Genomic DNA, 144,179 nt, shown 5'->3' with positions numbered 1-144,179 from the left:
ATAAAGGTACTGACTCAAGAGAAAGGGAAAACACAAGAATGTGTTTGATTTCTACAATTTCTAGAAATTATGCTGTTTTACAAAAACTAGACATCTAAAGCAGCCAACTAAAAGTTTAGGGATATGATTAATTTTTTGATCAGAGCTGAGAAGCTTTAAATAAGAACAGGAGAGATTTGTAGGATTCAAGTCAGAAGAAAGCAGCCCAAGAACAGGATCTGCCATCAGCCGACTAGTGTAATAATTAATTAGAGGATTGAGAAACACCAGTCAGTTCATTACAGAGCTCAAGTGTTTGCCTCCAGGATCTCAATCTAATTAGAGCAGCTTTCCAAAACAGTGTGGAGAATCAGCCTGGCCAAAATAGGTGGTAAGAAGGACTAGCAAAATCTCAACATAATTTTTAGAAATTATTTATTTATAAGGAAGGAAACGAGAGAAGATAAATCCCCATTAACTGGTTCACTCCCCAAAGACCCACAATGGCCATGAGCCAAAGCTGAAATCCAGGACTTCACGCTGAGTCCTGCAGAGGGGGCAACAAGGACCCAACATTTTGAGCTGCCATTGATGCCCCTCAGGGTTCACATTAGCAGGGCACTGAACTGTCTGGAGGCAGAAGTGGAACCAGTGTCGGAGGTGTTATGGGCATAATAATCAGTGACTTAACTGCAAGGGCAAATGCCTGATGCTTACCGTAATCTTTATTCTGACAAAAAAAAAAAATAATGAGGAGCCTGAATGACTAAATCCACATAGACTTGGAAAGGGAGGGAATAAATGGTCCCACACAGCCATGAGATGCACACAAATGTTCTACTTCTTTTTTTAATTGGTGTTTAGAAGGGTTCCATCCTTGCTAGACAGCTTGTCATCAATGAGCCCATTAGGCAATAAAGTCTGGCTCTTTCAGTATGAGTCTAATCAGATTGCCCACCCTTAGAAGGGAGAAGTTGGAGAAGAATTTGGTATATACAACTTTTATGAATATTAATTTGGTTATTTATGATAATCAGTTCATCCAAGTATATGCAAATATCTAAGAATAAAAGAATATCCATGTTTTTAAGACAAGCACATAGAATGGATATCTAAAAGTCATATAAAGGATATGACATATAAAGAAATCTGAAAGATATATAAGGGATAAGACATAAAAGACATAAGGGATGATCTAATCTAACTAACTTGTAGAAAAATTCAAGCATCTTTCTTTGTGCTTAGAAAGATTAAGCCACGAGAGCCTCAAATCAAGTGTAAGCTGTTAATAAAAAAGGAACAATCAGGAAATATTTGAAAGGTGTTCTTAGAAAATGCAATTGGAAAAGCAAGTGCACACACATGCATTCATGTGCACATAGGTCACAGATAAAGGCTGCAGTAATGACAAGCAGCAAAGTCTCTAATGTACAGAAGACTAAGAGATGCTAAATATTAAAGTTAGATCATTTTTAAAATCATACAGGACAGTGACCAAAAAAATCAATAAGTGTCTAAAACAAAAGAAAGAGGAAGGAATACAATAGCTGAAGCGTAGATGCAACTAACAGAAGAAATATTTCCTGTGTTGAAGAAAGATCATTTTTGTTTCGTTTTAAAAGTTATTTTTATTTTTTATTTTAAAATTCAGTTCCATAGGCTCTGGGATTTTCCTTACCCACTCACCAAAGTCCCTATCCCCCACTGATTCCCCAAAATTATTATGGCAGTACGGTCCTTCACAAACAGTTCTTAGTCCAGAAGTCTACTTTTTAAGTGTATCCTGACATTGTAGGCATGGACAATGGCAGAGAGTCCAGCATCCTATTGTCAAGATGTAGTTAACAGTTTCATTGGAAGTCCATCTTGGATTTGGAAGTAAAGATGCAAGCTGCATTGTATCTTCACATCTGGATATGATAGCCCCTATTACATATTTACTATACATCCCTGTAAATGAAAATCCATAAAACAAAACAACAGAGAGAGAAAAATAGGAAAATCACAACATGAAATTAAATAACATGGTACTGAATAACAAATGTGTCATTGGGGCCCGGCGGCATGGCCTAGTGGCTACAGTCCTCACCTTGAATGTGCTGGGATCCCATATGGGTGCTGGTTCTAATCCCAGCAGCTCCACTTCCCATCCAGCTCCCTGCCTTTGGCCTGGGAAAGCAGTAGAGGATGGCCCAAAGCCTTGGGACCCTGCACCCACATGGGAGACCTGGAAGAGGTTCCTGGTTCCTGGCTTCGGGTTGGAACAGCACCGGCCATGGCAGTCACTTGGGGAGTGAATCATCGGATGGAAGATCTTCCTCTCTGTCTCTCCTCTTCTATGTATATCTGACTTTGTAATAAAAAATAAATAAATCTTTAAAAAATGTGTCATTGAAGAAATGAAAATCAAAAACCCTCTTGACAAAAACGATGCTGCTGTGTTGTCTATGAGTAATTGAAGAAATTAATGAAATTTTTTGAAGAAAAAAACCAAATATTTCAAAATCCATGAGATATAGCCAGAACAGTATTGGAAAGACTGTTGATCTTATATTTTGAATAACAGCAGCCTTATATCAGAGAGAACACTGGCTATTTGTCCTTTTGGGTTTGATTTGTTTCACTGAGTATAATGGTCTCTTGTCGGGAACATTTGGTTGCAAATGGTAGAATTTCATTCTTTTTAATGACTAAGTAGTATTCCATGGAGTAGATGTACCACAGTTTTTTTTTTTATCAATTCCTCTTTTGACTGTCATCTGGGTTGTTTCCATGTCTTTGCTATTGTAGATTGTGCTGCTGTAAATATAGGATTATAGATCCCTTTCTAATATGCTGATTTCAATTCATTTGCTTTATTCCCAGAAGTAGGCTAGCTGGGTGTTTTGGCAGATCAATTTTAAGTTCTCTTAGCATTCTTTATGCTGACTTTCATTGGTGGTTGTGCCACCAATAATAAAAGAGAACACTTTTCTTCTCACACCCATCTCAGCAGGCATTGTTAGTAGAGTTCTGAATGAAGGCCAGTCTCACTGGAGTTAGAAGAAATGTCATTGTGGGTTGCATTTGTATTTCCCAGGAACAGTTTGGGAATCTGAGCATTTTTCCATACGTCCATTAGCCTTTTGAATTTGTTGTTCTGAAAAATGTCTGTTGATTTCCTTTGCCCGTTTCTTCATAGGGCTGTTTGTTTTTCAGTTGTTGAATTTCTGAAGTTCTTTGTAAATCCAGGATCTAAGTCCTCTATTGGTTTAATAAGCAGAAATCGATGGCACTAGTAAACATAGATAACTACATGGTTGAGAAATACTTGTAAGTACAGTCACCTTTAAAGTAGTGGAGAAGAATCTTAAATACCTTTAAATTAACATAATCAAAGATGTATAAAATCTCTATGATAAAAATTGCAATTCATTAAAAAAGGATGTAGAAGAAGGCATTAAAAGATGGAGAAACTTATGTTCCTGGATCGACAGATTCAACCTTGTCAAAATGTCCATAATACCAAAAGTAGTATACAGATTCAGTGTAATCCCAATTAAAATCCCAACAACATTCTTCTCATAAATAGAAAAGATGATACAAAAGTGATCTGAAAACATAAAAGACCATGAATAGCCAAATCTATTCTGAAAAATAAAAATCAAGCTGGAGGAATCACAATTCCAGACCTCAAGACACACTATAGGGCAGTGGTCGTCTAAACAGTCTGGTACTCATTCAGAAACAGAACAATCAATGGAACAGAACAGAACAAAACACAGAAGGGAGCCCACACATGCACAACCAACTAATCTTCGACAGGAGAACTGAAAATGATCCAGAGAAAAAGCCTTGATAAAAAAAAAATGCTGTTGGGGTAATTGGATAGCAGCCTGCAGAGAGGTAAGAAGCAAGACCCCTCACCCATCACCTTATATAAAAATCAGCTCTGAATGGATTAAGGACCTAAATCTTCCCCTAGAAGCCATCAAACTGTTAGAGGAAAACATAGGAAGCACTCTCTAAGATAAAGTAACTGGGAAAGACTTAGAAAAGTCACCAAAAGCACAGGCAGTCAAAGCCAAAATAAACAAATGGGATTACATCAAACTAAAGCTTCTGTACAGCAAAGGAAATAATCAACAATGTGAAGAAACAACTGACAGAATGGGAGAAGATCTTTGCATACTACATGATAGAAAGATCTTTTAAAAAGTGGAAACGTATTTGATGTCTTGAATAAGAAAACATCTATATTCACTCAAAAAGGTTTTTTTTTTTCCAAAAAGTATTTTTGAAGATTTATTTCAAAGGCAGAGCAAAAAAGAGAAAAGGGTAGAGACAGAAAGAGAGAGAGAAGATTGTTTTCCATTGGTTCATTTCCCAAATTGTTGTAATAGCCAGATCTGGGTCATGTCAGGATGAAGCCAGGAGGCAGTTATACTCCACCCTTGTCTGCCACAAGGGAGACAATGAGCCAAGCATTTTGGCCATCTTCTGCTAACTTTCCAGGTGCATTAGCTGGAAGATGGATAGGAAAAGGAGCAACTAGAGCTCCAATCAGCACTGTGATATGGCATGCCAGTATTGTGCATGGCAACACATACAGTGTCAAAACATCCTCCTCTCCAGAAATTTCTGAATTATAAGACTGAAGAGCAAATGTCTAACTCTCCACAGTAAAATAAACAAAACAAATGACCAAGGAAAAGTTTGATATGGCACTTGCCAGCCTTCACATTAAATAAGTATCCTTGTAGTTTAGACTCTATACCCAGCCAGTCATTGTATAAATAATGGGGAACATGAAGATTTTGTTAGGTGTGGGGGAAAAAAATCACGGATCATCTATTTACATTTTCAGAAAAAAATAAAAAATGCATTCCATGGATGGACAATTTTGGAGTTGATACAAAAAGGAAACATCATGTCTACTAAAGTTCTTTTTATAAATAATACATTGAGATAATTAATTTTTAAAAAGTAATCTTATGGAGACAGAAGGAGAAAAACAAACATACACACAGGTTTGAAACCAGGAGCCAGGAGCTTTTTCTGGGTCTCCTTCTTGGGTGTAGGGGCCCAAAGACCTGAGCCAACCTCTGCTGCTTTCCCAGGCCACAAGCAGGGAATTTGATTGGAAGTGGAGCCCTGGTACCCATATGGAATGCTGGTACTGCAGACAAAGGATTAGTGGGCTATACCACCATGGCAGCCCCAGTTGAAGATGTTATTAAGCTTAAGAAATTCAGCATCTGGGAAATAAATTTTAGTTTATTACAAAAAAAAAGAATTTCTAGAACACAGAGAAGTACACACAATTAAGTGAAAAAATATAACTGTCAATGATTGATGTGATGCCTGCAAGCTGTGGAGGGTGGTTGGGTTGGTCCACAGGAATCCACTTTTCCATAAACCTGAAAAGACTCTAGTAGTCTGTTACTTTAAAAAAAAAAAGGAAAGGAAAAGATAATACCATCTTATGAGTAAAATTTTTCAATTATTCAAGAAATAGATGATTGCTATGTTAAATTATCCATATCATTGCAAAAGATGTGAATACTCAAATTGTTTGAAAGTACTGGCAAAAGTAAGTAAGGTTGCTATGGAAAATACAGTCAAGGTTAATTTATTAGATTATAAAAACATAATGAAACAAATCAAAAGCAGCATGATTTTAAAGAATAATATGACCTTTCATCTCAGGACCAAGACAGGTATATAAGTAAGTATGCGAAAGAGTGGTTTAGAAGATGCAATCAAAAAGGGATAAAGGTTGGAATAAGATAAAAAGGGGTTGTTTCTGAATGTGGTTGGCCAAGATTTTAAGGCGTGGTCTAATAAGTTAGCTATAAATTTTGTAGAAAAATTCTGGTATAAAATTTGCTGAGTTCATAGGGTGTGAGATGTTGCAGACAGTTCTGCTGCGCTCTTTGCCAGGACCCCAAGTTGAATATGGGCAAAATGGTATTATGTCTAGTGAGTGAGATGTGATCGCTCTTTCCCAATAAAGTTAGCAGTAGCCTTTGGTTCTAGGAGAATACATAATCAGGAAAGTTTAGTTTGTGACTTACTTGGTGTTTAATTATCCTTTCAACTCCTTGATGACATTTTAAGAGAGCAATACTGCACTATATATGATCTAGTTAGTTATTTAGGTAGATAGATAGATAGAAATAGTATAATACACAAGAGTTACATATCTATTTGTATATACACATGGCTGTATGCAGAATAATTGCTATGCTAAATGCTAGTGAAGACCGAGGAAACAAGGCTTCCAATATGTAGAATTTTGTCCTCTAGGACTGTGGTGGTGCCCCAATAGCAACAGGAATTAAGAATGTTGGCCCATTTTAAGGGGATGTTAGTAAGTTGGTTTGAGGCCATCATAGAACTTTCATGAATAACTATATAGCCAGATACATTCATGTGGGGAGCTTAGATTTGCAGGTGGCCTAAGCAGTCTCAGCTAAAGCTACCACAAAGGAGAAATGTACTATAACAGGAAGAGTGGTGGCCTGAAGCAGGAGATGACAATTGAGAGATGAAAAATGAACTTGGAGAAAAGTTAGTAACTTTATAGTGGCTGCAGTAAAGTGCGTAGAGGGAAATAGTGAGATGAAGAAACAATGACAGTAAGGACATATGGAGTAGATCTCTTGAGATTCTGGCCTACAGAAGGTTTCTGTTTCAAAGTCACAGAAATATCAGAAAAATGATGAGGTACTATAATTTATTTTGCAAAAATACATTAAGTGCATCCTATTCGAGAATATAAAAAAGATTAAGTAGTTCTCACCTTTCTGATGTTTTTTAGCTTGACTTACACTCAAGATGGAAGTACCTAAAGATATCTTAGTTATTTGGAAGCACTAAGAGTAAATTCTTCCCCATGATCATCCCCTACATTCCTTTCATTCCTCTCTATATCCTTTTTAGTATAGTTTTGCTTTTTTTGGCTCAAGTTTCAAACTCTTTTGTTCCTGACAAAAAAATTCTTGTATCAGTCTCTGAAAACTTCTGATTGATCTGGCCAGTCAGTAGAGGTTGACATGGACTGTTCTAGATGTCAAGGATGTAACAGTTAATGAATTAAATTCTGTGGACTTCCAAAGGATTTTAAAAAAAGGAAAAATAATAACCCAATAAATTCATATTTGGCCTGGTAAGTAGCATTAAGCACTGTACAGAAGAATACAAAATAGCAAGAATGGAAAGCATACACAGAGATGTGGGGGAAGAATTCCTACTTCACATGCAGTGATCAATGAGGGCCTGACTGATGGCATACTTCTGAAGCAGATACCTTCTCTGAGTTTAAAAAGTGACTAGGATGGCTATTTTGGGAAATAACCTATCTAGAAGGAAAACAGTTGGTGAAAAGGCTCTGAGATGAGAGACTCTTGGAAGAATAGTGTGTCTGGAACAAAACGAATGAATAGCCTCATCACAGGAGCCATAGGTGGAGTGGGTGCCAGTCTAAGACACAGAGCAACAATTGCTTTTGCATTTAATGAAAAGGGAAGTCTCTAAGGTTTCATATAGAAGAATGGCATAGTCTGTATTTTCAAAAGATCACTGACTGTTGAAAGTCACTGGGACCAGTAAAAAAGTTGGTAAGTAACTTTAAACAATTTGTTTATACATCCTAACTAAATTCATGAGTACATTACCACACAATTTTTTGGGAGCTGTTTTGGAGTTGGAGAAATTAGTTGTTTCTCCAAATTTATCTCTCTTTCCTTTGTTTCAATAAGGGCTAGTTTAGGAGGTGGTGCAATGCCTCAGTTGGCTAATCCTCCATTTGCAGGGGCTAGGATTCCATGCAGGCACTGGTTCATGTCCTGGCTGCTCTACTCCTCATCCCTCTCCCTGTTTATGGCCTGGAAAAGCAGCAGACTTGTGGCCCAAAGCCTTACAACCCTGAACTCACATGGGAGACCTGGAAGAAGGTCCTGGTTTTGGATCAGCTTTGGCCATTGCAGTCACTGGGGGAGTGAACGAACAGATGGAAGATCTTTCTCCTCTTCTCTCTGTAAATCAATTACTTTCCAAAACAAGTATATAACTCTTAGAAAAAAGGGGTAGGTTTGAACTGAGGTTACTTTTCATAAAACCACAGAAAACGGTCTTCTCACAGTTCTGGAAGTGAGAAATTGAAAAGAAGGTTTTGGCAAGGTATGATGCCTGACCTCTTTCTTCCTCACTGGTTTATAGATGGCTATTTCCTCTTAGGTCTTCACCTGTGTGTTCCTCTGTGTATGTATGTATACTGACTTCTGTTTCTTATTTGGACATTATACTGTATTTGAGTCCATTCTAAGATATCACTTCATTACTTTTATAAAAATTCCATTTCAATATATAATCATATTTCTATATACTAGGCAGAGAGTGGGTCTTAAATATATAAATTTGGAAAGTATAGAAGTTAATTCAAAAATACTTATTACTAAGAGTTGTGGTTAGGATGTGTTGTCCAGCCATGGACTGCATTTCCTAGTCTTTCTTGGGCTGTGCCTGTGACTGTGACCTCAAGAATGGGGTGTGTCATTTCCACACTCCAAGCAATCTCATATGTGATGCCAAGTAGTCTCCTCTAAGCCCGTTTCCTGTTCTACTGCCTAAAAGGTCAGTGAAGAAGGCAACCAGGGAAGCTTAAGGGTTAAAGACGGCAGACATTATGTCAGCCTAGATTTATTTTTGGCAGTAGGGCGTGAGTTAGAGCACCAATGCTGCTTTATGACATGAGAGAGAAATGAGCTTCTATCATCATTAGACCATTAAATTATTGTGGGTCTGTTGTTACTGCAGCTCATCATACCCTAACCAAAATGCAGATTATCAGGTACCTTCCTACTCAGCATTAACTGGAGAAAAATTTAATAGCTACTTTTAGTTTTAACAGAATTGCTAATGCTGGAGCCTAAAGAAATCAAGAATATGTAATCTAAATTAGAGACAAATTGTGAATTTTGTAAGGATTATAGGGTTATTGTTAATGCGACAAAGTTAAAGTCAATTCAGTTGAGCATTCATGGATCATAGGCCTCATCCTGACCATAAATGAACAGGTGTTATTACCAAGGAACAGATTTAGCCCTGACTCTGGCCATACATATTGACTGAAAAAGCAAACCCTGTGAATACCATGCTGTCTTCATTCTCAAGGAATTTAATGTTGGGGTGGGGTTGGGGGGTGGGAGGTGGGGAAACTATTGATTTAAAATAAATTCTACCATGTCTCATTGGGGAAGACAAGAATTATACCCTTGCGGGAGATCATAGAAAGAAACTGCAGTAGATTATTACATATGAATTCAAATGATAAAATATTAATATATGCAGGTTTTGAAAGATCTAACTACATGAGCAAAACCTGGACAGGATTGAATGGTCTTCATTTGTTTTGAGGCAAGAACTTAGAGTAAGTTGTGCCTTGTGGCTGTAATTACTTTTATCTACCTATCTACCTGTCTACCTACCCACCTACCTACCTACCCTGTCTAAAGAAGATAGAGGGCAAATGCCTCTGAACTCTACAAGTAGGTATTGCAGTAGGACACTTCATTTGGAATATATATTTCACTCACCATGAAGATACCTACTTTTGCATTTTACAGGAGAGGAATTAGATCCCCAGAAGTTTAATGGTCAAGGTCATGTTACTAGAAAATAGGAGTGAATTAAGTTTTTCGGACTGTAATACTCTCATGCCTCCATTAAGTCTCCTGATCCCTTACCTGCCTCAGCTTAGCTTATGAAACAACATCACAGTGGGTGAGCATCCCTGCTGTGGGCCCCACCTGCATGGGTTTGAATCTAAATTTCTTCTGCATGTAAATTGTATTAATATAGCAAATTAATATAAACGTTTTCTCTTCCTCTCTCTCACTTGTTTATTTATTTATTTGGTAAATTGCCAAATATGATAGCACTTAGTGCACAAGTTCATGTAAAAATACAGAACAACCCTAACACATATTAGTTACACAAGTGTTAGTATGTTACCTACTAGTGGCTGTTAACATAATTTTGCTTTCTTTCATTAGTTCAAGGCTTTAAAGATAAATATTTAATTTTTCAAGTCACCTCTCAGTATGCAGTATTAATCTGCATAGTAATAAAAGAAGAGCTGGAACCTATTATGTGAGAAGCTTTAAGAATTTTAAAAGATCTGTGTGTTCATTGGCCCCAAGTAAAATATTATGAAACTGTAGAACACAGATGTATAGGCTAAAGTGTTGAGCATTCATGTATTTGTCTTTTTATTAACTATTTGAGTCCGACTGGTTACTTTTTATTCTGAAAATTTTACTGGATCATAGGATTAAACTTTGATAGGAAAATATTCTCTAAATCAGTTTTCCCATGTTTACTGACTCATGGAAAGCCAAACTGCCAAATGAGCCAAATTCTCGCACCCTTTGACCTCCAGGTACCCATGCCCTATGACTGTCCAATCCCATCATCTTGTTTGGGCACCGTTTCGTTGTTTGGCCCTTGCTTGCAGCTGTAACTCTCAGTGATAGAAGGTCTGTGTGCTCGCTTTTTAGCATTTTAGCAGTAAGTTTTAATACCCAAGTGTTTCTGCTTTTAGGTGACCTTGCAGCATAATGCTTGTCATTATCCCAGGACCATGGATGGAACTAGGGGTTTGGGTCTTTTTCTTTTACCCCCAAATCTTCCAACCATTAGTAAAGAGTTGATATCCCAGATTAAGAAGTGTGATCTATAATTCTGACTTGTACCTTCCTTTTGGCTATTTAATGTTTTTCAGCTTTCAACCATATTATCTCAAAGTGAAGTTCACAATCAAATAGAGGCACAGAACTGTAATATTCAACTAGTCAGTACATTTTAAAATTTGTTTTGAAGGGTAGAAGAATGTTTACTCATGGTAATTTTGTTTTATAATTTAATGATATTTATAAAGTAGCAGTTCAGTCCTTTGTGTGTGTATAAATCTGAAATGTGTACATATGTTCATACTCATGAGCAAGAATATTCATAACAGAATGAGATTTCTGTTTTATTTTCTCAAGTTTGTTGAAATGCTGAGTGACAGAGGAGAAAGTCAGAGAAGGTAGTGGGGAGAATTCTTGGATCACTGTTTCATTTCCCAAGTGTGTAAAAACTGCGATCAGGCCAAAAATGAGTCTCCCATTAGGATCTCCTACGTGGCTGGCAGGAACCCAGTTTATTTAAGTCATCATCTGTTGCCTCATAGACACATTATCAGGACTCTGGATTGGAATCCAAGGTGGTACGTGATCCCAGGCACTCGGATATAGCATGGAGGCATCTTAAGTAGCAACCCAACCCACTGGAACACATGCCTACTGTGGGCAAAAAAAAAAAATATTTTGCCCAGACATATTTCTTGTTTGCAGCATTACTAAAAGCATGGGTTCCGCAATCACAGACATTTTGATAAGTTCTGTTTCTTGAAATTTTTATGGCACTCATCTTTATTTTATGTTCCAATATGAAATGTATCTCCAACAGCAGGAAATTTCAATTTTATTGAGGAATGTTTCTCAGTTAATGGTTTTCATTAACTTCTCACACACAATTAGTTGGCCTGTGCTTTGTTGAAGCAGCAAGTTAGATAAGGTTGCCACAATACTGTCTAAATGCCCTAAAATTTCCAGCACCACATTCATCCAAACAGCACTGGCCATGCTGGAAACTGATTTTTACCATTCTCATCTACCTCATGATGCTTCACGCAACCTAGCTTAACTTCTTCGTTGCATGCTCACTTTTCTCAAGAGTGGTGGGAGTCCTCTCCCTTTTCTTAGCACCACTATGAAGTCTCAACACATGATCAAGAGAGAAGTTCTTTGTAACGCTGTAGTCAGATAAAGCTGATCTACTTTCCAGGAGCTTGCTAGCAAAGATGGGTCATAGCTGACCAGTGGGCCTTCCTTATTCTGGATCTTTGTCCTTATGGTTTCTGTTATATCAAAAGGTTCAGCCTCCAGAGTGTTGGCCCTAGGTTTTGGACAAAAATCTTCATCTCGGTGGCAACCTCAATGCATACAGGGTATTGACCTACAATTCACAACCAGCAAAGTTTAAGAAGCAAATACTCCGTTTAGACTTTTACATATCAGGATTCCTGAGTTACTTCCTCATGAACAGCCTGCTAAGGCAACTAGACAGGAAGAAGTGCAAGTGAGGAACTTTGCCTGGCAAGATTTCAGAACAGCATGTCACTTAGAAAGAAAGAAAATTTCTGTTCCTGATCCATGAATGTCAAGCAGCTAACACCATTTTCGGTGTCTTCATGTGTGGCTGCTGGGCTTGGCCCCAGCAGAATTTCACAAGGATTTGTTGCTGGTTTTTGCAAAGATGTCAATGGCAACATGCATCAGACTGCTATGGACAATCCATATTTTTTCTATCAGTAACATTTTTAGTATTCGAAGACATGGCATGAAATGGCATGCTCACTCTATTCCTAGGAGTTGGCTATGTCCTCAGAAACCACTTTACTTGGCATATCTCTGGAAGCTTCAGGAGGAGTTGGCCCTATGCATCAGTAACATCTAAATTCAACGTGGTTTTTTTGTTGTTTGCTTGTTTTGTTTGAATGGCAAAAAAGAGAGATTTCCCCCATCCACTGGTTCACCGCTCGACTACCTGCTGCCTGCCGGGGTCTGAAGTCTCAGGAAGCTAGGATAAACTCACACCGAGGCACTCCGATATGGGATGTGAGGATTCAAGTCATATCTTAACCTGCTGGGCCAAGTGCCCAGCCCTGAACCCTACGTTATTGATCAAAAAATGCTAAACTTATTATAAGGTGAGAGTCCATAATTTTAGATCAAAATTCAAGAAAATCCCTCAAGGAAGAACCTTTTGTTGGACATGAATGTATTTCCATCCAGACAATACAAATATCATTCTGTGATACAGTTAGTATCATATATTGATTGAAAATAAAGCTGGAATTGTCACATAACAACAGCAGCAACAACAAACCCTATCTGTCTCTGCTAATGCTTGGCCTAGTTAAGCCACCATTTAGGGTACCTGTACCCCACATTGGGCAGCCTGAGCCTGACAGCCTGGCTGGGGCTCCTAGTTCAGTTTTCCCTTCATGCAGCCTGTGGGAGGCAGAAGGTGATGGTTCAAGGAACCTTGCTATCCATATAGGAGATTGAATTGGATTTCTGGCTCTTGTCTCCAGCCTTGTCCAGCTTTGGATATTGTACAGATTTAAAGAGTAAGCCAGGAGATGAAATACCTTTTTCTTAAATAAGTTTTTTTAAAATATATATGTTTCTAACAACCAGAGTTACCCAAAGACTGTACTATCTTTTCCAAACCTGATGCTTGGGAACATATTAATAATGGAATCATCTTCATGCTGGGGCTCTTAATGAGTGTATACAGTTGGCTATGAGTATCCCTTAATTTCCTGTAGAAAAATTGCACATGTAGATGGAAATGGTCAATATATCCCACTAAGCCCAAACTAAATGCATCTGCAACTCAGTTTCCCTGTGGTTGGATCTTAAAATATCCCTACTTTTTCTAACACCTTCATACAAGAAGTGTGAGGGAGGTTAAGGTGGGAGTGGGAAGGGACTTTAGCCTCAAGCAGTACTGTTAAAATTCTACACTTTTCAAAATGTTACAGAAACAAATGATGGTGTGAACCCATGTCAGCTCCCCTGCTGCCACTCAGACAACAGCACAAGCTTGATTTGCTACTCTGTAAATCCTCTGTATTCTCTTTTGCCTCACAGGTTGCATTTGGATGCTCCTGGGGGTGAGCGCTTGTCTCTAATTACTGTCAAAAGACTGCACACACCTATGGTCGGCTCCTTTGTCAGATGGGATTGGCCGCCCTCATTCAACAATAATCTGTGTGGCACTATTGAGGTTCTCCTCCAGTGACTTTTTATAGAATTCATCTGCCTGCCTCATGCACGGGCCATTTTCCCTTAGCAAACAGCAGCTGGTAAGCTATCTGGGCTTTGTTACCAGCCATTGTTAGGCGATGACCAACTGAGCGCAGTTGGGAGGCAGCCTTTAAGCCTGGATGCAGCAGAACTGACTACTTCAAGGCCTCAGTGATCTTCCCTTGCCATAGGATGACTTGATGCCAGTGACTAGAGGTGCAGCCGCTCTGGATACATTTACAATGATAGTGTTTTCAGTCTTTGCTCTGACTGCACAGTTTTGTTTATTGCTTGTCCAGACAGAAACTGCTTTTATATATAAAGTATATGTGCAATACATTGATTTCTTATCATAGTTCCTATCTAGAAAAAGTATTAGCTTTATTGTCTTTTCACCCCTTATGTAGATTTACTCAATATTATGATAGACATTTGTGCTTAAAATAGATTTGCAAGTGCTTACATCAGAGGAATAGATGCTGAGGAAATGTTCATCTAATGAATTGATGGTAATTATCTGATATTCTGTACTGCCTGCTTGTTTTACTAGCATCAAGAAGTAATTCACTTTTATAAATTAGTATGCAGTTTCTTATGCAGTAAATCCATTCATGAAATGACACAAACAATTCTGAAAGAATCTTTAGGTTACGCAACAGCATGATAATAAACCATTAAAAGAAGTTATTTATTTGTTATTTAAGTGAGAGGCAGAGACAGAAAGAGAAACACAAAGAGCCCAAAACTCCCCATTTACTATTTTATTCCCAAATGCCTGACCAACATTGGCTAGGTCAAGCCACTCCAGGAACTTATTTTAGAACTCAGTCCAGGTCTCCCAGGTGGATGGCGGGAACTCAACCACTTGCGCTAACAGCATTGTCTCCCAGGGTGTTCATGCACAGGAGGCTGCAATTAGCAGCCAGAATAGGGGGGCAAACCAGGCATTCGGATGTGGCATGCAGTCATCTTAACTGCTCAACAAAACGACTACCCTTGAAACAAACTTTTTAATGTTTAATTGTTCGTCCTTGTTTTACCACACTCACCGACTATTTGGACTAAATGTTGCTCAGGAATGATTTCCTTGAATCATCATAACTGAGCAGTGAGGGGTGTAATCTTATCCCTCTTGAGGAAGCGGGGCCTCTGACAAAGGGTAAATTTACCAAAGTTCACACAAAAAAATAACTGAAAATCTCTGAGTCCCAGGAACTGCTAAAGCAAGAGGAAGTTCTTTCTTCCTTTTTGAGTTGGTAGCTTGCTTGATATGAAACAGTGTTCATTTTTTTGTAGTGCTCTAAAATCTAGAATAAATCTAATTTCTCTGATTTTCTTTAAAAACATGAAACATGGCTTGAGTGACTATTTGACGTGGCACCCATTTTGTCTAGTTCTCACCAAGATTTTAACTTTAAATGAATTATTTGATTGTGATTCTGAGCAGCACTAGAGTTTGTCCCTAGAAGAGTTCCCCATGCCTTCACTTGCATAGATAATCCTGGGTCATTATTTATAAATTCCTGAAGATGTTGGCTGATTATCTGAGGAAATTGTCTCTGCTAGTCATTAGCCCTTCTCACACATGTTGGTTCTTCTCCATCACAGCATGTGGTGACATTTCCCTGTCCCCATAAAGTTGGCTGTGGTCATGTGACTATCACTGGTCATTGGAAACAAGTAGAAATCATATGTGATCCCTTTCACACTCCAGAAGCCATCTGCATTCCAGATGGTAGGGGCTTTGTTAGCCCCGTTCCTGAATAAATATGAGAAGCAGCAGAGCCCCCAGTTGACCCACAATGGAGTGGATCTCACAATATTTAGTCTGTGCTTTCTTTAAAGTTAATACTGATCTTCAGTTAGTCCCTTTACTTCTCAGCTAAGAGATGAAAATCCCTAATGTCCTTTGAAGCTAGCTGTCATTATGGTAAGTTTTTGCCAGGAGATAGAGGTGAGAATTTCATTTCCTTACTACCAAGCATCTTTAAAAGGTAAGGGTACTCTTACCACCATTTTTTTTTTTTTCTTTCCTCAGGCTTCTTGGAAGCAAATGTAGTAGTTGGAATTTCAAGCAATTCTCAGGATAAACATGAAACAGAGTTTAAGACAAAAACTACCAAAAAAGGGCCTGGTGCAATAGCGTGATGGCTGAAATCCTAGCCGGGGGTCCGTGGCCTAGTCGCTAAAGTCCTCACCTTGAACATGCCAGGATCCCATATGGGCGCCAGTCCTAATCCCGGCAGCACCACTTCCCATTCAGCTCCCTGCTTGTGGCCTGGGAAAGCAATTGAGGACGGCCCAAAGCTTTGCGACCCTGTACCTGCCGTGGGAGACCCGGAAGAGGCTCCTGGCTTCTGACTGGCTTTTGATTGGCTCAGCTCCAGCTGCTTAGAGAGTGAATCATTGGACGGAAAATCTTCCTGTCTCTTCTCCTCTCTGTGTATCTGCCTTAAAAAACAAACAAACAAACAAACAAACAAACAAACAAAACTACTCAAAAAAAGGAGGGGGGATAGATATGTTTCCTAATTGAAATGCCCTTGTCCTACATTAGAATGCTTGAGTTCAATATTGGGCCTTGGTTTCGGCTCCTGGCTCCCTGCTTACATGTTACTAGAAGTCATGTCCTAAGCAATTGTGTCCTTGTCACCCCTATGGGGGACCCAGATCGAGCCCCTGGATGATGGTTTCTGGCCACCCTGAAGGTGTTTGGGGAGTGGACCAGCAGCTGTATCACTGTCTTTCAACTGAAACAAAGAAGGGAAGAATAAAGATTCATCAGAACATAAACAAAGATGGAAGGAGCCTGGCTCCCTAACAACGGGACATTTTTATACTTCCCTACACTCCCTAACCCTGGACTTATTTTGGAGAATAAAAAACAAACCTGTAAATCTTTAGTTTTCAGCCCTTTATTTCTAATATATATATTAGAAATATGTATGCATATATATAAGTATGTGCGTATGTATCTATATACATGCATATCTATGCATACACACATACACTGTATCTTCCTGTAGTAATTTGCAAGCCAGGATTCTTTCACTAACTGAATCAATGGAAGGAGGAGGTAGGGCAATAAACCACTACATGGGGGCATTTTCTGTCACTTACACATAAAGGGGTGATGAAATGTCCTCCGAGACAATGAGTAAGGATGACAAAAGAACCACAAGCAACACAAACAAGGAAACCAGTGTTTCCCTCCAAAAGAAGCGAAGTAGGTGAGAAAACTGGGCTTTAGAGGGATGGAGTATGACTCCCACACATGCCAACCAGCCCTTTTGAATGCTTTCTTTGCTCTTTAGGACTGCTTTGCCCAATACATATACTCTCAGTACGGAACTGGTCAGCATCCTGTCAGGGCAGATGCAGTGTGTGAAGGATGGCTAGACTCACTCAGCGACACCTGCAGCAAGGATCTCTGAAAGCTCACGTAAGACCTGTCAGCTTTTCCTCCAGGGACTTCAGGTCAGCTGTTGAGCACATTTGCTTTTACTTCTCCTTTATTTCTTACCGATTCCTACTGATCAGCTGCAACTAGGACAAATATTATTTCTTCTAATCACCATCATGTACAGTCTTAAAACTGACTAGGAATTTAGACTTCACCAACTTCATGACCTGTGTTTTATAGTTGAGCAAAATGAGCTTTAGGGAATACAAAGGACCAATAAATAGCCATCATTTATGTTCAGGTTACAACTGACTGAATCCACTGCTGTTTCACATATATTTGGATTATGTATTAATATATATATTATGTATTATATAGTATATAAACATATACTATATAAATATATAGTAACCTTACTTATACATATATAGTAAACTTTTCCAAATGACAATCTCAGAATCCTTTCCTCTCCTTGAACTTCACCTTTCCTCTACACCTTCTACACAATCAGCATTGAGCTAGGATGACCCATGTTAAGTCTAATTTTTTAATTTCTTGCAATCTTATTGCATACCCTCTAGTAATTTAAAAAGAAAAAAAATAAGTTTCTTTTTGATAATTTCCAACCGAGTTTTTGAAGCAGATGTTTCCTTTAATTATTCTCTTTCAGTATTTGTACTTAAAAATCAGTTACTTCCCTATAGCAAAAGTGTATCTCACTTTTTCTATCCTTACATAATCTGTAACCTTTAGTATCTCATATGGAATTTACTAGAACATCTGACTACAAAATTTTCTCCTGAGCAGCTTTGTTCAGATATACTTATTCCAGACAAAATGTTGTCCAAGTTGCATGGTAAATGACTCAAACATTTTCATGGTTAGGCATAGTTTTATTTTGTTTTTTATTGGAAAGGTAGATTTACAGAAAGGAGGAGACACAGAGAGAAAGATCCTCCAACTGCTGGTTCACTCCCCAGGTGACTTCAACAGCCAGAGCTGAGTTGATCCAAAGTCAGGAGCCAGGAACTTGTTCTGGTCTGCTACATGGGTGTGGGGTACAAGACTGTGGGTAATCCTCTGCTGCTTTCCCAGGTCACAGTCAAGGAGTTGGAGGGGAAGTAGAGAAGCTGGGATATAAACCAGTGCCCATATGGGATTATGGCTGGTGTAAGCCAGGATTTAGCCACTAGGCTATCACACTAGGCCCTAGGTATAGATTTACAAAAAGGCACTTGAAAAATCTGAGAAACAAAAACGCCATAAATGTGTCACAAGGATCAGAATGCCATAAAGCTGTAAGTCATGATTAACATTCTAACTGGCACGGGTTGTCAGAAAAGCATAACCAATCTTTGACAAGACTCTTCAGGAAGTAGAATATGAGGCCTCAACAAGAGTTTGGAATGTTGAAGAAAAAGAAAAATCTCAAACTACTGAAAGCGTAGCAAAGAAAAGCCAAGAAGAATATTTGAATAGAAGGGAAAAAGAAAAAAACTGAGACCTGACAAAATGTTAAAGGATTTGAATTTACTGTGACCAAGTTATTCTGTGCTGCTTGGCCACTTTCGTCTTACCTGGTAATAGTGAAATCTAAGTATACACATTTTCTTTGAGTATATATCTCACTTTGGATTGTATCATAGTTACCAGCTATTTCTTTCTTTGGGCCTAGTTATATATTCTATTTTATTCATAAGCGTAATTTGGACAGATTTCTTTCAATTAAAATTTTAATTCGAGAGTTGCCCTTTGAGCTAGACATATCTGAGATGCAACCAACCGCTAATTCTTCTTTAGTGTCTATCAATCCTTGCCTTTTAAAACCTTAATAAAGAATGGCTGGTTTTTGTAATATTACATGTATGTTACGTGTTTCCTAGGGATGTGTAGTGCCACTTCGCATCAGTTTCTTTCTTCTGAGTATTTCAGCCAGTAAATTCCACTGGCTCTTCCAAGTGGGGGAGGTGTTTCCTGTGCATTAGATATGAATCATCTATTCTTGTTGGTTCTTCACCGCTTCTATAGATCACAAATCTGGATAAAGAACTACAGGGAATTTAAGCCTTGCTGATCTTCATGACATGAATACTGAAAATTTAAAAAAAAATGCTAAGTGAAGAGTACAAATTCCATCTTTTGATACAGTGATGTATTGAGCCATTCACTAATCCACTGGATTTTCAAACAATTCATAGTCACCCAGAATTTAATAATCAGCCTTAGGCAACAGAGCTCCGTCTGGAAGCCTCACTCAGGCAAATAGCCAAATAGCTTTACTCTCTGTCTCCTTCTCTCTAAATCTGCCTTTTCAATTAAAATCAATAAATCTTTAAAAAAAAAAAGAAAAATAAGTGCAAAGATTAGAATGAGTAGATACTTGCTAAATATGCACTCTTAGGGTTCTAGCTGTTCTCATGCTTCACGGTGCTGGAGGTCAAGATCAGGAGATGACAGTGTGGTCAGCTTCTTGATGAGGACTTGGTTCCTGGGTACATCCTTATATAGCTTTTCCTCAATTGAGAAGAGGAAGCAAGGAAGCAGGGAGAGAAAGGGAATAAGAATGTGGGTTGCTTCCTCTTTACATGAGTATTTAGTCAATAAGGGGGGGCTTTACTCATGATCTCATCTACATTCCCCAAAGCCCCAACTCCAAATTCCAAAATCTTCCATGCCCATGTGGGATGCCAGTGCTGTAGATTGTTGCTTAAGCTGCTCTAACATAACACCAACCTGGAGATATAATTTTGTTTGATATTAATTTGGAGTAACAGGTACAATGCAATCAATATTTATCCTTTGAAATATTGTCTATAATTAGTAAAGCATGAAACCAAAGTCATGGCAAGAGTTGTGTTTGTTTTATGTTCTTACCATTGATAACATTTTATAGCTTAAGCAATATAATTTTTCCTTATAGTTCTACTGATCTGAAGTCCCATAGATTTCTTGCTCCTCTGCTGGAGTTTTACAAGTGCCAAATCTAGGTGTCCACAATGCTGTGTTTCCCTCTGGATTCTCTAGGCAAGAATCAGTTTTCTTGCTCAGAGTGTTGATAGTATCTGGTGTCTTGCTGAACTTGCTGTTTCTTACTGGCTCTTAACTGAGGATCATTTTTAGTTCTAAAGGAAATCTCATTTCTTGGTTAGGGCTCCTTCCTTAACCTGCAAGGCAGAGCAAGTATTCATGCATCAAATCTTTCTTGTTTTCATGCATTGTCATCTTTCTGAGCACTGCCAGGAAATTTTCTCTCGCTTTTTTCCACTTGAAATGCATGTTTTACAGAGAAAAAGAAAGAGAGAAGGAGGGATGAAGGGAGTAGAGAGAGAGAGAGAGAGCAAGCGGGGTTCCATCCACTGGTTCACTCTCCATCAATATTGTTGCAACAGGCAGAGCTGAGCCAGTCCAAAGATAGGAAGCGGGAGCTTTCTCCGGGTGCAGGGGCCCGAGGACTTGAGTCATTCTCCACTGTATTCCCAGGTCAAAAGCAGGGAGCTGGATCAGAAGTGGAGCAGCCGGGACACGAACTGCTGCCCGTTGGAATGACTGCACTTCAGATGGAGGTTCAGTCTAGTACATCACCATGCTGCCCTGAAATGTTCTCTTATTTTAAGGACACAAGTGATTTGATTGTGTTACATACATATCTCAGGGTAATTTCTATACACTCTTTTTTTTTTAAAAAAAAAAAAAAGATCTATTTTAATTATTTGAAAGGCAGAGGGACAATGAGAGAAGGAGAGGCATAGAGACGTCTCCTATCTGGTGGTTCATTCCCCAAATGGCTGAAGTGATCCAGGGTTGAGGCAGGCCAAAGCCAGGAAACAGGAATCCCTTTTAGGTCTCCCTGGCTACAGGAATCAGGGATCTGGGCCATCTTCATCTGCTTTACTAGGGGTATTAGCAGAAAGCTGGATCAGAAGTGAAGTAGCTGGTATGTGAACCAGTGCCCATTGGGAATGTTGGTGCTATAAACTGTAGCTTACCATGCTTAGGCCAAAACACCAGTCCCCCATCCTATAGTCTTATTTCCCCTGCAGATTCTTTCTGCCATCCTTGAAGCTATCATATTCGCAAATCTCAGGGATTGGGGTATTTCGAGATGCCATTAATCTATCTAGTACAGTGGTAATACCTGGCAGCCTTTATTTTCATAATGGAATAGAATATTAGATTACTAGGTAAGAATGAAGTAACAGTAGTACAATTGAGGGGTTGAAATAAACAGTGGGATTCAAAATAGCTAAATTGGAGAGTAAGAATAGGAAGAGATAGGGAAACGAACAAAGGAAGAAATAAAGAAGTAAACAAAAGATCCTCAAATTCTTGATAACAGATTGAATTATGTACTATCTTGCAGCAAACCATGTGTAACTAGGAATCATCAGTTGTCAAACTTGCTAATCTAAAAAGGTGCCAGTAATCTAAAATTAAATAGATCTATGTGAACTCCATCACCGTGTAAATTTGGGAGGTGACTCCACCTATCTCAACCTTAATTCATTTTACAAGTGGGCTTAGTAACATTTCCTTCATAGACCCATACTATTGAGACAGCCATGGTAGACAGTTTATGAAAATACCACTATCTTTTATCATTATTTCTCTCTGGTCCACTCCCTCTTGGCAGACAGAAAAGGACCGAGGCCCATTGCCAGAGGTTGCATAGTTGTTAGAGGAGGTATCATCCTTGATCTAAGACCTCTTGATACCACTTCATTGTGCTTTCATGTGTATCCCTTCGAGACTGAAGCAGTCCAACACTCTGGGAAGAGGAATGTGTGCTGGGTTGTCATAATTCCTGGTAAGAAGAGACAGGAGGTGAGAGGAATTCCACCAGGAGTCTAACTTTCCAGCTAGGAAGACAAGACTAAAGTTTAAGGTTGCTTCTGATATCACAGTCAGAGAGAGAAATGGCAGAGCTGTGAAGTTTTGGGTTCATGTAACCAACACTACTTTCAAAATCCTAGAATTTCACCCTCTCTTGGTAAGCCTAACACAAATAGTGCTTCCTTCAGTTATGATTCATTTCTGATTTCTTAGTGCTAGATGAAGCAATTGGTTGTTGCCTAAGGCATGATTGGTAACAAATGTCTTAAGGAGTATGAAGATCATCTGCCTTCACAATCAGGAAAAAAAAATTCTAAAACAAACAGAACACAAATCCAAAAACTGTTCATCAACATGTATTTCTCTCATGCCACTAGAAAAGGAAAGAGAACAATGTGAGAAGATTGGGTACTTTGCTGAAATCACATTTATTTTTGTGAGAAACTTGGGGAGTGGGATAGCAGTCAGTATTTGACCTCTTCTCAAATTCAACTCAGCATGCTGAGTTGAATGTAGAGCAGGATGGTTCCTACTTTGAATACCACTATTTTAACATTTTGTTTCCCTGTTTCTACACACTAGGTATACATTAGGTGCACATGTATGCTAACACTATTAAGTGTAAACTGATGTATGTTTGACTATGAAAATGTAGAGTCATAATAGTTATGAGTTGCTAAACCTAAACTGCAATTTTGATCTGCCTCAGAACTGGGCAGTGATATGCAAATGAAGGATTATTTAGCACATAATTGTCAAAGTGATGATGTACTAGGAAAGGAAATGGATATAGTAATACTAGCTGTACATTGTGTTATTGGGATATTTCAATAAAATCTATATGAAATATTCGGTATATTTTATAACATACAATGAACACTGAATAAATACTGACTAGTAAGCTTTTGGCGACTATGGCTTAGATCTTCCTGGTAGAGATTATGGTTTTCTGTATAGTGTTTTAAAATATCCTAATGTTGTTTCTCAAAGTTCATGATAATCATCCTGCTGAATAGTTTGGATGACTTCTGAAACTCGCAGCACAGTATCATTTCATTCTAGCAAGAACTGTCTTGCCAAGAATTTTATAGCCATAAAGATCTGAAAATCATGTTCCAAAAATGTGTGCACTTGGAAATTGGACACTTGAATTTGATCTTCAGAAAATGTATAATTATCTTCTTCTCCTCTAGGAACTTTAATTTACTTTATAGTTGCTTTTTTATTTGGTGCAATACGGTGAATTTCCTGTCTGCCAGGTGCTGATGTTATGGTAGTGAAGTTGTATTTAAATGACCCTGTAGTGTCTGGTAGTTATAAATGCTGAGGAGGGGTGCAAAAGCAGAGGAGGAAATAAATAGGGAGGCCGATATATGCCTTCATATTGGTTCATCAGAGAAGGCCCTGTGAAGGGCATGTGATATTTCAGAGGGCCACACCACATCATGAAGGTATTAGAGTTTGAATTGGTAGGCTGAATAAAGAACTACTTTGATCAACCTGGGAGGACATCATCCAGTCCAAAAGGTCCTAAATGGAACAGAAATGTAGAGAAAGAGTAAATTTGCTCTTTGTTTGAACAAGAGCATCCATCATTTCCTGCTCTTGAACATGAGAACTTCGGGTTCCCAGACATTTAGACTTAAGCTGGAGGACACCACTGGTTGTCTTGAATTTTCAGCTTGCAGACAGCAGGTGGTAAGACTGTGTGGTACACACCACTTCCCTCTCTCAACTCTAATAAAAAGCTTGGGGAGTCATTCATTCATTCAATATATATTTATTGAACATTTTTTGCATACTGGATTCTCTTTAAGACACAAAAAATACAGAAGCAAGTAAATCAACAAAGATTCCCAGCCATCTTATGGGACAAAGGCTCAGCATCAATTTTAAAAAGTATGTGCAGGATATAGACTATTATGAGAGACAAATATGGGCATGTTGGGGGAAAACTTTCAATAACGTGGGATGCTCAGGAAAGGTTTCACCAAGGAGATGGAATTTTGAGCAAATGTTTAAGGGATAAGAATGTAGATAATATCTGGGGAAAGGTGACTGTGTGCTTACAATGCTCAGTATAAGTGTGTCACTTACATGGTGCAAAGTATTCAGAATGAGAGAAGGCAGAATGGAAGAAGAAAGGCGCAAACTAAGAACAGGGGCCGTAACATAAAAATTGAAAAAGCACTGATGTGGGATAGAAGGAGTTTAGACAGGGAACTAACAAGATCTGATTTCTCTCACAAGTCTTATTGTGATTACTGGATGAGAATAGACTCGATAGAACATTTATCATGCTATTTAATTGTTATTTGCTTATTCATCTCTAACATTCTCTCCCTCTGAATGCAAAACCTGGATATTGTTTATTGCAATGTTTTCATGATTCAGCAAATCAAAAGCCACATATTTACTGAATTATTCCATTACATATAAGAGACGTGTATCTATTACCTGGAGTCTGAAAAGACGATGTGGATCTTTAATTTGTAATAAGAAATACTACATAGATAAGTAAAGGAGAAAAATAGAATTATGTTAGTAAAATAAAGCTTTGAAACAAAGAATAAAATAAAATACAATCCTTTGATTTCAAGATGAATTAGGACTTGAGAAAGTATGGAATTCAAGAATAACAAGTTTATCAAACATGTGTAAAGACAAATATACTATAATACTTTTTCATCATTAAAATTAAATTTTGCTGAACCTTTAGAAATTTAACACGTTTTTCAAATGGTTATTTTCACCAACAGCATAGATATTCAGATAAGTACTCCACAGTTAAAAAGAAACTTCTATCCTGAATCTTAATCAAATTAAGTGTTTGAAGCATGTATGTTACTTCCAAGTACAAATTTGCAACTTCATTCAATTTTCAAACAATTTATAGGTTTCACTGGATTTATTCTTTCTCACCGATTGTCTTGTGTTTGAAAAGCTGCATTCATATTCAGTTAGAAAATATTTATAAGCCCTATGGTGCCAGGAATTGGCAAATGTCCTCCCCTGGACATGTGCTGAAGAGAACAAGCCACACAGCTAATTTCCTCCCACGTAATTCATATGGTTCATTGCAATTGGGTGACCTTCCTGGGAACTCTTTACTGTGGCTTCTGTGGGTGCCAAAAGCCCAAGAGAGCTTGCTGGGTTGTTCTCATTCAAATACTGGGCTTGCTGGGTTCTTATTCAGGCATCCTTAGACACACTTCCTTCTTGCTCAGCAAAACTGCTAATTGGCACAGGAAACATCTCAGCTTTGTTCATTTTCTATAGAAGTTGGAAGTGCTTCTACCTGACTGTGCTGACAGAATTACATTTTCAATGGTGTGAATGGCCCAGACATTTCAATGACAATTTTGTAGAACACAGTACTCATAATACGGTTGGTTAGTCCAAAGCAGTCTGATGCTGCAATAGGAATGATTACAAGCACAAATGCTTCAGAGCTATAGAGTACTCTGCATATACTCATTTAAATGTGATAGAAGCTACACATAGTCCCTTTCTGTTTCTGTGCTCTTTGCCTTAATTGTTCCATTTGCACTATTACACATTTAATCTATTTGCCGCTAGTTATAGATCAGAAAGTCTATTATGGTTGGTTTCCAAGGAAAAATTTTTCCACCCTCAGGAGTAAAGAAAATTGTCCTTGGCTTTGTTGTTGGCCAAGAGCCTATGTCTCACATATGTCTTAAGTTAGATTATCCAACCCATATTTCTAGGTCCTTACTGCCTATGAATGACTGTGCAGAAAGCCTTGCAAAAGGGGGTCCAGTTCCTATTACCTGCCAGGGGTTATGTTCGGTAAACACAGGATTATGAGCCAAGTATGTATACCACTAAGAAATGTCATTCAAAATGGGAAGTAATCACAGTGTTGCTTCGCATTTCTCAGTGCAAATTGTGAGTCTTTAAGCCGTTCACTGAGAACAAGCTAGGACATGACACCATTGTCTATGTTAAAAGATCATGCTTACACAATGTGTAACCAGGAGGTAGGTGCTTCTGTATGGAAAACTCCAGTCACTGTTAATGTTTTCTATACTTCGTATATAGGAAGTTCATTTAGATGTTTATGCTTCTCAACTGAGAAATCATTTCCAGTTCATGTCTCAGCTGCTTTACTTCTCATCCAGCTCCCTGCTTACAGCCTGGATAAGCAGTGGAGGATAGCCCAGGGTTTGTGGACCCTGCTAATACGTGAGAGACCAGGGGGAAGCTCCTGGCTCCTAATTCTTGGCTTCAGCTCAGCTCCAGTCTTTGTGGCCATTTGGGGATTGAACCAGTAGACAGACAATTTTTGTCTCTCCTTCTCTCCGTAACTCTGCATATCCAATAAAAGCAAATGAACCTTTTTAAAAAGTTTTGTGTAACAAGACAGTTTGGGTCATCATTAGCCATCACAGTCTTACAAATGCATGAACACTTTAAAGACCTTTCAGGTAGATTTTAAAGACACCAAACAAAGAGCCCAAATATGTGAGAAGTAAAAGTATAAAATCAGGCCCAACATAGTAGCCTAGTGGCTAAAGTCCTTGCCTTACATGTGCCAGGATCCCACATGGGTGCTGATTCGTATCCTGGCTGCTCCACTTCTCATCTAGCTCCCTTCTCGTGGCATGGGAAAGCACCAGGATCATATATGGGCGCCGTTTCTAATCCTGGTGGCCCCAGTTCCCATCTAGCACCCTGCCTGTGGCCTGGGAATGCAGTTGAGGACAGCCCAAAGCCTTGGGACCCTGCACCCATGTGGGAGACCAGGAGGAAGAAGCTCCTGGCTCCTGGCTTTGGATTCGCTCAGCTCTAGCCATTGCAACTGCTTGGGGAGTGAATCAATGGAGAGAAGATCTTCCTCTCTGTCTCTCCTCCTCTCTGTACATCTGCCTTTCCAATAAAAATAGATAAATCTTTTATAAAAATTAGAGCAGCTAGGAATCTGAAGGGCATATGTGGAATACAGGCATTGCAGGCAGCAGCTTACCACCCTTGACAAAATGCTAGCCCTTGCAAGTAGCATTGAGTTGAGTGCCCTTGAGTTGACTGGTTGAGCCAAATTCCTTCCCCTATAGAGCATCCTTGTAAAGGTTTATATATATATTGTTTATATATATATATATATATATATATATATATATATATATAGAGAGAGAGAGAGAGAGAGAGAGAGAGAGAGAGAGAACAAAGATTATTTAGGCTAGTTAAGCAATTCTGTTCAATGGTGGTTACATGAGATTATGTATTTTTAAAGACCAGAACATTGAGAAGCATAGAACATGTAACCTCACACACAATTTCAGTCCTAAAAACACAGTAATTTTGCCAAGTTTTGTGTCTCCTCAAGATTAACATAAAATGTATAGTTTGTAATTCTATATGTATACTCTACAATACTGTGTATTTTTCTGATGGAAATATATTAAGTGTATTTGAATTTCAAATTAACATTTTACATATCAAGTGAATGTGACGAGTGTGGGAATTTTCTACACACTGGCTTGTGGCCCCTTTCATCCCAGGCCTTGTTTCTGCTTCCTAAACCACATACTTCTGATGCCAGGTTTATAAACTTTCACATCAGAATGCACCGGCCTCCTAAGTTGCAATAGTGGTCAGTGAGAGGGTCTCCGGCAGTCACTTCTATACCATGACAGCCTCTGTAAGTGAAAGTAGCTGTAAATTTTACAAAGATCTTTCAACTTGAAAACACATCATGATGTCTTCTCCAGGATTTACAAACAGCCCATTTTAGTGAGGGGTCCTGATATTTAAACTTGTTTGACACCTTCATTCTAGAAGTCTGAAAGTTTCTTTCTGTTTCAGTTTTTCAGGTGAAAATAACAAGATTATACAGTGAAAGTGAGAATGTGAAATGAGGTTACGTGTTTTGGCTGAGAAAATAATGTATTAAATTCATCTTTGAAAACAGAATAACAGATGAACTAGAGAAACATAATGATATTGCTGACAGCAATAACAGAATGTACTAGCACAAACCTGAAGTTTGTGGGGAAGGAACTCATAGGTCCTCACGGGCATCATGATGTACCACGTGGCAGGCATGATTATCGATGGAAACATGGATAAAATTGGGGAAACAATGGTATTTGAGCTGGAGTGTGGTTTACCAAGGAACTATTAGTAAATGGAGACAATCAAGGGAGATGATATCAGATGCAAGGTAGATTGTATTACAGCACCAGTGTTTCAATGACTGCCTAAGGATCAGAAGAGGCATTGGTTCTCATTGACAAATTATAAAATTAATAGATTGATTAGTTCAGTGTGTCAAAGGAGTATGAGAATAGGGAGTAAGCTGGTAAGATGCAAAGTGGTGGTCAGGTTGGAATGCATGCCTTTGTGGTACAAATAGGCTGTGTTAATGTTGATGACTATGAGGTGGATTGGTTAAGATAGACTGAATACCAGACTGTGAGGGGGAGAGAAGTTCAAAGACCTCAAAGCAAAGAATGTTAAAAGGATAATTATGTGTTAATAATATCCCCAAGTATTCTAGGAGTGCAAGTGGAACAAGTCACAGTGACACAGGTACAAAAAACCATCAAAAAATGAAGGTCATAGGTTTATGACCATGACAATTGTCAGAGGATAGATAATATGAAAACGGGGGATCCACACTGAGGAGGTTTTAGGGATGAGAAAAGAATGAGTAAGGCTAAAACTTACCTCCAGACTCACTGAAGCTGTGGGGGTTAAGCAGCACAGCCACCAACTGTGAAGGTTGAGGAAGCTGATAGTTCTCAATAGAGAGCCTTTCATTTTGAGTGAGATTAAAGAAGAGTTCTAGATATGAATAATTTTGCTAAGTATGGACTGCAATTCCAATGGGCACACATTATACTGCAACCTTCGTGACAACCTATCATTCCTGATTATGATTGCACAGTGGGAAAAAAAAAAACATTGTCTGAATTGATACAGAATATTCCACACATTCTACTAATAAATGGAAAAAATAGATACAGACTAAGATTATGTATTTATAAAGACATTTCACCAAATTTAAATTTTATTTTGGTGCAGAATATTTTTGAAAGTCAAAATGGTGCAAAATATCTGAGAAAATTTTGTATAACTTTTCCTTTTTTTTTTTTTAATAAAACTTATTTTAAAAAGGCTTAGTTGGAGACAGAGAGATACCTTCCATATACTGGTTCATTCCCTAAATGGCTGCAATTCCTTGGTCAAAGTTAGGAGCCAGGATTTTCATCCAGATCTCCCAGGTACATGCAAGGGCACAAGCCCTTGTGCCATCTTCTGTACTTTCCCAGGCACATTAGCAAGGAGCTGGATTGGAAATAGAGCAAACAGGACTGGAACCATTGTCCATATGTGATGTCAGCACTGCAGGTGGCAGCTTAACCCATTAAGTCCAATGCTAACCCCAGTAATTTTTCATAGTATGAATTTTCCATGAACTATTTAAAGACTTCAAGTATATGTATAAATATTCCACACATGGGAAAAATAGTCCTAAATACTAGCAGAATTAAAGTCTTTACTTCTGGGGGGGTAGTTACTAAAGGTAGAACTTACTTCTGGCTGCAATTTCATAGCCTGTTCTCACATCATAATGCAATGTACTGTATGAGACAATTGAAACTGTTGACTCTTTCCAGTTAGTAATCTTTTTCTTATATGTAACAAGACTAGCGTGTGTGTGCTTGTAAACAGAAATCATTCACTGATGCTTATAAAAATACACATGAAATAGTTTAGGTATTTTATTGAAAATAAAATAATTGAAATTTAGGTGGAAAAGGTTAATTGCTAATGATTTAAAACAACGTTATTGAAGAGTTGGGTATGTTTGGAGCGGGTTTATGGTAATGTGGGATTTAATTTAATCATTTTGTTTACTTTTGTATATATTTTAAATTGACTATAACCATTTAAAAAAATAATTTTGGGGCAGGTAATTCACTTAGTGGTAAGATGTCACATTGGCATGTCCACACTCCATATTGCAATACTTGGTTTGAGTCCCAGCTCCTTGGCATATAATCCAGCTACCTGGTAACGTACATTCTGGCGAAAAACAGATGAAGGTGCAAGTATTTGGGTCCCTGCCACATGTGAAAACTGGACTCAGTTCCTGGCTCCTAGCTTTAGCCTGACCCACCCCTGGCTGTTGTGGGCATTGGGGTTTGAACGAGTGGAAATATCTTTTTGCCTCTCTACCTTGCAAATAATATACATGACAAGAAATGGTGGATAAATGAATTGGTATGATAAACCTGGAGGATGGCAGATCTCTCTGCCTTTTGAAAACACACACACACACACACACACACACACACACGACAGATGGGGAAGTACATTGGCGTCCTAACTTTGGGACATGTGGTACCGAGTCCAATAACTAGGGGGTGATAGAAGAATAGTTGTCTAAACTGGCAGTTGCCACCTTTGTAGTCCTCGGCTCCTGGCTTCAGCCCGGGCCAGTCCTAGCTGTTGCAGACAGAAATTTCTCTCTCTTCCATTCCCATCCTCACCCACCCTTGCTTTGCCTCTCAAATAAATAATAAAAAGTTTAAACAGAGAAACCATTATTGCTTTTGAGTTTGAATATTGCTTATTAGAAACACAGACTGGTTTCTTGTGTACCCAAAGCAGAGTGTATGCCTTCTGTGTTGTGGCATTGCTGTAAATCTTTTTATAAGACATAGTAAGGAGACACCTGTTCAAGTTAACAGAATAAGCTGAGAAGTTTTACAGCTTCTTGCTTTGGAAAACATTGCTAAAACTGGCATAATCTTGCTTTCTCAAAATTTCTCTGATGCTTATGAGTCTTAGCTTAAACATTGAATCCTCCGTGATCTGCTTCTCTTCACGCATCCCCTAAGCACATTTACTAGACTTTGATTTTGTGCATTAGTAGTTACTTGAGAGTATCCTTACATATATTACAGTGGTCTTTACATTATTTCCTAACTAAGTTATATACATCCTGAGAGCAAAAAATGGATTTAGCCAATAAACTCTCTCTTCCGTGATTATCTTTACTCATTCTAGAGACTGAAAATATTTGATTTTATCTTAAAAATTATTTCATTGTGTTGTGAACATGTGTCAACATTAAAATATCAAATAATAGGGCAAGCTGATGATAGTGCATAAAATTCTTTATTTAGAACAATAAAGTATATGTATATATAATGTAATTTCAAATTCAAACCTGTATAAAAAAGGGTCAGGACATATACCTATTTTAAAAAGTACACATACAGTATATACACATACACATCACATTTTACAATCTTTTATTTAATTAAACTTCAGTCATAATAAAACTATTTAGAATAGTGTTGACATACATTTACATTACAATATGCAAACTCCAATCTATGACTGAACTAGTAGTATATCTGTGTATCCATCTAAACATTGGACAACTTTCAAGTCCATTGATTTAAAAAACAGTGGCAAGTGGACACTATAATCACACATTACTCCTTAGAATAGAGAAGAACAGGATATTTCAATTGGAACATTATTATTTAGTGAATCTGGTAGCTCAGAAATCAAGTAATTGAAAATATCATAGTTTTTAGTTTAAGCAATTACCCTACGTTTATTTTTAAAAACATCAAAAGGATGTAGTTGGCGATGGCAGTTAAAAATAGACATTGCTTAGCAAACATTTTAGGATCATAAGTGTCCATTTCAACACTGATCATTTTAAAATCAGTATCTGGTTATGAATCAAAAGTACCACTATTTTTTTTTTTTATCAGCAAAGGCATTGCAAGACTAATCATGGGCAGAAACAACAGCATAAGTTGTGTGGTTAAACTCCACAGATAAACCAAAGATAAGCTGGTTTACTTAAAAATTTTAATTCCCTTTTCCCCCAATTTTAAAATGTAATGTATGGGTTACTTCTTTATTCATTTATTCTAGAAAATTTGGCATTCCCAAAAGCCCATGAGCATCTCACATCTTCTGCTTTTAGCTTTCAATATGATGAAATCATTTAAATGCTTCATTTGGTGCATTTCCAAATGTCACATACATCTTAGAGTACCTCGTCCAGACTAAAATGACTAAACTGCACTGCTGCTTTTCATTCTTCTGAGGAGATCCAAAACGTTTATTTAAGCAAAGGTAAAAGCCATCTGTTGCGTAAACAATTATCCAATTAACCCTACTTTAGACTGAAAATTTCACTTTTACTAATGGACCCTATTTACATTAGAAACAAGAACAGCAATGACTTTTTATGGTCAAGACACTAATTCACGGAGACCAGGGTTGGATATTTTGCATGAAATAGCTTCAGCTCTCTTTTATCTTCTTTGTCAGCTATGTACTCATAGGAATAAGGGTTCAACTCTAAGGTGTGACCTCCGACTTCACTGTACTTATAAATAAAAAATTGAGATCCAAAGAAGAGGTAATTTATCACATCATTTAATGGCAGTGTGGTGGCACTTGAAGGACTTTCCCATTGTACCTCTCACCCAGCCAAACTACCTTATGGGGGGGGGTGTATTTCTTAAATACACAGGAAATGGCTAAAAACCCATATTGGAATTAAAATTTGAAACTAAAACATAGCTGCAGAAAAAAATTAATACTTAAGATTTTTAAATGTATTTTTCTACTCATTATAACTTCAATTGAATTAAAGCACCAAAGTGTGCCACAAAGTTTTTTGAAGTACTTTAATGAACCGTGTTTTTTTTATTCTTATCAAAATAAAATACTTCATATGGGTTTTCCATGTTTTTTATTTTGCATATATATAAATATCCTTCTTAAGAGTAGTAAGTTGTTCTTTCATTGTATTAAAATCAGCTTGCTTCTGACACGTCAAAAAGTGGCAGTGTGGTCATAAGCACATTAAATTATGATACAGTATCCAGGAGCCCTTTGGTTTCACTGGGAAGGCCCCATTTATCACAAAGCCGATTTTGTAATAGTCTGGGTTTCCACTAAAGAGTTGCAAAGATTTCATTATAAATTAGAATTGGCAGAATTCGGGGATCATTTTAAAAGATATCAGTTTTGGTGGTGATTTCATAATTTATCATCATAATGTGAATTTTCCACAATATATAAAGACAACTATTCAGTACACATGGGATCGAGTAAGCGCCAACATACATGTTTTAATCCCAAAGCAGACACGACACAGTTAACGCCCAAGCAGCTAGTATCCAAAATAATGTTCAGCATTTTCTATTGTTCATGCACTTTATTGAATTTTAGTGTTGTCAAAATGGACAATTCAGATAACTTTCAATAAGCTAATACATTTAATAGGCACAATGCTTTTTCCTTCCCCTATCATGCCAGGTTGTATAACTTACTGAATTTACTTATTTGTTTGATGTTATGAAATAAGACCTTGTCCTTGAGTGTTAAGTCCCAGCTATTAGATATGAGAACAAAAGCACAATTACCATGCGCTCAAGCTCATTAAACAGCATTTTGTCCACCCAAGCAAATTGAAGACATCGGTAAATCAAACCATTAGATTGAAATGTATCAATCATTGCCTTCTACACATTTATCTCATATTAATCTATATAAAATTTACTTTTTTCTAAAAATAATTAGTGTCACACACCAATACAAGTCCTCTTGGCAGTTAAAGTAATCTCTGATTTTATTACTAATTGATTGCACCAGAAGTCTGAGAGGGGCTGCACCAGTGCATGTGGACTGTCATAAATGAATGCGTGAGGAGCCACAGGCCTTTTGAGAAGAAAAGGACTATGGAAATTATTTGGGCTCTTTGGTGTACAAAAAAGCCAAGGCCACTTACTAGAGTTTTATTTGGGTAAGCTTTGAATATGAGCTAAAAATCTAACTAGCTCAGACATTTTTAGACTTTTGAGATGGAAGGAAAGCTAGCAGTTAGTTTTTCATATACCTTTGTGTTCTTCCATTGAAGATGGTCATCGTTGTACGTGTGGCGGTGGTGTTATTACAAGGATTAAATTGAAATGGAAAACTCTGGATCCATTATGTTCATGGTATGTTTTAAAAAAAAACTTCATGAAAAATAAGAAAATTATTTTTTGCATTTATTCAGATGTTCTTTTGACTTTCAAAAACAACTGGTAAAGTGGGAATTCACATATCTTACAGATTCTAGCTTAAATGCACAATGTCCATCTTGGGGATTCTTGCCAAATTCACTTTAATATGACAATGCTTGTCATACATTTTAAATAGCAGGCTGACATGCATAATGACATGAAATCTCCCTTTTTTGAAACTTTTAGTTGATGAACTTTACAGAGCCTGATTTTAAATAAATGAATCTTTAAACAGACAGTGATGGTTATTCTATAAATAACTAAAGTTTCCTGATTCTTTGTGTTCTATAAAAGCCAAGGAGCTTAGTTTCCAACACCCATATTAATGTGGGGGTGAGTTTTTCTAACCTTAGATACTAAATATCATAATTTATGTATATTCTCTCCCATGGTGGAAATTAAAAGCAAGCCCGTCATCCGTTCAGCATTTTCCCGCAAGTCCCTTTACATAACTCCGCAACAGTTTTCAGACATAAACACATCATACTATATTTTGCAAACACAATTTGTACATTCTAGTGGTCAAGGAGAAAGGAAGACTTTTCATCAGGGCACCAAATCTCCTCCTCAGCAGACTGCTTTGCTCTTCAGTGCCCACAGTTCTTCCTGCGATGACGCTCTATGGGTTTCCCTTCTGCCCAGGCATCGTTCTAAGTCAGTCCTGGCTCCCCTTCACAGACAGAACCAGCCCACCATATCCTTTTTTTTTCTAGTGGGATATGGGAGAGCCTGGCTTATACTGGGAAGAAATCAAGATTCGACCCATACAGTTAATTAAAAACTACAAAACGGACGTGTTGCCTATCGCATTGCTTCACTCTGACTGCTGTCTACACTGTACAGCGGCTGACATTTTAGAGTTTTCACCTAAGTTTTTCTAGAATCTTTTGAGAAAAATGTATTATCCCCACTATCCAGGCTGAAATCTATTTGCAGAGACAAGGCTAACTACAGGCTTCATGGTGTCACTGAAGACTAAAGCTTTGTGGCTTTTCAGCCACATTTCTGGAGCCATGCAAATGGTGCACATAGCCAGGGACTCAGGCCTTCTCTCCCAACACCAGTAGCAAGTTCCAAAGGAGACCACAAGACCCCCCAGTCCTTAAAATAGAGTCCCGTTCCATGCAAGGTCTTCTTTGTAGATGATTAATTCAGTGCCAGTTTCACAGTAAAACATTCCGTTCCAATTTCTGAATCATCCATATAAACTCATGGGTAGCAAGAACAGATAAAGACGAGGTCTGTCACTTCAGACAGAATAGGAATTTGTTTAAAGCTGCTTCATTTATGAAGCAAACATGAACTGTTACCAGCCTAGAAAGGAAGGGGGAAAAAAAAGGAAAGATTATGGTGTGTCTGTGTTCTGCCTTCTCTTCACTCCTGGTAACTAAATTTACAGAAGACCCCAGAGTGAGTAATAGGCTTTCAATGTATACATAGCCAGAAATACATATTTTTTCCTAGTCACAATGTAAGTCACTTTACACAATCTCTGTGGTAACACTTAATATGATCTGAAATTATCCTACTTATTGTTTATTGTTCTCCTATTAGAATGTAACTTTCATAAGGACGGGACTTTTGTCTATTAACTGCTGTGCTAACATTGTCGTAACTCTTACAATTTGTAAATTTGGTATGCTCCTGGCATATAACAGATCCTCCTTAAACATTTTTGAACATCAGAAAGGAAAAATGGATACGCTTCAACTTTCATACCCCCATACATACTACTAGTTATCTCAATTTATAAGAGGATTATATAGCATTATACATAGTACTAATTATCTCAGTTTGTAATAAGAGGATCATATACCCCCACATAACCTGCCAATTATCTGTTTGTACTAAGAGGATTATCAACCTAGCTAGCCTTGAACTTGAAGTTAGTTTGAAAAGGTAAATAGTAGATGAATGGCAAAGGGGAGTAGGGTTGAGGCACAAGACAAAACCCAGCCAGCGGAGGGCACAGAGGTGGAGACGGATGGAATAGCATGAAAGGATTGTCTGGAAAAGGTGGGAAAGCTGCCCAGAGGCACATTGAGGAGCAGCCTCACGTCCACTGAGCGGCTCTTGCGTTCTGTCTGGCTAGGTGGGTCCTAGCACTCATTTCTCCCAGGTGAGGAAACAGCAGCAAGAGCTCAGTCAACTCTTCCATTCACAAACAAAAAGGCTGAAGTCCTGCACCTCCTAACCACGCCTCTGTGCAGACTGGCTTGTCCTTGGCACAGCTGATTGGACTTCACTATCCATGAAAGCCAGACTTACGGTTTAGTTCTCCTGGGTTGGTGTTAAAACAGTGAGCTTTCAGGTTTTTCAACCTCCAATAAACTTCAGTTTCCAATCTATCTTTATTCAGATACATTTATATATATATATATATATATATATATATATTTATTTATTTATTTTACTCTATCTAAAATTACAGTTCCTGCTGTGAGCATTGTTGCCCAGCAGGTTAAGTCACAGATTGGGATGGGCAGATACAACATCAGAGCACCTGACTTAACTCCCACCTACAATACATTTCTGATCTAGCTTCCTGTTAATGCACCTTGGAGGCAGCAGAAGATGGCCAAGCACTTGGGGGACTGGGATGGAGTTCCTGGTTCCTGGCTTCAGCCTGGCCCATTTCTGGGTGTTACAGTATTTGGGGAGTAAACAATGCAAATGGAAGATTATTCTCTTGTGTGTTCTCTTTCATGCTACCTTTCAAACAAATATACCTTTAAAAAAATCATAGCTTATAATCACTGTATTTTATTTCTCATCTTCCCTAAACATTTTTCCTTATTTTCTTCTGTGTTTTTCAATTACTATATCATAGAATCCTTATTTTAAAATGTGGTGATCATTAAACAGGATATACATACATTTCAAGAATATGAATAGTAAATTTTATTTCCTCCAATCTCTCTACTTGTAATATTAAAAGCTGTATTACAAGAAAATTTCAGAAACTAGGGAATCTATAGTTAGGAAATGGGAATTAAATTCAGAAAGAAAAATTAAGAGACATTAAGGGGGAGACTTCAGAAATCCAAACATAAAATTGTTTTTAGAAGAGAAACTTGTTTAGGAAAGAAAAGGGAACCAAATAAAGAAAAAATATTTTTTTAAACAACCATGAATAATTTGAAATTTTAAATCTTATTAAATGCGGAAAAAGTAAGATTAGAAATCTAGTTTTGATTTTGCCCTTGGGTCACTTAGCAAAGAAAATAAATGAATAGTTTGATGACTGTTTTCCACTAGAACAAAACTACAATTTTTATGATGATAACCCTGAGTTTTACAGTCACTTCATGAAGAGACCAGGGTTAGTTTTATTATTGTCTCATTATATATGAAAACTAGGGGTTAAAAAGACATTAGCTGAATCAGCCTATAGCTAAAGTCCTAGAGCCATGACTTGAACCCACGCTAATCTTCTCCTCTCTTCGGCTTCACATTGTTTCTTCAGAAGGGAACTCAGAAACAAGGCCTTCAAAACTCAAAAAATGCCGGGTGATATCAGGCAGTCACCAAACCTTGTCATTTGGTAACCAGCATCCCCAAGGGCTGTGCCTTAAATCTCACAACTTGACTTAAGCTTGTATGTTGCTCAGATCTACAGGACACTTGCAGTTTCTAACTAAAGTCACAATTACTTTCTATATTTATCTGTAACCTGTGTAGTGTTTATAAACCCATGCTATTTACTCTCCACCAGGCCAGGTCTTCTCTGTGAATAAGCATTCCTTCTCCCAAAGTCTCAATTAAGATTCTCTGTAGATGACTGTCAAATCCCAGGCCTTTTGTGTCCAGCCCTATGTAACTCCCCGAAGCGCAGTCAAGCATGTTTGGCCACTGGTCAGTACCACCACTGTTTACCAGCAGCTTCTCTTGGCTTTCCATTTTCTTTTTCTTTGCAAGTAACTTATTGGTTTAAGAGAGGGAAAGGGAAAGGCAGAGTGAGGGAGTGGGGAAAAGGGTAGAGGAGAGGGGAAAGTGGTTGTGTTCGATCTACTGGTTTACTCCCTAAATGGCCTTAACAGCCAGGACTGAGCCAGGTTAAGTTGGGAGCCAGGAACTCCAGCTGTCTCCTACATGGATGGCAGGCACACGAGTATTTGACTCATCACCTGCTGCCTCCCACTGTGAATTTTAGGAGGTAGCTGGAATTGGATGTAGAGCAGGAACTCAAACCCAGGTACTCCGATATGAGATGGGAGGATCCCAAATGGCTTCTTATTATTAGCTATGCCAAATGCCTGATCTTCCATTTCATTTGAGTAGCACTGATACCTGGAAAGTTCCATGAAATTTCAAATCATCGTGGCATACCATCAAGTCTTACATCTTATCAGTACCTAGGATTTATTATTTCTTTCACTGCAGTGTCCCACCGTAGTCTATGCCTTCTGTTTCCTATCCAGGTCCTCACTGCCACACATCTGTAAAGATGCACCTCCTGGGTGGACTCCCTTCCTCAAATTCTTCATTCCCCTCCATCTATAAACACCAACACAGATTTGTTTTCCTAAACCTCAGCTTTAATTGCACCACTCATTTTTTCTAAATGACCCCAAATAGCTCTTTATATTATCCTATGAAATGTAAGCCATGTGCCTATTATTCAAATTCATTTTCTTCTCAGTACTTTTAACTCTGTATGTATGATTTTCATTGGAGTTCAACTGTACAGACTGTTCAAGGGACACAGTTTGTGCTTTTGGGTCTTCTTGGGTATAGGACATTGGTAGTATTTGAATGGAGTCTTCCTTACTGCTAATAAAATTAGACAAATCAGTCAAGATCTATCTCAATATACAGATGCCACTAGCCACCACAAATGGCCCCATCTGAATCTTAGGGCATGTTCTTTGTGAGCTGCTTTTGTTGCTTAAAAAAGCTTTGTAAACTTAATATTTTTAAAAAGATTTCAGAAGATTTAAAAAGATTTCAGAAACAAGGAGGAAGATTTTCTGTCCATTGATTTATTCCCCAAATGACTCTGCAATGGCTACAGTTACACATAGCTGAAGCAGGAACCTGGAGCTTCTTGGTCTACCATGCAGGTGCAGGGTCCCAAGGCTTTGGGTCATCCTACACTGCTTTCTCAGGCCACAGGCAGGGAGCTGGATGGGAAACAGGGTCACTGGGATTAGAACCGATACCCATATGAGATCATGGCATGTGCAAGGTGAGGACTTGAGCCTCTAGGCTACTGCACCAGGCCCTAAAGTTAATATTTTTAAAAAATGATTATAACATTTATGCCTTATTTGCTTTTGTAGGCTCTTAATTTGAAGAGGCAATTAGGCTAATTAAACTTTGCATCCACCTATGTACTTACTAGCTTGTGAAGATAAGATTCGTAGCAAAAGTTAACAGTACAGATGGCTCAAGTACTTGGTCCCTTTCACCTATGTGGGAGATCCAACTGATTTCCCAACTGCTGGCTTTTTAGTTTTTAAGATTTATTTGAATGGCAGAGTTAGAAGGAAAGGGAGAGAGAGAGAGAGAGTGATAGAGAGAAAGAAAGAGAGAGAAAACTGCCAACTGCTGATTGACTCCCCAAATGGGTATAAGAACCAGAGCTGGGCCAATCTGAACCCAGGAGCCAAAAGCTCATCCATTCCTTCATTCTGTCATTTAGCACTTATCAGGAGCCTACATGGCAAAGGCAACAAGTTAGCTTCTGGGAATATAACAAGAACCAGAGACCAGTTCCAATCCTTCGTTGTTATCCACAGAAGTAAGCCCAAGTTGTTGCACTATGGTCACATTCCAAATGCCATCTTTTCCTCTCCCAAATAAATGGCCTGCTTTCCTCATCATAAACGCACTCCCCTGTTATCCCAGGAAAAATGCCACAATGAAAACCACATAATTAATGGTGGTTGCCAAAAGAGATCCCAGAAAAGCAATACAATACCAAGCAACAAAAGACATTAATTGAGCTGTTAAGACTCAATCATTGAATGTGTGGTTTCTGGATATCTGGCTTTAAAGAACTGAAGTGGCAGTTGGGAAACAGTAAATCTTGTATTGAAGTCAAAGAGCAGAGAAGTGAATTTCACGGGCAAACAGTGATCTCAGCTTTGGGAATATTACCCTGGAAAATAAAAAGTATCAGGCAGGGCCAGGTGTTTGGCCTGGCTGGTTGAGATGACGCATACTTGTATATTCAAGTGCTTGGTTCCAGTCCTGGCTCTGCCACGGCCAGCTTCCTGCTAATGCGCACCCCGGGCTGTAGTGTGATGGCCCAAGCAGTTGATTACATGCTGCCCAGCTAACAGACCTGGACTGAATTTCCATATCCCAGATAGAAGCCATGTCCTGACTGTAGAAGGTACCTGGGGAGTCAACCAGCAGAATAGAACCCTCTTTTATTTTTCTTCCTCTCTACTAAGTATTTTTAAAGTTTGTGGCAAATGGAATCAAATGATTACTGTATTTAAAATTTATACAGAGTCTGTGAAGGCTCTGTCGTTTTCATTATTTAGCAGAGCCTAGAGAGAAGCTTGGGATTTTGAGAAGGAAAAAGGGAAGATGATGAACATGTTTGGGACACAGTGATCAAGGTTCTGAGTATTGGAATAAAGAAGTTTATGGAATAATAGGACTCCAATTTCATGGCAATATGCTTTGTTATCCTTATGTCTGCTTTTTGTTGGGTTGATTGAAAAATATCTTTTGCAACTAGAAAAGTGAATTTCTAGGAGAGGAAAGAGTCTATGGCCTGCTTCCCCGAGGAATATTCCATCCGGGGATAAAGCTCTCCGTCTAGGAGAAGGGAGAGTGACCTGCAGTGCTGTTACCCTTGCTGACACTGCCGAGTGCATTTGAAAAGGTGGCATCTGACTGCTTTCTCCCGTTCCTGTATCCTTGTTGCCCCCTGCCCTCCCTCCACGATGCCAGTGGATTGTTCACTGAAAAGGCTCATGGCAGCCCCTCTCCCTGACCGCCTTCTCCATGATCCACTGGCGCCGTGGAGGGAGGGCAGGGGACCATTTGGATTCTTCTCTTGTTTCAATATCTAACAAATGGGACATTGTCATAAGCAATTCTAAATAAAATCTGCTTATCCCTCCCCAATAATAATACTGCATGGTAGTGCTAACTTGTCTCATGACCTTTGTTTAGTTTTCTAGCTTAAAAACAACTTAATTTTTGTTTATTTCTCATGAAACATGCAAACAAGGACTAACACTGTTTGTTCTTAAAAATGTGAGAATGCACAATGAATTAAATATTTGCAATTCAAATATGTAACAAATTCACTTAACATATCAATATCTACTTGACGGAAGATGTAATGATAAAATTTCTTTCTGAATATTGGTATCCACGATATTATATAGTTCCTGCTACCTTATTTCAGCTTGAATTCTAAAAACTTACCAATGTCCAAAAGTAACAGTGTTGATACAAGCCACAATTACACTTCTTGAAACTCTCTCTCTTTTTCTTGCAACATACTGAAAAATAAGAAACATGTTTACTTGCTTTAGTGTCCTAAAGAATCTCTGTGGAGATCCTGAAGTACACCAAAACCTGGGCATTGTAAAGGGCAACTGTTCTGTAAACAAAGCAGAAGTTAGCAACACTGGGTGAGCAACTTACACACCAAAGTAAGTATTCCCATGGAGGAGACAGACTTATTCATTTACTAATGGTCTTTTTGAGTAGTTTTAAAAATCAATCTCTATATATGTATGTATATGTATATATCATTTACACCTATATGGACATATTCATACATAATGAAATGCTTATATGCACTTAATGTGTGTGTATACACACAGTGTGATGCGAGAGAAAGTATCACGACCAAATAAAAATGAAGGTAAATGGAAGACGAATGATGGGGCAAGACAGAGTAAGGGTCATTGGAAAAGGCATCCTAAACAACTATTTAATTTGCTTTTGTGAAAATACTAAGTACCACCAAAGTTAAGGGCTTGGAAAATCATACTTAAGCAGGTGATATGTTAAGTGTGTAAGAAAAAGTCATCACTTGTGTCCCGAATGTAAAGATTAAAAAAAGAGAAAATGTAACAATGTGTGCATTTAAGAAGGGCCAGGACTCTGAAGTATCAGCTTGCACAGCATATATTAAATAAACCAGTGAGGATGTTCACTGCCAAGCAGGGACTTGATGAATCAGTGTGTCTAGGACGGTAACAATGTGGAAAATAACAAAAGCAGAATGTGACCCAGAGGTAGTTACGTAAAAGCATTTTATAGGTAAGCGGAGATGCAAGAAGGAAGCAGTGGGAGGTCAGGAATATGGATGAAGAGTTGGGATATACTTCATGCTAGTGAACAATGAGGATGTGCATGTACAATTCCTGAAATGGCAGTGCCAAGTCTCCTTATGCAGATATGAGCAAAACCAAATACCTTATCTCATTATCCTCTTCATTAATCTGTATATTTTCAACTGCCCTTGTAAGATTTGGTTGTTTCTTCTGGGAAGAGAATAACGACAAAAATTGTAAAAACATGACGGAATGATAGAACTCTTAAGAAGTAAGTGATCCTTCTCTTTTACATTTCATGCCCGAACCATAAATAACTATCTTTTTCTGCATATAGCATGCAAAATATTTCACAATAAAAAAAATCATGAAAAATGCAGTGTTATCCACACAACATTTTTAGGATGTTGGGGATGGAAGAGTCATAAAGAGACTGACAGATCTGAATAGTAATCAAACTCAAAAGACATTTCCCAAAACTTGACTCATGATGATTTAGCACAGTTTAAAATTTTAGAGAGGCTTCCAGAAAAATAAAAGAACAAGGAGCAGAAATTCAAAATAGCACTTATATAAAAGGCATTTCTATCTCTGCTGCAATCAGATGATTTTCAGTATGTTTTCCTCTTCTTTAAGTTTCCCGAAAGTATAATGAAGAATGGTAGGAACCCTTCTAAATTCTAGTGAAATCATTAAGGCAGAACTCACTGTTCCCTTGGTAGGCTCTCTTCTTGGAAAAGGGAAATCTGTTTGAACAAATAAGGTTAGAAGGTTGAATATGAGGAAAAATAAAAGAATAGCAACACTTACCTTCCAGTATAAAGCTCCAAAAGCAAAGCCGATCACAAGAGAAAAGAATGCTGGCAATGCCATGGCTGCCCATTGTAGGCTCGAGTCTCCAATGGAACTGGCGGCCCTGCCTGTAATGAATGTAAAGAGCACAGTGGTGAATATAGCAGATAGGTCCTGGAGGTTTTCCTGTTGTACTGTGCTTGATCCCAACTGTTTCCACAATGCATTCTTGACCTACATCTGCTTAAAGTATTGAAAAGGCTTATTTCTGCTGAGGACTGTTGTTGCAAAGCAATGTAAGTTCATACAGTCTCCAAAAGATGACTACATTTAAAAAGGAAAGACATTTCACAGACAGGTAGAAATTTGACTTCATTAAAGTGGAAGTTATCAGGATGACAAACTTGGCATAGTCCTGGAGGGAAGGGCATACTCTTAAGCAAATCTGTTTCCTATACCTTTTTCTTCAAGTGTCCTTTCACTTCTTCACTCTTGGTATCTGGCCCACAATTTTAAAGATGAGATTTTTACAGTCTGGATCCAAATCTGCATTCCTTCCCTATCTCTGACCTGTAGCAAATATTGGCATTAAATGTGCTCTGTGGTTCTAGTATTTTGGGTTACTTCAGCTTAATTTACATTTCCCATACACATTTGTGGGGTATTTGGTAGGGACAGGCACTGTACCATGCACAAAACACTTGATTTTTCAGGCTTTTTATGTTGGAGAATTTGAAACTAAGTCTAAAATTGCTTGAAAGCACCTGTGCCATCCCATACTCACTAACTCTGCATGAGAACTTAGTGACAGAGAAGACAAATAGGATGGGGGGGGGTGGGTCTTTCTCAGTCTGGCCTACTCTTCCACAAGAAGCAGAATTGTTTTGAATTAAATAGAACACCTCTCTCCCAAGGTCTTTGTATTGCAATACAAAGCTTTCTCTGACAGATTTTTCCACCTGTCTTTTTACAAAGGTGGCTCTCAGAAATGTTGACACAGACATGATAGCTTGCCAGTTAAGTTTGAAAGGTTTGTTTGGAGCTATAATAAAATTGAGAATTTATAAATTTCAAACAATTACATGATAAGAATGTAAACTAAGTCCAGGTAAAGTGGACAGCTCTTGGTTAATTCTGCGACAGTATTTGGGTTACAGGATCAGCCTACAATTACTTAGGTATTACATCAAGTACCTCAAGCATATCATATAAAAGAAGCTATCCACAAATGTATACCATCATTTATAAGAGAAAAATAACTCAAGAGAATTAGCCTGAGATAAGAAATGCATCTACTGTACTGACAAGAGGAATTGTCCATTTTTTTCACCATTTCTGAACTGGGAACAGGAAATTGCCTAGTGAAATGATTCCTATGTTTCCAGAGACTCTACTGATAAGATGTTTGCATGTTTGTCCAATGCATGTGTATAAGTTGGGAAGAGAAAAAAATGAGCAATGGGAATCCAGTGTAAGCTACAAAGGGTTTGGCAGTGATTTTTAACAAACGGAGTTATCAATTTATATAACTCCAAACTACCTCCTGAGGAAGAGATCTTCTGACCCACCCAGAAATTACAGCCTCCTGGCAGCTTCAGGATCTCAAACTTGAGTTTATACAAAAGAAAAAAAAAAAGAGCCTGAATTATACAATAGGATTTGGTACAGCAGGAATAATGTTATTGTTACTATTTTAGGAATTCTACTGTCATTTATGAAAACATTTTGGTGATGTGTGTTTGAATTCTTGATCTCCCATTTGTTACTGCTGCCTATGTCCACTGGAATTGCTGATATGTAATTGTGAAAGATTTGACTATATGACTTTCTGGTGAGGCCCTAACCAATGTACATGGAGCACAAAGGGTGCCATTGGTATTTTGTTACCAAACCATAATGCAAAAGTAATAAGTTAAGATGGTGCTATACCCATATGGAGACCCAGAGGAAGCTCCTGGCTCTAGCTTCCGATTGGCTCAGCTTCAGCCATTGTGGCCACTTGGGGAGGGAACCAGTGGACAAAAGATTTTTCTCTCTGTCTCTCCTTCTCTCTGTAAATCTGCCTTCCCAATAAAAATAAACAAAAAAAAAAAAAAGAAAGAAAGAAAGAAAGAAAAGATGATTCTGTGGAGAACTCTTATGTCCTATGATTGGTCAGCCACATGCACTGGAATCCAACAGCCATCTCCCTTCCTGATGGAAGTTATAGTAGAGCAAATATGTGGTATCTGACCTTTTGGGATTGGCTCGTTTTCCTTAGCATAATGGTGTCCAATTTGGCCCATTTGGCTGCAAACAACTGTGTTGCATTCTTTTTCATAGCTGAGAGCCTTGTTTTTTACTCTTCTACCCAAAAGCCAAATGCAAGTTTGGATTTCACCACTCAGATCACAGAAAGGGAGTGACAAAAAAAAAAAGCCCAGAAGATGCTAACGAGGTAGTGATTGTATTTTAGAATTGGCCACCCAAAACCATTGTGAAGGAAGGGGAAGCTGCCGAAGGAAGGAGTCTCAAACAAACCCGTGGAGAGCTGGCACTGGAAAGCTTCTGTCCCCTCTCTGAGAGGGCTGTGATTTCCTAACCGCTTTCACAGTTCCACTCTAGGACTATCGGTCAATACAAGACCTGGCATCTGATGATGACACAGCAGCAATCCTCCTGCTGGAGAAACAGCGGGAGAGGCAGAGTGAAGAGAGCTAAGGGAAAGATTCAGATGAGTGAACCTCACTGCCTTCTTTTTATTGCATCTATTCTGCATAGAGCTTAAAGACCAGAACTTGGATTCTCTAGAAATACCACTGCTTTCACCTGCAGAGGTGGCTCCTCAGCACTTGCTACTCCAGTTATCTGCTAGGAACCAATGATGTTTAGGAAGGTTATTTGAGGCCCAAACCCTAGCTGATAGCAAAGGTTTGCTTTTATTCAAGATTGCAGAGATCTTGAACAGAGGGGGAACACATCTGGAAAGAATTGAAATAACCCCAAATTCCAAGGTTAACCACACTAATTGAATTTCATCATCAAAACTGTCTACTGTCCAAAATTCTTGAGAACTGGGTTATTTAATGTGACTAAAAATGACTAGCACCTAAAAATAACATGAAATATTGTGCTGCAACTTTGCTTAACTTAAGAAGTAATCCTATGAATATGCCTGTGATGTGGATCTCTGGGCACTTAAGAAATAGACTCACAGCTCACTACAGGAACACCAGAAATATGGCAGCACCGTTTCATTGGATCTAATTGTTCTTATAATCTTGTAATGGTGAGTTCTTACTAAGAACCAGTCATGGCACCTTGCATGTATGTGCTAATCATTAAAACTTACAGAATCCCTGTGAAGGACTATTATCAGTCTCTGCTGGATGGATTTATCAAGAGAGTTTAAGTAACTTGTCCAAAGTTGCATAGCCAGGGGCTAGAGTTGGGATGTGGGTCCAGACAATCTGATTCAAGTCTGTACGTCTGAAGATGTATATGATAATGCCAAACGAAGGATCTCCTTCTGCATTTTTAAACACGGTCTGCAAGTATCTCCAAATTAAACATCTCTTTAACTTGGCATCGAGGACATTGCGATTGTTAACATAAGTCCCTCTGAATAAATAGTAGGCTTGTACATTATCCCATGACTCTTCTTTATATTCTCACGTCTCTGGAATAGACCTTATAAACCCTGCTCCTCTGGCATGGCAAGCTTTTGAGTCTTATTCTTGACAGCTAGCATTCCTTCTGAAGATGTCCTGACCCTTCTCCAAAAAACAGGAGAAAATCCTCATCTCCTTTATTCTACAGCCTAATACATTTATATAATTCTGTTGTTATTCATATTATATACTGTACTATGAACATTTTATTCACATCCATTTCTCTTAGAATATGAATACCATGAAAATTTGTTATTTTTACCAGTTAATTCACTAACATTTTAAATTGATATAAAGAGAACAGATATCACATATTTCCTAGCTTTCCTTTTAAAAACATAGGTATCTAAGTAACATATTCAAGAGTATATCACCTGGACAAAAACTGTTAATAAAAGACCTACATTTTTTGAAAAGAAAATAAAAGCACAATAAACTATAAAAAAATGAAGAAGACTGCTGCCTCATCCTGCTATTAAAAATGTAGGGTGGGAAGTAAATCTTAAATCTGTATATATGAAACATATGCAGCTTACATAAATAAAAAATGAATTAAAAAATGGTACCCCCACAGAGGCACAGGAATGAAAAGGATTTTCACATTTTTCTTTCAAACTCAGCAGGAAAAACCTTTTGCTTCCAACCACATAGTTGCAGCAGACAGCTCTTCTCAACCTTCATAATTACAATCCTGGAGAATGATGTGAGGCAACTACTTTCAGAAATTAGTCAACAACCAGCACGAAGTGTAATTCCTGAGAGAAGACATGAGATCTGAGGCCGACGACTGCTCATGCTTCCTGACTTTGGATCTGCTGCCTGAGAGGCACCTTCAAACTGGGTGGTGAAAGAGTTCCGGCAAAGCTCGAGGTTCTCACTGAGTTGATTGAGCAAGATACTGAAACTTGAGGTTGTTGACTTGAGTGGGATGGTAGAACAGAAGTATTTGCAAGAAGGGAGCTGTTCAGAGAAGAGCATCAGTAATCAGTCATGTCTCCTTAAGCTATTGTTGGAACAAACTGCACACGCACGGCGAGATGTGTCACAAAACCAGGCCAGAAAGGCACTCTTGAGAAGCTACAACCTTGACAAAGACCCCTGCAGCCACACAACAACAGAGAACAAGTGAATTTGGACAAAGCAAGCCTTTCTAAGTTCCCTAGGGATATCTCGGGGATTCCATGCCTTTGGAGTAACACTACTGGCTCCCCTATCCTGAGGAAAGTTTAAAAACAGGCCTGAGAAAGAAGCTAAAACGTCTACCAGTAATTAAACCTGCAACAAAACAAAATAGCCGCTAAAGAAATGCTATAATATCTGGAAGCCACTCAATGACATGGTGTCTACAGCCAGTCTACATGAAATAAAGTAAAAACCATTGGAAGGGAAATGAGACACATAATAGGGAGAAAAAAAAGTCTACTGAAACCAAATATCTAGTGGTAAGCAGTAGTGATGGGGCCAGCATCATGGTGTACAAGATGAATCATGACTTGTGAGCACTCACAGGAGTGCCAGTTGGAGTCCTGGCTATTCCGCATCTAATCCCGCTTCCCAGTAATGGTCCCCGGGAAGAGGAGATGATGACCCAAGTACTTGGATTCATGCCACCTACGTGGCAGACATGGAAGATGTAATGGATTGTAACTTTGATCCTGGCTGTTGCAGCCATTTGGGGAATGAATCAGCAGATGGAAGATCTCTTTCTGCTGCCTTGCCTTTCAATGAAGTAATTATAATAAATAAGCAAATCTTTTTGGAAAAAAAAGTAGCTAGACAAATACATTTCTAATTAAAAGAAAAAAATAATTTTTTTTTCCTAGTAGATCTGCACAACAAGAAATCCAAAAGGAAGTTTTTTTCAGCCTGAAAGTAATTAACAGCAGATGGAAACTTGGATTTTAAAGTGGAATGACAGGAACAGGAAATAAAAAATATGTCAGTAAATATAAAAGATGATAGGTATATTTTTTATTGCTCTGCCTTCCAAATAAACAATCGAAAGTCAGGCAATAGGAAAGAAAGTGTTTTTTTTTTTTTAAGCACTTCTTCTTTTTTAAGATGTATTATTTATTTGGGGAGGGAGGGAAGTCAGTTACAGAGGGAGAGGTAGACAGAGAGGAAGAGAAAGAGATCTTCCACCCACAGTTTCACCCACCAAATGGCCACAATATCCAGAGCTGGGTGGTTCAAAGCTGGGAGCCAGGAGCTTCTTCCAGGTCTCCCTGTAGGTGCAGGTCCCAAGGCCTTGAGCCATCCTGCACTGCTTTCCCAGGCCACAGGCAGAGAGATGGATCAGGAAGTGGAACAGCATGTGGGATGCCAGCACTGGCAGGAGATCATTAGTCTATGATGCCACCAGACTGGCCACAAAAGGAAACATTTTAAATTCCCCTTTCTCAATAAGTAAGTGATAAAAAAAATATAAACACATTATAAGCTAACTTGAGAAATACTCATAAAAAGTCTCCATAAACTTTGGAAGATTACAAAGTATGTTCTTTGACAGTAACTAACTGAGTTAATTTAGAAACTAAATGCAACAAGACATCTAGGGAAATCCAAATTTTACATTTAGGAAAACTTATAAAAGCTTTAAAAAAAACCCAACAAAACCATTTCTATACTGCCCTTGAATCAGAAAAAAACACAAAGAGAATTTTAAAATATTTTTAGAAATTACAATGAAAATACAACATAGAAAAATATCTGGGATCTCAGCCGGCATTTGGCCTGATGATGAAAACATCTGCATTCTATTTTGGAGTGCCTGCTCTGGATTCCTGGTTCTGGGGACTGATTCCACCGTGGGGCCAACCAGCCCCTAGGAAGCAGAAGGTGATGGTGCAGGTGCCACCGAGGTAGGAAAGCTGCCATGAGTGCCCAGCTTCCGTCCTCGACCAGGCCTCATCTTGGCCATCACAGGCCTTTGGAGAGTGAACCTATAGGTGAGAACGAGATTTGCCGCTTGAATTAAAAAGGAAAAAAAAAAAAAATGAAACAGCGTCTACGAGGACACCTATTACTTGAAGAGCATATAGGTATGGAAGAATCACTTAAAATCAATGAGTAGTTTATCCACCGTAAGAAAGTACAACAAGTTGACTAAATTAGACACAACGTAAATAGAAGGAAAAAGAATTTAAGAAGTCAAAATTGCCACTTTGGAGAGAAAATTCATAGTAAGAAACACTTTAATTGACTAAGACTCAAATGAGACACAATCCTTTTTTCAAGCCTCAGATCTGATTCGGAATGTAACTCAGGATTATAGATTTTTAGAAGATTCTGTCCTTCAAATATTGTATATTTATGCAAAGTGAATTCTGGGTTTCACTTGCCATCCAACACGAATATTTTACTTTTGAACTAGTCTTCACTTTTTAAACAACTAAAACTGTAAATAACCTCAGGTTAGGTCAGCTTTTGGTAGGGAAAACTGTCAGTTGTATATTTTTCTAAATTTCTGAAGTATAGACAAGTAGGTAAATGTGGGTTTGTAATAAATGGCTCATTCCACTTTGCATGTATGTCTTCCGTGTCCTTGCACCAATGACAATGCCCCACTTAAAGGAAGACTTTTTTAGCTAAGCTCTCTGGATGATTCTTATTCCTCCTCCAAATTCCATGGGGGCTTGAGAGCATGTAATAAATCCAGTAACCTTTGCAGTGACCTCTGCCTGGATTTGAAAAGAGGACACAATCTTCCAGCAACCATGTTCTTGGCCAAGGAGGACAGCAATTTCAGAGAAGAATATTCTTTTCCCAACATATCCTTTTATAGAAAATAACAGGCATAAATTTCAAGTGCGCAACAGTGAGTACTGATACATGAATATATAAAACCCAAATGACCCTTGGGATTATACACAAGTAGCATTTTTATCTTCCATTTAGGAATTCCATTATAGTCAAGTATATTTTACAAAATTTAATTTAACACGAAATCTAATTGTAGTCTACAAAGACAAAACCTGAAACACATTTCCAAAATTAATTTCATGCCTTATTGGAATAATCTTAGCAAAAAAGTGATTGGCCCAAATCTCCCAAGCAATTCTCAAACTCTAGGGAAGCCCAGTTGGATAAAACTAATATTTAGTTCTCAGGAAGATCGTAAGAGGAATAACAGTAACAGAACAGTATGAATAGTAGTAGCTGTAGAAACTTCCTTCAAAGCACATGCAATACTCCTATAGTGCTAACTGGAGCCATGCATGCATTAAATCAGATAGGAGTACTTACTATTACTGCTACTGCTGTCATTCCTAAGGGAGCTGGCTGCAACAGGGGGTAACATAAATGGTTTTGTGACACTGACTCTGGAATCTAAATAGAAAGCAATAATGTGTCAGTGTTATATGGTTTTATATGAATTACAGTGTCCCCAAAAGGTAAAGTACAACCCACGAGTACAGGCCAGGTCCACTTCCCCAATCTAGAATAGCAGATCCTATTTATTCCACACTGAGTCCTGGTGCTCTATTCATGAAGAAATTGGCCACACTCACCCAATAGAGCAGATGTTTACGCCTACTTGTGCTAATGAATATGAATAATGACCAGTGGTCAGTCATTTTTCATTTAAAAAAGAAAAAGCAGTAAAATTCAGGTTTGTGTTACCATGGCCCCGTGGCGGGCCAGGGGCTGTCTTTCAATGTGGAGTTAACTGATGAAGATCAGAGGCCATGATTCCATTAAAGCCTTAAGAAAAATGTCTCAGAAATGAACAATAAGACTGAAGATAAACAATCATGTAATTGTATATTACCAGCAAATATCAAAAAATATTAATGCCTATCATATGTTGTTTATTCACACATACTTCTTTAATTTGAAAACAATGAGCATTGTTTTGGTTTAGACACCAACAAATGTACACTCAGTTTGTTTTGTGCCAATGATACTGATATTTGCTTTTTATTAGGCAAACACACATGCATCTTTTTATGGCTCACATGTATTTGACTCAAAGGTGAATTCTTAAGTACACATTTAAGATTCAAGACTGATATTTGCAATTAAGTTGGAGATGCGTATATGTCTTACCTTTCTCAGGACTTAGTGTTGAAGAAAGCACACAATCACTAGTTTCTGATACCACAATAAAGTCCTTGAAGGCATCAATGGATCTATTAAAAATTCTAAAGAATTGTTCAGGAGTAAAGGGCCTGGGTTCTGGCCTCTTGGATGATATTTTTACATTCTAGAAGGGGAAAAAAAAGCGGGATTTTACTTTTGAAATAGTCTATAGACTTCATGGTTGCCAAAGTAATAGAAGATAATTGTCTTTTAGTGATGCAAGTACTTGAACTCTTAAAATGAACACTCCTGGACTGTGGTTTGATATGCTCAGTTCATTGTGGTAGAGAAGGACAGTGACCCACCAGCTCAACATGGGACTCAACTCATGATCCAAGTTGCTATGGGAAAGGAGGGTGCAGTGAACACAATGTCATAACAATCAAATGATCCTTTCAAAAACTGCAGTGCAGAGTAGGTGTGGACCCAGCAATTACAGGGCCAATTATGATGACCTTCCTGTACGCAAGTCGCTGGGTTTCATGCCCAGCTGTGGCTCCTGATTCCACATTCCAGAAAAGGCTTACCCGGAAGGTAGCTGGTAGGGCTCAAGTAGTTAGGTCACAGCCACCCATGTGGGAGCCCTGGGTTGAGTTGCTGGTTCCTTTAGCTGAGGATGAGTAGTAATTCTAGCTGTCTGTGTGTTTCTCTCTAGCTCTTGAATAAAAATAAACAAAAATTGAGAGAGGATAATTTTTCTTTAGAGATGCTCATTAAGAACATGAGTTTAGGGGTAAGCATTTGTTGCTTGAGTGTAGAGGCAAGCCTAAGTGTAAAGGCGTGGCAGTTCAGTGTTTGGGATGCCAGCATCTCATATTAGAATGTCAAGATTCCACTCCTGGCTACACACTTGATTTCTGATCCTGTTCATATGTCATCAGCAGGTGCTGGCTCAGGTACTTGAGTCTCTGCCTCTCCTGTAGGAGATCCAATGAGTTCTGGACTTCTGACTCTGGAGTAGCCCTAGATATTACAGACATTTGGGAAGTGAGCCAGCACAGCGGAGCTAGCTCCTTCTCTGTTTCTTTCAAGCAAATAAATAAACAATAGATAAAAATGTTGACATTAAAGAGACTTGTCTGAAATAAATACTCCAATATCTAAAAATTGTAAAAGTGTGCCTGAATAGAATATTGGCAAGGACATAGGATGAAGAATTCTTGTACCTTGTGGATATAATATAGATTGATAAATTGGATGTTATCTAGTAATGTTGGCTATACCCATCCAGTGATCCAGTATATCTACTCTTAGGGGAGTAAATAGCCTAGTGAAACTCTTGCACCTATGTGCCATAAAGCATGTGAGACATTTCTCAGTGTTTATAACATTTATGCCAATCAACGGAATAGTAATTTAGGAAGTAGTAGTGTGTTGAATCAATGGAACACAATTAACAAATTAACCACAGGTGCATGCAGCAAACTGGATACATGTTACATATTGCTGGGAGAAAGAAGCAGTCACAAAAGAATGAAATGGTACAATTAATTTACATAAAAATCAAAGCAAATGCATCTTAGGGTTCCATAAATGGGTGATTTTAAAAATCTATCAATTGCTAGACTGTGTTATTCTAAGTGTTTTATATACATTAACTCATTCCCCAAAATGAGAAATATCATTTGCAATCTCTTAGGTTCCAGCCCAAAGCATCACAAATATTATGTCTAAATTCCTACAAGCCCAAGAGGCTAATCTTTGTCCATTTGAGCTCTATACCAAAGCAGGTCTCCCAAGCCCTTATCATAACATACACACTGAGCTATATAATAATGTCAAGATTGGTTAACATCTATCTTTCTGATCATCGTATTAACATTCTTATCAGAGGCCTACATCACCCTGTTGGAGTAGCTGGCTCAGCTGTCTCTGATTCAGATCCAACTTCCTGCGTGTGTGCGCTATCAGAGGCAGCAGGTGATGGGTCCAGCGCTTGACTCCCTACCGCCCCGCTGATGTGGCACACTCTGGTGAAGTTTCTGGCCCATGGCTTCAGCCTGGCTCACCTATTGTAGGCATTTTGGGGAAGGAGCCATCAAATAGATATCTCTCCCATACCTCCCATCTCTTGGCCTTTCAAATAAAAAAGGGCAAACTTTTTAAACACAGTTTTAAATTCAAAGTTCATGACTCCTAAACAACATAAACAGTCTCATGTCCCATCCCCTCAATTCCAAACTACTAATTAGTGTAAGTTTTACAGAAGATTAATAATAACAACAACAACGACGCCGACAATAATATCCAGTCGCAATGAACCACAAATTACCTTGGGTGAGTTTTCTTCCACACATTCCACAAGGTCATCCACTATTTTCCCAAGTTTGTCTATGATGGAATAATTACTCAAGCCTTCAGAAATATTTGAAAACTTATCCAGAAGATTGGTCAAGCTGACTGACAACTGTAATACCATGTCCCGTATCCAACAATGACTTGGCTGCAGGAAATAGAAAGAAAGGAGACAAAGCCCCCAGTTAAGGAAGTGCAGTAAACTTTGAGTACTCTTTAAAACCATCAGCACTTGAGTCACTGGCTGCTGGACAATGGGTTTTCTTAAAGCAGAAAAGTCAACTCTCCTGTCTTGCTAAATTCAGATCTAATATATTATTTAAAAATTCATAAATGCATAAAAACTAAAGATTATTAATGACAAAATTTTGCTGTTCCGTGGAATAAAATTAAGCTAAGACAGAATCTGTTTTAATTTTCAATAAAATTCAGATATTAATGGAATCTAATCATATTGAATTTTATTACTTACTCAGTGTAAACTCAAAAGAGCTTTCAAAGGGAATTGAAAAAGAAGAAATAGCAGAGAGTTGAACCCTCAGTCTTTTGAAGTGGGATACAGAAGAGTTGATTAATACTAGCTATGTTTCTGAAGTGCTTAATAGATTCCCACGCTTCTGAATAGGTAAATCATGTCGGTGTTTAAAAAATGACACTGGTGGCAGTAGTCTAAATGAGAAGCCCTTCTATCTTGTGACAAAGGCAGTGACATTATGGGATCAAGTATAAAATAAAAATGTATCCATTACTCAAAAGCTAGTAAAATGTAAAGACTGAGAGAGGACAGCATTAAACCAAACAGACAGCCCAACCCATGGGGCCTGTCTTGCCTCATGGAAGCTCAAGCTTTGAGATCTGGTGTATTTGATTGAAGTTGTAGCTGGCACTCGGGGCATGCTGCAATGACTCTGAATCTCATGCGCTTGTCCATTACAGAACCTTCTAGAAAAGGTGGCTTTGAGCAAATGGTATAGATAATTTGAAAATAAGTTTCTTGAGGGCAACTTTTTTTTTTTTTAAATCTTGTTCCTGGTGGTGATGAGTGGATACACGAGTGAATAAAACGAATGAGTGAAAAATAAAAAAATCCTCTGTATTAAGGATGAGTACATTCTTTCTGTAAAGAACAAACAGTGATTGTTTTAGCTTTTTGCATGCCAATGCCAAGAGGTAAACCCAAAGATATTAGGCAGGTGCATTTACAAAAAAAAAGAAGTACATTTCTAGGAAAAAGTTTCAATATAAAGTTTAAATGTAACAATAGTAACTGAATGTAGTTTGGCTCGTATAAGCAATTGAATAAAATGTCTATTGCAATAAAATAGTGAAACGAGAGTAATTCATGCTATGTAAAAGAAATCAAAATACCCAGCATATCTACTTATCAACAGTATCTCTGTGGTGAAAAAAATAATACCCTTTTCTAAGCTCAATAAACCCATTTTATATTAATTTGACAGGACAATTAATTAATGTCATACCACAAAATAGAAATCTAGTTTATGTATAAGTCGGTAAACCCCAATTACTGGAGGCATTAAATGTCATTCAAACTTTTAGAATTGTTGGCTCTAACCTTGGGGAAACTGGATAAATCGACTCCACAATGGGAATTAGTTCAAGTGGCCAATTCAGCTTATCACAATCAGGTTAAAGACTATGTACTTCCAAAGCATGTTCAGAATAGATTCTTCATTTTGCTAAATGAATACTTATCTACAGCACACGCAAGTTTATACTTGCATTACTAACAGATCTCTTTAGAAGTTGTCAGTCTGCTGAATTGTCCTGCAGCATTCTTTTAAACAGTGGAAATTCTTTCTAGATAGCTCCATTGCAAGGCTCCCCGGCTGTGGAACACAGCATACGCATGTTCTCTTGGAATAGTAGTTACTTGCTAAAGAGCTTTCACTAACTAGATCATTCAGGTGTGAGCATTCAAATTTTTTTTGTGTGTCTGACAAAAAACATTCTTCTCACACTCTTTCTGGAACTTTATATGGATATTCTTACATATCATTTTCTGGGATCTTCTATAACAGAATGTCAATTTCATATATGTATTTCTTCCCTTTGACCAAGCAAGTGGGTGGCATCATCAGAGTTTCCATTAGTTGTCATTTTAAACTTAAATAACTTTGAATAATCTGCATAACAATTCATTCGAAGAACATAAAGTTTAGTATTCTCTTTTTCACTGGAAGATTGTGAAGATTAGTGAAGTTGATAGTCACACAAGATGTCAAAGAGCTGATAATAAGAGTTTTCAAATTTCTGAAGTACATGTAATTTGGTATTTTGCTCACCCGTATCCCATAGTTCCTAAAGAAAAAATAGAGTCTAGACTTTGAGAAAAAAATTGTCTGGATTTTCATTTGACTCCACAATCCAAAAATTTCTTGGCTTTATTAGTAGTTTGTCTCACATTATCTAGGTTACCTAGTTAGTTAGTTAGCCAGAATCTAACTGTTCCCAGTACTACTGGAATGACATGCCTTTTCATTCATATTATTATTCTATAACAATAATGACTCAATTATGTTGAAATCATCTCCTTGACACTGGTGTCATGTCACTCCCCTGATGAGTTAAGGTTTTCAAAGAATCATGAACACCAGATCCACAATTTTACTGAATTGTTAAATAAAAGATAAAATGAAAAATAAACAAAATCAACAATAGTCTATGCACAACTAAACCATTGCTGCTTCCAGAAATCAACTATGAATATATCATCTATATTCTAAAACCAAGCATAATTTTTAAAAGATTTATTTATTTATATTGGAAAGGCAGATCTACAGAGAGGAGACAGAGAGAAATGTCTTCCATCCACTGGTTCACTCCCCAATTGGCTACAAAGACTGGAGCTGAGCTGACCTGAAGCAAGGAGCCACGAACTTCTGGTCTCCTACATGGATGCAGGGTCCCAAGGGTTTGGACCATCCTCTACTGCTTTCTAGGCTCTAAGCAGGGAGTTGGAGAGGAAGTGGAGCAGACAGGACATGAACCAGTGTCCACATGGGATACAAGTGCCTGCAAGCAGAGGCCTTTAGCCACTAGGCTACTGTACCAGTCCCCCATGCATAATTTTTTAAAGAGGATATATAAATTGTATAAGAAATATGATCTATCACTTCTGTAGTCTCAGAGTTGGTAAATTTGAGATATCCTTCCCCCTGCTCCCAAACTGTGTGCTGTAAAAAAAGACACTGGGGATTTCATAATGTGGTATATTTTCACTTATTCTTTCTCTATCTCATTCAAGAAACTGCACTGGTTTATCAGTTAGAAGGAGTTTGACGTCTCATTCTGCATCAGTGTCAGATGCCGAGAGCCTGTAAGAGCAGTCACCATTAAGTTTGTGGAATTTGGGGTGCCCGTGGCGGTGCAGCAGCTTAAACTGGCACTTGGAATACCAGTATTTCCTATTGAAGAGCCTTGGTTAGCCTGCTCCCCTTGCAGCTTCCTGCTGGTGCACACAGGAAAAGCTGCAGATGATGGCTCCAGCACTTGGGTTCCCACCACCCAGCTGAGCTCCTGGCTCCTGGTTTCAACCTGCCCCAGCCCCGGGTGTTGTGGGCATTTGGGCAGTGAACCAGCAAATGGAAGATCTCTCTCTGCCTTTCAAATAGATTAATTAAACAAAAAAAAGTGTATCAAACTAAAAGCTGAGAGTGAGCAAAATATATCATATCTCTTCATAAATGCAAGTTTCACTATTTATTTGGTAGCTATTTGTACTAAAAATAGCTCTAAACTTTCTCACTGGCCCAAAAGTTGGCTTCTATCTTGTAAGAGTTCTTTGCAAAGGTATTGAGGAGAAAAAGATTCTCAGGAAGAAAAGTCCTGCCTGCTAAACCATGAAGTCTTTGAGTAATATTAGCCAGCCTTGATGCCCAGCTTAGTTTCCAATAATACTTCCCCACCTACAGCTGATTTTGTTTTCTTTGTCAAATCTGTTTTTTTGGCATAAGTTGAGACGTGAAATGCCAATGCATAAAGAATTTCTTTAGTCTTGTATTCTTAGCATCAATGTTGAGGCTAAACCATCAAAATGACATTTCATTTCTATGACACTAGATTATGTGAATGAAATAATCGTATCAATTCTTAAGAAATTTCTAAATTGAGCCCAATAACCATTATACGGGGTCCAAATGTAAGAACACACGAGTCACAGTGAATCCAGCAGAAAGTAGACTAGCTGTATTTGCCCTGACTGCCCTCATGATGTCAGTAAAATCATAGTATTTTTGATCTCAAAGCAACCCTAAACGTCTTATGTTCCAGTCTTACCAATTACGTAAGTGCAAAGCCAAGTCCTAGGACAAGGTCACATGACAAGTTAGAATGAAGCATTAGGATGCAAGACTCTGTCACTCATCTATTATGTATGCATTTATTTAGTCAGGGCAAATACAGCTAGTCTGCTTTCTGCTGGTGTGTTGTTACGTTTGAGCCACGTATAATGGTTATTGGGCTCAATTTAGAAGTTTCTTAGGGATTATTTCATTTTACCTAATCTAATGTCATAGAAATGAAAGTAATTTCTCGGAGCACCCCTGACAGAGATACAACAATGCTAACTGCCATTACTTGACGTTATTATCCCCTTGGTGTTTACCATTAAGGATGGACAGGTGACACTCCTTTACCACTAGCAAACATTCAGTGGGCAAGCTAATTAATTACTTTTAAAGATTTATTTATTTTTATTTGAAAGATTTATAGTGAAAAGAGAGACATACAGTGAGAGATCTTCCATCTGTTGGTTTAATTCCCAAATGGCCTCAATTGCCAAAGCTGAGCTCATCTGAAGCCAGGAGCCTATAGCTTCCTCTTAGTTTCCCACAGAGTACAAGGGGCTCAAGGATTGCAGTCATCCTCTACTGCTTTTCCCAGGCTGTAAGCAGGAGCTGTATCAGGAGTAGAGCAGCTGGGACATGAATTGGCATCCATACTGGATGTGAGTACACAAGCAGAGGATTAGCTTGCTGTGCCACCACAACAGCCCCAGAGCAGGTAAATTTAAATGATTGTGTGTTCACATTGCCAGGTTAAGGATTTTCAACATCTTCTTTTTGAATGAGCTGGAATTGTAATGATTTACTTTAGGCCTTTTCTTAAACAGTTTATTTGGGTCCTCTGAGTTCACTTTAGTCATCTAACTGCACTTTCTTGTTTGAATTGAAGTGTTGAAGAAACCTCAGTGTGATTAAAGTCATACTCAACTCAAGCATTGTAATTTCCCAGGGCAGGCCTGGAATGGCTCGTGAGCAGAGCCAAACCAGCAGTAAAAGAATAGCATGGGGTGGCGAGCAAAGCAAAGCTTGATGAACCAGAGGCCCAGGTTTTAGTCTCTATATCTGAAAGTCATTATGCACCTGAAGCTACTTTCCAAATGTGCTTAGTGTGACTGAGCAGGTAACACTTGATCTGACTTTAAAATATTTCTGGGAAAACTTAGGTCTGTGGTTCCCACAGTAAACTTTGTGAACATCTAAGTGGGGAATATTTCTGATGAAAATGTAGTGTACGAACTGGAATGTGTGGCATGTGTAAAATGCACAGTGGACTACTGCACTTTTTAGGTTGATTGTCAGGTGGAATAATTTTATTGCCATGAAGACTAAGAAAGGCAGAGAAACACTAAAGGAAATGAAAGCGAGTTGGCATATTCGTTTCCTATTGCTTCTTTAGTATATTGCAACAAACATGGTGACTCAAAAATGCAAATTTATTGTTTTATAATCACTGAGGTCAGAAATCCTAAGTAGGTCTTACTGAGGTCGAGGTGTTCATTGGGGCTTTGTGTTTTCTGAAAGTTCTAAAGGAGAATCTTTGCTTGTGTCAGCCTCTGTGTCACCTCTGTCATATAGGCAACTGTGGTCTATGGCTTATGGTCCATTCCTGCATTTCTTTTTTAAAGGTTTATCTATTTGAAATGCAGAGTTTTAAAAAAAGGGAGAGAAAGAGAAGGAGAGACGGTCATCCTTCTGTTGGTTCATTCCCCAAGTGGCAGCTACCGCTAGAGCTGGGGCAATCTTTTTTTAAAAAAAAAATGGCCCAAATTGAAAAACCAGTCAACAGATGAAAGTTTTAAATTATTGCTGAATTTATTGATACTGCCAATGTACCATGTTTAAGATAAAACAATTATTGTTTACTCAGAAAAATCTGTCTCTGAAGTATTTAGAAGTAAATGGCCATAAGGTATGGAAATTAATTAAGAGGTCAGAAAAAGTAACTGAAACACATGCATGCAAAACAGTAAAACAACTGCTAAAGCAAATGATTAGGCTGGATATTAAACATGCAAGAATCTAGATTAAAGGTGTATATGAATGTTCTTTGAATGTTGCTGCAAGTTTTCTGTAAATTTGAAATTATTTCCCAAACTGATGATGTATAACTTGCTTCAAGTAAAAACCAACAAGTCAATTTTTACTTCAATAAGTCACCTATGATTTCACAAATTCAGCAACTTTTTCTGTTCTTTCAAAAATATCGTCACTAGGGAAGACAAAGAACAGAAATACTTGGATATTTTTTAAGGTTAAGAAGTTGAAGAAACTCCTACCTCACAGCCTGGCAACATTATAGCTTCCAAGAGTTTAAAATAGAATTGCTGATTACAGTTGGAATTAAATACTAACTGGTTAATAACACCCTGCTATTTGTGAGAGAGAATCTGGTAGGTAATTTTATAAGGAGGCCCTTAGAAGAGCGGACTTTCCTTTTCAGGAGTATTTGGTTGATTTATAAAACAAAGGTTAAAAAAAAAGTGTATTCTATTCTAGAATTTGCTTCTGCCCAATGTGTAAGGCAGAAGTGTACAGCTTTGGTCCCAGGGGGGCTTTCTGGCATCCATTTACACTCCACCCTGTATTGTTTAAAAAACAAAAGATAAGGCATCTGGAGCTCTGACCCCTACAAATAACCAGAGGCCTCTCTCCTCTGCTCTTGGCAAGAACTAACATGAAGGTAAAACAAAGGGTAAGACCCCTGTTTGTGTCCAAGGTTCCATGCTCAGGCTTGTTTCTCCTGCCAACCCTGGTGACCAAGAACAGTGCTTCTGCAGTAGTTCCAGAATAGCATGCCAAGACCAAATACTAGCCAACTCTTCTCAGTTACAGAAACAAGCACAAAAAATGTGGCAATACCTTAGCTTTATTTGTGCAAGTCTGGCTTTGGTTATCGCCAGCCAATACCGGAATCTATGACTTAGCCCGATCTGTGATGACACAAACTCAAATGATCTATGAAGTTATTTTCAGGGTGACACTTTTCAAAAAGAGCAGCAGGATTTCTTCCAAAGTCTGGCAATCAGCATAAAGGCAGTGCAGTTGGGAGCAGTGGTGGGTCCTTATGACCTCACACTTCTCTTCCCGCACTTGCACCTCTCCACACTCAATCCATCCAGGGTTAAGAGTCAGATAACCTAGAGCTTTCTTTAGATCACTCTCCCATTTCAGTTGTACAACCTTGGGAAAAGTACTTCTTGCACTGTAAAACTTAGTGTGTCGGTTTTATTTTGTTTTTTTTTTTTAAACTGCTACCCAAAGGCCAGATAGCATCTTCCCAGTAATTATTAAACCCTTTTAACATAAGGCTCATTCCTAACAGATGTGTACTTGTTTAAAACCTGGAGAAAGTACTGGCTCCCTAGCTTTTCCTAACCAAAGTCTTGTTGACTGCATGACCAGCCAATTGGGTTAATTCACCCACAGGCTGTTATAATTTCACATTTCAATTTCCAGAGAACTCTCCCTAACACAATAAAGGTGAACATTGACCTGAGTTTGTTGATAACTTGTTTAACATGAAGCTACATGTTCTAAGGCTATTTTCCTTTTTTTTTTTTTTGCTATTTTTTATTGCATTTCATTTTATGACATCTTTTCATAGGCTCTGAGGTTCTCCCAACCCCTCCCCATACCCTCCCCCCAGGGTGGATTACTCCACCTTATTGCAGTATTACAGTTCAAATCTAAGGCTATTTTCTAAGGATAAAAACTGGAGGTAGTTCATGCTAAGTAGTATAAAGAAACACAACATTTGACTTTCTCTTACAATGATAGCCTTGTAGTCCTTGAAAGGCATCTTAAGCACAAAAAACAGAGTACTATGCTCAAATTGGTAATAATTTTGATTTATTGAACCCTAGAAGTAACTCAGAAGCTAATGCAATATGTAATAAGTGTTTGGTAAATGATGGGCACAAGAGAATTGAAAGTACAGAATACTCCAAGTGGTTTAAAGTTACCGCAGGAACACTATTCAGTGGTTTCAATAAATATACATGGAACAACATGTTGAAATTATGAAAAATAGAAAAGTTCTAAAATGGTATACACAGTACAATGACATCAAAATAAATTTTTATTTACATGTTTATTTTAAAGGCGGGGATACAGATATGCAGACAGAGCTCTCTATATTCTGATTCACTTTGCAAATATTAACAAAAGCCAGTGCTGGGGACCCAATTTGAGCCTTCCGTGTGGCTTGGGGTATCACTGTGGCCTCTCAAGGTCTGCACTGACTAGCAGATGGAGTTTGGATCAGAGCAGGGACTCAAACCCAGGTACCAGGATATGAGATGCAGAGCCAGTGTCTTCACAGTCAGGCTACCTATCCATCTCAACACAAAATTTCTAAACTTGTCCAACAACTTCACTAGTAGTACACACCCTGTAGTAAAAACATAAAGAGCACACAGGGCTGCTGGGTGTTGCTGAGCTCCATACAACTCTAAGATGCTGCCCTCATGGCAAGCCCTGAAACCAGGAATTGACAAATTCCAATGCAAAATAATTGTTACCCCGAAAAAAGAAAGTGAGAACTAGTAAGAGGTAGAAAATGATCATATTCCAAGAGGCTTTACTCATCATGTCTCATTCCTGAAGATATCTATTTGAGCTAAATATTATACAACCTGAAAAGTTTTGTGATGTCTGTCAATATCATCTTTTCTTTTTTTAAATAAAAATATTTATTTATTTCTATTGGAAAGGCTGATCTACAGAGAGAATGAGAGACAGACAGATCTTCCATCTACTGATTCACCCGTCAGGTGGCTGCAACGGCTGGAGCTGAGCCAATGTGAATCCAGGAGCTTCTTCAGGGTCTCCCACATGGGTGTAGGATTCCAAGGCTTTGGGCCATCCTTGACTGTTCTCCCAGGCCACAAACAGGGAGCTGATTGGGAAATGGAGCAGCTGGGATACGAACTGGAACCCATATGGGATCCCGGCACATGAAAGGTGAGGATTTAACCTTAGACCCATTGCTCTGGGCCCAATATTTTATCTTCTTCATGTATGAATTCTGATATTGTGTATTAAAAACTTTGTGGTTTCAATAACAGAATGGTATTCATAATCAACTATTTTCTTGTGAAGTTCAGAGGTTCTATTAAATTAAACACTGTTGTCTTATGTTAAATATGTAACATTGTTTAAGTTAAGAAAAAAAGTTACTGAATTTTGTACTCAAGTATTTTCAGTGGGGGTGGGGGGATAATCAAGGAAAGAGAGAACTTTGACTAGCTTCCAAGAAGATGATCTTATTTAGTTTAAGAGAATAGTTGTAAGAAACATATGCTGAATTGTACAGTGAGTGCTCAAAGAAAAAAAAGTGATCCAAAAGCCATCTAAACTCCAAAAATATCTTCATCAAATATTGAGAATTAGCGCATCCTTAAAAGGGAGGTTATTTCCTATCCCATCTCTTCTGTTAATTACTAAAATAAAACTCAGAAATGAACAATTTACATACCAAAATGTCCATCCCGGGGACATAGTTGAGGGTTATCATATAGTCTTTGGGAAGATTTGCCACCTACAAAGGTAGAAAAACAACAAAAAAGTTCCTTAGGAAAATTCATATTTATCAGCTAATTAGTCATATTGTTTTATTTGTGTGGAGAAACATAGATATAAACTAGTTAGGTTTTTAAAATCATTACATTACATATCTATTATTACATATAATGTACCCATATATTTACATATGTATCACATAGACATATATATATATCTACATATATATAGATTAAATTTATCATCTTCAGCTTCCCTTTGTAATAAATCCAGGTGATAATACAGATATTTGAAGCTCTAAATTCATTTATGGGTAGCTAATTATAATCCACTAAATCTTGAAACAAAATATGCCTTTCAGCTTTAGAATTCCTCTCCAAGAAAATTTTCTAACTTGTTCTTCCATAGGGCTAGGAATTCAGTATGGTTTTGTAGTCAGTGATTTGCAATGGGAGCAACTCAAAATGTGTCTGCATCAATATGGAACCTGTTAGAAATGTGAATTCTCAGACCACACCAAACACACTCAGTCATTTTTAACAAGTCCTTCAGTTGATTCTAATGCATGGTCAAGTTTGACAATTATTGTTGTATGTGGAGCCTCCCAAACTTGTAAAGCACAATATCATTTACAAGATGGAGATGCTTTATGACTTACATAATTTAGAAAGATTGGTTTAGCATGGTAACTTAATCCACTTACCTTGAACTGAGTATTTGAGATGCCTCAGCTGCTTGTCTAGCTTCTATAAAGGCTTTACTAAATGTCTAACATATTTACATTCAGTGTGGAATGTGTGATTAAGCAACAAATTTGGAATCGGGCAATCTGGAACAAATCTATACTCTTTTTGTTCCATTGTTCCCTTCCGTTGTAAAATGAAAATTTAAGTTCCTACATTAAAAAGTCGTTGAAAAGCTGAGATAAGTGAATGTGCAAACACCCTGTAAATATTCAATCCATGTTTTTTATGCGAAGTTATATAAGCAAATGACTTTGGAGGCATAAAACCTGTTAAACTTACTGAGTTCTAGGTTCTCTTATTTCCCTGTCCCCATCCTTCTGTTATAGCACTGTAAAAGTTTTCAGTTGAATACTATAACCAACGATATACAATGAAAGAAATGCATCACTAGGTCTGCCTTGTTTTGAAAATTATTTCACCTTTCATTCTGTCTTTAAAAGCTTGCATTTCTCAATAGAAAGCAGAGACCATGGCATGTTTGCTAGACTAGTTCCTCTCCCAAAAATCTCCAAAACCATAACCCAAATGCTTCTGAGTCTTACCAATAGCTTCCAGAATCTGAATACAGCCTTGCTAGAAAATAATCTGGGCAAAGACACAAGTAGTGAGGGTAGCTGAGTTAGGAATTGGCTCTGTAGTGCTCACTGCCATCCTTTTCAGGGTACCACCTTAAGCCTCTCTCAGCCTGCACTGCACTGCACTACACCTGCGCTGGTTGCCCCTTTCTCAGTTCTCTTGCACAACAAAGGAGTTACAGTGTCTAACACTTACCAAATATTTACTGTGCCTGCAGCAAGGGGCTCAACAAGGGTCTAAGTTGCTTTATAACATCTAACCCCTAGATGCCTCAGATGCATTCTATTTAACAGGGTAAGCAAATGAAGGTGCAAAGAGACTAGGGTTACACTACCACTAAGTGTTCAGTCAAGACTAAAATCCAGGGATTCTTTGCTCCATTATATATTTTCATCTGCTCTCTGGATTCATTCCACTTGGGAGTCTCCAGCATCATCCCTGCTCATGTTATGTTCAAAAAAAAAAAAGAAAGAAAGAAAGAATGCTCATTGCTGATAGAAAACACATCTGGACCAAACAGAAGGTGGCAGGTTTCCCTTCTCTTGTATTTCAGGTGTTAATTCTTTTGCTCTTTACACTTTACTTTCTTCTGCTCAAACTTGCCATGGAGCTTCTGCTTATTTCAGAATCATTGTTCCAATCTTTGAAATGCATGTTATGTAAGCCCTAGTGGCAAAGAGATAGCGCACATCTTTGCAGGAATGAAAGCTTGAATAGGAAACTAGGCAGCTATATTTTATTTAGTACTGAACTAACCATGTAAATTAGATCCATTCCAGACAGAAAATGTTTAGCCTACTGGTTAAGATGTCTGCATTCCACAGTGGAGTGTCTGGGTTTAATTCGTGATCTGACTCCACTTGCCTGCTAATATAGATCCTACAAAACAGTGATGATGGCTCAGGTGACTAGGATTTTATCACCCAAGTGAGAAATCTGAATTCTAGCTCCTGGTTTCAACCTAAGCAAGCTGCAGCTATTGTGAACATTTGTGGAGTGTATGAGCAGCTGCAGCTCTCTTAGTTTGTTCTCTCTCTCTCTCTCTCTCTCTCTCTCTCTCTCTTTTTCGCGTGCACGCGCATGCACGCTTGTGCACGCGCATGCACGCTTGTGTTTAAACCTCTCCCTGTCCCTCCATCCCTCCCTCCTCCATCCCTCTCTTCCTCCCTGTCCCTCTCCCTCTTGCCATTTTCTCTACCCCTCTCAATAAATACAACCATTCTGCAAGTGAAAAATGTTAAAAACTGCAGGTATTGTGAATCAATACCTGCCTGACCATCTAACACTTCCTCCAGCTACTTCAAAAGGTTTATGGAGAAGCACAGAGGGAACAACATTTTTGTTCAGTGAATTAATTCATTGTATGCAAAATTGGTATCCCACATCAGGTACTGCCAATTTGAACCATGGCTATTTTGCTTCTGATCCAGCTCTCTGTTGATACACCTGGGAAGGCAGAAGAGGATGGCCCAGATATAGAAGACCAGAATAGAGTTCCTGGCTTCTGCATTTATTCTGCCTCAACACTGGCTACTAGGGTTGCTTGGGAAGTAGACTAGTAGATGGATAATCGCTCTCTTTTCTTGTTTCTCTGTCAGTATTCCTCTCTTCATCATTATGCAACTCAAATAAAGAAATAAAGAAAATACTTCTTTTTAAAAAATGGAGTTAGGGGCAAGTGTTCTTGTGCAGTGGATTAAGCCACCACCCATTATGCCAGGGTCCCATTTGCATTGGATTGGAGCCCCAGCTCCCTGCTGATACACCTGAGAAAGCAGCAGTAGGTGGACTAAGTGCTTGGGCCCCTGCTATTCATGTGGGAGACAGAAGGGAATTCCTGGCTCCTGGTGTTGGCTTGGCCCAGTCCCAGCTAATTGGGGTCATTTGGGGAATGATCCAGCAGATGAAATAAATAAATAAAAAGAACAGCAAAAAAGTTACAAAAACTCAACATTTTGAAATCTATGGATTGCTTTTTCCTAACATACATTCCTGCATATGCATGCGTTTCAGACATTTTTACACCCAAAGAAACATCTTTTTGTTACATTTTTTCTTGAAGATTTTGAAGTAGCATCACCTAATAGTGTAAGTATAGACTCAATGGAATTATTAATTATATAAACAGAGACTATGGAGATAGATCTAGAGAAGTGATTATGTAAGGGATATGCCAGCCAACTGGACTTTATGAGTCATTTATATACAAAAAGAAAAAAAAAGATTTAAAAAGTCAAAGCAAATTTGACTTTGGCCACAACACTGGAATTTCTACACAGCGCCACTTGAGGGCTGTATTTTTGCAGGAAGCTGACTTACATATATTTAATTTCTTGTGGGATTTAGAAATAATACTATTTTTGAAAAGTGCTTAACAATTCATAACACGTTTTAATGTACGCTCTACCTCTACCCCAAGAGATATATCTTACTAATCTAATTTTACAAGTGAAGCCAAGGCAGCTCAGAGAGTTTAGCAGACACCTTCAAGGTTACGGGCATAAGTAATAACTGGTACAGGATAAATGCAAACCTGGGCTTGTCTGCAGAGTGGTTCTTTATTTCTCTCTTGGTTTTGATTGGTTTATTTGCAAATACACTTGGAAGAGACCCTGGGAAGTCAAAATGTAGATATTTATGGTAGGTTTGTGAATTATTATATTACTTTAGTAAAGCTGAATACCTTTCAGAAAGCACAAATAATCTTGAGATGAATTTTACTTTTCTGATGTATACTGATCACTGTAGAAAGTTTTATAGAGTGGAGGAGTCCTTTCCCAGGCTAATAGCCTGAGAAAAGCAGCAGAAAATGCCCCAAATGTTTGAACTCCAGCCACACATGTGAGAGAGTGGGATAAAATTTCAGTCTCCTGACTTTGATCTGGCTCAATACTGACACTGTGGCCACCTGGAAGGTGAACCAGAGGGTGTCATTCATTCATTCATTTCTTTTTCTCTCTCTCCTCCTTCTCTGTAACTCAAATAAATAAATTTTAAAAACCAGGAAATTCAGAGTAAAGCAAAGTAGGTCAAACAGGAAATAACAAGGCTGTGTAGGGCCATTTCTACCATAAGAAATCTATAGGAAGTTAGTTTTGCCTTAAATGCATTATGTCACTTCTATGGAACTTCTAGCCCATTTGCGTAAAATAAAGAGAATGAACTAAATAATTACTGAAATCTAAAGTTTGTTTTAACTTTCTCGTATAAGCAGTGAGGCCAAGAAGAGTATTCTGGAAGGACATATTGGAGCCAAGAGAAAAGACGGAGAATGTTAGAAGTAGCATTAGAAAAGTGCTATATATGTGTTAACTGTTTGTGGGCACTGAAAGCTAGAAGAGCAAAATCTGGTTAGATTCCATGGAGATATTCTGATGGTAGGATTAAATCAGTAAGTAACCAAGGCTGTATACTTTAAGGACATATCTATTGTAATGGGGCCGTCCATAGCATAGTAGGCTATATGGTATCCTATGCAGGTGCTGGTTCAAGTCCCAGCTACTCTACTTCTGCTTCAGCTTTGTATGGGTTGGGAATGTACCTGGGAAACCAGTGGAGGATGATTCCAGTCCTTGGCCCCTATATTCATGTGGGAGAACTGTAAGAAGATCCTGGTTCCTGGCTTCCATTCAACCCAGCTCTAGCTGTTTCAGCCATTTGGGTAGTAAACCAGCAGATGGATGATCTCTCTCTAATTCTCTCTCTCCTCTCCTTCTTTATAACTCCTCCTTTCAAATACAAATAAAACAAATCTTAAAAAAAAACCCCACCACCAATCTATTCTATTAAACTAAGTTCAAACTGGAAAAAATGGCATCTAATTAACTGGAAATTTTACCAAAGAAAGTCATTCCAATGAGCTGTGATTTGTAGCACAGAACATTGCAAAAATGTAGAAAAGTATAAGAATAAGCTATTTGATTATGGGTTAATTTTACCAGATGGGCCCTTTTTGCTATCTTTAATGGCTGTACTGTGAGGCTTGGCCACATTCAGCAAAACAGGAACAAAAAGACAATAATATTCAGCAGTACCAGAAGCTCAGCCAAGAGGAAGTTTCCATGATAAAGTCTCTGCAAGCCAGACAGGCACTGGCTACACACCATACTTGGACTCAAAGAACTGAAAGTCAGACATGTAACCCCCTCTCTAGGACTCTGATGAAAACCTTTGGATCTCATGAAGGAAAATGCCACTGAAGTTCCTAAACTTGATAAAATTAAAGTCATGAATTGATACTTGCATCAAGGCTCTTCTTACTCTCAGTTTTCTGTCTCAGGTCCAAAGGAGGAAATCAAAATGCAGTGCTGATTCAGGATTACCTTGACAGCAAATGTAAAGTGTTGTGTCTATTAAAACCATTCTGGAGATACAGTCCACAATTTCATTCCCTTTTGACCTACTCAGGTGTAAAGAGGAAAAAATGCCCAATACTTTTGTCATCCTAACATAAAAATGGATGGTTAAAAAGTGCTTGGAAAATATTTATTTATTTATTTTTTAAAAAGCATGCATGGTTCAAAATTTTCATACCAAACAAATTTCTCTTTCAACTTTTCCCACAACTTTTTGAATACCATTACAATTCAATAATACACAGAAGGTTAATGTTGCTTGGTCAGCCTTCAGGAATAACATAGGAAAATGATTTTTGCATTTTTGTTTCTCCTGATAATGTATCATCATTAATGCTGGCTAAAAATTCTAATTAGGTCTATTATCTTTGGTTTTCAAAGGTTTGGGGTGTTTTTTTTCTTCCTTTAAGAAATATCTTAATTTGTGATTAAAAACTTCAGGAGACTTTTCTAAGTCATCTTTTCTCAGTAAAGAACCCTAAATAAACATATTTTAAAAACTTTTAAAAAATCTTTTTAATTACTCTAAAGTTTCATGTTCTTATTCAACTTCTGTCTCTACCTGTGCCTTCAAAACTTTCATGACTTTCTGCTCCTCGATAAGGAAAGCCCATGTGGTCCCATCATGGACACGTTTAGCGCACATGGAAGGACCACAAGCCCTGCTGACATGTTCATCTCGACAGCACTTGAAGTCTCACAGCATGAATCCCTCGTGGTCAGCCTGGGCACACACCACGAGCAGATTTCAGTGCCTTCCCAACCTTCTTGGTGTAAAGGCTGTATACTTTAAGGACATATCTATTGTAATGGGGCCGTCCATAGCATAGTAGGCTATATGGTATCCTATGCAGGTGCTGGTTCAAGTCCCAGCTACTCTACTTCTGCTTCAGCTTTGTATGGGTTGGGAATGTACCTGGGAAACCAGTGGAGGATGATTCCAGTCCTTGTTTTCTTACAAATAGAAGATAGTAAAAACTTTTCTTTGTTGTTTTTTTCATAGTATTATGGCTTGATATGTCCCTTTTGAAATTGGTGTTGACATATAATCCTCATAAATATTAAGAGGTAGGACCACTTGGGATCTTCACTAGGCATTTAGGGCTCTCTCTTCATGAAAAAAGTTCACCCATCTTGTAATTAATGAATAAACAGATGAATGTCTTAAAGTGTTATCTAGAGTTGGTTTGTTAAAAAGGCCAGTTTGCACAAGATTTCTCATGCAACTTCTGTCTTCAGCCACATGATACCAATAACAGCACCATCACTCAATGATGTGTTTCTTCAAACTTGGATCAGAACAATAAATCAAAATGAAATTTATTTGGAAGGCAAAGTTATAGAGAGAGCTCTTCCATCCTCTGTATCATTCCTGAAATGGCCACAATGGCCAGGGCTGGGCTAGGCCAAAAAATAGGAATGAGAAACCAGGAGTTTCTTCCTGGTTTTCCATGTGGATGGCAGGGGCCCTAGCAGTTGGGTCATCTTTTACTGCTTTCCCAGGTGTATTAGCAGGGAGCTGGCATGGAAATTGATTGATTACTTGAGACTCAGACAGGTATGGCAAGGCAGTGGCTTTATCTATTACACCAGAATAACAGCCCCAACTTCTTATGACTTACCTTCTGTAGCATTCTGCTTCTAGTATCAGATTCAGACACAGAGACAATTCCAACTAAGTCATGCTAAAACTGAGCTTCTACAAAAATAGTGGATTCTTAATCGTAACAGGATAATGTGAAAACTACTCAAGAAAGAAAATTCGGTAAATTATAATGATAATTTGTAAGGAACACTGAAAACCATCATCTCAGAGTACCAGGAAGGCACTGTAAACTATTAACTAAATTCTTTTGCTTGAAAGACAGTTAAGAGTTCAAGACTTTACTCAGTTTTGCACTTTCCGGATACAGATGAGTAGGTTACTAACCATCACAGTAGGTCCTAACCAATAACCTGGAGGTGAAAACAAGGATGTCATTGGATTGCAAAAACTAAAGGAGAGACCCATGCAAAGTGCTTCAGATAATGCCTGGAAACACACTTCACAGCTACTGCTTTAAATAGCTAAAAAGCAAGAGACAGAACATCAAGTTGTTGAGCCCATAAAGGAAGAACAGTTTCTTCTCCTGATAAGAATGATATGCTTGGAAAAAAAATTATCCAAAGTGTAAAAACTTACCTGAGGACATTTTTGTAACCTCCCTTTACATGAATTACCAAGAATGATAAAATAAGGGGCTACTACAACCATGGATTCCTTTGTTCTAATCCTATCCGACTGATTAGTGTACTGACCTTGGAAGGACACAGTGAAACTCATCATTGTAAGATGAGGGTGGAATAACAACCTACCCCAAGAACATTTTGAGAAAGACAAATAATTTGAAAGATATTTAATGTGCATTTTGAAGTGCAATAGTTACAGTTAAGGAAATTCGTTCAAATGGAGGGAATGCATCACCATATTGATGGAAAAGAATAGGGAGAAGCCTAAAGGGAGGATAAATTATTCCAGTTCAGCATTTGGGTTCCCACTTACAAGTATATGTACACCTATCCAAAGCTACCTCAGGAGTATCTCTGAGATACAAGTTTCTAAAACTCGATGCATCATCTTCCCAGACACTTGATCCTTTCTTTAGGTAAGTCAGAGTCTGCCATTTAAAACAAGTCTTGCAACATTTTTTAAAAACAAAGCAAAATGTTCTGTAAATATATGTACGATTATGCTAAGTAAACATACCAAGAGGATTTCAAATAAGAACCATGGACACTGGGGGGGAGGTACAAAGTGTCCAAGAAGAAATAATAATAATAACAAAAAGTCAATCTAAAGCCATACATCATGTGCTTCTGTGACACGAGAACCACCACAAGTGAACACATTGAACATTTTAGGACCTAGTGCAAGGTGCAAGTTGCTGTCTTAGGCAAAAGCAAAAGTGATACAGAAAGCAAAATAATGATTTCAGTTGAAAAATTACTGTAAGCAAGACAAAGAAGAAGAAGAAAGACACTGGTAGCTTCACTTGTTTCCTCAAGTAAAATGTACCACGGTTATTTATGTACAAAACCCATTTCTCTCATTCCACAGAACCTTCTTTAATCTGAACATTATTGAATGATCCCAAAAGATACAGCCCAAAGAAGAAATACTATGGGATAAAAGAAGTTGAGACAAACTTCCAGGATTCTCTAGTTAAACAGTTCCTATATTGTTTGAGGTGACAGACTTCTCTAAGTGACAACTGAAACCTTCTTATACACTCTTTCCCAGAAATGGACAAAAGAACCATGAAGACACAATTCTGAGTTTCACTTGGAAGCTTCTAGAACACATGAGTCCTAGATGAAGAGTTGTTGATCATGTCTGTGTTCTTCTTTTTGAAGATTAGTAAATCAATCACAGACAGATTCTGTGGTTTTCATCCAAGATCATACCTCCACGTAACAGTGGAGCTGGTAATCAAACAATCCAGTTTTCCAGACTTTCATCAAGATGTTCAATGCTAACAACCTTCTTTAAAGAAAGGCTGTGACTTCCTGGATCCATGAAACTCAACAGTCAGTGATATTGCTGTTAGGATATGAACACTTGGCCCCTTCTCAAATATGAAGGAAATAACACAATAAATATTATGGCCGAAGCAGCCTGCTACTGCTAGTCAGAACAGCTAGTCAGAAACATGAAAATTTTACTCCCTATACATCTACACTGGCCTGAACTAGGCCAAGCAGGAACTGGGAACCGGGGATTCATTTTGGATTTCTCATATGGGTGGTAGGAAACTAATCACTTGGCACAGTTTTCACCTGCCAAGGTCTACACTAGCTGGAAGCTGGAATCAGCGGGCAAAGCTGGGCATCCAACCGAGGTACTCCAACATGGGAATGAGCCTCTCAGCTGATCTTTCAAGTCCTTTGATACATACCTATTCCTCTAGATATTTTCATGAGCTCAAGTCTTTGTCAAGTCAATTCTTATTTGGAAACAAAGCCAGATATGCAAGTAAAGTTAAGCAGTTTGATGGGCTCTAACAGCCAGCCTGAAAACCACTGCCCTACATGACACCTCACTCGTTATAGGACCAGGAACCGAGCTGTACTCTCAGGTCACAGTCCCCTCATGGATAAAAATAATTTGTTTAGATTTTCTCTCATTTTTCTTACAACTGCAGTATTTTATGACCCTGAAAATATCACCATGATACATAGCTAAGATTTAAGGCACACATACTGTATTTCAAGCACTGCTACATCATCTTGCTTAATCCTCCCAATCACTCTGTACACTGAGGTACCGCTGACATGCCTATTGTACTGATGGGGACACTGAGGCACATAGTGATTATGACAATAATTCACAGAAAGTTTTAGTTTTTCTCTTATTTGGTCTATACTGCAAACCTGGAAAGAAGTATTGATATTTAGAAAGGTAGTTACTTATATAAATACAAAGGCCTGGGATTTAGGCAGGTCCACCAGAATCCAAAATCCATTCTTTTCTTCAATACAAGTACAGGTACAGCCTGGGTTCCATATTCTATTATTTCATCTACTGGTTCACTCCCCAGATATCTGGAACAGCAGGTGATAGGCCAGGTCAGGGGCCACAAACTCAATGTAGATCTCCCACATGGGTGCTAGGGAGCTATGTACATAAACCCCAACTAGCTACCAGTGAGCGTGCACCCTAGAAAGAAGCAGAATATAAAGTGGAACTAAGACTCAAACCCAGGTACCCTGATTTGACATGCAGGTATTTCCTTTAGGTGATGAGGCAAACCCAGCCCTCCCCAGCCCTGTGATGAAAGCTTTTAAAATGGCATTTACGTGGTGTTACTGCTCTGTGAGTGACATGCATTCTTATTTTTAAAGAGATGGTCTATTTCGCATTCTGATACAGAAATGCTCTCGGCTCAGGGATATTGTAAACCTTAAGGAATACAGGTTGTGAGTAATGTAAGTCATTGAATATTTAGTTAGAAGTAATTGCTGAATCCCAGTTTTCAAACTATCTTGATTTCCTCTAAAGTATTTTATTAAAAATAAAACCCAAAGAAAATACATGGAGAATTTGGGATTTATTTTCTTCTGAGTTAATTCCAGAATTGAGAAACTACTGTCCCTTCTTCCCCACTCTGTCCTCCTCGCCTCTGTTTTTTTTTTTTTTTTATGTAGTCATTTGACCTTTGTTCTTGGAGTGAGAAATTACAATTTTAGTGTCAATGCTATGGAAATATCCCTTTCCAAGCCTTTTTTCTTCATCACTAACTCATTAATGCTTCTTGCCATTTTTCATTGTATCAACCAGTAGGTAACAACATGATAATAAGCAGATGGTAAGAGACAAGAATAGAAAATCTTGGAGGATGCTGACAATACCTCCTTTTGTGACTTGAAAATGCTGGTCTGACATTTCACAAGAAGTGCTGCTTATGAAGTAGTATTTCCTAAACACAAAGAAAAATATAATGCCCACCAACGATTTTTTTTTAAAAAAACAGCATATCCATCTCGGATTTGCTTGGTCTGTGCTCTAATGCACATTGTCTTCTAAGTAGGCGTCCTTGCACACATGCTGGAAATTTGTCCCATGGAATCAGTACTGTTCTCCTGGGCTCAATGTCAGCTTGAGAGTTACACAAGCAGTTTCATAAAAATGATAATGTTCCAATGACCTACTTTAAGCATATTTTAGAGACCTGTATTAACTTGACATCTTGCAAATCCATATGACATAGATACAGCTACTCATAGTAAGCATTGACAGTAAATTAGTTGGGACGTTTTGGTCTTTAAACTTTAACATGACAGGTCATCTACAGCAATGATTTTTAAAATCTCTTCCAGAAATGAGTTTAAAATGTAGATTCTTGGAGTCCTTGCACAGATTTATCAAATCCGTTTCTTGGAGTAAAGCCCTGGCACCTGCAATTTCAGCAAAGGACATAGGTAATATAAAGCTCGCCAAAGTGGACACAGTACTCCTTCATTCATTCAACAAATGCCCAGGGAACTCCTTTTACTGATACAGACAAAACTTACTATATAAACACACATCTTCCTTTTTAGTATTGTTTCTTGGATTATAAGCTTACAAGCCACTTGAGAAAAATGACCTTGATCTATGCTATTAAAAAGACTTCTTCCTTGCCCATCACTATATATATATATAATCCCTGGTTGTGTATAGCAGCAAATGCTGCATAGCTTTTCTCATCAGTCCCTCAGAAAAGCCAGGTTGTCACATCTGGTGCTGTGGCATCAAGAATGTGTTGAAACTCATACTCATTGGGTGTCCTTCAAGAGAATCTACAAGTGTGGTATGTGCGTTAAATTCTGCATTGATTATAAGCTAAAGAGACTCCAACTCTGACATTAAACTTCTGTTTTGAAGCTCTGTTACGAACTCATAAAGCATATAAATAAGAAAATGTATCACAAAGAGAACAGAGCAGAGTCTTACTCCACACACTTTTTTTCATGGTACAGAATCTTTAATACATGGATGTGTTGTATAATGTCCAATCAAGGTAAAAATACCTATTTCCTTAAGCACTTAACACTTCTTAATCATGAATACTTTCTTTTTTTTTTTTTTTTTCAATTTATTTGCTTAGATTTATTTCATTTTTATTTCATAGCTTTCTTTATTATCATTTTATGATATAGTTCCACAGGCTCTGGGATTCCCCACACCCCCTCCAAAGTACCCCTACATTATTACTATACTCCAGTTCTTTATAAACAGTCTATGTCCATCATTAAGGGCATGGACAATGACAGAGTCCAGCTTCCTATTATCAAGTTTCACCTAGAGTCCATTTCTGGTCTGGAAGTAGAAATGCATAACGCATTGTATTCTCACATTCCCTTAAATGAAAAATTACAATACAAAATCAGCAACAGGAAGAAAAAGAGAAATATACAATGCCATGAAGTTAAATAACATGCTACTAGATATAAGAGTCTTTATTACTATACATCCCCTTAAAAGCCACAAAAACAGGAAAAAACATGAATACTTTCAAAATCATTTCTGTGAATGCTTAAAAGAGAAACATGTAAGTACATTACCATTAGCTATAGCCATCCCATCAAACAACAAAACACAAGGACTTCTTCCTCCTATCTAATCATACCTCTACCGCTACCTACTGTAGCCAGCCTCTGTGGCCACGACTATACTCTTCTATGAAATCAACTATTTTAGATTCTACATAGGATTGAGTTCATGTGGTTGTTGTCTCTCTGTGCTTGGTTTATTTCACTCAACGTGACAACCACATTTTCTTTAGGCATTCATCAGTTGTCAGACACTTAGGCTGTTTAGCATTTCTTGACTTTTGAATAGTGCTTCCACAAAATGGGAGTACAGATGTCTCTTCAACAGACTGGGTTCATTCCTCTTGGGTTTATATATCCAGTAGTGGGATCACTAGATCATGCAGGATTTCTATTTTCAATTTTGGGAAGAATGTACTTACTGTTTCCAACAACCCTCACAGTAGAAACTGACATTTCCTGTTAACAGTGTGTCAGAGTTCCCCTTTCTGCACGTGCTCACAGCTCTTGATATCTCTTTTTGATAATTATAATGTAATTGCAGCGAGGTAAAACAGTGATTTGGACTTGCGTTTCCTTGGTGCTTACTGTTGTTAAGTATTTCATTTTATCCACCTGATGACCATTTGTATGTCTTCCTCTGAGAAATATCTGTTGCATATACTATTATCTTAAAAACTAGCCTTTCCTTTCTTTTCTCTTTATTATTATCCACATTACTCTCCTATAGTTGTAGAATTTCTTTCTTTTTTTTTTTTTTACTGAGTGTTGAAACAATGGAGGTCACCTAACTATTTTTAACAAGAACCTTACAAAAATTCTTCTCAAACTTTGTTCAGCCTAAAATCACATTGAGTTTTCCAAATGGCTATGTAAAATCCCTATTAGGCTTATGAGAGTTTGGAAGAATGTATTCAAGACAGGTTCTTCAAAAAATTCATGGAAAATGGAATTAAGAGATAAATTTATTTTGGTATAAATTTTTGAAGTCCAGACAATTTTTCCATAGTATGAGTTTGCAAACTTTCTCAAGGTTCTCTGTATGTATGGACTTTTCTTGCATTAAAATAAATTTCTTCTAATTCTTCTTTTTCTATCAACCTTTTGAAGTACCATCATATTATGCCATACCATCATATTACGCCATCTGCGTGGCTGGAGTCTCAGAAGAAGCATTAGGGAGGTAACACACAAAGCTGGCACTGAACAAGGGGCAGCACTGCACAACGCCTTTCTTTGCTGAGGGAGGAGTGCCAATGACAAAGCAGGAGATGAAAGTCTTCAACATTTGGACAACAAATGGCTTGCTCCCCTAACCATGGCCACTGAGGGAACAAACACCTGTCATCAGTAGGACCTTGCTACTGATGGAAAGGGGAGCATGGCCATCTCAGATCTCCTGTTAGAGAATGTGGGCCCATGGAAGGCTCTTTGGCAAGCTGGGGAACATAGTAAAGAGAACGGGGGCAAACTGGAGCTCTCTATCTGCACATGATGACCCCTTCATGCCCCATCATTGCCTGTAAATGAGGAGAAAACACCAGCAAACCAACAGTACCTCTGCTAGGCTGGTACCCAGTGGGTTGATTTTATAAATTCTCCCTGAGCTGGAAGTGCTTGCCTATCTGCTCTCTTAATTCCTGTAAAGGAACTGAATAATTCCTTTCTTTATCTTAGAAATATATCTAATTTGGGGCATGAAAAAAAATCCAATTTCTTTGATAAACAAATGTAAGAAAAAACCGTCACAGGGTTGATAGAACGTTCCTTACTTACCAATTTTGTGATGTCTTTTACATTATCCGTCACAATATTCGCGCAGATCCCTTTAGTTTTGACAAGAGGATTAAATAGGAGCAGTTGAAGATAAATGCAAGTGATAATCCAAGTCTAAATGAAAACAGAAAAATTTCTCAGTGACCGCAGGTAAAAATCCACAATAATTCAAATAATTGACATCTTACAACCTGACTTGGAAAACAATCAATCTACCACCTTATTTAACAACAACAACAACAAAACCTGTCACCTTAAATACAACACAAGGTTAAGCAATCAAATAAAACTCACCAACTTAAAACAACAACAACAAAAAGTTTCTGCAAAATCTTGTTTGAATTATCCTTTTAATGACACTATTGCTATCTTTGGTCAAAGACTTTCTACAGCCAATTTCCTAAGGGCAGTCAGGAATGAACGTGTAGTGGCATGTGAAAGACTCATATTTAGGGAGACTTCTAGAAAGAGAATGCATAAAATGTATACCTTAAGGCACCAAAAGAATCTTTTTACTTTAAATATAGAATCCATTGACAAGTAGCAGCAAAACCCCTTGGCAGCACTTTCAGCCACTAGTCCACCAGAGTCCAGCAAGGCAAACCGAGGAGAGGAGTGGGTGCATCTTTAGATCTAAGAATTTAATCTGATTTTTTAGACATCAAAGAAAATTACTGTTATGGATCACATCATTTTTTTAGAGAGAGTTAAGTGGGAAATAGTTTTGAATTCTATCAGGAAGTCATCTGACTACTTTTCCTACAAAATATTCTTCCTCCATATATTATAATCATTTTATAGTTATTCTGTATTTTTCCTGAGTACATCAAAGTAGAGATTTCTTTATTAAAAAGAAAATTTACTATTTATTTGAAAGGCAGGATTATAGGGAGATAGGAAGAGAGAGAGAGAGAGATCTTTCATTCACTGATTCACTCTCAAAATATCCAAAGTATCCAGCATTGGATCAGATAGAAATCAGGAGCGAGGAACTCCACCGAGATCTCCTATATGTGTATCAGGGGTCCAAGTCCTTGGATCAACATTCCCTGCCTTTTCAGGGACATTAGCAGGGACCAGAATCAGAAGTGAGGCAGCTGGGACCTGAACCCAGGCTAATATGAGATGCCAACATCCCAGATGGCAACTTACCCAACTGTGACACAACACCAGCACTCACACGATAGTTTTAAGAAGTTGGATATCTATTTTATTTTTTCAATATCTTTACAACACATAATCTAATGGTTTGCATATAAAAATCTGATATTTATTTACTGGGTAACTTCCTGGTCAAGGTAATTAGACACATTCTAATGTTTTAATTCAATTGAACAGGTGTGATACAACAGGGACCATACCAGTCATTAGAGAAATAAAGATGATAAAGATGATAAAGATGCCCTTGAAACTTAGAGATAAGTAAATAAACAACACCCACACCCTGTGATAAATGTTCTAGGAAAACAGGAGGAAGCAATTAATCAATTAACCCCAAGGAGGAGAATCTGTGGCAGGAAGACACTGCCAAAAAAAAGCCTGAGAGATTCTGGAAGACAAGCAGGAGTTTGTAAGAAGTGGAAAACAAAGGATTAGTAAATCCTGGAAAAATAAATAGCAGAAGTAATGGTGTGGAAATGTGAAGGTGTTTTTAAATATGAGAGGATACTTTTGGCGGGGGGAGTAAGCTGGTGTTTATCTGTGGTATCTTAAAATTGTACAGAATCCCAAATGCATATATCAGCAATCTTTCTTATTTATGTAACTAGCCTGATGTTATTTTCAACTAATTCTGGCATGGTAACTAGATTTTAGCATAGATCAAATAATGATTATCATTCAATAAAATGTTAATACTATAATGCTACATAATACAGATATAGTAGCACATAAGGCAAATTAAACCGTTTTTAGTTCCATTGCAGTTGTGGCCTATTTTAGCATCCATCTGGCTTAATTTTATTTTTAGGCTACTTTGAGCATTCCTGTTGTCACACTGTTCAGAGTATTGCCTCCTTTAGATCACGATGAAAACTAAATGGTGAAAAGTATTTGTTTAGGTAACTCTTTCTTTTTGGACAATCCCAACAAAATCCCCACTAGCAACAGTCATTCTTCATTTGTGTAAATGTCAGTTTTCATAACCTACTATCTTTGCCCCTAAAATAACTGATCTTTTCATATCATTTCCTGTGAACTTCCTGAAGTATCCACATGTTAACAGCAGTGATCACAGGTTCAGACTGATGGCTATACTCGGGAGGCATTGAAGGTTTCTCTCAACACCAAGTATACTACTGAACTTTAAGAATGGATTTAGAATGTGCAAAAAAAGAGCAGGCATACTGCTAACAGAGTGATGTCTCATGACTCCCAAATTAGCTCCCATGTCCCCAAAGCACTGCACATTTGAGGCGTATATGGTGATGACTGATGGCACTGGGCTGGCAGGACTACTCCTTCAGCTCATAGTTTGCTAGTTCAATAGCCCATAAAGGGTACAGGATAAAAATTCATTCTCTTCCTACACTGGCTATTCCCTACTAGTACCAGCATCAAGAATAAAGGACGTATTGGTGCTTCCTCTGTACCCTAGTCATTTTAGTTGGAGTCCCTAGGACGAAAACAGGTTCATGAAATCTAGTAGGCAGCATCACGGAAGGGATCAGATCCTCAGGCAGCCCTGAATCTAAAGGAAAATGCATAGAATTACCCATCAGTCCTTGCCTCCTGGAGACTGCAGTGCAAGTGGAAGCAGCTTGAAATTCTCAATAGGCTGATAGGTGGTGCTTAGCTGGGAACACAGCATTTTGCTAAACACTGAATGAAGCTACAAGGGTGATCACAAATCTGCAAGAAAAGCAGGCTGAAAAGCTGGCATTAAGGTCTAACACCTATTTAAGCAATGTGCTTTATTCAAGGAACAGCAATCAAAAGAAAAGTGTGTCGTTGAGCAATAAAAGACTGATGGTATCAGAGAACGTGGAGGCTAGATCATATAGAGCACTACAGCCCGTCATTTGGATTTTGAGCAGAGGAGGAATATGAGCATACTTCAAAACTAAAAAAAAAAAATCACTCTGATTGCTGCAGTTAAGTGAACATGAACTTCAGAGTAACCAAAGGTAGAAAAAGAAACGGATCTTCCACTTAGTGGGTACCTGCTGTCATTCAGTTAAGAAGTTGCAGCAGAGCACTGACTCAGACTGGAAGGTTCTGCACATAGCTCTGAAGGCTGAGTCAGAAGAGCGTCCTGACAACTGAAGTGTGATCTGAAAACTTTTCCAAGGATTTTGGCCTGTATAACTAGGATAGTGTTGTCACTGACTATCATGGGGATACTTGAGGGAGCAAAGGTCAGGAGTTAAATGTTGAAGATGCTAAATAAGAGAAGTCATTGATACATCTCAGTCATGAAACCAGGTCAGGAAACTGGATTCCAGGCTCAAAATGAAGGTCTGGGCTCTAGAAAGCAGTAAGAAAGTCTTCAATATGTAAAAGAGATGCTAAGCAAAAGAGTGGATGAGATCAGCAAAGGAGTGAGGGTAAAAAGTTAAAAAAAGAACAGAGGACTGTGCATCCCACCAGCTGTAACCCTAAAGGGTCAGGAAGAACTAGAACACAGCAAGGGCACTGAAAGGTAGAAGGCATAGGAGGAAGAGAAAGACAATTCTTGGGATGTATGTTAAGGAAAACGTCGAATTATATAAAATGCTGCTATTAGGTGAGGTAAGAGGACTTGGAACTGACCATTGCATTCTGCAATGTGAAGGTCATCAGTAACATAAGAGTATTTTTCTTGAAGCAGAATGAGAAAATGCCCATCTAAAATAAATGGCCTAAAGAAGTGCAAGAGGATAGAAACCAGAAGCAATGAGTAGCGACGGCTCTTACGAAGAGTGTTCCTTTATGCTTTGTTCTTTCAAGGAACATTCTTCGTAAGAACAAATAAACACCAAAATGGAAACAAAGTAGGGAGGTACCTAACAAGGAACTGGGAGTGAAGGGAGTCTAATTTGTCAGATTACAGAAATACCAGGATGGCTGCATGTCTGCGGGGAATGATCCGGTAGGAGGGAGCAGCTGGTTATTTGGTCAGAAGATAGTGAACTGTTGAATAGACAAGCAGGTGTGAGAGTGAATTCTCAAGTACAGTGACGGGCTTTTAGGGGGAGGACAAAAGACCCACACTATAAGGTGGGACATTTGAAAGCAAATGCGGATGCTGTTTCGAAACCCTAGAGTGAGTAAAGCTAAAATTCATTGAAAATTTACATGTACCCAGCATCTTACATTGTCAAGTTTAACTTTCATGCATCCTCATTTTAAAAATAAAGAAATGGAGATACAGAGAGATTCAGTGGTTTCTGCGTGGTGGCATTAGGATCTGAACCATGCAAAGTCTAAATTTTATTGTCTGTCCTTTTAATTTACAATGCCAACACTCTCAAAAAGCTGTTAAGATCTTTGTGAAGGTTTCAGTGGCATATCTCCAAACCTTTAATCATTTTGTAAATATCAAGCATATGGAGACAAGTTTTTTCCATATTCCCTGCCATAGCTGAATATACTACATTATTCTAATTATCATAACTTTCACTAACTAGCCTTTAAAAGTTTCTTGAAACATGGCAACACAGACTGCTATAATAATTGAAAAATAATTTATCAGAGGCAGCAATGCCTTTTTTGTTTCAGATAAATATTATTATCTATGAAGATTTGGTTTCACTTATCTTCTAGAAATATATTTGCTCAGGACAAAAATTAAATCTGTGCTAACTTAGAAACATTCAAATATCTGAAAAAAAAAAATGTGTGTGTTCATATACTCTATGGTAAGGCTAGTGCCAGTCAACTCATATAGTCATTTATTTGGGCAAATGCTTTCTTTTACTATTAAAAAGGACTGTATTCCCTTTAGTTAAATGTTGCAATTCATTTCAGCATAGTAAACAATAGGATGGGGAGCAGTCAGGGGAGAAATACAGAGACTGGTACAGGGCAGTGACAGCACCTCCTTCCTCTGCATTCTCAGGAGAGGGGTGAGAATTAAATAGGGGAATTTAGTGGAAAATGTTCAGTATTCTTCAATACAGAAAATCTGCCATTTAACAGTACCTCAAAAAGTCTATAAGGGGATGCATGCTCTAAACAAAACCATGCATGCATCTTGTATTATCCTACTGTTTTTGCACCACCATAAACTTTGTATTCTGATTCCCAGGAAATGTGGAGGCACCTTTGCATATGACACCACATGTCCTTGATTTCCTTAACAGTAGATAGAAATGTGAAACTTGGTTTCTCTTTGGTAAATCAGGGTCCTCAGATGAGAAGGCCTGCAGAGCAGCTCCCAGTTGTGACCGTCCTCCAAGCAGTTCTAAATTATTGCACTTGTTTGAAAGACTGTTTTCAACATTTAGTTTTAGTGTTTGTTTTTTTAGTGTGCCCCTCCCAGATTTCAAAAATAGACTTTTATTGCCAACTTGCCCTTTTCAAGCCAGTAGTAGCCTTAATAATAGGTACCATGCATGGCTGTTATAAAAGCTTACAGTTTGCAGTATGAAGATCACCACTTCAGAATTGCCCAATATCCCAATGCTTGGAACACGTGAATATATTGTCATAAGTGGCAAGAGAGACTTTGCATATGGAATTAAGTTAAGGATACAGAAACGGGATGATCATCCTAGATTCTCAGACTTACTTGTCACTAGAGTCATTAAAAACAGAACTATTCTCAATTATGATCAAAAACAAACAAGAAACATGTGATGATAAAGAGACTGAGGGCTGTATGAGACTCAACTTGACATCATCAGCCTTGAACATGGAGTCAAGGCCTGTGGGTAGCTTCTAGAAGCTGGAGAAGGAAAGAAAATAGATTCTCTCCTACGGTCTTTGTAAAGGATAGTTCACTGACCTTGGTCTTACCCCACTACACCCTGTTTTGAATTTCTGATATTTTACATCATAACATACCGAATTTGTGCTGTCTTAAGGCACTAAATAAAACAGAGACCAATTTAACATGTTTGCTAAATGAATGCATTAGTGTATGAATGATGTAGCCTAGTGGTGTGCTATTTTGAGTGAGGAATGTGAACTGTCCCGATGAGAATTATTAACCCCCAACCTCTATTTGAAGCAAAGTCGATCACTTCTTTCTTTTTTTTCCCTTGGTTTTATTTGCCCATGCTTCTCACTAAGATTTTTGTTGGAACAATGGTTACTAAGGGCAAGGGAAGAGGGAAAAAAAGACATGCTTTTGGGAACTATGGATATAGAAGGACTTGGAGCCCCTTACTGTGTGTCCTCAAACAAGCAAATTAATGCCCTAAGTATCTGTCTATCACCTTATCAAATGAGAGAATAAGCAAAATCTTTGCTTCTTACACTTCATGAACTAATGATGCAAATTGAATGGAAAGCTATTCACAACACAATGCTGCTATTGGTTGCGTGGTTTATGGGTTTTAGAGTGGCTAGGATACCAGGGGAAAAAAAATAGGCTTCAGAATGTTTGAAACTATCAGAGAAAGGGCTTTAAAGAGTAAATCTTTCATGAGCGAAGAGTGTGACCTTTATGTTTTTTAAAATTTTGTTTTTTAAATTCACAAAGAAAATTGTATCTGCAGGTTAAATATTTTGTTGTAAAGTATATGTTCATTATGCTGGCTCCGGATAAAAGTTTCTTTGTCAATGTCTTGATTACTTCTCAACCACGGTTAGAATAACTTCAGTGAATAGAAAATTGATTTCCAATTAAGTAAGATATTCTAATCTCTCTCTCTGTTGTGTGTGTGTATGTGTCTCTTTCTCTCTTCCTCTTTTTCCAACTACTGCAAACTCCATCAAAGAGAAACACGTGCCTGCATGTGTGGGTGTGTACAGACACTCACCCACACCCCAACACAGAGATAAAATGCTAAGCAAAATGTCCCCAGGTTTGTGATTTCTGCTCTCAATTGTATCTTTGCAGTTTGGGTAATCAGCCCCCTGTTTTTCCTCTGTAACACTCCCTGCATCTGTATATGACATTCTTCTTTGGCTACTTTGTTTTAGGACTGTACAACTTTTCTCTCTAGGTCACGCTCATTGTGTGATAACCTCTTCTTTCAAGATAACCTTTCTTTGTACAGACACATTAATCTTGTTGCCGGCATTCTTGCTGCTTTTGTTTAGAGGTCTGCATCGAAAATGTCCCTCACACTACCAAGAACCCACAAAGTTGCAGTAACCCCTTCACTGTTAAAAACTGCCTTTCAATAACTTACGTGATAAAAGACACAATGATATATCTCCATGCACCATAAGAAAAAAAAAAAAAGTCTGCCCTACATGCTAGGGAAAGCATACAACAGAAATTAGTCCAATTGAGAGAAGAAAAGTGGCTAGCATTTATTCTCAGTTGTAAATGGTAGATATAGCAGATGCTTATCTTGGAGTATATGTAAAGAGTACTGCAAAAATGGTCCTGCAAGGGTATTTCAAAGGAAGATGAAGAGAGTTTGAAGAAGATGAAGCTGGACTCTCTGAAGGCGCAGATCTCACCTAATTCTTTTTTTTTTTTTTTTTTTTTTTTGAGAATCGACCTAGGCAGATTTCAGTGGACTAGTCCCCCCAACACCAACTGATGCCTCTGGAATAGACAGATTTCCATATGGTAAAAAGCCACATAGCAAGAACGGAAAGTGCAGTGTCCCTCCTGCAGGAAACTGCTTACCTGATCTCAACATCTGGTTATAACACAGACGTCACACTGCAGACTTCCCTTTGTGGGGATTAACATGCGTGCAATCCAGGAACCTCGAGGGAACATATGCTGTCCAGGACTTCAGAACATCACCATGTTCAAAACTCGGGAAGAGAAAAATGTTTTAAAAGCCTCTTTTCTATGTAAGCCAGAAGCTGTTTGAAGATCTACATTACCAGGATCCACGTCCAGGATGCCCAGAGTCACTTAGGAGGAGCCGTGCTGTTTGGACTCTTTATGCACAGACCTACAAAATGGTATTAGATCTGCCCTGAACAAAATAGCAGCTGCTGCCAAAAACAACATTCATCTTCTCTTTAATCTTGCATGCCAGCTATCGAAGCAGGCAGTTCCTTCGTAGCCCAAATGTGCTTTGGAAACTTGCCAGCGGGCTCAGTTACCCAGAGCCAAGAAAGCAAGTTACCAAAGTACAGGTAGAGTGATTAGTCCAAAGCTTAGGACTTTTGAGGTCGTATGAGCCACAGCCTTCAAAAATAATCTTGAAGTAAAGCAACAACGGGATTTTCATTTTGTTCTATTGGATGCTTCTTAATTTTCTTGCTTGAAAATTTATTGTTAGAATTAGGAAGAAAATACTTAATCACTCTGCAACAGTATACTCAAATTCCTTTCTAATGGCTGTCCAACATTCTCGGAGGGACAATAGAAACATTTAGCAGATTTGTTTTTTTTAAAACATCACGGCTACCAGTAAAGCAGGTGTTAACAGGACAAATGGAACTCAAACCAGCTTCAAGTTTCAAGTGCTACACTAAATTTTTACAGTTATTTCTCTCTTTCCATGCAGAGCCTTTTATGGAGAAGATCAAAATTTTTCTAAATATGTGCGACTGCTAAAATATGTGGTGAATATACTGTTAGAACAGAACTAAACATCCCAAAAAGGAATTGTTTCATCAGAGACACAGAGTAGCTTCAATATCACAAGAGAATTTACAGATTTCAAGGCCTTCAATCTATTGAAAATGGAGATCTCATTGTCCTTCTACATGGAACTGCTTTTTAAAGGGGAAATCATGCAGAATATCAGTCCTGGGTTCATACCTAGTATGAGCGATTTGCACATATGAGCTCACGTCACACTGCCTTCAACCAGGTAGATTCTAAACCATCCGACAGTGAGGAAAACTGATTCCAAGAATTTCCTTATGACCATTCTGTCAAGTGCATTGCTGCATTGGGTTTAAATCATGACAGCCCTGGTGCTGAAAAGTAAAGGACTTTGCCAGTGAGACAATAAGACTGACTTAGTTTACATTTAAAAAACTAAAAATAATGTTATGTAAAATGTCTTTGTGTTGGAAGGCATACAGGCCAGCACCTTCAGCTGAGTCAGATTTTAACTGAAGACACGGTCATGACCAAGCTGAGATAAACAAGTGAAGGTAAACCAAATCACACTTTTTTTGTTGTTGCTTTTAAAAAACATAAGTAGTGTCCCCCAAATAAAGGGATGTCAATTATTTTCTAATGAAAGTAATATAAAATGCTTTCAGGCTTCTAATAACATCATCCCAAGAAACATTTATAAAACAAACATGCATGCAAGACCGGACAAGTATCTTAAGATAGAGACAGAAGTGATAAGGATGTTGGCATCTAGAAGATCAAGCTACGGAAGAGCATAGAAGGATGGGACCCTTTGAAAGAGGGACAGGCTGGAAAGTGAATTTGCACCTGAAAGGGAGTGGGGCAGATTAAATTAAGAAAGAGCTCACAGAGAGTTTTTGGGAGAAGTGTCTTCAAAGGTGAGTAGGAGGTGACCAGGTCAAAGGAGATCAGGAAGTAAATTCCAAGGCATAAGCAATTAAGGATGAGGGCAGAAAGGCATGCAAAGGCCCTCCGATTTTTTTGCAAACTGATTGATTTTATCTTAAAGGCAGCATGCAGCCCTTAGGGGACTTTGGGGTGTGTGTGTGGGGGGCGGGGGTGCACTGTGAAGATCTGATCTAGTTTTGAAAGGTTTATCAGACATCAGAATGAAGACCAGAATTGGTTGCGAAAGTGCAGGAGCGAAAGTGCAGGAGCAACATGCCTGAGGACAGACGCCCCTGGGGAACGTTACCAAAGTCATCTAGGACAAAGGAAAAGAATAGACCAAGTCCAAGAGGATGTGGAAACAGAACAACAGGATTTTGAGACTGACAACAGCTGGATGGCTCAAGGGAGGAAATGAACACATGACTTTTGCAGGTTCTAACTTGAGTGACTGCTCACTGAGGTGAGGGCCCAGGGAGAGAAGTGGCAGCAAGTGGCAGCTCAAGGCTGTCATCATTGCCTCCCAGCTTACGGAGCATCACTCCCGAGGCAGGCTCTCCTGACCTAGTGCGTGGCAGTTGGGGGAGTGAAGCCATATCCCTGAAAGGCAAATTGACTGTGGAGCTCAGCAGACAGCAGAAAATAAATAACTGAAATGACAGAGTCTGGGCAATCACAAGCACTGAAGGATGTCAAGAGAGAGTTACTGAAGCGTTACTAATGGGGTGGACCACCACAGTCTCCATGGAGTGATGGTGCTCGTAGCTGGCAGGCCACGGTGGATGGCACGCATGGTGGATGCAGGTGTGAAGGAGGCAGAGGGAATGTCAAGGGCTCACTTCAGCTTGCCAAAAAAAAAAAAAAAATAAAAAAAAGAAAGAAAGAATGAAAGAAAACCAATAAGAGAGTAATATGAGTATCTGGACGGGCCAGAAAGATCACCTCAGTCTTGGTAGAAAGGAAAAGACTGCGTTGAAAGAGTAGGTCTAAAATGATAAGCTAAGCATTTGTCCTGTTCAAATAGCCTAGAAATAGAAAACAACTCACCTGTGGTTAATGAGAGTCAGGTGAGCTCAGGGGCTTTGCTCCTGTGAAAATCTCTAGAAGGGAGTTAGTGTCTCCACCTAGGCCCTGAGTCTACAAGTACTGAAGTTACTACTTTAAATAAAGATAGATATAATTGAATATGCATTTCTTTCAGAGTATACAGTATTTCATCCTAGCTCTACACCTGGCTCAGCTTCCCATGAATGGTTGTTCTGGAAGGGAACAGGTGATAGGGTACATGAGACCTGGATTGAGTTCCTGGCTTCTGGCTCAGCCTGGCGCTGGCCCTGCTGTTGCAAGCTTTGGGAAGTGAATGAGCAGTCAAAGGGCTTTCTGTGTTCTTTCTCTCCCTCCTTCCTTTTCTCTTCTCCCCCTCTCCTTCCATCTCTGTCTCTCAAATAAATAAAACACAAATGTAACTATCTAAGAAGATAAATAGAGCATTAGCTACACATAAATATGTCTCTGTAAGTAATCACATCAAAGAAGAGCAAAGATAAATGTCCCCACATGGTGTGATCTATTTGTTTTAGGGACATTCTAGCTCATCACTAAGAAATTTCATGAAATTTGAAATTTCATTTCAAAGCATTCGAAAAAATGGATGGGTGCTAGCTAAAATTTGAACCTACATTTACAAATTTGCAGCTGGCTCCTTTTTCTGAGTATATTTTCCAACATCTACAAGGCACAAACCTCTAACATTGAACAAAGTATGGGACAAATTCCCCACAGTTCTGAAGTCCACTCGCCCGCTGGCAGAGCTTTCTGGGCCTCAGCTCCTTCTGGATGGCACTATTCACTCTCCTGCCAATTAGTTGCTCTTAAATTTGAGCTGCCTCGCTGTGCAAGACTCTCAGAATCATGGCTTTCCAAAAACAGCGACAAAAACCTATATCAAAAATGCATACTTTTCCAAATATGTGACTGGCTTCTGAAAGTGTGAGCTCATGTGAATCAAATGCACTGCCATTCTTTAAAACCTGTAAAGTTCTGAGTACTGAACAATCCGGTGCTGGGAAATGAGTGCAGGCTGCAACTGGCCTCTCATCCTGCATGTGCAATGTGAGCTTCGGAGAACTTCTGGTGACTCCTTCACATCCATATAATTTACAGTGGTCAGGTGTATTGTCAGACCAGCTTCTGGGAGTCAAGAAAGCACAGTCCCCAAGGGCCTTTTAATTTTTTGAAAGGTTCATCCAAGGAAACAGCTCAGGAAGTCTCTCACACAGTTTTATTTGTACCTTGGTTTGGCTTTTAGTACATCAAAATCTATTATATCTTTAATTCTGCTCGAACTGCTTGCAAATGTTCTCAAAGCCGGTGGTGTTGGAGAGGCACATGCTGAAAGAACACGACAATCTTGATCATGTTCTTTATCACTTCAGATGATTAGTCTGGTTAGCAGAGGTCACAGAACTGCTTTTGCAGATTATGCAATCTGTGTTGGACACATTAACTGCCTGTTGAATGGATCCAGTGCCTGCAGCGCCCCTTCCCCCTGGGTGCTGGTGCCTCAGCTATAACCAGGGCAGGTACCTGTCTTTGGAAGGTGTAAGCATTTGAGGTAGGCAGATTATGTAGGGCCACAGAGAATAAAGGCTTCTGAAGGTGCAACTCAGGAATGTGCATAGTTCACAAGCTCTGCTCGTGACTCGCTGGAAAGTAATGCAATAAGCTTGTGGTTTAAAACAGAATTCAAAGTTTAGAGGCAAGTGACTGTGACAGTGGTTAAGATGCCTGCATCCCATGTCAGAGTGCCTGCGTTTGAGTCCTGGCTCCACTGCTCGTTCCAGCTGCTGTTAATGCACACCGTGGGGAGCCACAGGTGATGGTGCCAGCACTCAGCTCTCGGACACCATGTGGGAGATCCACACTGGACTCAGGGCTCCTGCCATTAGCCTGGCCCCCCACCCTGCTCTCTTTAGCATGTTGGCACTGAACCAGTAGATGGAAGATCAATCTCTCTCTCTCCCCTTCAAACAAAATGAAAAAAAAAGTTTATTTTATGCAAAAACTTTTGATCCATGCATATGTTTTGTGTTCAAGAACATCACAGAAAATACACCTAATGAAAAAACTATGAACTGCATATTTTTTTAAACCAGATTAAACTTACCTTCTAAAAAAAGATTAATGTATTTGAAAGTCAGAGTTAGACATAGAGAAAAAAGATCTTCCATGTACTGGTTAGCTCACCTTGGACACAACACCCAAGAGTGGGCCAGGATGAAGTCAACACTCAGAAGGTTCATCCAGGCCTTCCATGTGGTTTGCAGGGGCTCAAATGCTTGAGCCATCTTCTGCTGCTTTTCTCAGGCCATTAGCTGGGACCTGGATCAGAAGTGAAGTTGACAGGATTCGAACCAGTACCCATATGGACACTGGTAATTACAGATGTTGGCTTTACCCGCCTCTGGGCTTAATTTTGAATTCTATTCTCCCAAACATATTTTAAGTAGCTGGTATTATTTTAGGTGATTCTTGGATATAAATAGCAAAAACTAGCAAAAATGTATAAAATGTTACCCACTGTGGCATTTAGACTGTTGGTTACATGCTCTTGATTCAGAGTAACTTGACAAAGTAAAAATGCAGTGAATGTGGATGACAATATGGACTGGCTCTCTCAGTTTCCATTCTCCATGCTTGGTGTACCATCTCCTGTACCACAGACACTACAGAGCTACAACATATAGTTTTCAGACTGCTGTGAAATTAGTGTTGTAGGCACAGTGTAGGCTCCAGATCAGGCATAAGATTGCAAAGACTGCTGGGGAAGGGAAATCCTTGGCAAGGGAGGTTGGATGCTGGACATGCATTTTGCTGGCTTAGGTGGTGGTGGCCACAACATCCTGCAGTCCGCAGTAACAACAGCTTCTGGCACTGGCCATACTACATGACCACATCACTATACGCTACATGCATACTTAACTAGGTTACGAGTTCTTGGGAAGCTCAGTCAACTACCTGCACTTTCAGTTGGTTTTATAAGCCATTGAATACACTCCAATTTATCTCTGTTGTAAAGGAGCTGCAGTAGATTGCAACTATACCCTAAACAAGATTGAAAGAAGAAAACGAGGTTATTCAGAGGTTATTTCCCCCAAAAGTTGGTCTAAACATTCCTTAGAAATCTTGCATTACTGTTTCAAACTGAAAATAAGGATCATGTTAGGTGTTTTTAAAAAGCAATTTTTGACTGGCAATCCATATAAGTTTTAATAGAATTCCATCACCTGAAGGATGCCAAAGGATTTATTTTTGACATGCCCGGAGCACGTTTCTCCGGTAACAATACTCTTCAATTACAGGTTCATTGACATGCCCGGGACTTGTTCCTCTGATAACAATACACTTCAATTTCAGGTTCATTACTAATGAAAGAGATGATGTTTGAAATAGAACATCATCAAAGTAAGATATGGATTCAAATCTTGATTCTGTCACTTCCAAGAAATAACCTTGAAAAACGTTTATGTAACATCTCTGAGTCTGTGTGTACTCATAGTGATAATGTGTTTCTGGATTTTGGAAAAGATTAAGTAAGACAATGTTACATAAAGCACCTACAAGAGGACTGGAGATTCAGATCATTACATAACTGCTAATGCTGCAGTTATTATTTTATTATATTGCTAATCCTTTAAATGTTCAACTCTAAAAGCCATACTAACAATGAATGACACAATCTCATTTATGCCTCCCTGACAGATAAAAGATCAGCATGGGAAGGTGATAAAAAGCTGTTGCAAAACTGCCTCCTGGGCTTGGATTTCTATCAACTCTCCCAATACAGGTAGGTTCATTTCTATCTGGTAGAACACCTAAGCCATAGCAGAGTTTGAAAAGTCATCAATGATAAATACAAGATAGCTTTAGAAAATTTCAGGTGTGTTGGTTTATCCAAGCATATAGAAGCTGTGTAGAATAGGGGGACTGAGAGTTATGCAGCCTAAAATCAGTTTCCCAATAGCTTCATTTATTTATTTTCACTTTATTTTAAAGGCAGAGAGACAAAGACAGAAAAAGATCTTACACCTACACCTACACCTATATGTTCATTCTTCGAAATACCCACAACAGCTATGCGATGGGCCAGACCCAAAGACAGGCGCCAGTAATCTAACCCACTTCTCCCATGTGAGTGGCGGTGACTCAAATAATTAAGCCGTCCATCACCCACTGCCTCTCAGGGTGTGCTGGCAGGAAGCTAGAATCAGGAATACAGCTGATATTTGAATCCAGGCACTCCTATAGTATATGCGGTATTCCAAGTAACTTAACACCTATGCCCGATACCTACTCATGACTGCCCAAATTTTAATTTCTACCCTGCTATCTATGTTGCTTTCAGAAAGCTACAGAACTCTTCTGTGCCTCAGTTTCCTCTTTCATAACTTGGGTATAGTAATAGAACACAATTTACAGCATTGTTGAGACTCTGTATGGCTCTTAATATACCCGGCAAGTCTCTTATTCACTATCACTATTATCATTGCTGTTTTTTAAACCATGCCTACAAACAAGCAATACTGTTTCCAAACCTGAAGGAAGATAAGTTAAGCCAAAGCCCTGGGCACCTGTTTGATTCTTCTTGTTTCGCTATTTCAACATCTCAGATGTCAAGTCCTAGCATATTTTTTTTTTAACCAATGAACTAAATCTCATAGTGTTGAGATCTTTCCATCGCTTCTCATATCACTCCAGCTTCTGCCAAGTTCCATTAACCTTACGGGGAGACCACAGGCATCTTCTAAGTAGCCTTCTTTGCTTTTGTGATTGCTGCTTATAATGGTGTTCACTTCTGGGAATACAAAAGGTAACTGGTCACTTAAAATCTCCCAATGCCTTTCCATTATGGTTGTAGTAACACTTGAATTCCTGACGAAGGCCTCCAAGGCCATATGCAGCACTGACTTGCCAATTTCCACACCCAAGTCATACCAAGCTCTCTCTCCTTATCATGTTCCGGTAGATCTGGCCTATTTTATGCTCCCTGAAACACCTGTAATATTTTCAAGCCTAAAGCTCTTTGCATTTCGTAAAAGTTTCTTTCATACTCTGGAAAAAGAAGTCTTTCTCATCATTCAGGACTTGTTCAAATATCTCTTCAGATAGCTCATCCTAATGGGTCTCTCATATCACATTCCCATATCATTATATTTTTATTCTCAGAAATTATCTTGATAACCCAATTAGTTTACTCCTCATATGTTCCACCTGTCAACAATATAAAAGGTGTTGAGAATTAAGGTGATATTAATGTTAGTCACCATTCTTATCTCCAACACCTTGCTCTGGTACTTTTTCATTGTCCATGTTCTTCTATATTTGTGGATTGCATATATTGTTAATTGCTGTTCAATTGCTAACAAAAATGCTCCTATATTCAATCCACTTCTATATAATATTGATCATGGTGATGGCAACACCTAAATTATTTGCATAGAATAAACCCAGGTATACAAAAAGGGACAGAGATGAAATCTGAGTAACATACGATTCAACCCTCAGCAGATGATGTAATATTTATACAGTGGAATTGCATGGTCACTTGCCCAGTTTTGTTGATTACCTGCCCCTTATACTTAAGTGTGAGCACTACGGGAAGGGACTTTACAGTCCATCATTATTTTATCCCTAGTGCTTAGAGCAATGCTGGGTGTGGAGAAAACTCGTGTGGATATTGTTTAGAATGAATGATTAAGAAGATGCTTGCTCATTAGTTTTATACAAGCCATTGCCTTTCTTCTCTTCCTGGGTCCAATAACTGCTAAATCCCCATGATGATAATTAGCTAAATTATTTTCAGTTTGAGTTTTTAACTATTTTATCTGTATATTTAATGCCTCTCTGTGTTCATGTCAATAGTGAATTTGATTATAAAATCTACATGAAAATACTGATTATAAAACCAGGAATAAATTTAACTCTAGGGAGAGAAGTTAATGACTATTATAAGTCTGGCCTCTTAAAAAAGTGTCTTATTGGTAGTAAATACTACTAATAATCATAATAATATTTATTAATTTATTTTTATCTACTCGAAAGAGAGAGGCTGTTACTTTGTTCACTTCTCAGATTCTTACCACTGCCAGGGCTGCACCTGGTCAGAGCTAGGAGCCTGCAACTCTATGCAGTTCTACCTCCTGGGTGAACTGGAGCCAAGAGCTTGAGGCACTGTCCACTGCCACTCAAGATGCCTCAAAAGCAGAGCTGCCAAGACCTGGACCAACATTCCTACATGGGAAGCAGGGTCACAAGCAGTAGCCTAACCTGATATGTCACAATATTCACCCCAAATAAACCCTTTTTCAATAAACAGCTATTGGAAAACGTTTCTCCTGGTAGATAATATGATAAATCCAAGGGCTAATTGAGGTGTTAAGGTCTCCAGAGATCTCTTTCTGAAAGGAATAAGTAAATATGAAGTGGAGTTAGTTATTTTATTGACCCAACAGAGACATATTTAAAAACATAAGTGGAGTCAGTGTTGTGGCATAGCCAGTCAAGCTTTTGTGTCCAACGTCAGCATCCCCTATGGGTACCGGTTCAAGTCCTGGCTGCTCCACTTCTGATCAAACTCCCTGCTAATTCACCTGGGAAAGAAGTAGAGGATGACGCATATGCTTGGCCCTTGCACCCACATGGGAGACCCTGAAGAAATTTCTGGAATCTGGCTTCAGCCTGATCCAGCCACAGCTGTTGTAGCCATTTGAGGAGTGAACCAGTGGATGGAAAATCTCTGTGCCTCTCCTCCTCTCTCTGTAACTTTGCCTTTCAAATAAATAGAAATAAATCTTTAAACACACACACACACACACCACTAACCAAGTGAACCTAAAATCCTGCACACCAGGAATACAGACACTGTTCTTTAATAAATTAACAAGTCTCTAAGAAACCTACAGTTCCAAGTCACTATAAATTTCTTCCCATCTTCCCAATAAGCTTCAATTGATCAACATTTCTCAAGAAACCACCCTTTAAAAAACGACTTATGGCAATTTGGTATGGAAATACATTCAGGGAATAAAATTTCACCTAAGAGCAAATACATCCAAAAGAGAGAGCATAGGACAAGTTTTTAATATTAATTGCCTCTTTTCCCAAAGCATTAGTTGACTCATATGTATTTACCATCTATACTAAGGCAACCAAAAAGAATCTCCTAAATTATTTTTATGTTAGCCAGGTCTATTTATTCTGGCTAAAAATAAAAGCAGCCCCCTTTTTCTTCAGTGTCACTCTGACACAGTGTTGATGCGAGTCCTTCAGTGTGCTTTGCTTTTAGGAATCGAGTGTGTGCCATACTGATCACGAGCTGACTCAAGGGCCGCCTCACCCTCCTCCCACCTTAAAGAGGATGCAGCACTGCATTTTCTTGCTGATAACACTATCAAGAGGCAAGCACTTTTATTCCATGTTCTCACCAGGCAATACATGCAGTTGTGTTTCACACTCTCCATTTACCAGACTTGATTTACCAAAGAAAGGAGATGACAATAATAGACTGCATCAGATGTTCTGGCATCACATAATATCATTATGATCATCATGATTTTACAGGGTTCTGGGATCACACTTTTCTAGGTAAATGTTAACTTACTTCACATTCTGCAATTCTTCCACAGAGAAGTCTGGAAAAGCTTATCAATTTAGCTTCTAAGTAAAACAAGAAAAAGGAAAGAACATGGAGCACATACTTCAAAGATCTTAAGTTTCTACTCTAATTCAGGGGGTTACAAAAGGAACTTTCTCTTCTGGGCAGGGAAACCTGTGAGTTTTGAATGATCTTTGGATAATCCTTTGGGTTTCCTTTCAAAGCAGCTGCTTTGCTGAAGAATCAAAAGGGGATGGAAAAATAAATGTAAACAACAGACTGTTTGGATAGCAAAGAGAGTCTCTCACCAGATGAGAGAGAATGGCCCTCTACTTCCTCAGGAAATGAATAGAGAGCCTCATGAGCAGCGAATCCAGCTAAATGAAATTGAAAAGATATGCTTCAGCTGCTGTAGGCTGACCGAGCCAAAGCTTTTTTGCATGTCTATTCGTTGCGTAGTTTTTCACCCTGGCTCCTCTTTTCTGGTTCTTTGGGAGCTTTTGTTTGCAAACTGAGGCAAGGAGTAGAATTTGCCATTTTTGATAGAATTCTACGAAACTTAAAAAGTTACATTGGTTCAAGGAATGCTAACTTCTCAGTTCTATACCCAATGCCAAGAAGCTTACCAAATTAATTTTTTAAAGTGGGAAAGAGTCCATGTCAGAAAGTTGCATAATTTTTAAAATTTGCCATCAAGAGTACCCTCAAAATGAATGTTTTATAGTACACAAAATCACTACACTATTCCATTAGAGCACTGCATCATGGAACAGTAATACATGCTTTATTGCCTTTGGCCCTTAAGAGGGTGGCTCCTCAAGTTCATGAGGTTTTAAAACATGACTTCCTGCTCATCCTTCTCCAACCACCTACATGCTAATCCCTTCATGCTAAACCACAATTTTTGCTAAACTCTTCAATTAAACTAGCTTTAACTCTATAAACACAATACAAATAAAAGGATCTAGGCTTCTCAGATCATAATAATTCTGCCTGTTAACACTTTTTAGACAGAGAAAACACACATCAGAATCCAGAACTACCAATTTCCTATGCTTGTCTATTGCACTGGTTCCCTAATAACCATCACAAACTGAGAAAAGAAAATATTAAAGGAGGCATCTGGAATGTGGGTGAGCTACTGATGAAGGAAGAAGCTACTATATTTATAATAGTCTTAATTGTAATATATATTAGGAAAAGATGTAGGCAAGGGGAAAAGATGGCAACTGTACTTGTATCAAACAAAAAATTAGGAACAAAAAAGCTGGACTGATGAGGGTATGTTAACTATTTCATGGGAAGAGTATATTATGAAAAATCTTTGTGGATTTCAACATTCTCCATCTCAGTTTGTACTTAATCTTTTAAACCCATTTCCATGAACCTTTTGAAGTATCTTCATAAGATGCTGAGCAATTTGCTCAGCCTCTCTGAACTCCCATTGACCTTCTGTGAAATGGAATAACCACAACACCAACGACATAGAAGGTGAGAATTAGGGGAGCTGCAGCACATAACACACTTGACTTATAGACAGCTTGCTAGGACATAGTGCAAGCACTGAGATCAACACTTTTTTTTTTTTTTTTGCCATGCCCAGCTACATTACTCTAAAATGCGAATTTCTGGGTTTTACACTTCTGTCCACATGCTGGTGTATCTTGAATGAGTAAGTGCCGATTTTCAGTTGCCATTCAATCTATTATATTATTTCCTTTAAAAATAAGAAGCGACTACCTAACATTTTTATTTTTATTTATTTATTTATTTATTTTAGTTTCAGGGTCTCCACTCTCTTTTAACAATCCAAATGGCCCATTTATCACTTCTCTCTCCACAAGATGTATATTTTGAACAATGTGTGCACATTTGTATGGGTCAGTGTCCCGTGCAGAATTATGTGTGTCTTGTACAGACGTCAATGCATAATAGTAATGTTCTGAAATTCCACCTGCTTTCCAAGTCCCCCTTATCAGTGCCAACCTACGCATCCACTGAGGTCAACAGGCACAAAATTTTTAAATGCCCTGATCCATGCTTAGAATGCTGATAAGTAGATGTTTTCTCTCAAAGACACCATGATTCATTAACCTTTACCAGGATTTTGGAACTCTGCCACCCTCTGGGGAATACCAGGTGGGGCAATTTAGTCAGGTAAGTAAAAAGATCATTTTCACACAATGTGATCATTGACATGATATGTTTTTGTTGCTAAAGCAGCTCGGGGGTGAGATTTCCAAACACAGGAAGGACTGGGACTGGGATAAAAGGACACACAGTTGTCTTAGAAGAGACATCGAGGCAGTCCGACCAGGGAAGAGGCTGTCAAGAGCTGTGTAACCAAGTGCAGAGTGGTGGGTCTCTCACGGGCTCAGTTAGGTGACACAGGAATGAAATTTACCACTCAGGGAGTGGTGGAGATAAGCAGCAGCCAAACCACAGAGGACCTTGTATAGTGTACTGAGGGTTTGGACTTTATCCTGCAGAGAAAGCTAAGCCAGCCAGTACAGAGATTTAGCAAGGGTAGTGACATGGCCAGCCTTCTGTGAATAGTTCTAGGTTAGGCATGTTAGTAAAAAAAGATCTTTAAAATGTTGAAGTACCCACTCTTTGTTGGATAATAACAAGGACCTCTTAGGGCAACTCAATCACATGCCTGAATTAATTACAGGAACCTGCTGTGTTGTCAGCAAGTTCTTGCTCCCATATTTCTGCACTGCCTCTCAAAGGCTGTGACATTAACCTTCAGGGAAAGGTGCAAAAACTAAGCCCCATCTAAATCGAATTCTCCTCAGCTATTTACAAAAATAACACACGCCAATGTTCTGTGTCCTCCTTGTTGAGCCTCAACAGAGTGGTCTCATCTGGGTTTTCATTTTGTTTTCTGTGTTTCAGCAACTACAAGAGATTTTACATCTGCTTAGTCTTGGTTCATATGCTTGTGCGAGATCCTGCTCTGAAATGAACCCAAAATCATGTCACACATTTCTGGCTTGGGGAATTAATCACTGAGGCATCCATAGTCAAAGGTCTGGAGAGGAAAGTTTTAAAAGTCTCCTTCTGGTTGTAAAATGTTAGAAAACAGGAGCTGTTTTGTCCCTTTCACTACTGCTTTGAACAAGTCAGCACTCCATCAACAGGAACATAACAGTTTAACATTCTCGAAGAACAGGATGCTGGTGTACCTGGAGTAATGGACTGATGAGTATGACTTGCATCTGTCTTGATTGATACAAAGTTTACTCAAAGATTAGCCTGGACAACAAAGGCCTGAAACTTTAAGCTGAACCCACAGACAATGACATTTAAAAATGAATTTATAATGAAATATTTCCAAACTACTGACTCTACTTAATAAATTCAACACACCAAAGAATGTTAAAAGTACTACTGCTTAAACTAACAGACTTACTTAATTAACTAAAAATGGATTGAGCAGACTAAATGGAAAGTGCTCTTTGTCAAACTTAAGACATTGAAAATAGAATAATGTATCTTCAAATGCATGAATGCATTTATTTGCAAACACTGAAAATTGACCTGGAATCTTGTGTCTGTCTCCATGATCACCCTTTTCTTATGTTGATACACTTAACCCCCATAAAACTCTTAGGAATTAGACCTTCCTTTAGCCACCTCTCTTACAAATAAGAAAATCAGAATATTATAAGAGTTCAGTGACTTAATGGCATACAGTGTAAACAGTGGATTCCAAACCTCACAAAAGTAGTTTGAGGTTTGTTTTGGAAACATTAGCACATACAAAGATATCATATATTTGGAAAGTTTAACAGTATAGTCAGCAGAGAAATTAATAATATTAATTATTATCTCTCTGGACCCTCCTAACAACCTGTGACACAGCCAAGATGTGTGTTGGCATCTTAGTTACAAATTCCCGGATCCTTTATCATTCTCAGCACACAGTCACACAATCTCTTTTCTCATAACGACCCACAATCTTGTTTGACTTCTCAGTGACAGCAGATTTTATTATGACCTTTATACAAAATGGAATAAAATGGCACATATAAGACAACCAAATCAAAGTGGTATGTTTGCTACACAAAATAGTCCCTAACGATTAGAAATATTACTTACTGATATTATTTGAGGACAAGACTGACCTGATTTAATCACTGTATTCTTTCAAGTATGTACTAGTAGCCCTCTCCCTTTTCTCGTCCCATTTTCCTTTAAAGGCACAGTGATACAAAGAGAAACCCAGACATTCAAAAAGAAAGCCCTTCCACCTGCCAGTTTACTTCCCAGTTGCATGCAAGAGTCAAGGCTGGGCTAGGCTGACGGCCTGAATATAGAACACCATCTAGATCCCCTACCTAGATTGTAGGAAGTCAACCATTCAAATGAGCCCTCATTGCCTCCTAGAAAGCTCGGATTAGAAGCAGATCCAGGACTCAAGTTCATGTACTCCCATTGGAGTTGTCAAGAGTCCCATGGGCACCTTAACCACTGTGCCAAACAAGTGCCTCCCCACTCCCTGCCAGGTTATTTCCCTTCCCACTCCTTACCCAACTGAAAATATCAAGGCTTAGGGACAACAATTTAAACCTCATGCTGCCTCACTCCAAAGCCCAGGCTCCTTCCAGTTTCTATGAAATCAATGAGCCAAACATTTGCAACAAAATAAATTGGTGCTCAACATTATAGCAGAAAAAGTTGTAAATCTGAAAACTGCTTCCTATAGTAGCACCACTGGGGGAGAGAACATCACAAAGCAAGTACCTGTCAATCACTTGCATGTTAAAGAAGGAAGGAAGGGAAGGAACAGCAGAAGAAAATAAAAGGCGGTGGGGCGGGGGGGAGTGTTGGTAGAGAAAAAGAGCAAGGGAGGGAAGAGAGGAAAGCCACAAAATGTTGGTCCTCCACGTTGCAGAGAGGGTTAAAAAGGTTAAGCTAAGTTAAATAAATTGCCTAAGATCGCCGCAGCAAGTTAGAGTCAGAAGCCGTGCTCTCTGCTTTGTCAGGGGGCTACATTACTGTGGATTCTGGACTTCTCCCATACAGGAAAACATGCACTGATTCACAATGGAGAAAACTTGCAGTATCCCAGGTTGCATACACCATGTGCACTAGAAATGCCAACTCCAAGAGGCAAGATGGTGGTTTAGGGTACAGACAGGCCTGGGATGACAGAAAATCATTAGACAGGGTGAAGCACAAGGGAGAGATACCAGGAAAAGATAGAGATCATGCAGTTGGCAGGGGGGTACCTAGAGACCCCTGTACACAGGGAAGCAGTGGTGATGGCAGAGTGGTGTTGCAATGAACCGAAAACCCACCAGCAGCCGGTGAACAGCAATCCAGACTCCAGCAATCTAGGCTCTAGTGGCAGTCAGTGATCTGGTAGCGGCCATGGCTCCTAAAGCAGCAGGAATTCACTGGGAACACGAGAGGTGAATATAGGCTAACAACTGCCCAGCCTGCTGATTTGCTTGACCCAACAACAAGCAGAGAAGGAACAGGGACTCCAAGGGGCAGTTCAGGGGCAGAATGGATCCCACAGCACAGACTCCAAGTAGTGCCAGACTGGGTGCCATCTTGTGCAGTGGGGTAGAATGTTTGGATTTGAAGGGATGGCCTGGAGCAAGCTCGTTCCTAGCTAATCACACTGAGCTGATCCCACAAGGAGAGTAGTGCCAGCTTTGCATCCTGCAGGGCCTGTTGTGGTCCCCGAATCTGACGGCCAGCAACCCCATAACTTTCTCAGTGCCCTGCCAGCTGCCATCTTGAGAGGCTTGGAGAGCAGCAGTAAACTGTACATCTGCTAAACCAGTAGGGCTCAGGTGCCATTTTCATGGGACAGACACTGTTGGACCGAAGGGACAGAAGCTGAGCTCCAGAAGCACTAAACTGGGCACAAAATCACTTCCAGCTTAGTGCATTGCACAGGTCCCTCAGAGAAGACAGTTCCATCATGGCACTCTACAGGCTCTACCTGACATAGCTCTAGTTGGCCCTCAGACTTAACAGCCAGTAGGTGTCAGCAAGATCAGCACCACTGACAGCCCAGTTAGTTAGGACAGCGGGTGTTTTCTTAATCCAGGACACTACTTGAGCATAAAATCGACTTGTAGACCTGTGGGTACCACATCGTAGAAACCTGCCCTAAGGAGAAGGATCTGCCAACCAGAACCACAATGACAAAAGGTAAAAGAAGAGACAGAGGCACTATGAATGCTACTGAAGACTCTCTGGCAAAGGAGCAAAGAGTTAACTAAAGATGACATTGAGAAAATGGGGGAAGTAGAATTCAGAGAATCATTATAAGGCTTCTGAACAACAATAAGAAGCACATACAGGAGTTCAAGGAATTTAAGAGCATGTCACACAGGAAATAGCAGCAGTGAATCAAATGAAAGCTGATATATCAGAAATTAAGAACACGGTGGAACAAATTAAAAATACAGTAGAGAGTCTCAATAGAATGAATGAAGCAGAAGAAAGAATTTCAGAATGGAAAGATATTTCCCGCCACCTTTAGGAATCAAAAAATAGACTTGCCACTAGCCCAACTAAACAAAAATAGGAGAGAGAAGATTATGCATCAATAGCATCTGAGATGAGAAAGGAAATAAAACAATGGATACCTTGGACATTTAGAGCATTATTAGGAACTATTATAAGCAACTATATGTGAACAAATAAGAAGACCTAGAAGAGATGGATAGATTTTTGCACACAAACAATCCACCAAAATTGAATCAAGAATCAATTAATAATCTAAATAGACTTATTTCATGGACTGAGACTGAATCAGTAATTAAAGCCCTCCCAACCAAGAAAAGTCCTGGACCAGATGACTTCACGGCTAAATTCTAGCAAAATTTTCAAGAGGAACTTACCCCAGTTCTCCACAGGTTTTCCCAAACAATAGAAAGGGAGGCAATCCTTCCAAACTCTATGAAGCCAGTATCACCTTAATACCAAAGCCAGATAGAGACACAACAGAAAAAGAGAACTACAGACCAATAGCCTTGATGAACATAGACACAAAGACCTTCAACAAAATACTAGCCTATAGGATGTAACAGCACATCAGGCAATCATTCACCTGGAGCAGGTGGGATTCATCTCAGGCATGCAGGGATGGTTCAACATCCACAAATTACTAAATGTGATACACCGTATCAACAAATTGAAAAATAAAAAACATATGATCATCTCAACAGATGCAGAGAAGGCATTTGATAAAATCCAACACTACTTCATGCTGAAAACCTTAAGCAAAATAGGTATAGAAGAAATATTCCATCATATAATTAGAGTAATTTATGAAAAACCGAATGCCAGCATCATACTAAATGGGGAAATACTGCAAGCTTTCACTAAAATCTAGACATAGACAGGGATGTCCACTCTCGCCACTACTCTTCAATATATTATTATTTTTTAAAAAGATTTATTTTTTTTATTGGAAAGTCAGGTATACAGAGAGGAGGAGAAACAGAGAGGAAGATCTTCCATCCACTGATTCACTCCCCAAGTGAGCACAATGGCCGGTGCTATGCCGAGCTGAAGCCAGGATTCAGGAACTTCTTTCGGGTATCCCACACGGGTGCAGGGTCCCAAGGCTTTGTGCTGTCCTCAACTGCTTTCCCAGGCCACAAGCAGGGAGCTGGATGGGAAGTGGAGCTGCCGGGATTAGAACTGGCACCCATATGGGATCCTGGGGCATTCAAGGCAAGGACTTTAGCCACTAGGCCACACCACCAGGCCCTTCAATATATTATTGCAAGTCCTTGCCAGAGCTATTAACCAAGAAAAAGAAATTGAAGGAACTCAAATTGGAAACAAACAATTGAAATTATCTCTATTTGCAGATGACATGATTCGCCTCATAGCAGAAGCAAAAGATTTAATCAAGAGAGTATTGGAACTCATGAGAGACTTTGCAGGGTAGCAGGATACAAAATTACTGAACACAAATTGATGGCACTAGTATACATAAATAATTGCATGGATGAGAAAGAAATTGTAAGTATAGTCCCCTTTAAAATAGCAGGGAGGAATCATAAATATCTAAAAACCAAACTACCTAAATTTGTGGAAGACCTCTATGATAAAACTTTAAAAATTAAAAGAAGAAACAGAAGAAGACATTGAAAAGCGGAGAAACTTTCCATGTACTGGGATTCGTAGGATAATCAAATTATCCATATTACCAAAAGTAATATACAGATTAAGCACAATGCCAATCAAAATTCCAAACATTCTTCTCAGAAATAGAAAAGAAGATACAAAAGTTTATTTGGAAACAGAAGAGACCACAAAGAGCCACAGCTATCCTGAAAAATAAAAATCAAGCTGGAGGATTCACAATTCCAGACCTCAAGACATACAACAGAGCAGTGGTCATCAAAACAGTCTGGTACTGGTACAGAAACAGAGAAGAAGATCAATGGAACAGAATAGAAACACCAGAAGGGAGCCCACACGTGTATAGCCAACTAATTTTGACAGGAAAACTGCATACAACCAAGGGAAAAAGCCTGGTCTACTTAACAAATGCTGTTGGGACAACTGGATAGCAGCTGGCAGAATTAAGAAGCACCTATCACATTAGACAAAATCAGGGACCTAAATGGATCAAGACCTAAATCTACACCCAGAAGCCATCAAATTATTAAAGGAAAATGTAGGAAGCACTCTGCAAGATATAGAAATAGGGAAAGACTTCTTGGAAAAGACACCAAAAGCACAGACAGTCAAAGACAAAATAAACAAATAGAACTATATCAAACTTAAAAGGTTCTGTACAGCAAAGGAAACAATTAACAAAGTAATAAACAACCAATGGGATGGGAGTAAATCTTTGCACACTACACAACTGATCGGGGACTAATATCCAGGATTTACAAAGAACTTCAGAAACCTAGGGACAGTAAAAACAAACAAACAAACAAAAAACGAACAACAACAAAACTCCTGTGAAGTAATGGGCAAAGGAAATGAACAGACATTTTTCAAAAGAATAGATTCAAACGACTAACAGACATATGAAAAGATGTTCAGGCTCTCTAGCCATCAGGGAAATACCAATGAAAACCACATTGATGTTCCACCTAACTCCAATGAGGTTGGCCTACTTTCAGAACTCTACTAACAACATCTGCTGGTGTGGATGTGGGGAGAAAGGCACCCTCCTTCACTGCTGGTGGGAGTGTAGGCTAGTACAACCACAAATAATGGGAATCAGTATGGAGAGTGCTTAGAGAATTGCCAATAAGGCTGCCATATGAGCCAGCTATCCCACTCCTAGGAATATATTCAAAGGAAATAAAAACTGCATATAAGAAGGGAGATTTTAATCTTACATTTGCAGCAGCATAATCTACGATAGCAAAGAGGTGGTAACAATCCAGATGCTCATCCAAAGAGAAGTGGTTAAAGAAACTGTGGTACATCTACTTCATGGAATACTACTCACCCATTAAAAAGAATGAAATCATACTATTTGCAACTATATGGTCCCAACTAACAATCATTATGCTCAGTGAATAAGTCAATACCAAAAGGACAAATATCATATATTCTCCCTAATATAAGGCAAACTTGATGCAAACTATAAGATCAAGAACCTTTTCCATACTGTTTTTGCTGCATCCTGTGCGTTTTGATGTTTTTGTTTTCACTTTCATTTCTTTCAAATTGTTTCTTTTCTCTTGTTGAATTCATCGCTGGTTCATGGATTGCATAGTGGCATCATTTTATCGAAGAGGCTTTTGTGTTTTATTCAGTGGCGTGTTTTTTGACTGATGGTGCTGTACATTTTTTGTTTGAACTTCATACCTGTTGTTGGGTTTGTTTCATGGCTTCTCATTTAAGGGAATGTATAATGCTTGCATAGAAATTACTATCTTATTCAAATGTGAAGACACAATGCATTATGCATCCCTACTTCAAAATAAAAGATGGACTCCCAATGAAACTGTTGGATATATCTAGACAATGGGATGCTGGACTGTCTGACATTGTCTGTGCCAACTATGTTGGGACTGATGGATTTATGACTGTTTATGAAGGACTACACTATTGTAATATGGAGAAAATCAGTCAGGGGTTGGGGATTTGTGGGGGGAGGAGGTGTGGGGAAATCCCAGACCCTATGGAATTGTACCATAAAATTTAAAAAAAAAGATAAAAAATATTTATCAATTTAAAAGCAAAACAACAACAAAAGTAATGCCAGCTCCAGATGCTGCCTGCCTGGCTCATAATCCAGCTCTGTTACAAAGTGTCTCCATGACCTTGGCACATGCTAGAAAGATACAACTTTGTCCTATGTAAACTCTCAAGGTTATAATTATACACATTCAGCTTTGTTTTTTCCCCCAGTTTTGGTTAAATTAAAACAAACTATTCAAGACACATGAATTTGAAACCTGAGATCTCTGATGCTGGACACTCTGCAAGTGAAACTGTTTACTTAACCGAGAATACCATCATTTTTGCAATTGCCTTCTCTTGGATGTTATTAACAACAGCAAATGTTTAGTTAGTACTTTCTTTGTGTCAGGAATGGACAAAGTACTTTTTGTGGATTGTGTCACTTAACTTTTATAAACACTTATGTGAAAGGTACCATCTCTCATCCTGTTTACAGATAGAGAAAATGTTTCAACTGCGCCTGCAGACTCTTTCTAGTTTACCACACCACAATTTCGTTGTCTCCCTCACCTGCCGGATGATACCAGCACTTTTCAGGTAACAACTTCATTTGTAGTCACCCACTAGTGAATCCACTACAAGATAATACTGCTAATGAGGATGCTGCCTCATTAATAGATATCTCTATCTATCTGTCTATCTATAGATAGAGATAATGTCTAGATATAAAATTTGTATGTTTGAATTTATAAGGAATTATCAAGCAGCAACCAAAACATAAATAAATGGGAGCTTGAAAACCTGGATATATGCATAAAGACATTATTAAATGGCTTTTAAAAATATTTATCTATTTTTACTTAAGAGCCAGATTTACAGAGAAAGAAGGAGAGCTTGTTCATCTACTGGTTCACTCCCCAAATGGCTGCAGTAGCTGGAGCTGAGCTAATCAGAAGCCATGAGCTTCTTTCCAGGTCTCCCATGTGCATGCAAGGGCCCAAACACTTAGGCTATCCTCTGATGCTTTCCCAAGCCCGAGGCAGAGAGTTGGATCAGAAGTTGAGCACCCAGGATATGAACAGGTGCTCATGTGGGATTCCAGCACTGCAGCTAGACTATTAGCCTGCAAGGCCACCATACTGGCTTCTAAAAAGGCTTTTTAATACAGTTACAGCAATTTAAAACTATTTTCAAACATAGCATATCAATAAGCTTGGAACAAAGCAATCAAAGATCCCTAGAGTGTGTTTCTTTTTCCAAGAAGTTATTTTGAAATACGATTTTAAAATATTTTAAAATCTACTCCCTGCCAACAAGTACCACTTTATGGGAAAGGCTCAAGTTTTTGGCAGGAATTCCTAATTCCAGAAAGGAAATGGCACTTTTATGGTCAACCGTGGGCCTCCCTCACAAAAGAGGAGTCAGCCTCCGGGTTTCCTTCTGACAGCTGAGGAGATGGGGCTGGGAATGGCTGTTCTTGAAGTCCTGGCTCCCTGAGTGGGGGCAGTGTGGCTGTGGCACACACGGTCATTCACACTTCAGGGAAGTACTGAGGAGCTGCTTGCCCTCAGTCTTCCTGGTTAAAGATTACAACCCATCACATTTCTGCATCCGGAAGTGCCAAAGAAAAAGCAGCTCAAGCTCACGGACTGAATGCATATTGCATGTTTGCCAGCAGGGGTGCATCATCTTGCAGCCACAAAAGGAATCTGCTCCCTAGAATTTAACACACCTGGCTTCAAGTTCAACCTGCTCTACTCACCTGCATAATTTTCCTTTTCATTTTGGACACATTTTCTTAATTGCTTGTGACATCAGCATTCCATGTTGGAATAGAATTTCCAATCCAGACCAGTTCAGGCTAATCTGCTAGTGATACAGCTTCCTGCTAACATGGCCGGTAAAGCAGCAGAAGATGAACTCAGTACCTGGGTTCCTGGCACACGCGCGCGCGCACACACACACACACACACACACACACACACACACACACGGTAGACCAGGAGGAGTTCTGACTATTGACTGGGGGAGTCATCCATCCAATAGAAGATCTATTACTATCTGTTGCTCTTCCAACTGAATAAATAAATCTGACTTAAAAGTGGGACATTTTCTTAATTTTCTGAGCATTTATGAATGCTTAAGACTGTAGATAATGTACAAGTAAAGCTAAGCTATGATTTTCCAAGAATTACTTTAATTAATTCCTGATAAACTCTGTTACCAAAGCCAAGAATTGCTAATAAATTGTTCCTATGGTCTACAGATTTGTTATAATGTTCTAGCAAAGAGGGCAATGATTATTAAGTGCCAGCTGGGGTGATCTTAACATACCTTATTGAATCATTACATCAATACTATTTCTAAGTGGTGACTTCCCTGCTCATTTTAAACACTGAAAAAGTGAAGTTCAGAGAGAAAAACGTACTGAAGATCATAAAGCTATTTTGTGGCAGAGCTGATACTCCTTTTCCATCGGTAACTTAGTATAACCTTTTCTAGCCTCACATGGTCTCTAGTTTCACTTGGTAAAATAATGCCGCCACTCTGTTCAGCAGCTCCAAACACAAAATTGTTGTTTTCCAAAATCTCTGAGTAGTGGCTTTTTTTTTTTTAATATCTGAAGAGCATTTTTTCTTATTTGAAACGATGATAGATAGACAAGACACTCCCATCCCCGTCTTCAGTCCCCAATGCCTCACCGGCCAGGCTAACATGTGGCTGAAGTCCAGAGCCTGGGGCACCAGTCAGGTCTTCAGCTTGGGTGGCAGCCACCCCATTACCTGAGCCTCTCTCATTGCCTCCCAGGGTCTGCATCAACAGGAGTCAAGAGCCAAACCTGGAAATCAAACCTGGGTCCTCTGATGTGGGACACGGGCCTTTAACTGGCTTTTTGGCATTTGCCTTTGATTTAATGCTCTTGGAAACAGAATACTTGCCTTTGAGGCACTGCATTTGTGGTATAAACACTGAATCTGGTGATAATCTTTCCTAATAACTAGACTTGACAAGGTTGAAAGATTGGCAAGGTTGAAAGATTTTATCTTAGTTTTCTCATCTGAGAAATGGGATCTAACAGTACCTACCTCCCAGTTAATGCTGGAACTGCATCTACTAAGTGCCATTTTGGCATAATCTATTATAAGGAGTGTTGATTTTATAAAACAATAGTGGAAGCTATTTAAAATAGTTACACATTGAAATGTCAAACATTTGACACTTATGCCAGTAGATTTCGTTCCTTCATACTGACTCACTGATGAGTGACATTTGCACAGAAGTACAAACAATAAATGGGCAAAAAAAAAAAAAAAGGTAGGGATTCTAAAGTCCACTGCAGTGTTTAAAAACAAGATGAAATTAGTGAATGCAAAGGGAATCAAAATACGTCCCCTCATATTATGAGCATTATATGAGTACACTTCAAAAAAGTTCATGTACATTGGAGTGAAAAGATAAATGTTTGGAGTGGGTGTTGAGCCAAGCAGTGAAGATGACGCATCCCACATGTCGGTGCCTGGGTTCTGTTCCCAGCTCCAGCTTTGGACTCCAGCTTTCTGCCAATACACCCTGGGAGGCAGCAGTCATTGATTGGATTTCCATAATCCAGTTAGACCTAGATTGCATGCTCAGGCCCCAGCTTCTGGTTTGACCACAGTGCGGTCCTGGCCATTGCAAGCCTTCAGAGAATGAGCCAGCCTTTGGAAGCTCTTCTTCTCCAGCTCTTTCTCTATCTCTGGCTGCCTCCCCCTCCAAAAAAAAAAAAAAAACCTCCACATTTAAAAAAAAAAAGTGTTCATTTCAATTCAAGAAAAATGTCTTGAGTTCCATGTACGGTTCTTTTTTTTTTACAATATTCATTTTCCATGGACTTTCTGACGGCTCCTCATATGCATGCATTTCATTTTTTTTGTACCAAAATAAGCTTATCTTTTTAATTTCCCCACAAAGTCTTAAAGGACTTGTTATTATTACTAACAACTGTGTTTTCAAAGATCGTTTCAAAAATGTATTTATTGGGAAAGGCACAGAGAAAACAGGAGAGAGAGAGAGCTCTCTCACCTCCAAATACTTGCAGCAGCCACAGCTGGTCCAGGATGACACCAGTATCCCAGAATTCCATCCAAAGCCTCCACAGGGGTGGCACACCCAAGCGTTTGGGCCATGTTTTGCTGCTTCTCCAAACCCAGTGGCAGGGAGGTAGATTAGAGGAGGAACATCCAAGACTCAAATCAGTTCTCTGATGAAGGATGTTGGCATCTCTAGTAGCAGCTTAACCTACTGTGACATAACACCAGCCCCCATCAGCAGCTACTTCTAATTTCAAATGACCATTTTAATAACTCTTTACTGTGGACACACATGGTGATAATGTAACTCAAGCTGCTTGAAGCTCCTGCATCCTAGCATCCTGAATCTAAGCGCTGGGATCCAGTCCAACCTCTTTTTGTGATGCAGTTTCTTGCTAAGGTGCATCCTGAGGGGCAATCAGGAACTAATGAAAAATCTACTTTCTTACATAGGAATTATGAATTAAGGGGTCTTTTTTGTTAAAAAAAAACTTATAATTTGCTATAAAACAATGGAATAGTTGTGTAAATTTCTATTCTTTAGCCATGTGCTGTTCTACTTAGAATCAATTTCAGACGAATATTAAAAGCAGCATGCTAAGACTTAATTTGTCACAAACGTTTCCTAAAACTTGATTCTTCCATCTAGTCCCTGTTCTGGACCACCTGGAAGCAGTAAGCAGCCGTTCCACCGTACTATGCCGATCTGTCTTTGTAACACACAGCAGCATGGCATTTGTTTGCAGACCAGTCCTCCACCTAATGGAACACGCCTCTAGGTAGGCCCTGCCTGCCGAACACAGCAGGTTTGTAAAATTGCCAGAGACTCAAGCTAAAGCAATCACAAGAGTTGGGGTTGATCCTGAAGAATGGATGCCCCTAATGTGTTTACCATGTTAGAAGCATCAAACTGTGGCTTCACACCGAAGCATAAATAATGATTCTGTGTTCTGACCACTGAGGCTTGTTTTGCAATCTGTGGGTTTTCTAGAGTATGTTAGAACTATTTTATGTGAAAACATCTTTGCCCTCTCCCCTGGCTGCTCATCCATCTACAAGTCTGCAGTGAGTTTATACATGTTAACAGCCACTGCACCCATTTGGCTAGCTCATCCCAGGAGAGTGGCAAAGCCTTCAGAACAAAACACACTTTCTGTTACCCACTGTTCTTGGAAACCAAGGACCCTGGGTGTGTTTTGCAATGCTGTTGTTTTGGCGGGAGGGCCTGGGGAAAGGGACCCCTAGTGAACAGTGAAAAATGCAGTGACGTGGAGTCCTAAACCAATCTCCCACAACTGAAAGTGATATTTCCAGGGTTTTTGTAGAGGCTTCCTGGCTTAAGACTCTCTCACTCACTGAGGTGAAACAAGTCAATCTTGAAATGTGATTCAGCCCTGAAATGGAAAGGCCATGGGTTCCCGGATTCGGTGTCAAGATGAAAAAGACCATGGGGGGTTTTGTTTGGAAAATGAACTTCTACTCCAGAAAAGGCAACATCAGACATGTTTGTAAGACAAACACAACAGCCTCCCTCCCCCTTCTCCCAGTGCCAGGATGTACTCTCTCCTCCTAGGTATGTGAAGGACACAGGTAGTGGAGGTGGCCTTTCCGCAAAGGTGAGGCGCTGTGCTCTTTCCAACGGGGGCATGGCAGATATATAAGTTTGCTGTGACTTTTCATGCCCTTCATGGGTACCCTAGGGAGCAATGGCATTCTTTGCAAGGCAGTCAAGGTATTTTTGAGCTGCTGTCTGTATACTTGGAACCTGGCAAAAGCAACCTAATTGTCCTCCTCCAACAGAACTTTGTTCTAATCAGCAGTCCTTCACGAGCCCCAAGGCAATGTCTATTAGCTACACCTACAAAGCTAATTGTGGAATTCCTACATCCAGAAAACCAAAGGGTGGCTAGTGCTATTTTTTTTTTCTTTTTAATTGTCTAGGATATTGCCTCAATTCTGAACTTGGCTTCAGATCATTAGACCCTGCTGTCATTCACAGAACACTATCTGACATCATTGTCACGTCTCTCTTTTCAGAGCAATCAGCACTCCCTGTTGAAAGATAGGTCAGTTGATCTTTAGATGCTCTGCTACCAAGAGGAAAAGCATGGCTAAAACTTTGGCTTCTGAGGAAAAAATGCTGCTAGCTACTGGACTGGAAAGAGGTGGACAAGAACTCCTCTAAGGTTGGTACTAGACCCTGGCACAAAAGCAGGGCAAGGAGACACTGGGCACAGTGTCTCTTGGTCACTGCCTTCTCAGAAGTAATCATTTGTGAGTAAATCAGATTCCCCCTCAGGGGCACACACCCAAAGGCAGAGCCAAATTCAGATTCTCTGGAAGAATGCTTTCTCCTACATCACCCCATTCCCCCTGCACTGGATCTTTCTCCATCTCCACTCTGCACACAGATATTGGATATTCCAGGAACAGCAAAGCCAGGCAAATACCAGAAAACGTTACCTCTTCAAAGAATGTCTGCTTGAGCACTGCCTAGTTTGGCATCAGGATACTTCCTCATTACACAACTCGAGAGATTAAAAGAGAGAAAGTATATTCTCTTCCATCCTAGCCTTTGTGAAAATAGAAAAGTAGAAAGACCTTCCTTGTTACTGAGAAATATTATTAGTAGGTAAAATAGCTGAAACAGCCTAAAATCAAACCTTCATTTCTCCCTACCTTCTGGTTCACAAATCAGTCATAAACCAAGGGTAATCATTTGTACTTATGCTGAAGAAGAGGCTACGGAAGTCTCATAGCGTGAGACTCATAGCACGGATGCCATCCGAGCCAGACTTCACGATCAGCAGCATCTTAAAAATGGAGAGCTTTCAAAAAGGAAAGCACTTTGAAATGACCTTCCCCTACTTTCTCATTTTCAAACTGAGCACACTGGGATTCAGAGTTCCCAAATAACTTTCCAAAGTCCTACAACTTAGTATCCAGGTTCATAAAAGAATTCAGTCTCCTAACAGCCAAGCCAAGGTGGCAATCTAGAAAAAAAAACAGTAAAATGTAGCCAAAGGACAAAGAGAGCTATATGCCAGCAGTCTTCCTGGAGATGACACATTGTGGTTTTTAAACCAGAACCCTGAGGCCTAATCCCCTTCCCCTCAACCTCCTTTTCTTTTCTCTTTTCCTTCTTTTCTTACTTTCTTTCTCTTCTGGACAGAACAAAATAGGTAGAGCAAGGATAATGATAATTTTCTCAAACTCCCAGGGCCTTGTAAACAGTTTTTTTTTTTTTTTCTAGGATACCTATAATTAAGTTAAAAAGGCCAAAACGCCTTGGTGCACCTATAAATCAGTAAGGCCATGGTCAAGGGTTTCCATGAAACAAAGTCTATCCAAAACAAGGCTGAAAGCAGCGTAGATTATAAAAGCATCTGAGTGTTCCCTCAATTCGTTTTATAAATTGTTCTGACTACATAGGTGACTAAGACCAAAGACAGAGACTCCTGCCGCTGCCCATGATTCATGTACCAGAGAAGAGAGATAAAAGATCCCTCCTTGGAGATTTATTTTCAAATGCCTTACCCTAATTTATAAAGGGAACATTAAGATAATTGAGAAAAGGAAGAAAAGCAAAAAAGAAGTCTCAAACTTGCATAATGAGAAAAACAAATGTCACTGCATGTTGCCTGGTAAGGACAACAAAGGGAGCTGCCCAGATGAATGCATGGCTTCCCTCAATGGAACAAGTGCCGGAGTACCAGGGGCGGAGGCTGACCAAGCCTCTTTAGTCCGCAATAGATCAAGCCCTCTCCCGGTGATCCTGGGGGAACATGGAAAGCAGGAGTGTGGAAATAGGAAGCTGAACCAGAGATTGAGGAGAGAACGTGTCTATTTTCTATGACTCTTTCTCACTCTCAAGAAAATCTTCAAAGAATTTAACTTTTTCCTTGCCTAACTAGCCCTCTATTTTTGCATATTCTCCTGGTTTGACATATGCTAATGACAGTCTACAATCAAACAGCAGTCTCAAATGGGAGGCAGGAATCCTTGGATCCAGAATTAGAAAAACTCGGACCCTGTCCTTTGCTTATTAGAACATCACTGATTTGTGATAGCCACTCTGTCCCTGGCTTATAAAAAACAGGTATGCAATTCTCAGGAATAATAAATTCATACTACAAAGCTACTACTCCATGAAGCTACTGTGCTTCATAGAGATTACAAAGGGGAAATTCCAAGGACTTTAACCATTTGCCTAAAGTAAGTGGCAAAGCAGAAATTAGAATCTCGGTCTTAGGAGGTGAGAGAGAGCCTAGAATCCTTCCACTAACCACTGTTTCGGTGCTGTAGCACATAGCATTTGAAGGGTACAATGCAATGGAACTCAGCACCCTGTTCGAGTCTCAGAGCAGCTCTTTGGCCTGGGATTTTTCCTGAATATTATTTTAAGGTGATGGAAAGACAGATTTCCATCACCTTTCATTAAAGAACAAATTTGACTCATCATTTGCTATCTTAACATCAGCAGTTAGACATAAGTAAAATTTGGCAATTTTAATTGGCTTGGCACAGACTTTCAGATTTCCATATGGTTATTTTCCTTGTTTTATGCTACATGTAATCAACTTAGCACTTGAGTTTTCATCTTGGCAGAATGTATCAATTAAAAACTACATAAACTAGAATTTTTCAAAGCATACATTCCAAACGGAGTGATCTTGAGGACAAGATGTTAAAATGTTCTTTTCATTAATATGCTGATTTTCTTTCTATAAAATAACTTGCCTCTTGATTCCCATAAAAAACACCTCATAATAATTTTTTAAAGGGGTATTTTCCTTGGAAGAATGAGAGCCCATTTGCTGCTTTTCTGAAAGCTAGTGTGCCTAAAATGGACTCTTTATGTTCTTTGCAAGGTGCACCTTTTACTGTCTCTGTGTTTCTGAAATAGCCAGCTGATAGAGCAGCTCTTAACACTGTGCCCTGAAATGAAAATGTAAGCACATGGATAAACCTGGCACTGGTCATATTAACTTGACAGCACTTTTAACCAAATCTTAACGGGTGTTACTTAACAGAGCAGTCTATGGAGCATCCTGTTTAAAATACAGCTTTAAAAATGTATACACATTGAAAGAGATGTTCTTACAAAGGTACCACCTCAATCCCCTTAGAAAAAAAAAGATACCACACAATATACATAAAATACTCACAGAAATCTGAAAAAATGAAAAACATTCTTTTCTCCATGTTAGAGGTGAAAAGGATGGCCAACTTGCTCCTCATGGTCATTGCCTATGGAATTATTTTCCAAATAGTGAAGTCCTTCACATGTGCTTAATAGATGAAAGAATCATTCATCAAACCCCAAGTGGTTGTTGGTGGAATTTTCACACTTATTTAAATTGATTGAAAGGCCAAAATGCTTGGTGCGCCCAGGACTCTTGGAGAGCTTGTGTGAATCAAATGAAAGTAGTTGCTTTTTAATGTTATTCGTACATTCTGTTTCTACACACAGGGCAATGTGAGAGTACAGAACTAGTTGCACTGCCTTATAATAGAGCATTGGGGCCACTACCATGTCTATGAAAGTCTATCTCGACTGCTAAGCATTAGTAGATCATTTGTAGATATTCCACCATGGCTAGGATAGCATTAGACTCCAGGCGATTCATTCTCCATCTCACTACCCAGTTTCCTTATGCTATTTTCCATTCACACAGAGTTGCACAGAAAATTTACTTATACCTTCTTGCATTAGAAAATGTTGACTCCTTTGTCTCCATGGATTATTTTATTGATTTCTATGCTACTTCCAGGGTCCTCTGTTTCAGTAGCAGGAATGTGGGATTGCTAGAAGTATCTTTAAAGAAAACTTTAAAGGTCATTGCAGTCTAGGCAATGAATGCCTTCATTCAACAAGGGCATGGCCCTCCTGGCCAGCGTGCCCTTTAACATGAGCAAGTTCCCCCAAAGGGCCTGCACTTTAACTTGGTCCAAACAGGTCACATTTCTAAAATACTTAACTGTCTCCAATGTTCCTGGTTCGCAGCATGGATTCGCTCAGGCCACAGCCACAGCGTTTCGGGCTAGATGGACCTCTTTCTAGTTTTCAATGGAATTGTCCCATGTAATCCTATTTACACAGCCACTTAATCAAAGCGAGAGAGGCGATTACAGAGCTCACATTTATTTTTGCAAAGCCACGGTGCAAGGATCATCAATGTACAGACTCGCAAAGTGACTTGATAGCACATCGCCCTGCTTTGGAGTGTTGGACATTAACCTCATCTATCTCCTGCTGTTTTGTTTAACTAGGAAGGTCCAAGTGCTTTTCCTGAATTACAAGGTAGCAACTTCCCCATCCAGATCTCAGGGAGCAGGTGTTACTACCAAAACAAACAGGTTCCCCACCCTTGCCTATTATTCCACAAAACAGAAAGCTTGGCCACATCAAACAGATTACATACAACTTTTTGTTGTTGTTGTTGTTGTTGTTGCGGCAGAAATCTTTAACATTTTCATTTCATGGTGACCCAGGTGCGCTCCACCAGCTGACCCGCTGGCAGAAAGCGGCGGGGAGGGTGGGGAATGGGGGAGGGGGGACACTCGGCTTCCCTGATCTCAGAGATTGGGGGCTTTAAAGATTAAGGCTCAGCCTCCTTTGATTTGGTCCGGCAACTTCCCTTCCACACCGATGCGTGTAAGGGACTCCACATGGTGTGCGCGTTCTCAGATCTGGACACTGGTTTAAAATGCACTGGTAAGCGGGTGACTTCATTAAAGCATGTCCAGTCCAGGGACGCCTTCATTCTGAGCTGGCTTATTTGCAGAAGTCTCCGATACCCTATCCTTCCCCCCCCCACCACCACTTCCCACCTCTTCCACACATCTGAGGAAGTGCAATCTTCCTCGTAGCCTCTGGGGGGTGAGAGGGCAGCCTTAGCCAACCGGTGGGAGAAAACACGGAGCCATTCCTAAGGAGGGAAGTGAGAAGAGGGAAGAGCCACTGGGAGAGGAAAAAAAAAAAAAAAAAAAAGGAAGAAAGAAACTGCACCGTGGCGCCCCATTCTAAACGAGCCACATTTTTGCTTTAAGGTGGTGGTGGTGGGGAATCTAATTGTACCCCTGGGCAGTGCTTCACCCACAGAGCTTTATGCATCATGCACAATTTAGCAGCTCTGAGAATTATCTCAATAACTATCATTAGAGATGCCATTTAAAAAAAAAAAAAACTTTCTCTTCTTTGTAATAGAAGATGCATGCACTGTGCAGATATCAGCTCTACAGGAGCGCTCCGGAGAGCCCACCCAGAGCTGCCAACTAATCAAATGCGCCGCCGGCGGGAGCCAAGTTTCCCGGGCGGGCTGGGCAGGTTCCTCTCCCGCCGAGCCGAGCTGAGCCGCTCAGCAGCTCCGAGCTGGCTCCGCTCCCGAGGCGGCGCCGCGCCCCGCGCCCACCTGCGAGCTGCACAAATAAATCTGGGTGCGAGAGCCAGCCGAGGGTGGCGCGGCGGGGGATGGGAGAGGTGTTTCATAATCGCCTGCCGAAGAGAAGGGAAAAATGATTCCCGGCACAGACAAGCCTTCGAGGGATAACTTCAAGGCCAAGGAGTCAAGAGCGTCCCATCCAACTGGAACCGCTGTTTCCGACTGACAGTTGCAAACTTAGCTGCCAGGGCTGCAAACTTGACTCGGGCTCGCTCTCATCACTCCCATTGCGCGCCTACTGGGCTCACCCGGGTGGAAGGCTTGGGGCTCCAACAACACGCCCGACTTCCCCCCCTACACACGTCTTGGCTTCCAGGGCGGGCACAAGCTGGCCTGTCCCGGGTGTGGATTCCGGGGCGCACTGGCCTCCAAGGAGGCTCCGGGTACGATTTTCTTGGAATGCCTGCGCCGTCCCGGCACGCCTTACTTACTTGTGTCTTCTTCATAAGGAAAGGCAGCGCTGCGATCCAGCCCAGGCAGCGGTGTGGCGACTCCGTTTAGCTGTTCTGGAGCTCCAGCATATTGCACGAGCAGCGGCGGCAGATAGTCCAAGCATTGGGTAGCCCGAGCACAGCGCCCTCTCCTCGGCCAGTGCAGCCCGTGGCGTTCCAGGTCCCGGCTCGAGGCGGCGAGTGAAGCCCGGGCCGCCGCGCCGCCAGTGCTTTTATACTGCGCCCTCCTGCCGGCTCCGGGACACGCCTCCTTCCCTTCCGGAGCCCCGGGGAGGCGAGACGCCCGCAGAGGCGAGGGAGGAAGACCCAGGAGCGCGGCTGGGGTGCGGTGAATGCCTCAGAAGTTGGATGGGTCAAACCAAGCGCGTCCTCTAGCTTAGGGGTCCCGGGAGCGCACGGGAGGAAGCCACATGAGCGTGTGTGAGGTGCCCAGGACCAAGCTTAGCAACCTGCAGCCACGACTCACGCTGCACTCCAGGCGCGACAAGTCCGATCCTGGCCTCCCGCTCTGCTGGGGATCACCTGGTACCTCCCCGGGACTAGCCAGACACCTCAAGGGCTGCAGACGGCCCCAGAGCTGCTTCAGTGCTGAGCCCACGCAGGAAAAAAGTTCACTGGGTTCCGAGCAAACAATCCACTCCACCCAGCCTTTAGGGGAAAGGAGAATAACGATAATAATAATAATGTTTAATTAGATCTATAGGTAAACCAGCGTCTTCCCTCCTCTTTTTTTTTTTTTTTTGTGAAACAATTTAGCCATTCGTTTAGTAAGTGAATATTTGATAAATAAGAGATTTGTTGATTCAAGATTAAGGATTGCTTAGGGAGAGGCTATTTTCAGACTGCTTATTATGAAATGTGCAGTGGGCCAGCTCAGCAAGGATTTTGGAGGCTGTACTTTGTGTTGGAGGAGAAGTATTCAAAATTGGAAAGCTAGTGCAACGGTGATAGCAATAAAAGTGACTAACAGGATCATGTGGCACATTTATTTATATGCCGGTAGCCATGGCGAAAGATATGTAAATATGTATACATTTTACAGATACGTATTTTTTTTACAGTAGTTTCCCACAAACCTGCTGTATACATTCGGAATTTTTATTCTCATTTTCCGAATGAGGAAGTGCAGTCTTAAAGGAGTTCGTTTGCTGAACAGTGGGGGCTAATGAAGGGCAGTGCTCTAACTGAGCACCTGGCTCCAGGGTGTCTTCAAAGGTACTTCAGAGGGCAGAGCGGGCTCAGTATTTAGGATACCAGTTAGGAACCCACTTCCGACATGGGGTTCCTGGTTCAAACTGAGCTCTGCTCCAGCAGGTAATCCTGGGTCCCTGCCTTTCGCACTGGAGAACAGGATCGGGTCCCCAGCAGCTGGCCCCTGCCACTGGGACCGTTTAGAATGGCAAACCAGCATGAGAGCTCTGTGTCTCTGGTCCTCTCGAATAAAAATGCATCTGGCACTTGTTTTCTTGACTTTGAACCGCTTCTGTACTTATAGATTGAGAACTTAAGCATCATATTAATTTGGAAAAAAACAAATCTTAACTCCAAGAATAATGTGTAAGTGTAGGAATTATTTTCACAAGAGCTTGATTCTGAATTTGCCTTAATTACTTCAAGAGTTACGCTAAAAATGAATATGCCCAACTTTGAAGTCTGAGCGAAGGAGAAAATAGACGCATTTGAGAGTTCACTGTATTCATTTTGTGCTGCTCTGATAAGAACTACCAGAAAACTCAGTGGCTTGAAGAAACACATCTCCTCCCAACCGCCCGCCAAGTGTTGAAGTTCAAAAGTCCAAAATCATTCTCCTTGGACCAAGAGCAAGAGGCTGGCGGGGCTGTGTTCCTCTCTGGAGGTTTTAGGGGACAATTTCGTTCCCTTCCCATGTCTTCAGACTCTCCTCCTGGCTTTGCTCCCTTCACTTTCGGTCAGCGATGACCATCAAGTCCTCATACTAAACCACCATCACTGTCCCTCGTGCCTCCCTCTTCTATATTCTGAAGGATGTGTTAATGACATGAAGCCAACCATGTGAATCAAATTAGTGTTTAAATGAATAATTTATTATTTGAAAGTCAGAGTTTAAAAGAGAGAGGGCAATCTTCTCTGCCATTCACTCCCGAATTGCTAAAGCAGGCTGCAATAGGCAGAAGCAGGAGCTTCTTCCAGGTCCCCCACATGTGTGGCCAGGACCAAGAGACTCGAACCCTTTTTATCTGCTTTTGCCAGGCCACTAGCAAGAAGCTGGATCAAAAGTGGAGGAGACAGGGAAGAACCAGTGCCCATATGGAATGCCAGTGTCACAGCATTAACTTTACCTGCTCTGCCATGATGATGGCACCAGTCTCTCTCTCAGGTCAGCTGATTACCTATCTTCAATCCACCCGTAGCCCAACTCCCTCTTCCTGGGTAATCTGTCCACAATTTTCAGGAACTAGGGCGTGGATATCTTTGTGGGCTGCTCTTCTGTCTTCTACACTCAACAGACAAGTGAAGAGAACAGGGACGGCAGTGTGGAATGAATGCGGCACTGTGCAATCCCAAGTGACTTCAGATGTTCCTGCGTGAAGACTGTCTCCACAAAGCAGACTTGACAGTATGCAAGAGTTGCTTTTTACTTTCAACCAAGAAGGTGCTGCAAGCCAGTTTAAACAAAAGTTGGAAGAAGACTGAAAACACCAGCAAATTGGACCGTCCTGGAAAATCGTTTAACTTTGCTGGTAATCCCAATCTTAACACAAGCAGCTCCGATGTATAATTTTGCTTTGCCAGTGTCTTCCAAACAGTTACATATATGGTAAGCACAAAGGAGCTCCATTTCTGACACTTAGCGTGAAGGACGAATGGAGAGGGAAATGGTTTTGAGAAAGGTTGGTTCTATTTCAGATTCTGCTGCAGCCACTGACACCTGTCTCTAATCCTACTTTTTCCATAACGCAAAAGGTTCCCAACATGATTTTAAGTGATAGAAATATAAACAATGTTATCCCCTTTATCAAGCAGCTAATGATTAAAATGTGTGAAGAGTCTGTACAAGTGCACAGAATGTATACATTGTGAGGAAAAATAAGCATGGATTCAGAAGTGTTTTTTTGCACCCAAACTCATCTTCTATTTCTTTCTTTCTTTTTTTTTTTTGTTAAAGATTTATTTATTTGATTTGAAAGGCAGAGTTACAGTGAGACTGGGAGATTTGTGGAAACAAAATGTGATCTGAATCCAAACAGATGGACTGGGATTAAGCTTTTTGTTGTAATCTGTCCAGCATCGCTCCTGTCACTCCTCTCTCCTGATCAACAACTCATTTTCACTGTGAGGTGCACACTTGCTCTGTATGTCTCAGGAGAGAATGTCTGCCATTCAATAGACTGTTCTCCCACTTTGTGCCGCCTTCATCCTAGCAGCCACCCTTAGAACTCAGATGGTTCCAATCTCCTGATCAAGGGTGCGCTCAGCCCCCATAGGTGGGCCGTTTCTGCTAGCGCTAACACAGAAATTGACCCCTGTCCTTTTGAGTTGCCAAACTGTAAGATTGTGAAGCTTTCTTCACCTATATGAAAGTTTGTCGTTTTTCCACTCTGAAATGGTGAAAGACCTTAGCTCGCAGAATATTCTCTGAGGATGCTTTTTAGTATTCGGGATACACCATCACACACTTTTGTTTAGCTCAGGTCTTCTCTTAATTATGGAATAAAGGGCAGCAAGTTTGCCAAGCATAGGAAGTAATTAAATAGTTGGTAGTCAGCCTTTTGTTTTCCTTTATACTGGGCCTAAAAATTAATCTTAATCAATTTCAAAATCTACTGTAAGTAATTGCATTGCAGGGGAAAAAAAGTTGAGCCTGTAGTATAAACTGCTGCTTGTAACTCTGGCGTCCTATATTGGAGTGCTGTTTCAAGTTTCAGGTGCTTCACTTTCCAGCTCTCCGCCAATGCGCCCAAGAAAGCAAGAGAGGGTTACCCAAGTACTAGGGCCCTTGCCCCCCACGAGGGAGACCAGGATGGAGTTCCTGGCTCCTGGCTTTGACCTGACCCTGCTGCTGCCTATTCCAGGTGTTCAAGAAGTTAACCAGTAGATAGAAAACCTTCCTTGTAGTCTATCTCTCAATCTCTCTCTCTCTCCTCTCTCCCCACCCCTCTCTCTTTTCTCTCTCCTACCACCTCCTTCCCTCTCTTCTGACCTTCTGAATAAATTAAAGATGAGTAAAATGTTACTATGTAAAACTCTAAAGCAATAACAAAACATTCTAGTATGAACTTGAAGGAAAATAAATCCATTGGATTTTTACAAATAGAATGTCCTGACGTATTTTAAAACGATTACTTCTGCTTTACAGGAATAATTCACTTATTAATCCTTATTTAACAATTAAAAATATTTATTTGAAAGTCAGAACTACAGAGAGAGAGTGAAAGAGAAGGAGAGATTTTTCTTTTGCTGGTTCAGTCCCCAAATGGTCACACCAACGCTATCTGGGCCAGTGCGAAGCCAGCAGTTAGGAGTTTTTCCACATGAGTGTAGGAGCCCAAACAGGCCATTCACCACTGCTTTTCCAGGATCATTGGCAGGGAGTGGGAAGAAGAAATGGGACAACCAGGACTTAGAGCAGCGTCCATGTGGGATGCCAGCATTGCAGGCACAGGCTTTACTCATTGCCTAACACATGCGGACATCTAACAAGTACTTTCAAATGTCTCCATTTAGTATTAACAATATTTTCAAAATGAATATTTTCTCTCAAATGTATTCTTTTCTTCCAAAACATGTTATTGGGAATGAATCACTACTAAAAACTTATTTCTTCAGGAACACATTATTTTATATTGTGTTTTGCAATGTCTTCCAAAACGTATTCACTCCTGTTATTAACGTTCATCTTCTCATGATCTCACCCAAACTAATCACCAATGATGTTTTTTGTCTTCGTCTTTGATGTTTTGTTACCCCAGACCACTGTACCCTCATTGCCAAAGTTATAATCTTCCACGTGAAAATCTGATCATGCCATTTGGCTGCCTATAAATATGTAAATATTCTCAGCACTTAGAGATTAAGAGCAAGATCCAAGAATCCTCATGATTTAGCCATAATAGTTATCAATGTCAAGACCCCTCTATTGTATTACCTCCATATTCTAACTGGCCATATCAACTTCTCAGTATTTTTTCTCCTTGATACCTTTGTTCCTATGTTGGCATTGTTCCTTTAGCATAGAGTAGCATTTCCTACATTTTCTGCTTGAAATCTGCTTTTTCATCATTCAAAGCCTGGTTAGAATAACGTTTACTGTTAAAGACAGAATGCTTTTACCTTACAAAATGCTAATTCCTTGCAACCTTAATTAGATTCTCAGTTGATGGGAAGATTAATTTGTAATGCGTGAACCTCCACTAAGTGAAAGAGAATAATATTGTTCAAAAGGTACTGAGTGAAAAAGAAGGAATAAAATCAGTCTGGAAGCTTAATGGAAACATGTTAGAGGGAGAATATGCATATGAAGCTTCACAAACGTTAACTTGGTTTCTATTATTTTTATTTTTATGAATTTAATTCAAGTAAGTGCTGCTATTGTGTGACCTATGAGTAGTAAAGAAATTAATAAGAAAAACAAAACCTTTTTTTAATGAATAAAAATAAAAACAAAACGATCAAACCCCTTCAGATGCAGTAAAAACAGTATTGAATAGACTATTGGTCTTGTATTTTGCATGAAGGTTGCCTTGTATCAGAGAGAACCTATGATGCTTGTCCTTCTGGGATTGACTTGTTTCACTGGACATCATGGTCTCTAGTTGGAACCATTCGGTTTCAAATGGTAGAATTCCGTTCTTTTTAATGGCTGAGTAGTATTCCACACAGTAGATGTACCACAGTTTCTTTATTCACTGCTGTTTTGTCAGGCATCGAGGTTGTTTCCATGTCTTTGCCATTGTAGATTGTACTGCTATAAATATAAGATTACAAATGACTTTTTCATATTCAAATTTTATTTCCTTTGTATATATTCCCAGAAGCGTTATCACTGTGACATCTGGCAAGTCAGTTTTCAATTAGCACTCTCCACACTGACTAACGTAGTGGCAGTGAAGGAGTGTGCCTTTGTTCCCACATCCACACCTTCTTTTTCATTCCTTCGGCAATGCATTCAGAAGTGTTATTTAACTTCATGTTGTTGTAAAGTTTGTATTTTTTCCCTGTAGATTAAAAAAAATGTTTATTTTTTTATTGGAAATTCAGATACACAGAATAGAGGGGGAGAGAAAGATCTTCTGTCTGCTAATTCACTCCCTAAGCGGCCACAATGGCCAGAGCTGAGCCGATCTGAAACCAGGAGCCAGGAACTTCTGCATGTCCCATACAGGTACAGGGTCACAAGGCCTTGGGCCATCCTTGACTGCTTTCCCAGGCCACAAACAGAGAGCTGGATGGGCAGCACAGCTGCTGGGACTAGAACCTGGGTCCATATGGGATCCTGGCACACGCAATGCAAGAACTTTAACCACTAGGCTACTGTGCCAGGCCCTGTTGATTTTGTTTAATGGCTTCTTATTTAACAGAATGTATAGGAACTGTGTAGTAGACAATCACATATAGATGTGAAGACACAATGCAGTGTGCATCTCTACTTCCAAATCAATGATAGATTCCTAATGAAACTGTTGAATGTGTCTTGACAATAGGATGTTGGACTTTGTGCCGTTGTCCATGCCTACAACACCAGGATACACTCAGATAGCAGCATGAAGGACTAATGACTGATTGTGAAGGACTATACTGTTTTAATGACATGGGGAACATTAGTGGGGCAAAGCGGCAGGGATTTGGGGAGAGAGGAAGCACGGTTCCGGAGCTTATACAACTGTATCATGGAATAATGAAATTAATTAATCAATCTATTAAAATTAAAAATTTTGAACTTGATAATTTTTTCACTCAAAATTTATCTTGGGAATATAATTTGATTAATTTATACAATTCTTTTTCTTTCCATTCCTTAGAGAATCTGAAGCTGAGTTAATTCATGAACACAGCTTTCTGGTTTGAGTTTTTAAAATACATGCTTTTTAATGTTTATTTGTTGTCATGTGCTTCAAAGGCAGAGCGACAGGGAGAGGAAAAAAGGAGAGGGGGAGGAAAAGAGGTCTCCCTCGTGCTGATTCTCTCCCTGAAGTCGCCTGGTAGCCTGGCTTGGTCACGCCCAAGCCTGTCTGTCTGCGCATGGTGGCCACAATCCGAGCACTGCAGACATCATTTGCTCCTTCTCAGGGTGGGATTGGAGACACGGAGGCAGGGTCTGCAACAGCATCTGATTTGAGTTGCAAATATCCAAGGTTGTAGCTTACAGCACACAAAATCTGCCCTGAAAGTACCGATTTCTATGTGGATAAAGAGTTCGGTAAAATGCAGCTTCCACAACTAATAAAGAGTATTAGTGCCAAAACATGAGTCATTTTGAAAGTTTCTTTCACAAGTATAATGCAATGGTTACCTCCTATAAAGTTATAATCAGAGAATGTCACGGAAAGCTTTCACACATCTGGGATTTTCTTCTTTTTTCATGGGGTGGGATGATGGGGCATAAGATCTAGTTTTGCCATTAAGACAACTAGAGAATAGACTGATTTTTCTATCATGGGTTCCACCCTTGGAAATAGACAATGTGGGTATCTTTTTTAGTTGGAGGTACAACTTGTTCAGACAAGTAGCAGAATTCTCGTGTCTCCCTTCAATGCCATCAGACCACTTATCAGGCTTGGATAAAAGACAATGTACCACACTGTCTGTCTTCTCCTCGCCAGAGAAACTGTTTGCCATGACCCCATCTTTAGAGGTTAGAGTGATCTTGACCAGTGTTCAACTTCATACTCCAGAGGGCTTTGGAAATTTACAGACCTAAACTTCTAATGGCTGGTAAAATCTCACTGTTAGCCACATACGCACCCCATCCCCACCCACTTATTTCTTGATTCTAGCTCCTTTCATGCCGGTCTCACCACGGTACAGAGGCTCTCACAGCAGATCCCGCCACCAGCTTTCTTGTATTGTAAATGACAGTCAAGGTGAGACAGTAGATGAAAATAAGGTGATTATTGTATTAACAATTGATTTTTGAACTTACTTTTTTGTTTATTATGAAGAATGTATTTTAAAGTTGAATGGCTTGTTTTTATGATGTTTTGTTGTGTCCCTTAGTAATTTTCTGTCACTTATCTTGAAGTATGTAATATGATCTTATATGTGTGCTGAGTGGATGCTATAAGCGTTATGTAAATATTCATGTACTTCTGTCTGTGGGTGGTCAGCAAGGTTTCTTAACTAAGCTAGGGTAGTAATGCAAGAAATCCATAACCAAAATGTATGCTATCCACTCATACTTTATCCATAGAGTGTAGAAAAATGTTACAAATAAGAATGCTAAATGATGGTTATAAATGGTACATCTAGAAAATTGTCATTTAAGAGAAAAAAATAGATTTTTTTTAACTTGGAAAGATAAAGTTGCAGAGAGAAAGAAGGGAAGATAATGAGAAAGGTCTTACCCCTCTATGGTCCTAGCAGCCAGAGCTGTGCTGGTCTGTAGTTGGGAGCTGGAAGCTCTTTCCAGGTCTCCCATGTGGGTGTAGAGGTCCAAGGACTTGACTCATCTTGTGCTGCTTTCCTAGCACATTAGCAGGGAGTTGGATCCAAAGTGAAGCAGTAGGACTCCAACTAACATCCAGATGGGATACTGGCACCAGGGAAGAGGCTATGCCTGTTACACCATGGTGCTGGCCCTGAAAATAGTGGGTTTTGACTAGAATAGAAGAGAACTCTCAATGATAATTAAAGGGATGTATTTACTGGCTGAAATATTTTTAGATGCACCAACATGAGCAGAGTATAAGAAGTCAAGGAGCCTTAAAACTTTGAACTAGGGTTTTAAACTCTGACAGTGTGAGTCCAACTTATGATGTGTGAGAATTTCTAGTGTTGTTTGTCTTGAGTGAATATTTCATGCTAAAGAGAGCACTTTACAAGAGCTATAATTTAATACAAATTTAAAGACTGTTTCACACCTGATTTGTGTTGGCTTGCCATTTCCTATTGGTGATGTCTATGGGAGAATTTTTTCTGCAATTTACTTTCAAAAAGATGTGGGAGTCACATATATACCATAAAGAACCCAAGCGTTGTTATTAAATGGACTCATATTTGCTGCCTCAGCCAACACTAGGTATATTATATATATTCTTTAATCTTCACAGTAATCTATTATACCATGCACTGTGGACAGTTGTTTCACTCTTTGGTTTGGTGAAACTAAACTGAGCCACACAGTAGTTAAGGGAGTACTCAAGGTCAATGGTGGCCGATTTTGGATCCAACCCGTGTTTAAATGACACTACGTCAATCCTTCTAACCTTGCTATTTTACTTTGTAGATCCCCTAATAACTCTTTGTTGTTAAGTAGGAATGTTTATGGGCTAAGCTATGAGTGAAATATTTTCTGATAACTTAATAGTATTTACATTGCAGTTTCCTTATGTTGAAAGGTAAAAAGTAACTTGCGAAGGCCTACAGCTTACCGGGCAGCTCCTGGGATCACAAGATAATTAGACACCTTTCAAAGCAGATCTCAGTGGGTAGACATCCTTAAAGGGCTTTGATTCAAATGGCTGATTTCATGAAAATGCAGGGCTCTAAAATGAAACAAGGTTCTTTTATGTAGAGCAAAGGAAGTAGGCTTGCACTGAGCCTTTTTTGGGCAAACATTGGAAGCTGAAGATTATCTGTGCTGATTTTTTTCTTAATCCCTGTGATTGGGTTTCTGGTTACCTGACCTCAGCATAGTCTGTACAATATCATCCCTGTAACCTTTGTGTTTGTCGGTTTATCTTGATCAACTCTCAGCACAAAGCGAGAAGCTGCCTTCATCTGGTTTCCAATGGTGCTAACTAGAAAAAGGGAAACTGAAAGTTTGTGTTGAGCAGAAACAAGGTATGAAAGCCCCAACAGTGAACCTAAAGGAGGTATTTGAAGAAATAAGGATTCCTAGGGAGACGGTTCACGAAAGAACAACCACACCATAGGACATTGTGAACAAAGAGGTTGGCTACAATCTTGAATTTCTGCAGTGGTACAGTTTTTCTATTTGAACTTCAATAAAGAGTTCTTGTCAATTCATCCTTATGCTGCAGCTGTCTTCCTAAATCAAATTTATCAAAGACCTGACATTGTTAAGGTAGATAATCCTTGACCTTTTAGCAATGGAAGTATGGCTGGCTAAAGGAAGAAAAAAGAAAAGAAAAAAAAATTGAAAATATAATGCTTCTTCTCTGGAAAGAAAATTTTGGAAATCAATTAAAACAGATGAAAGAATTGATAAAGGTTTTCTTAGTGAGGAAGAGGAAATGAACATGAAAGTTATAAAATGCAAAATGATTTATTTTACATCTGTTTATATGGAGGAGGCATGGTTCAATTGTTTGGCATAGATCTTTTTATGCTCTTGTAGAGGAGACAGCAGCTTGGTTTCAGCAGTTCTGACTGCAATCCTGGCACCTGCTCTTAGTGCCTGGAACAGTTAGAGCAGCTGCTATTAACTTATTCAACCTCAGTTTCCCTACAGATTAAAGAGAATTCCCAGGAGCTGTCTCAGAGCAGTGCTGGATGGTGTGTGTGTGAGGGTGAGGTTAATGGGAGCATTGATGGAGGACGTGGACTGGAGGAAACTGCATTTGTTACCAACCCTAGTTGACTTTGGGAATCTCAATTTCTGAGCCTGAGGAATATCATTTCCATTTGTAAAATGAGAATAATATTCCTGGCTACAGTTTAGAACTTTCATGCAAAAGGAATACAAAACATACTGAACTGATAGTCCTGTGGGTTTGTTCTCTCCAATGAGGACAATCTTGACTATATAGCAGGGTTATCAAGTCATTTTAAAGATTAACTACCTGGGCCAGGCATGGAAGCCTAGTGGCTAAAGTCCTCCCCTTGCATGTGCCAGGATCCCATATGGGTGCCAGTTCTAATCCTGGTGGCCCCGCTTCCCATCCAGCTCCCTGCTTGTAGACTGGGAAAGCAGTCAAGGACAGCCTAAAGCCTTGGGACCCTGCACTCATGTGGGAGACTCAGCAGAGGCTTCGGCGGGCTCCTGGCTTCAGATTGGCTCAGTTCTGGCTGTTGCGGGAAATGAATCAATGGATGGAAGCTCTGTCTCTCTGTCTCTCCACCTCTCTGTTTATCTGACTTATATCTGACTTTCGAATAAAAAAATAAATTAAAAAAAATTAACTATCACTGTATTTATTTCTTTTGTTTTTTTAAAGATTTATTTTTTTTTTTATTGGAAAGGCGGATATACAGAGAGGAGAGACAGAGAGGAAGGTCTTCCGTCCGATGATTCACTCCCCAAGTGAGCGCAATGGTCGATGCTATGCCGATCCTAAGCCAGGAGCCTCTTCCGGGTCTCCCACGCGGGTGCAGGGTCCCAAAGCTTTGGGCCATCCTCAACTGCTTTCCCGGGCAGGGAGCTGGAAGGGAAGCGGGGCTGCCGGGATTAGAACCGGCACCCATATGGGATCCTGGGCGTGCAAGGCGAGGACCTTAACCACTTGCGCCACCGCGCCGGGCCCTGTATTTATTTCTTATAAATGGTATATAGAGGGCATTCAGTAAACATTCTAAATGCATTACTAAACTCATACAAAATCTATTGTTGGCATTTTACAACTGTTTATTAAATGAAATATTGCTCAATATTCAGTTTTATAGAAATGAACACATACCACACAAACAGTATACAGCAATAGTACCTGATCTTCCGGTAGTGTCCTCTCATATTTACAAAAAACCAGTCACATGCTGATGGGGCAGGACACAAAACCTCACAAGCCCCAGCCCACCCCTCTCTTCCTTTAAAGAGGTTTTTTTTTTTTTTTTTCCTTATTGGAAGGGCAATGTTATAGAGAGAAGGAGATACTGACAGAAAGATCTCCCATCTAGTTGTTCAGTCCCCAACTGGCCATAGTAGTGGGAGCTGAGGCAAGCCTGAGTCAGGAGCTTCTTCTCGGTCTCCCGCTCAGGTGCAGGGTCCCGAGGCACTGGACCCACCTCTCCTGTTTTCCCAGGCCCCAGGCAGGGAGCTGGATCATAAGTAGAGCAGCTGGGACAGGAACTGGTGCCCACATAAGATGTGGGTGCTTCAAGGTGGATGATTAGCTTGTTGAGACATTACACCAGCCTTTCAGAAGCCCATTTTGCAGAAAAGGAGGCTGAGATTCAGAGAAGTTGAGTGATATTTACCAGACATGATGTGGTTGTAAGCAGGGGAGTCAGCACTGGAATCTGAATTACTGAGTTTGGTCCTAATGTTTTCTTCTTGTACCACGTAATTGCTATGCTGGAAGTCTGGTGTATCCTTTGAAAACCCCTGATGAGACAAACCAAGAATGAGAAGCAAGCAGTCAACACATGCGCTCCTCTCAGGAGTTCAGGGTGTGTTGAGAGCCTTGTGTTATTGTCTCAGTTTTTCTTTCTGTCTTTTTTTTTTTTTTTTGAGGTACAAAAGATAAATTCTCTGTAACATCAAGAGAGGAACAGAGAGAACTTGTGCTAACTGAAGAGGATTTGAGCCACTTTCTGTTCTGGACTTTCATCTGATTTGAGACCCCTGAAAGTGGCAAAGTATAAAAAGTTGTGCTATTTTTCAGAAATAAAAAGGATTTAAGTTTCCTAAGATCACCTCCCCAAATCAATACATTTTATTGTACTATGTTTTGGGGAGTATTTCTTTTTTGCTCCTTTAAAAATGTTATCAATATAATGTGAACAAATTTCATTTATGCAGATTTAAGAGCATAATGGACCTTTCTCACCCTACCTACCCTTTGGTCCATGGTTCCACCCTCCCTCCTCTTTCCTTTCTTATTTTTTTCTTTTAATATTTACAGTGATATACATTAGTTTTGTTGCAGGATTTTTGACTCTGAGCAACCTCAAATTCTTGTCTCGCAGGAAAGAAGAATTTTCATGCGGACACAGTTTAGTTTTAAAGCAGGATTTATTAGAAAGGCTGAGAGAAGAAGACTCCTGTCCTAGCGACGGGAGGGGGTTTTGAGATAGAAAGGACCCGTGCAGGGGAAGTGTTGGGATCTTTTAAGGCTTTATTTCGGAAGGGGGGGGTTTCTAAGGACAAAGGAATTTCCTGGTCCCCAGGTATCTGGTTTTGGGGCAAGAGACCAGAGAGGTGCCAGACATGGGACATTCCAGGCCTTAGGCAGATGTGTATTACTTTTTCCTGTTCTCTTTTCAATGATAAAGAGATCGGCCTGCGGCCCTCCCACAGTGGCCGGAGGTAATGGCTGATACTTCTGGTGGGGGATTGATATGCTAATAGCACCCCTGTCCCTGGGAGAGACGTGCTCTGGTGAGTTCAAGACATGGTGGGGAAATTCTCTTTTACTCAGAGACCCAGAATACCCTAACTGCCTACTACCCACTCTAACTCCTCTCTCATTCCGCCCCCCAGAAGAAGTGACCCTAACTGCTGTTAGGGGATTGGGACGACGACCGCTCTTAACTGCTTCCTGCTGACAGGGGGCGTAGTTCAAAGGCAGCAGTTGGGTATTCTTCTGGGGGTCGGTCTAAGGGTCCCCGGTAATAAGTTGTAGAAGTCACCAGAGGTGCCTGGAACACTTCTGCCCCTTGTTGGATTCTAGATAACACAAAACGAGTAAAGCATTTTAGTATGCATGGTCCAAACAGGAGTAAAAGAACAATTATTCCTATTATGCTTAAAAAAGGTGATACCCAAGAATACCACTCCCAATGTGCAGAGAATTTTTCCCAGTTTCCAAGGAAAACATTTGATGACAGATGTATCTTGTTTACTTCTTCATGTAACTTGTCAATTTCCCTTTCTACTAGATTAGAATTGTCAGTTAGATTAAAGCAGCACATACCTGGGAGTTTCTCACATCCTATTTGATTCTTTAGCAATAAGTAGTCAATGGCAGCCCGATTTTGTAGGACTCCCGTACGGACCTCATTTATCTCATCATTAAGATAGGATAAGGCCCTAGCAGTGGCATTGGCCGTTTTTTCTAATATACAAGCCAATTCATTTATTTCTATCTGTTCCTGGGTGGATACCACAGCACCTGGAAAAAATAAAGCCTTAAATACTGTACTAGTTATGGTATATAAAGTTAAAGAATCATCACAGTCTGGGGATAATGACCGCCTGGAGCGTATGGAATGTGTAGATGCGGTCACTGGGGAGATTAGAAGTGACACGACCCGACCTACAGAGCAAAGGCCTGTATATGACTTAGGAATTATGGAAAAAGACATGTTGCCACAGAGGAGGCTCCAGCCCTGCGGCATGCTCACGTCAGTCGAATAATCTACAGAAGTTATGGAGGAGCAATTATGCCTTTTTGTTTGGTTACAAGAGATGCATATACAATCACCATATATACTAAGCAGCAATGGCATAGGATGAGATAAAGGTCTCTTAGCTACGGGTAGAGAGGATATGTTCTGGTTAGTTATTCTTGTGAAGCTCTTAAAAGAGGTACCGAGACCTATTAAGTTCTGCTGTAAGATTTCTGACGGAGATGTCCCTTCACGTACACAAAAGGAAGTCTGGTTTAGTACATTAAATGCTAGGTGAGTCCATAAATTTTCAGTGGCTGCGAGTGAATTAACCACTGTATGATTTCGTATATTCTCCCTGTCTGTGCCCCTAGCAGTTAGACTTGGGCGTGGACTTGTCACTGTGACCTCAGAGACTATTTTAGTGTTACTTGGGACAAAAGGTAATAGTAATGAAGCCATTACAAGTAGCATCACTGGACTGCCCCGCATCGGTGAGAGCTGGATCATCATAAATTACTTATCTGTAGGTGAGGCTCTTTTAAACAGCAGCCTGAGTCCCTGGGTAGGTTCACAGGAGTAGTTTTTATCGGTGGCAATTTCAGGAATGTCTTCCGCCGACTGGTCTGCTGGAGGTTCAGAGTTCCAGGCCTTGACTCTGGTGTGATGAATCCAGGCTTCGTGGCCCGAGACCTTTACAGCGGAAGGGGTGGACAAAATTACAGTGAAGGGGCCTTCCCAGGACTCAGAGAGAGAGGGAGAGTTAGTGGGAAAGGTCTTTATTAATACTAGGTCCCCTGGGTTAAATTTAGGAACTCCCATGGTTCTAGATAATTTCTCAGGCAGTTGCTGAAGAGTTTGCTGAAATTTAGCCAATTGAACCACTGATCTAGTAAGGTCCATTGTCTCCTGGTCTGTCACTAGATCATTAGTGAGAAAAGGTCTCCCATATAACTTCTCAAAGGGGCTCAGGCCTAGTTTCGTGGGTGTGTTTCTGATGTGAATTAAAGCCATAGGCAGTAGATTTACCCACGGGAGATGAGTCTCCTGAGACAATTTCTTCAGATGGCGTTTAAGGATCTCATTGGTTTTTTCTACCTTGCCTGAAGACTGGGGACGCCATGCACAGTGGAGATTGTATTGTATGCCCAAAGCCTTGGACACTCCCTGCGTAACAGCTGCCTTGAATGAAGGTCCATTATCACTCTGTATACTCTTTGGGAGTCCAAATCTTGGAATGATTTCTGAGAGAAGAATTCTAATTACTTCAGTGGCCTTCTCAGTCCTGCAGGGAAATGCCTCTACCCAGTCAGTGAAGGTGTCCATGCAGACTAGTAGATATTGGACACTCCTGGCCTTGGGCATATGAGTAAAGTCTAATTGCCAGTCTTCCCCTGGATAACTTCCCCTTCTCTGTATCCCAGAGAGTGGGAGCTTAAAGTTCTTAGGGTTGTTCCTGAGGCACAATTCGCAGGCCCCTAAAACCTGCTTGACTGTCTTGGGGAAGTTCTTTCCAGTAAACAGCTGTTGGGCCATCTGTAAAGTCTTATCTCGCCCTAGATGAAAAACCTGATGAAGGGCTTTAAGAACCTTCCATTGGCTTGAGGCAGGGAGATGAATCTTTCCCTCCTCCGACTGGAGCCATCCGTTAGGCTGAAGGCTATATCCTCGACTAAGAGCCCACTGAGTTTCTTCAGGTGTATACTGAGGCTGAATTTCAGGTGGCATCCCTTCCCAGATTAAAGGAGCCTCTGTTGCCTCAAAAAGAGTCTTTCTCGCTGCTTCCCGAGCGGCCAAATCTGCCAATCTGTTTCCCTCTGCTATATCATCTGTTCCTTTCTGGTGTCCCTTACAGTGTATAACTGCTACCTCACAGGGAAGAAACACTGAGGTCAGTAAACGATCTATTTCCTTATGGTACTTGATTTGAGTCCCATTGGCTGTGAGAAAATGTCTTTCCCTCCAAATAGCAGCATGTGCATGCAAGACTAAATAGGCATATTTAGAATCAGTAAATATATTGGCTCTCTTGTCCTTACTAAGTTCTAAAGCCCGAGTCAAGGCTATTAGCTCGGCTAGCTGGGCACTAGTACCTGGGGGCAACGGTGAACTCTCAATAGTTTCTGCTAAGGTAACAACTGCATACCCAGCCCTGCGAACTCCGTGTTCCACAAAGGAACTGCCATCTGTAAAGAGAACCCAGTCTGGATTTTCCAGGGGTGTTTCCCTAAGGTCCTCTCTGGCTGCATACGTCTGTAGGACTACCTGTTCACAGTCGTGCTCAGGAGTTCCTGTCTCTTCTGGGAGGAAAGTGGCGGGGTTGAGAGATGAGCAGGTTTTAATCTGAACTGCTGGGCCCTCTAACAGTAAAGTCTGATACTTTAAAAGACGATTATCTGTTAGCCATAGATTTCCTTTTGAAGCCAGTAATCCTGTCACATTATGGGGTGAATATACTACCAGATCCTGTCCCAAGGTGAGTTTAGTAGCTTCAGGTATTAAGAGGGCAGTTGCGGCGACAGTCCGGAGACAGGCTGGCCACCCTTTTGCCACTAAGTCTAGTTCCTTACTGAGATATCCTATAGGTTGTTGAGCAGGTCCTTTTAGCTGGGTTAGGACACCTAATGCCATTCCTTTTCTCTCAGTTACATATAGGTTAAAAATCTTGCCCGTGGGGAGACTCAGAGCAGGGGCCTTAAGAAGGGACTCTTTTAACTGTGCAAAGGCCCTCTGAGACTCTGGAGTCCATATTAGAATATGAGTTCCAGCCGTCTGTGTATCCTTCATTAATTGGTATAAGGGACGAGCTAGTTCTCCATACCCTGGTATCCAGAGCCGACAAAACCCAGTCACTCCTGGAAAACCCCTTAGTTGTTTGAGGGTTGTGGGGAGAGGAAAGTTTACTATAGGCTTGATTCTGTCCTCTCCTAGTTCCCGCTTTCCCTCAGATATAGTCAGACCCAAATATTTTACAGAAGGCTGGCACAGTTGGGCCTTAGACTTTGAGACTTTATGGCCTCGCTCAGCTAAGAAGTTAAGGAGAGCTACAGTCCCTTTCTGGGAGTCTTCCTCCGTCTGGGCGCAAAGGAGGGGGTCATCTACATATTGTAGGACAACTATCTGGGGATAAGAAAATTCTAGTAAGTCTCTGGACAAAGCTTGTCCAAAAAGATAAGGGCTGTCTCGGAAACCCTGTGGGAGGACATTCCATGTTAATTGTGAGGACTGGGTGTGGGGGTCCTCAAAAGCAAACAGAAATTGAGACTCAGGGTGGAGAGGGATACAAAAGAAAGCATCCTTAAGGTCTAGCACTGTAAACCAAGCTGTCCCCTCTGGGATCTGTGAGAGTAAAGTATAAGGATTAGGGACCACTGGATGTAAGGGCACTACAGCTTCATTAATGAGACGAAGGTCCTGTACTAGTCTCCATTCTCCACTTGCCTTCTGAACCCCTAGGATAGGAGTGTTGCAGGGACTATTGCAGGGCTTCAGAAGTCCCTGTTCCCGGAGATTGCTTACTATGGCTATCAATCCTTTCCATGTCTCAGGCTTTAAGGGATACTGTCGCTGATTTGGAAAGGAAGATGCATCTTTAAGGTGAATCTGAACAGGCTGTGCAGTTAGAGCTCGACCAATTTTCCCTTGTACACTCCAAACTTCTGGATTAATTTCTGTCTCTACTAGAGGAAGGCATAATGTCTCTCCTGGCCCTATAAGTACTGTAGTCTTCATCTGAGCTAGAAGATCCCTACCTAGTAGGGGTGCAGGACTCTCTGGTATAATCAGGAAGGAATGAGTGAACATCAGATCATTCCAGACACAGCTCAAAGATTTAGTAAAGCGCCTTACTTGGGGAATTCCCGACACACCCTTACGGTCACAGTTTGAGAAGAGAGGGGGCCCCCCAGGCCAGATGGAAGGACGGAGAATGTGGCTCCGGTATCCAAGAGGAAATCTATGAGATTTCCCTCCACCGTGAGAACCACCCGGGGCTCCTGGTTGCTGATGGAATGCATCACCGGAGCCTGCAAGGAAGGCCCTGGGCCCCTTCAGTCCTGTGTGGAAGACTTTCCAGAGGTGACTGGCCCCAGAGTCTCAGACCTCCGAGGACAGTCAAACCTCCAGTGGTCTCCCTTGCAAATAGGACATGGACCTGGAGGCTTCCTCCGGCAATCCCTGGCAAGATGGCCTCTGGTCTTGCACCGAAAGCACAAGGGAACTCTCCGGGGGTCTGACTGAGACTGTGACATTACCAGGAGCTCACCTTTCTTCCTATTCCCTTTCTCTGGTCCTGGGGTCCCCTCCTGCTCTCTGTTATAAAAGACCATAGTGGCTACTTTCAAGAGGTTATCTAGGGAGTTGTCGGGCCCTACTACAACCTTCTGGAGTTTCCGCCTAATGTCTGGAGCAGACTGGATTAGAAATCTGTCTCTCAAGATTGTCTCCCCTTCCACAGAGTCAGGGTCAAGTGGAGTGTATTTCTTTAGGGTCTCTCTTAAACGTTCTAGAAAGGCTGAGGGGTTCTCCTGTGGTCCTTGATCAATTAGAGATAACTTAAAGTAATTAAGCGGTTTGGAACCTGTCTTCCTTAAGCCCTCAATAGCACAGGTGACAAAGTGCTTCCTTCGCCATTCATCCAAAGGATCATTAGGATCCCAGTTAGGCTCATCTTGGGGAATGCCTGTTTGCCCGACGGGTAATGTATGCAATTATCATGGACAGAAACTTTAGCATCCCTTCCTTGGGCGATAAACACATCATCTCCATATTCCTCAGCTGCCTGAATAGCTGTGATCCTTTGTTGTCTCGTCAAAGTCTGATCAAAGAGCATCATTACATCCTTCCAGGATAATTCATACATCTGTGAAGATTCTAAATAAATAGGTTTAGACAAATGCCATGGTGTCTTAACTGTAAGATATTGTATTTTATTAAATAGGATATTTTATTGTAAAAATACTTACTGGAATATTTTAAACTGATTAGCATTACGTTTAATTCATAGTCATCCTCAATTATAAAAGTAGAACTTTTAGCAATTCAATGGAATGAATATAATCCCTTTTTGACATTTTTGTAATCTAAATTAGTTTTGCATTTGGTCAATAATTATGTGGTTCTAGTTTTTCTTATTATGATTTAATTTCAAGATTCTTAACTATGTATTGTTCCTGGAAGAAATTTTAAAAGATACAGTTCCCAAATGACTGTATCATCCCACTTCTGAGTATTTGTCCTGGAGACACGAAGGCCTACATTCACGCAGGGGGTTGCATAGAAATCTTCAGTGTCTGTTTTGTGTAATAGAAAAAAACAAAAACAACACATGGATTTCTAATAGCAAACAGATAAACAAACCATTAAACATCACCATAATGTAATCTTACTATTCAACAGAAAACAACCCATGATACACTGCAAAAACCAGGACACATCTCAGAAATAATTATGAAAGTTAAGGGAGCCGGGCAAAAAGAATACAGACTATATAGTCCCACCTATAAAAACAATGTGAACAAATATAAACTAATCCATAGAGACAAAAATGAGAGGGGTTACTGGGAACCCAGATGCAGAGGGAATGCAGCGGAAGTACACAGGCAGTGACTGCTGATAGGAGAGTTTTGTGCATTTCAAGATTGCTAAGAGTAATTTCAAGTGTTCTTGCTGTAAAATAACTATATCTAAATGGTAGACATATTATCAAGCTTGATTTAATTATTGCACATTGTGTTCCTATGTCATAATGTAGCTCTGTTCCCTATAAAATTAAAAATTATCATTTATTTAAAAATGCATATGGGAAATTTTTGGTGTATAGAATAGGTTGATTGTCTTGATAAAGATTTACGCATACATTTTATTACCTCTCATAGAGTGATGCCAACGACTCTCAGAGTAATGAGGAGAATGTGGGAGATACAGCCATTCCCATTGAAGACAAAGTCCAGGACTGGTAGATTAGTAGATGCAGGTCAGAATCAAGGCAATTGGATTTCAAGCCTAATGTTGAAGCCACAGGTCAGTCTCACCCGCCTACCACCTGAGGAATAGCCTCAGGACATTCTTTCACCACTGGTTCCCTAAGCTGGCAGCAGGGGACCCCTTCCATCCCCTGGCATAGCCATGGCCTGATAGCAAGGAGTTGTGTGTCCTCATTTCCCTACCTACCACTTTGCCCTACCAGGACAAAGCAATTAAGGCACGAACATTTCTCTCAACCACCTTCCCACCCCTATCCTAGCTTCTTCATCCAGGTGGGCCCACATGGATCTCCAGGCTCCTCACCTTTATAATTAACATTATAAAGTTAAAATGAAAAAATCAATTAAAAAGATTCATGAGCGTATGAATAAATTGATCACCATCAAAAATCTCAAATAAAAATTCCACTAGAATTGTATTTACAATTAAAAAAAAATCGATAAACTGTGTACAAGAGCTTTGCAAAAAATTTTAAAAAAAGAAAAAAAGAAAAAAAGTAAAGACTTTGATGGCTGAGTGTTGTGGCCCAGTGTGCATCAGGCTGCCGTTTGTGGTGCTGGTGTTCCATAGAGGAGAACTAACTGGTCCAAGTCTTGGTAGTTTCACTTCCAATCCCACTTTATGTTGATGCCCCTGTGAAGATGGTGGAAAACAGCTAAAGTACTTGAGCCCCTGTTACTCATGTGGGAGATTCAGATCAATTTCATCACCCCTGACTTTGGTCTCATTCAGGCCTCGGCATTGCAGCCATTTGGTAAGAGAATCAGAGAATGAAAGATCTTTCTCCGTTTCTATGTGTTCCTCTGACTTCTAAACAAATAAATTATGAAACCTTTAAAAAAAGATTTTAAAAATTGTTCAGTCATCTGGGACACTTCATTCATTCAATTCTTAATGCACTGTTTAAACCTCTCTCTACTAAATGACATTTCAGTTACACATTTTTATCATTATTTTAATATTTAGTCATTAGTTCTATTAATGTAAGGATAATATTCAAATAAGAAAATACATGAATGCTCATAATATATCATATGCAAATAAATAAGTTATCATTGAAATATCCATGTTTAAGCAACATTAAACTACCACTACAGAAACATTCAGTTTGTGTCTTGCTAAAAATGGTGGTCTTTCTAGCAGGATTTACTGTCAGTTACTCAGAATAATATTTAAACAACGCTATGATTTGGGTCATGAATGAATACTTATAAGTAAGAATCTAAAAAGCTTTAAGTCAGATGAAGGCATTAAAGCTTGTAAAAACAACAGGAACATCCTAAATGCCTTAAGGGAAATACATAAGAAAGCCTGGAGCAATTGCTGCTTTTTCTGGATGTGTATTACACTTCAGTTTATGTTAGTAGAAAACCAAGGCTGTCTGTTGGTGGAAAGCCTATTCAAGATGGTTCTTGAAGATAGATGTAATTAGAATGTAAGATTGGATGTTGAGAAAGAAAAGAAAACATCATGTATGCAAAACCAGAGATGGCTGAAAATCCCAGATGCCTGTGGACCACTTCATCTAGTTCAGACTAGCTTGGATATTTACTGTCTGACACTTATCCTACTTTACAAAAAGACAATTGGGATCCACTTGGCAATATACACTGTCCTGCTGAATTAGATCTCAGTTAGCAAAATTTAAGGAACCATTAAAGGGTGTTAAGCATATTTATAACCTGATAAAAATCTGTTTTTCAGGAAAATGATTTTGATAGCAGAGTGTAGGTGGAACTGAAAGAAGATAGCCTGGAGGAAAAATTTTAAAACTGACAAGCAGTAACGAAGGTGTGAATGTGGAGAAATTGAGACTGTAAAGAGGACTCTTAAAAACGGCAGAAAATGTAGATAAAATTAGGCAACATCTTAAATGTGGAAGGCAAATGCTTGAGGATGATTTTATTTTAATAATGCTTTTCTTTTCCTTTGTCATGAATGATTCTGGCACACCTTTACTTGACAAGTGCTCTGCCTTAACTAAATGTAGTTGAAACGGAGTTATATGGTTGTATACGTTTGTTTCAAAATGGCTGGGAATGGAGATAATCAAAATCTCAATGAAGAATACTGAATCATGAAGGGTTACTCTTCAACTGTCACCAGGTACATTCTAAAATATCTTCTTAGAGATCCATTTGCACAGATGTCTGTCTCACCTGTTTCAATCTTACATGTTCCCAGGCTTAATTTGACGACATATTTTATGGAAAAGCTGGAGAAGAGTCAGAATTAGTCAACATTCCCCAGAAAAACAGACATGTAGGAGGTAAATGAGAGAAAAGTCGAGGCACTGGGAAGATGGACAGGTAGATGGGCAGACAGATAAATAGATGTACACACACACGATGAGGAACTGGCTCATCCAATTATAGAAGCTGAGAAGTTAAGTGATCAGCCATCTGATAGTTGGATGCCCCAAATCCCAAGGCTGGAGGATCAAGGGACTTGCTGGAACTTCCCCTCAAAGGCAAGAGAAGACCCATTATCCCGAATCCAGCAACTGAAAGGAAGGGGAAAAATCCTTCCTTCCTCTGCTTTTTATTCACTGCAATCCTTCTGTGGATTGGATGATGCTTACTCACACAGGGGGAGGCAATTTATCTCCCTGAGTGCACTGATTCAAATGCTAATCCTATTTGGGAACTCTGCCACAAGCATACCCAGAAATAATATTTAATGTGGGTACCCATGGCCCAGTCAAGTTGACAAATACTATTAGCCATCACAGCATACATGATTATAGAGAAATCCATTGAGTTTCACTTGGGATTTTGTGGCAGATAATTTCACTTACTGTCAGTGTAAATTATGATCAGCATAAAAATGAAGCCATGGCCATGAAGCCTTTGTTATACAACTTCATCGTTCTTGCTTGACTAGTAGGTTATTTATGAATTTTTGTCTTAATGATATTTATAAATGCCTTATAATTTTTAAAATTTGTGTTCTGTTGACCTGTCATGCCTGTAAATTTTACAAGCAGGCTATTTTACCTTATGCTTCTAGTATTTCTTCAAAATTTGTAAGGCAAACCAAATCTACAAAATCAAAGATCTCAATTCCTAAGTGTCTGCTGCTAATACGATACAATAAATGAATAAACGACCGAAGCATGATTAGATGAATAAATTGTGCTCATTTTTAGTTGTCTAGGTCAAATTTAGCATTTTTTTTTTTTACTTCTGAAAAGTTGCCAACAATGATCCAATGTTCTCTAGTGCTTTTTTCTGTTATGCTTCCTAAGTGCCTTCTCTGCTGCCCTCCTCTAGTCCTAATAATAAAGGAAACCATAAGACGTCAAATGAATTTGGAAATTCCAGAGGAGTCTGGTATGCGGGTGTTTGCCTTTTTCTTTCCATTTCGTTTCTGGCTTCTGCTGCTAGGTACTGTGGTACCTGCAAGCATTTCTACCTGTTCTGGAACGAGCTGTTGCTTTTTATCTACCACTTGGAGCTTAGTCTGGAAACAGCACTGCTTTTGTTGACCTCACTGATGGCAGCTCAGTATCTTGTCTCTTTCTGGATATTACAAGGTCACACTAAGCTTGGCTGCCTCCTGCTGCACAGGGTGTCCTGTGGTGCTCTCATTGTTAAAATTCCAAGCTGGTGTGTGTGTGTGCGTGTGCGTGTGCGTGTGTGTGTGTGTGTGTGTGTGTGTGTGTGTGTGTGTGTGTGAAGTAGGCAGCCCTTTCTCTTTTGGAGTATGTATGTCTACAGGGTATAACATATTGGGGGTAGGGAAAGAAATAGAAAGAAGAGGGAGAGAGAAAGACACATACACAGAGAAGGTATTAAAGGGAAGCTCCACTTTGGTAAGGCCTGCAGGAATTTTTATGTATTTTGGATTCTTTCTTAGCCTGTTTGAACTTCTATAATGAAATTTGACATGGATTGTCTTATAAATATGCAGAAACGTATGTCTCATAGTTCTGGATGCTGGAAAGTCCAAGGCCAAAGTGCTGGCAGACTGTGAGTTCGTCAATAGTATCTTCTAGCTGTGTCCTTTCAAAGGAGAAGGGAAAAAGCGGCTCTCTGGGGCCTGTTTCACAAGGGCATTAATCCTATTCTTGAGGACACTGCCCTCATGATCTAATGACTTCCTAGTAGCCTGTTGGTGGTTAGGTTTTCAGCTTAGGGATTTTGGAAGACACAGACATTCAGATCACAGCAGGTCCCTGTCTTATAAATCCCCAGACCTCCCCAGTAAAGTCTTCTATACCCATAACTGCCCTGGCTTTTGTTGTTGTTGCTTGACATAGACGGAGTGTAACAGTTTTGGTTGATGTGCTGTAGGAAACAAGAGAACTACCATGTGGTTCAAAGTAACCATCACACTGAACTAATTCGAAGAGAATGTCTCACAACACTTGAGATGAAACCATGGAAATAGAAGCATACATTATTTGCACAGATTTTGAGGAAGATTTGATACATCTTTATGAAATGGGTTGGCTAAAGTATCCTTCTCTGATTCCTGTACCCTACTGTGTAAAGTAAGGAGACATGCTATCTAAGTGACCTTTAGATTGTACTTTGTTTTTCAGAAAGTTAAAATGGCCTCATTGTCACTTCTCTTAGAGTCATTTGTCTCCTTTGAGGTCCCTTACAATTTCTTGTAGAGAGTTCTGGCAAGTCATCTCATAGCTCACTGGCCATTTGCACACAGAGTAAATCTTGGCCAGAGATACACTTGGACTTAAGCTGGGTCCTTTGCTACTCATGTTAATACAGTAAAAAACTTTTTAAATGAAAAATGAATCATAGCTTTGCCTCCTAGAAATAATCACTTGCATTGTCAAAAGAGTCTTTATTAATCATATAGTAACTCTATTATATACAAAGGAAGAGCCGTGATATTATAAATGAGGGAATATGATAGTAAAAGAGTTATTACATACACAAGCCATTTGTCTACTCAGAAACCGGC

General features: G+C 39.5%; 1 protein-coding gene across 4 annotated transcripts; it reads right to left on the bottom strand.

Annotated features, from left to right (window-relative positions):
* Positions 1–34,696: 34,696 nt before the first annotated feature.
* On the bottom strand, positions 34,697–132,299 carry KITLG (KIT ligand). Of its 4 annotated transcripts, XM_040989630.1 has the most exons (11): positions 132,289–132,299; positions 118,881–119,032; positions 78,610–78,723; positions 64,042–64,104; positions 54,236–54,406; positions 51,931–52,087; positions 51,123–51,210; positions 43,250–43,355; positions 42,582–42,649; positions 41,580–41,656; positions 34,697–35,501 (listed from the first exon to the last, which is right to left on the bottom strand). In XM_040989630.1, the coding sequence occupies exons 2-10, from the start codon at positions 118,893–118,895 to the stop codon at positions 41,617–41,619; spliced, it is 822 nt and encodes a 273-aa protein (XP_040845564.1). In that variant the 5' UTR covers positions 118,896–119,032; positions 132,289–132,299; the 3' UTR covers positions 34,697–35,501; positions 41,580–41,616. The 4 variants fall into 4 exon arrangements, with proteins under 4 accessions (XP_040845564.1, XP_040845574.1, XP_040845555.1 ...); XM_040989640.1 differs by lacking the exon at positions 51,123–51,210 and having other exon boundaries at positions 43,250–43,359; XM_040989621.1 differs by lacking the exon at positions 132,289–132,299 and having other exon boundaries at positions 35,058–35,501; positions 118,881–119,090.
* Between the last annotated feature and the right edge of the window lie 11,880 nt (positions 132,300–144,179).

The sequence above is a fragment of the Ochotona curzoniae genome, unplaced genomic scaffold (assembly GCF_017591425.1).
Source record: "Ochotona curzoniae isolate NIBS_2020 unplaced genomic scaffold, NIBS_Ocur_1.0 contig_1014, whole genome shotgun sequence".
NCBI classification, from domain to species: Eukaryota; Metazoa; Chordata; class Mammalia; order Lagomorpha; family Ochotonidae; genus Ochotona; species Ochotona curzoniae.
This window is presented reverse-complemented; position numbering and strand designations above follow the sequence as displayed.

Coding starts and splice junctions, on each gene's coding strand:
- KITLG (XM_040989630.1), bottom strand. Junction 52,088..54,235: donor TGGAAGAAAACTCACCCAAG/GTAATTTGTGGT, acceptor TTCCCCTTCTAG/AATGTAAAAATATCATCCAA. Junction 41,657..42,581: donor GAAGAGGATAATGAGATAAG/GTATTTGGTTTT, acceptor CTTATTTTTCAG/TATGTTGCAAGAAAAAGAGA.